The 143,479-nt window shown below is 48.1% G+C and overlaps 2 protein-coding genes across 2 annotated transcripts; both read right to left on the bottom strand.

Moving 5' to 3' along the window:
* Positions 1 to 36,119: 36,119 nt before the first annotated feature.
* On the bottom strand, positions 36,120 to 39,884 carry LOC135880135 (perilipin-3-like). The gene is made up of 7 exons (XM_065406278.1): positions 39,831 to 39,884; positions 38,988 to 39,183; positions 38,256 to 38,338; positions 37,867 to 38,152; positions 36,940 to 37,130; positions 36,601 to 36,723; positions 36,120 to 36,491 (listed from the first exon to the last, which is right to left on the bottom strand). Exons 1-7 carry the CDS (start codon positions 39,882 to 39,884, stop codon positions 36,120 to 36,122), a joined length of 1,305 nt encoding a protein of 434 aa, XP_065262350.1.
* Positions 39,885 to 49,527: 9,643 nt separating this feature from the next.
* LOC135880622 (stimulated by retinoic acid gene 6 protein-like) lies at positions 49,528 to 86,713 on the bottom strand. Its single transcript, XM_065406970.1, has 18 exons — positions 86,694 to 86,713; positions 80,028 to 80,103; positions 78,605 to 78,705; positions 76,245 to 76,375; positions 74,100 to 74,220; positions 72,058 to 72,103; positions 69,519 to 69,647; positions 66,542 to 66,612; positions 65,875 to 65,986; positions 64,756 to 64,909; positions 62,988 to 63,063; positions 59,829 to 59,910; positions 56,251 to 56,299; positions 56,037 to 56,154; positions 53,330 to 53,449; positions 52,348 to 52,511; positions 50,782 to 50,928; positions 49,528 to 49,664 (listed from the first exon to the last, which is right to left on the bottom strand). The coding sequence occupies exons 1-18, from the start codon at positions 86,711 to 86,713 to the stop codon at positions 49,528 to 49,530; spliced, it is 1,854 nt and encodes a 617-aa protein (XP_065263042.1).
* Between the last annotated feature and the right edge of the window lie 56,766 nt (positions 86,714 to 143,479).

Below are 143,479 nucleotides of genomic sequence, written 5' to 3'. Positions count from 1 at the left end.
AAGGCCTTTTGCAGGACCTCAGCCTATTGGTCAAAGGTGGTGGGGAGGTGGTGACCTCACAGAGAGATGCTGACATGAGCCAGGCAGGACAGGGGCGCAGGGCCAGGGAAACCTGGGAGACCCCTGTGGCTTTGCTTCAGCAATTCTCCTTCTCGAGGTCTCTCTTTGAGAGAGTATTAGGGTTCACGTAGGTGAGTGCGAGGAGGAACCTCTTTCGAGTTTTCTCCTTTCCTTTTACTGATTTTACTAGAAAACAGATGTCCCTGTTGAGAAGGTAAGAGTCTCCGAGAGGTTTGTAACCTGTTCAGTCTGATCCACCTGGTGCCAGCTGAATTCTAGGCATGGAAAACACTAGTTCAGGGTGGCAGAATTTTATAGCCCACCTGGGATTTTGTCCCGTGGAATCACTGGGGACATTAGGGTTTGTCCTTTTCGTTTTACCTTTTCCTCCATTCCTCCTTCCTTTCGCTTCATCTCTTACTTCTTTTGTCCTTTCTCCTGTTCCCCTCCCACCACCAGGAGGTGTGAGTGTGTGTGTGTGTGTGAGTGTGTGTGTTGCGTGTTGCGGGGGGTGCTCTGCATCTCCCACTGTGGGAGGTCCACCCAAGAAAGTGGGGCTGAAATAGTCCTCGGACAGTGATCCCTACCGGTGACCTGGGCCTTTCTTTGGGCTCTCTGGTGAGAACTCTCAGCCTCCCGCCCCTCAGTCTCTACCCTGATTGGTTGAGCAGGGGGTTATTGACAGGGAGGAGACTCAGGTCCTTTTTGTTCTCTTTTAAGAACAAGTAAATAAGTCATAACCAGTCATCTGTTTGACGAATTTTGCTGCTTCTCTGCATTAATTGTCTCTGCGCAGTTCATGAACTGTTGTTGGTCTGGAGCTCATTTGAGAGCACTTTATTCAGGCTCTGGCTGCGGCAGGGATGGGGAGGGACCAAACAGGCTGGTTAGTGAGAGGCTGCCTTGACCCCAGACTCACGCCTGCTCCCCGCTCGGTTCCAGGCTGTCCAGGCTCCTGAGGAGGTTCAGGAAGAAGGCTCTGCAGGTGGCCCCAGAGCCTGAGGGAAGCAGCTGCCATCTTCCCCAGGAGCAGAGCGGCCTCTCCGTCCCTGCTTGCGGGGAAGGAGCTCCCGGCCGAGCGAGGAGGTGGAAGTGCCCAGCCTTCTGGCAGAGGAAACCCGCTCCTGGCGCAGGCGCTGAGGTGAGAGAGCCACCATCCAGGCCGAAATGGAGCTGGCCCAGGATGCGGCTGGGCAGGCAGGACCCAGCCCAGAAGGGGAGCCGGGCAGGGTGGCTCTGGGGCTTGTTGTGTGGGAAGCACCGGCCCCAAGAGCCCAGCCCTGATTCTCAGCAGGAGGCATCGCCCTGCCTAGTCCCTGAGGACCTTCCAGCCTCCCCACGGCAGGAGGTGGAGGATCCCTGTCGCAGCACCAGCAGCTCGGCCCACTCCCCAGGGGACAGCAGCAGCACCTGGGACTCAGGCAGTAGTGAGGCCGATGGGCGCTGCTGCTTTGTTCCAGGTGAGGAGCCAGGCTGGGCTCAGGGAGCGGTGAGGAGGGGGCTGTGAACACCCTGGGCCACCCACTCGACCAGTGCTATGGGGGCGGGTCCCCAGCCCAGCTGTCTGGTCTGAGCCACATGAACCCCACTGACACTAGATGCTGCGATCCTGTGGCTTAGTATTAGTGTCTGGGATGACTTGGGGCAAGATCTCAACCTCCCCGTAACCCACTTCACTGCTGCCAGAATCCCTCCTGCCCCCCTTGCAAGAGCCCCCTCCCTGCCCTTCCTGGGTGGGGCTGGAGGAGAGGGTTCTGAGAACTTGAGCTGTGGTTTGGAGGTGGATCAGCTGTCAAGGGCACTGAGGGGGAGGTGGCAGGAACTCACCCTACAAGGAGGGGGTGTTACCAGATGTGCCCATTTCTTTGGGATATGCTCATTTATTCGGGTTACTCTTCTGGGGAAGGGGGTTCTGTAATTCTATCAATGTACTGCTTGTGTCACTTGTCTTTTCATATGAAGCTCTACTTCTCCCTTCTGCAAGTCCCCTCCCAGTGGAGCTATCCTGCAGGACCTAGGCTCCCTAGGGCTGGGTTACTCCAGCCCCAGAACCAGATGAACACCCACACACCCACACGTACATTAACAGAGCAAGTGTGAGTGGACCGGGTCAATCAGCACTGTCAAGCTGATCCCTTATATGTCTCTGGACTCACTGGGCTGGATGAAGCAGCACTTTCAAGCTACCTCTCCTTATATGCCCCTAGGCTCCATTGACTGGGTCAAGCAGCACTTTCAAGCTGTTACCCTTATGCGTCCCAGATTCAGCACGTCCCTATCCCCACTCCCCCAACACAATTGTACTGGCAGTAACCTACTTGATGAGCAAACCCCACAGTATTTTGGGCGCTGCAGGGATCTTTAGCTTAGGTAAAAGAAGCGTTGCTGTAGAGTGAATGGGGGAAGCTAAAAACACAAAAGAGTAAAGTTCAGCAACAGAGAGAGAAGCAACCAAGTTAACCATAAAAGTTATTCATTGAATAATAGTGATAACTACACAAGGAGAGCTAAACCAACATAACATATATTATTAAAGTTTTATACCTAAGATAGAAAGGAAAACACAGAGAGAGAAAGAGGGGGGATCTCACCCACTCCATGAGGCTTGAACTGGTCGGGGTTCCCAGGTGATGGTGGTAGCAGAGGGTCCTAAATGCTGAAGACAGGCAGAGCCCCCAGCACGATCAGTCAGGAGAAGATGGAGTTCCAGTGGAACTGATGCATAGTTTGGATCTAAGCATCAGAACCCTGATTAGAGGGTGAGTAGGGATTTTTGTAGAGAAATTGCAATTGTTCAAGGGAGAACACTAGATTTGTTTATAGGTAAACTGATGACTCAAGGGTTTTCTTTAGACTAGACAATAGGAACTGATCACTCTTGGCTATTGGTGGTGTTTTCTTCCAGGGAGCTCACAATGCAACTAGGCTACTTCAGTATTTGGATATCAATTAAGGATTCATTACTAGAATTGGTCTGATAATTCCTGAGCTAGGTATGTGCATCCATAGGTTCATTAGCATCTGGAGCAGAGATTCCCATGATGCAGTGCTTCCCTGCTTTTTCTGGTCCCAGAGTTCAGTGTGGTTCTCTGTTCTCCATTCTGTATGTAAATTGAGATGTCTTCCTGTCTCATCTTTCATGCAGATGAGGCTAGGGGAGTTGTCTCTGCTCTCCATTCTGTATGCTAATGGAGATGTCTTAATCTTGTCACCCTTGTCAGGAGGGGTCTAGGTGTGTCACACAACGCCCTTCACTGCTCTCTGCAAGTTTTTCCTCTGATGGGTTTTATTTAAGCAGAGGTGGTGGTGGGGGGGGGGGTGTCTTTCATGAGTCAGGCTGGATACTGCACCCTGGTTCCCCAAGAACACAGAGGTGTCTGGTATCAGGGGGTTGGCACTGGAGGTTACTAGAAAGGACAACAAGACTCCATTCTGGGGGTCAGCAGGTGAATCCATCCCTCAGTGGTGGGCAGGTGCTGGGTGGAAATGCTGCTGGTTCCAGGTGCCCTTAATTCCCCCTGATTCCTCGGGGCGTTTGAGTCTCTGACAGGTTCTCGTTCCCTTGCAGCAGGAGGACGTCACGGCCAAAGTGATGCACCAGCTCCGCATCATCCGGCTCTTGCGCCAGGTGCCTGAGGCACTGCGGGGGCTGTGCCTCTGAGGCCACCAGCAACTCCCGCTCCCTGCTGCAGGTACTGCTCTGGCTCACTGTAAATGGGGAGCTAGTGGAAGGGGAAATGGAGCCCCCTGGCACTCACTAAAAGGGAAAGTGGTGGATTCTCCATCTCTTGATGTCATTTAATGAAGACTAGATGCCTATCTGGAATGTGTGTGCCCAAAAAGTAACTGTTGTGCTATACAGGAAGCCCATGATATGCAGGGGGTTAGATTAGATGCTCTAAAGGTCTCTTCTGGCCATAAAGTCTACTAATTTTGTTAAGTGTAGACTGAGTGTAGCATTGGGAGCAGCCTCCGATGTTTTACTGTCTAGCCGGCTTGCTTCCTAGAATGAACACGCATTGAGTGGGGTGATCTGCAGAGAGTAGCTCAAACCTTCAAAGTGTCTGGCCAGCAGCAGGATATTAGTACTTCAGGGGATGGGTGTGTGTGGCAGTGACATCACAAAGGCCTTTTGCAGGACCTGAGCCTATTGGTCAAAGGTGGTGGGGAGGTGGTGACCTCACAGAGAGATGCTGACATCAGCCAGGCAGGACAGGGGCGTAGGGCCAGGGAAACCTCAGAGACTCCTGTGGCTTTGCTTCAGCAAGTCTCCTTCTCGAGGTCTCTCTTTGAGGACTGAGAGAGTATTAGGGTACACGTATGTGAGTGCGAGGAGGAGCCTCTTTCGAGTTTTCTCCTTTCCTTTTACTGAGTTTACTAGAAAACAGACGTCCCTGTTTAGAAGGTAAGAGTCTCCGAGAGGTTTTGGAACCTGTTCAGTCTGATCCATCCTTTCCCCAAGTGGCAGCACGCGTCACCCTGTCCCCTTCTCTCCCTGGTGCAGGGACCCCCAGGGACTCAGAGGAGGAGGAGGAGGAATGGGTGGACGTGGCCACAGTGGAGTCTGCTCTCAAAAACATCCGAGAGCAGCTCCAGGGCCAAGAAAAGGTGCAAAGGTTCCCCAGCTGTGCTGGAACCGAGATTGTCCTGCCCCTTCCCAGCACCCTGACCCCCTTCAGAGGGTCTTGTCTCTGATGATCCACCCAGCCCTAATGGGGACCTTTCTCTACCATGATCTGGGACCCCCAAGATGGGGGTATTTGTCACAAACCAGCTGGATCTCCTCCCCCCACAGGAACTGTCCCAGGTCCTGACCCTGCTTGTGTAGGAGTTGTGGGTGATTTGGACAATGGGCGTGTCAAGGCTTTATCCCTACTTTGAACTTTAGGGTACAAATGTAGGGGCCTGCATGAAAACTTCTAAGCTTATCTACCAGCTTAGCTCTGGTCCCGCTGCCACCATTCTCGATGGATTCCCTCTCTGGGAAGCCTTGAGAAACCTTTCACCAATTCCCTGGTGAATACAGATCCAAACTGCTTGGATCTTAAACAAGGAGAGATTGACCCTTCCCCCCTCCTTCCTTTCACCAACTCCTGGTGAATACAGATCCAAACCCCCTTTGGATCTTAAAACAAGGAGAAATCAATCAGGTTCTTAAAAAGAAGGCTTTTAATTAAGGCAAAAGGTAAAAATCATCTCTGCAAAATCAGTATGGAAAATAACTTTACAGGGTAATCAAACTTAAAGAGCTCAGAGGAATCCCCTCTGTCTTAGGTTCAAAGTATAGCAAACAAGATAAGCACTCTGGTAAAAGGTACATTTACAAGTTGAGAAAACAAAGTAAATCTAAGACGCCTTGCCTGGCTTTTACTTACAATTTTGAAATAAGAGAGACTTGTTTAGAAAGATGGGGAGAACCTGGATTGATGTCTGGTCCCTCTCAGTCCCAAGAGCGAACAACCCCTTAAACAAAGGACACACACAAAAGCCTTTCCCCCCCCAAGATTTGAAAGTATCTTGTCCCCTTATTGGTCCTCTGGGTCAGGTGTCAGCCAGGTTACCCGAGCTTCTTAACCCTTTACAGGTAAAAGGATTTTAGAGTCTCTGACCAGGAGGGACTTTAGTACTGTACACAGTATGGCTGTCACCCTTCCCTTTATAGTTATGACACGCCCCCCAAATCACAGATAGTGTTGGACGTTCGGTTCCACACTGGCTGTGATTTCTTCCTGGAGTTCTAGGAGAAAACAGAGTTAACAAGACACATGTACCTTTAGACATACTACTGATTATATAAAAACTAACAATATGTTTCATTACAAGAACAATTGTTAACCAGTTAACTCTGGGAAACTTTCCCGGGAGAGTGCATCAGCCACTTTGTTAGAAGCTCCCGAAATGTGTTGTATTTCAAAATCAAAATCTTGGAGAGCTAAACTCCACCGAAGAAGTTTTTTGTTCTTCCCCTTGGCGGTATGAAGCCACTGTAGCGCAGCATGGTTTGTTTGTAGTTGGAAGCGCCGTCCCCAAACATATGGGCGTAGCTTTTCCAGCGCGTACACAATGGCGTAGCATTCCTTTTCGCTGATTGACCAGTGGCTTTCCCTCTCAGACAGTTTCTTGCTGAGAAACACGACAGGAAGGAATTCTTGATCTGGTCCTTCCTGCATTAAAACTGCTCCCACGCCTCGCTCGGAAGCATCTGTGGTTACTAGGAACGGTTTGTCAAAGTCTGGGGCCCTTAGCACAGGGTCAGACATGAGTGTTGCCTTAAGCTGGTTAAAGGCCTTTTGACACTTATCAGTCCACTGAACTGCATTTGGCTGTTTCTTTCTGGTTAGGTCTGTCAGCGGGGCGGCGATTTGGCTGTAGTGTGGTACAAATCGCCTATAATATCCGGCCAAGCCTAAGAAGGATTGGACCTGTTTCTTTGACTTTGGAACCGGCCACTTTTGGATAGCATCCACTTTGGCCTGTAGGGGATTTATAGTTCCTTGACCCACCTGGTGCCCCAGGTACGTCACTCTGTTTTGGCCTATTTGACACTTTTTAGCCTTAACAGTTAGTCCTGCCTGCCGGATGCGCTCGAAGACTTTTTTCAGGTGCTCCAGGTGTTCTGTCCATGAATCAGAAAAAATGGCCACATCATCGAGGTAGGCAACTGCAGATTCTCCCAATCCTGCTAGGAGACCATCTACAAGTCTTTGGAAGGTGGCGGGTGCATTTCGCAACCCGAAAGGGAGTACATTGAATTCATACACCCCTGCCTGGGTGACGAAGGCTGACCTTTCCTTAGCGGGTTCATCTAGTGGTACTTGCCAGTACCCTTTGGTTAAGTCTAAAGTAGAGATGAATTGGGCATGTCCCAATTTTTCCAATAGCTCATCTGTGCGTGGCATTGGATAGTTGTCAGGACGAGTTACAGCATTTAGCTTACGGTAGTCCACGCAAAAGCGTATTTCCCCATCTGGTTTGGGAACTAGAACCACTGGAGATGCCCATGCACTGGTAGAGGGGCGGATTATACCCATCTGTAGCATGTCCTGGATCTCCCTTTGTATAGCCGCTTGGGCATGAGGTGACTCCCGGTAGGGTGGGGTTCTAATTGGGTGAGCATTACCTGTGTCAATGGAGTGGTATGCCCGTTCGGTCCGCCCTGGAGTGGCTGAGAAAATCGGTGCAAAGCTTGTGCACAGCTCCTTTATCTGCTGTCGCTGCAGACGTCCCAGGGTCGTGGAGAGGTTTACCTCTTCCACGCCACCATTCCTTTTTCCTTCATAGTAGACACCTGCAGGCCACTCCGCGTCATCCGTTTCCTGGGCTGTAAACTGGCAAACGTTTAATTCTCTAGAATAAAAGGGCTTAAGAGAATTAACATGGTATACCTTAGGCTTTATGTTGGAGGTGGGGGAGGCTATGAGATAGTTAACAGCTCCTAGGCGCTCCTGGACCGTGAATGGTCCTTCCCACGACGCTTCCATTTTATGGGCCTGGAGCGCCTTTAAGACCATGACTTGGTCTCCTACTTGGAAGGACCGTTCTCTGGAATGTTTATCATACCAGGCCTTTTGCTCTTCCTGAGCATCCTTTAGGTTTTCTTTAGCAAGGGCTAAAGAGTGTCGGAGGGTGTTTTGTAGGTTGCTTACAAAGTCTAGAATGTTAGTTCCTGGAGAAGGCGTAAACCCCTCCCATTGCTGCTTCACCAACTGTAATGGCCCCTTAACCTCGCGGCCATACACAAGTTCAAATGGTGAAAACCCTAAACTGGGATGTGGTACAGCCCTGTAGGCAAAAAGCAACTGCTGCAACACTAGGTCCCAATCATTGGAGTGTTCATTTACGAATTTACGTATCATGGCCCCCAAAGTTCCATTAAACCTCTCCACCAGACCATTGGTTTGATGGTGATGAGGGGTGGCAACCAAGTGATTCACCCCATGAGCTTTCCACAGGTTTTTCATGTTCCCTGCCAGGAAATTAGTTCCCGAATCTGTAAGTATGTCGGAGGGCCACCCTACCCTGGCAAAAATGTCTGCTAATGCCTGGCACACACTTTTAGTCTTGGTGTTGCTTAAGGGTACAGCTTCCGGCCATCGGTTAGCAAAATCCATGAAAGTCAGTACGTACTGCTTTCCTCTGGGTGTCTTCTTTGGGAAAGGACCCAGAATATCCACAGCTACTCGCTGAAATGGGACCTCAATTATGGGTAGTGGCTGGAGAGGGGCTTTAACCTGGTCTTGGGGCTTTCCCACTCGTTGGCACACCTCACAAGACCGGACATAATTAGCAACGTCCTTGCCCATTCCCTCCCAGTGGAAGGACTTCCCCAACCGGTCTTTGGTTCTGTTCACCCCAGAATGGCCACTGGGATGATCATGGGCTAAGCTCAAGAGCTTTACCCGATACTTAGTGGGAACTACCAACTGTCTTTGAGGATGCCAGTCTTCCTGGTGCCCACCAGAAAGAGTCTCCTTGTATAAAAGTCCTTTTTCTACAACAAACCGGGATCGGTTAGAAGAGCTGAGAGGCGGTGGGGTGCTCCGCGCCGCCTCCCAAGCTTTTTGAAGGCTGTCATCTGCTTCCTGCTCGGCCTGGAACTGTTCCCTTGATGCTAGAGACATCAGTTCCTCCTTGGACTGTGGACTGGGGCTTGGTCCCTCTGGAAGCGATGCAGGTGCTGGGGCTGTTTCCATTGACTGTGAACCGCTGTTCGCTGGTGCACTATGTGGTATCTCAGGCTCTGGCTGAGCCTCTTGGGTAAGGTTATCTGCTGCTTCCGCCAGTTCAGGCTCGCTGGTGTCCTCTGGCATTGGAGTTGTAGACGGGCTTGCAAGCGCTGGACTCAGTGCTGACAATGGTCCTGGTGCTGGTTGCGTTGCCAGTTCCGGTTCTGGGACTGGCTTTGGCTGGGTCTCTGGGATTGGATCCACTACGGCTGTTGCAGTCGTTGGTAGGGGATCCGGTTCCACCACCTTCGTTTGGGTCTCTGGTAACACAGACGGGGTCCTGGTGGACGGCTCAGGAACAGGGATGGGGGTGAAAGCTTGCTTAGCCTGGCTGCGGGTGACTATTCCCACCCTCTTGGCTAGCTTCACATGGTTAGCCAAGTCTTCCCCCAGTAGCATGGGAATGGGATAATTGTCATAGACTGCAAAAGTCCACATTCCTGACCAGCCCTTGTACTGGACATGCAACTTGGCTGTAGGCAAGGTTACAGACTGTGACACGAAGGGTTGAATTGTCACTGTAGCCTCCGGGTTGATGAGTTTGGGGTCCACTAGGGATTGGTGAATAGTTGACACTTGTGCCCCAGTGTCCCTCCAAGCGATAACCTTCTTTCCGCCCACTCTCAAGGTTTCCCTTCGCTCCGAGGGTATGAGAGAGGCATCTGGGTCTGGGGTTCTTTGGTGTGATTGGGGTGTAAGGAACTGTAATCGGTTGGGGTTCTTGGGGCAGTGAGCCTTTATATGCCCCAGTTCATTACATTTAAAACATCGCCCTGCTAAGGTATCACCGGGGCGATGTTGGTTGATGGAGACTGGTGTGGTGGGGTGAGAAGGCGTCTGGGGTTTCCCTTGGGATGTGGGTGGGGCCTTGGGTTGTCCCCGGTGATAAGGTTTTGTTTCGGTTTGCCCCTTCTGATATTCGCTCCAACTGCTACTAGCTTTTTTCTTTTCTGTCACCTCCACCCATTTGGCTCCAATCTCCCCCGCCTCGGTTACAGTTTTGGGCTTCCCATCTAGGATGTACCTTTCTATTTCCTCAGGAACACCCTCTAAAAACTGCTCCATTTGCAATAGGAAGGGCAACTCTTCCGTAGATTTAACATTTGCTCCTGATATCCAGGCATCCCAATTTTTCCCAATGTGGTAGGCATGTCGGGTAAATGACACATCAGGTTTCCACCTTAGGGCTCTGAACCGCCGACGGGCATGCTCAGGTGTTAGCCCCATTCTGATTCTGGCCTTGTTTTTAAAAAGTTCATAACTGTTCATGTGTTCCTTAGGCATTTCAGCCGCCACCTCTGCTAAGGGTCCACTGAGCTGCGGCCTCAGCTCTACCATGTACTGGGTTGGAGGGATGTCGTATCCAAGGCAAGCCCTTTCAAAATTTTCTAAGAAGGCCTCAGTATCATCGCCTGCCTTGTAGGTGGGGAATTTCCTGGGATGGGAAGTGGTACCTGGAGAGGAGTTGTTAGGATGGTCTGATGCACCCTGCCTAGTCCTTGCTGCTTCCAGTTCCATCTCTCTTTCATGGGCCTCCTGTTTGGCTTTCTCTTCTCTTTCATGGGCCTCCTGTTTGGCTTTCTCTTCTCTTTCATGGGCCTCCTGTTTGGCTTTCTCTTCTCTGTCATGTTTGGCTTTTTCCAGCTCCATCTCTCTCTTGTGGGCCTCCTCTTTGGCTTCTTTCTCGAGTTTTTTAATTTGAAGTAGTCTCTGATGTTTTTTCTCATTTTCTTCTGCTTCTAGTCTGGCCAGTTCTAGTTTGCTAGCTGCTTCACTGGTAGTCATTTTCCTGCTTTCCTGTGCTGGGCCACACCCCTCTGCAGTTGACTGAAACTGGGATGTATTTAGCTCAGGCTCCTGCTGAGTGCTGCTGAGTTAACAGAGACTTTCTAACAAGCTACTCCCGAGGATGTAAAAAGAAAAAAAACACAATTCCGATTGTAAATTACCTTTACCAGATCAAAGTTTGCTCACTTTGAACCGTTCTCTTAACAAAGGACCTTGTTAAAAAAACTTAACACCTCTGCCTTCAGGCAAGGAGAGATAAGATATGCATCTACCTTCAGCTCTGCTCTCCAAGCAGCTAGAAGAAAAAAAAAATCTCTTACTGGCTTTTGGGTTTAAAACGATCCCACCGCTGTGCCACCATGTCAAGGCTGTATCCCTACTTTGAACTTTAGGGTACAAATGTAGGGGCCTGCATGAAAACTTCTAAGCTTATCTACCAGCTTAGCTCTGGTCCCGCTGCCACCATTCTCGATGGATTCCCTCTCTGGGAAGCCTTGAGAAACCTTTCACCAATTCCCTGGTGAATACAGATCCAAACTGCTTGGATCTTAAACAAGGAGAGATTGACCCTTCCCCCCTCCTTCCTTTCACCAACTCCTGGTGAATACAGATCCAAACCCCCTTTGGATCTTAAAACAAGGAGAAATCAATCAGGTTCTTAAAAAGAAGGCTTTTAATTAAGGCAAAAGGTAAAAATCATCTCTGCAAAATCAGTATGGAAAATAACTTTACAGGGTAATCAAACTTAAAGAGCTCAGAGGAATCCCCTCTGTCTTAGGTTCAAAGTATAGCAAACAAGATAAGCACTCTGGTAAAAGGTACATTTACAAGTTGAGAAAACAAAGTAAATCTAAGACGCCTTGCCTGGCTTTTACTTACAATTTTGAAATAAGAGAGACTTGTTTAGAAAGATGGGGAGAACCTGGATTGATGTCTGGTCCCTCTCAGTCCCAAGAGCGAACAACCCCTTAAACAAAGGACACACACAAAAGCCTTTCCCCCCCCAAGATTTGAAAGTATCTTGTCCCCTTATTGGTCCTCTGGGTCAGGTGTCAGCCAGGTTACCCGAGCTTCTTAACCCTTTACAGGTAAAAGGATTTTAGAGTCTCTGACCAGGAGGGACTTTAGTACTGTACACAGTATGGCTGTTACCCTTCCCTTTATAGTTATGACAGGGCGGGTCCCCACTATCCCCCATTCAGGCCTGAGTCCTGCAGCTGGTGTGGGTGGGGCAGGGAGGTCCCTGGCTAATTGACTCTCTCTCCCCTAACCCCACTCCTGGTGGGTGCAGGATGAGGCCTAGCAGCTCATGTTCCTGCACGCCATCCACCTGAGTGTCCCCCTGCACAGCAGAGAGGGCAGGACACATTGGAGCCGCACTGCTGCAAGGCGGCTGTGGTGGAGAGGATTGTGGTGAGTGAGACGCGGTGCCCAGCAGCTGGAGGGAGGCCAGAGACATGGGAGGGGCAGGGGTCTCCCCGGGCCAATGGATGGGGGATGGCTGGTGCTGGAGGGGCAGCTGAGGGCAGGGATTGCTGGGGCTGAAGCTTGGGGAGAAGAGACAGGAGAAATTCTGAGCTTGGTCACTAGTGGGCAGGAATCGGAGGAGCGGGAGGCAGGTGGGGGGATCCTGCTGGCTGTGTGGGGTGCTGCCTGTGTAATCTCCTCACTGGCAAGTGTCAGTGAGGCCCGAATCTCACACGCTCCTTTGTCTCCTTTAGGTCTCACAGGAGCTCACTGAGGCACTGCCTGATAACTCTCCACCCAGCGGCGTCCTCGCTAACTCCCTGATTGCTGTGGGCAACCTCAGGTACCGAGACCCTCCCGCCCGGTTCCCCTAACCCCGGTGCTGCTCAGGCCCAGGGCTGGGAGTCACTGCCCCTCCCACTCCCAGCTCACCTCCCAAGGGTGACACCTGTGGCCGAGGTGGTGGGAAGGTTCCCTCTCTCCTGGCTGGGCTGTTCTTTTCACTCCAGTAACATTGCAATGGCTTTGGGGAGAGGCTCACTCCCAGGATCAGATACAGGAGGAGCAGCAGGGTCCAGGGAACAGGCGCTATTCCTGCCCTGCCACTGTGTGTCTGGGAAACCTTGGCCTTATCATTGGTGCCTCAGTTTCCATTTTCGCCAGCCTCTGCCTAGTTCCCTGCAGCTTCGCGGCCGTGTTGGTGCCAGTCCCACCCCTGCACTGCACAGTCTAATACCGGCTCCTCTCTCTTCCCAGCACCATGACACCTGCCCTTGAGCCAGAGCTAGAGACCCATCTCCTTCGAGCTGCCCTGCATGCTGTCTTCACCCTGGGCACGCAGAAGGACACCACCCAAGTCCAGGTAGATCATGCTAAAGTCATGGATTGAAGAGCCAGCTGTCATCCTGCCATGAATCCTGGCTAATTGCCTGCAGTGGGATGTGAATGCGAGAGGCCAAGATATGTTTTGGGGGGTCTCACCAGTGCTTCCCAGGGACCCCTCTTCCCATCCCGTGGCAGGTGTAGCCCCACTTTCCCTAACTCTGACCCACGGCTCTCCCTTGCTTTGCAGGATCTGCATAGGGTCTTGCCACACCTTGTGGATGCCATGCTGGGGAACCTGCTGGCAGAGTCCCCAGACACCGACAGGCTCCACTGCATCTTGGAGGTGAGCCCGATGAGAGGGGTGGGGGCAATTTTTTCCTTCACTCTTAGATCCATTTTCCAGTCTGTCCTCCTATCTGGGTCCCCAAGAGCCCGTCCTCGGTCAGGACAGTCAGTGCAATGCAGTGTCAGGCCCTTCCTCCTTGAAGGTCAGGGGAAGGAGCTGGGACTTCAAGCCAGAGCTCTGCCTGGTTCTGTCGAGCACTAACCACAGGGCCCCTGGCTGGCTTGGGGAGTGAGAGTCTGAACCCCTCCTGGGAGATCCAGAAGATGGTCCTCAGAGAAGAGTCACAGGCTCCTTCCTAGAGAAACAGAAGGACCCCAGGGAATCAGCCCTTCTCTCTGATGGGCCCTGAGATTCCTGGGGGGATTGTGCTGACACTCAGTCCCTTCACCCAACCAAGGACTCGAGAGGCAGGGAGGGGTGGGGATCTGTCTCCTTCCTGTTGAGCTGTTCAGGAATCAGGTGTTCAGGGAGGATGGGACCAGCCCCGACACCGAACATTGTTCCAGTCTACAGAGACAATGACAAGTTGTGACCTGCAGGATACAAGCATCGTCCTGGGGGCAACAATCCCCTTCTAAAGCTCTGCAATCAACGAATCAGATATGCCACCCTGCGCACAATGTCTCAGCCCCCTGGAGATTGGGGAGGGGGAGGGGGTTCATTTGCACAACACATGCACCTGCCCATTGATCCTGAGCTGCTTCCTTTCCCCGCAGCACATAACTACTGGATGGTGTCCAGGGTGTCGCAGGAGAGAGCCAAGGCCATTAGGAGCAGCACGGCCCTGCTCCGACTCACCATCACCCTCCCTGAGTTTGACGTAAGTGACCTCTGACCCCAGCTCCACCACGTGGCACAGCTGGCTCTGTTGATCAGTGACCCAGCCCAGGACATCAGCCGGCCGGCCAGGGAGGGGGTTTACCGGCTCTACCAGCTGCTGCTGCACCAGAGGGGTAAGGAACCCAGCTGGGAAATGGCACCCGCTAGAAGAGTGAGACTGGGACCCCAGCCAATTTCTCTCAGGCTGACCCCGGCTGGAGGATGAGTCTCTGTCTGTCTCTTTCTCTGTTCTACACCCCTCCCCTGCAATTCTGTTGGGCCAGGCATGCAGCGAGCACTCTTCCCACTGTGCAGCCACCAATGGGATTGGAAGGACACAAGCACTGCAACCAGAATGACAAATGTGTGTGTGTCTCTCTTTCCCAGGGCTGAGCATCCATGAGGCCGAAGACCTGTGGTGCTGGGACTGGCACCAGGAGAGCAGGCTCCTGGGCTACAGGAACACAGGCAGGATGGGGGAGGTAAGGACACTCTGCCAGGGCATGAGACAGCTCAGGGAGTGGGGGTGGCTGGGTCCCCTGCAGTGGCTGCCTCCTGGAGCCACTAGATGGAGATGCCGTTCTAGCCCCAGGAGTTGGAGCCTGTCTCTGGGCAATCTGCTAATGCCTCACATCCTGTTGGTTTTAGGTCTTGGAAAGTTCTTCTCGGAAGGGCAGAGAAGATTCTTCCTCCGGACGGCAGTGCTGGCCATCCACAACCCCCTGCTACATGTCAAGCAGGCTGGGCTGGTCCTGGCCTACTCCCTCCTGGGGGAAGCCCAAGAGCTGATGGGGGACAAGGTAAGCAGCTGCATCAGGAGATTGGGGCTGTGCCCAGGCCTCATACCCATCCTATTGCCATTCGCTGGCCTGGCAGCAAGGAGCCTGGTGGGGAATGAGAGTGAGAGCAGGTGCTACTGGGAAGGGAGATGAATTCAACTCCATGAGCAGGAGGGAACCAGCTTGTCCATGGTGCAGCTCCAACACAGCTCTTTAGCAAGGCTAATTAATGACAAGCATTAACTCATTATGGACTTATGTTCTTAGGGAATGGTGCGTTCGCTGTCGGGAAGAGTAGACAAGTCCCCTAAGTGCCCTCTGCGAGCCTCTCCTGTCCCAGAGGGCCTCACCTAGTTCCCAGTGGCCTAGTGTCCATGTCAACCAAGCCACCACCTATGGAGAACAGCAGAATTCAGTCAGCAGGGGCTGCTAATCTGCCCCATTCACCAGGGCTGCCATCCTGTGGCTTCAGCATTAGTGTCTGGGATGACTTGGGGCAAGATCTCCACCTCCCCGCAACCCACTTCATTGATGACAGAATCCCTCCTGACCCTCCTGCTAGAGCCCCCTCCCTGTCCAACCTGGGTGGGGCTGGAGGAGAGGGTTCTGAGAACTCGAGCTGTGGTTTGGAGGTGGATCAGCTGTCAAGGGCACTGAGGGGGAGATGGCAGGAGCTCACCCTACAAGGAGGGGGGTTGGCACTGGAGGTTACTAGAAAGGACAAGAAGACTCCATTCTGGGGGTCAGGAGGTGAATCCATCCCTCTGAGGTGGGCAAGTGCTGGGTGGAAATGCTGCTGGTTCCAGGTGCCCTTAATTCCCCCTGATTCCTCCGGGCGTTTGAGTCTCTGACAGGTTCTCGTTCCCTTGCAGCAGGAGGACGTCACGGCCAAAGTGATTCACCAGTTCCGCATCATCCGGCACTTGCGCCAGGTGCCTGAGGCACTGCGGGGGCTGTGCCTCTGAGGCCACCAGCAACTCCCGCTCCCTGCTGCAGGTACTGCTCTGGCTCACTGTAAATGGGGAGCTAGTGGAAGGGGAAATGGAGCCCCCTGGCACTCACTAAAAGGGAAAGTGGTGGATTCTCCATCTCTTGATGTCATTGAATGAAGACTAGATGCTTATCTGGAATGTGTGTGCCCAAAAAGTAACTATTGTACTATACAGGAAGCCCGTGACCATGCAGGGCGTTAGAATAGATGCTCTAAAGGTCTCTTCTGGCCATAACACTCATTGAGTGTGGTGATCCACAGGGAGTAGCTCAAACCTTCAAAGTGTCAGGCCAGCGGCAGGACATTAGCACTTCAGGGGATGGGTGGTTGTGGCAGTGACATCACAAAGGCCTTTTGCAGGACCTGAGCCTATTGGTCAAAGGTGGTGGGGAGGTGGTGACCTCACAGAGAGATGCTGACATCAGCCAGGCAGGACGGGGCGCAGGGCCAGGGAAACCTCAGAGACCCCTGTGGCTTTGCTTCAGCAAGTCTCCTTCTTGAGGTCTCTCATTGAGGACTGAGAGAGTATTAGGGTTCACATACGTGAGCGCGAGGAGGAGCCTTTTTCGAGTTTTCTCCTTTCCTTTTACTGATTTTACTAGAAAACAGAAGTCCCTGTTTAGAAGGTCAGAGCCTCCAAGAGGTTTTTGAACCTGCTCAGTCTGATCCATCTGGTGCCAGCTGAATTCTAGGCATGGAAAACACTAGTTTAAGGTGTCAGAATTTTATTCCCTCCCTGGGATTTTGTCCCGTAGAATCACTGGGGACATTAGGGTTTGTCCTTTTCGTTTTACCTTTTCCTCCATCCCTCCTTCCTTTCTCTTCATCTCTTACTTCTTTTTTCCTTTCTCTTGTTCCCCTCCCATCACCAGGAGTGGTGTGTGTGTGTGTGTGTGTGTGTGTGTGTGTTGCTGGGGGTGCTCTTCACCTCCCCTTGTGGGAAGTTCATCCAAAAGTGTGGGGTTGAAATAGTGCTTGGACTCCACTGCCACTAGATGCTGCCATTCTGTGGCTTAGCATTACTGTCTGGGATGACTTGGGGCAAGATCTCAACCTCCCCGCAACTCACTTCACTGCTGCCAGAATCCCTCCTGCCCCCCCTTCTAGAGCCGCCTCCCTGCCCAACCTGGGTGTGGGTGGAGAAGAGGGTTCTGAGAACTTGAGCTGTGGTTTGGAGGTGGATCAGCTGTCAAGAGCACTGAGGGGGAGGTAGCAGGAGCTCACCCTACAAGGAGGGGGGTTGGCACTGGAGGTTACTAGAAAGGACAAGAAGACTCCATTCTGGGGTTCAGGAGTTGAATCCATCCCTCAGTGGTGGGCAGGTGCTGGGTGGAAATACTGCTGGTTCCAGGTGCCCTTAATTCCCCCTGATTCCTCGGGGCGTTTGAGTCTCTGACAGGTTCTCGTTCCCTTGCAGCAGGAGGACGTCACGGCCAAAGTGATGCACCAGCTCCGCATCATCCGGCTCTTGCGCCAGGTACCTGAGACACTGCAGGGGCTGTGCCTCTGAGGCCACCAGCAACTCCCGCTCCCTGCTGCAGGTACTGCTCTGGCTCACTGTAAATGGGGAGCTAGTGGAAGGGGAAATGGAGCCCCCTGGCACTCACTAAAAGTGAAATTGGTGGATTCTCCATCACTTAATTCATTGATGTCGTTTTATGAAGACTAGATGCCTTTCTAGAATGTGTTTGCCCAAAAGGTAACTATTGTTCTACATAGGAAGCCTGTGATATGCAGGGGGTTAGATTAGATGCTCTAAAGGTCTCTTCTGGCCATAAAGTCTACTAATTTCAGAAAAACTGAGTGTAGCATTGGGAGCAGCCGCTGATGTTTTACTGTCTAGCCGTCTTGCTTCCTAGAATGAACACTCATTGAGTGGGGTGATCCACAGGGAGTAGCTTAAACCTCCAAAATGTCTGGCCAGCGGCAGGACATTAGCACTTCAGGGGATTGGTGGTTGTGGCAGTGACATCACAAAGGCCTTTTGCAGGACCTCAGCCTATCGGTCAAAGGTGGTGGGGTGGTGGTGACCTCACAGAGAGATGCTGACATCAGCCAGGCAGGACAGGTGCGCAGGGCCAGGGAAAGCTGGGAGACCCCTGTGGCTTTGCTTCAGCAAGTCTCCTTCTTGAGGTCTCTCTTTGAGGACTGAGAGAGTATTAGGGTTCACGTACGTGAGCGCGAGGAGGAACCTCTTTCGAGTTTTCTCCTTTCCTTTTACTGATTTTACTAGAAAACAGAAGTCCCTGTTGAGAAGGTAAGAGCCTCGGAGAGGTTTGGAACCTGTTCAGTCTGATCCATCCGGTGCCAGCTGAATTCTAGGCATGGAAAACACTAGTTTAAGGTGGCAGAATTTTATTCCCCACCTGGGATTTTGTCCCGTAGAATCACTGGGGACATTAGGGTTTGTCCTTTTTGTTTTACCTTTTCCACTATCCCTCCTTCCTTTCTCTTCATCTCTTACTTCTTTTGACCTTTCTCCTGTTCCCCTCCCACCACCAGGAGGGGTGAGGCGGGCTGGCTCCAACTGGCTGTAGGATCTGCTGCTGCAGGGGTTGTGGGTTAGGGGTGTTCCTCTTGGGGAGGCAGAGGCAGAGCAGAGAATGAGCTTGGGTAGAGTCAAGTTCTTCTTGTCCTGGTTAAGTGGTGACTGGGCTTTTAAGGGGACCATGCTGATCGTTCACACACACATACACACACCCTGCCGAGTGCTGCAGGGAGGTGAAGGAGGAAACGGTTGGCACAGAGATGAAGCAGACTGAAGTAGGGACAAACACAAGGGTGGAGCAGTCCATGGTGGGTTCCTGTGCGCTGTCCTGAAGGGAGTATAGAGCATGGGCCTGCGGAAGGCCAAAACTCACATCCAGGTAGATCATCAACTACTCCTCTGTCCCAAGGGCCAGGAAGGCCTCTGGTTTTTGCTCTCTTCGGTAGCTGGAGCTGCTCTGATTTGGGGGTGGGGTGGGCAGAGGTGGGAAGAGGCCATAGGATTTAATCAAGTGTCAGGGGGAGACTCCCCCTCTGCGGGAGATTATGTTGCCCCTCTGTGGGGAATCCCTTCCTTGCAGATGCTGGACTCTGCCAGGAAGCCCAGCTCCCATCCCTAGCAGCTTGGCTGTTCCCTCCCTGCTGTGCACCAGGCCCTCTGCAGAGAGCTGCTCTGGGCAAGGACTGCAGAGCCAGCTGTCATCCTGGTAGGTGTAGCCCCAGGTTCCATAACCCTGACCCATGGTCTCCCTCCGCTGGCAGGCTCTGAAGAAGGCCTGCCCAGAGACATGGATGCCATGCTGAAGAGCTTGTTGACAGCAACCCCCAGCACAGACAATCTCCAGCACATCTTGGAGGTGAGCATAATGGTCAGGGGCAGCAGGAATTTTACCTTAGCCCTGGGAAGGCCTGGAAATGAGAGACTGGATGATCCACGTTTCCATTGTGTCCTGCTACCTGAGAGCCATCCGTGGTCAGGGCAGTCAGTGCAGGGCAGTGTTGGGGCCCTTCCACCTTCAGGGATAGAAGGAAGGCGCTGTTGCTCGACAACAGGGCTCTGCCTGGTTCTGTTGAGCACTAACTCCAAGGCCCCAGGCAGGCTTGTGGAGTGAGAGCATCAGACCCCTGTGAGGTCCAGGAGAAGGCCCTCCGAGAAGAGCACTGGCTCCTTCCTAGGAAGCTGCTGAGATTCTCAAGGAGGGATTCATCCCTTCTCTCCCATGGACACAGAGGATTGTAAGGAGCAGGGCGTTGTCCTTTATCCAACAGAGACCTGTCCTAGCTCTCACCCACAAACCTGGGAGAGAGCTGGGCACTTGACCGGATCCTACCCCTGCACTTGCCCTGGTACACTTTCTTCTCCCCTCCTGCCTTGGCTATTAAGCTATGGCTCTATGAACATGAAACAAACAGGAACTTCTTCTCTATCTCTAAGCCAAACTTGTTTATTAAGTCTGACCCCTCAACATATTTCAGGGGCCGTATTTCCAGTACATGTATAGAACTCATTATACCCCACTCAGACCTACATCACACAAGGATATTCATCACCAGAGTGTTGTCAGCTTTCCAAACATAAGAGCGGCCATACTAGGTCAGACCCAAGGTCCATCTAGCCCCATATCCTGTCTTCCGACAGTGGCCAATGCCAGGTGCTCCAGAAGAAATGAACAGAACAGGTAATGATCAAGTGGTCCATCCCCTGTCGCCCAGTCCCAGCTTCTGGCAAATAGATGCTAGGGACAGCATCCTTACCCATCCTGGCTAATAGCCATTGATGGACCTATCCTCTATGAGCTTACCTAGTTCTTTGTTGAACCCTGTTATAGTCTTGGTCTTCACAACATCCTCTGGCAAGGAGTTCCTCAGGTTGACTATGTGTTGTGTGAAAAAATACTTCCTATTTTTATTTTTCAACCTGCGGCCTATTAATTTCATTTGGTGACCCCTAGTTCTTGAACGATGAGGAGTAAATAACATTTCCTTATTTACTTTCTCCACACCAGTCATGATTTCAAAGACCTCTTATCATATCCCCCCCTTAGTCCTCCCTTTTCTAAGATGAAAAATCCCAGTCTTCTTAACCTCTCCTCATTTGGCAGCTGTTCCATACCCCTCCAGATCCCTTTCTTGAGTGGTAACAGCTAATTTAGATCCCATCATTTTATATGTAGAGTTGGGATTGTATTTTCCAATGTGCATTTCTTTGCATTTATCAACATTGAATTCTGAACATTGAACATTGCCATTTTGTTGCGCAGTCACATTTTGTTGAGCCAGGCTGGGCTCAGGGAGCGGTGAGGAGGGGGCTGTGAACACCCTGGGCCACGCACTCGACCAGTGCTATGGGGGCGGGTCCCCAGCCCAGGTGTCTGGTCTGAGCCACGTGAACCCCACTGACACTAGATGCTGCGATCCTGTGGCTTAGTATTAGTGTCTGGGATGACTTGGGGCAAGATCTCAACCTCCCCGTAACCCACTTCACTGCTGCCAGAATCCCTCCTGCCCGCCCTGCAAGAGCCCCCTCCCTGCCCTTCCTGGGTGGGGCTGGAGGAGAGGGTTCTGAGAACTTGAGCTGTGGTTTGGAGGTGGATCAGCTGTCAAGGGCACTGAGGGGGAGGTGGCAGGAGCTCACCCTACAAGGAGGGGGTGTTACCAGATGTGCCCATTTCTTTGGGGTATGCTCATTTATTCGGGTTACTCTTCTGGGGAAGGGGGTTCTGTAATTCTATCAATGTACTGCTTGTGTCACTTGTCTTTTCATATGACGCTCTACTTCTCCCTTCTGCAAGTCCCCTCCCAGTGGAGCTATCCTGCAGGACCTAGGCTCCCTAGGGCTGGGTTACTCCAGCCCCAGAACCGGATGAACACCCACACACCCACACATACATTAACAGAGCAAGTGTGAGCAGACCGGGTCAATCAGCACTGTCAAGCTGACCCCTTATATGTCTCTGGACTCACTGGGCTGGATGAAGCAGCACTTTCAAGCTACCTCTCCTTATATGCCCCTAGGCTCCATTGACTGGGTCAAGCAGCACTTTCAAGCTGTTACCCTTATGCGTCCCAGATTCAGCACGTCCCTATCCCCACTCCCCCAACACAATTGTACTGGCAGTAACCTACTTGATGAGCAAACCCCACAGTATTTTGGGCGCTGCAGGGATCTTTAGCTTAGGTAAAAGAAGCGTTGCTGTAGAGTGAATGGGGGAAGCTAAAAACACAAAAGAGTAAAGTTCAGCAACAGAGAGAGAAGCAACCAAGTTAACCATAAAAGTTATTTATTGAATAATAGTGATAACTACACAAGGAGAGCTAAACCAACATAACATATATTATTAAAGTTTTATACCTAAGATAGAAAGGAAAACACAGAGAGAGAAAGAGGGGGGATCTCACCCACTCCATGAGGCTTGAACTGGTCGGGGTTCCCAGGTGATGGTGGTAGCAGAGGGTCCTGAATGCTGGAGACAGGCAGAGCCCCCAGCACGATCAGTCAGGAGAAGATGGAGTTCCAGTGGAACTGATGCATAGTTTGGATCTAAGCATCAGAACCCTGATTAGAGGGTGAGTAGGGATTTTTGTAGAGAAATTGCAATTGTTCAAGGGAGAACACTAGATTTGTTTATAGGTAAACTGATGACTCAAGGGTTTTCTTTAGACTAGACAATAGGAACTGATCACTCTTGGCTATGGGTGGTGTTTTCTTCCAGGGAGCTCACAATGCAACTAGGCTACTTCAGTATTTGGATATCAATTAAGGTTTCATTACTAGAATTGGTCTGATAATTGCTGAGCTAGGTATGTGCATCCATAGGTTCATTAGCATCTGGAGCAGAGATTCCCGTGATGCAGTGCTTCCCTGCTTTTTCTGGTCCCAGAGTTCAGTGTGGTTCTCTGTTCTGCATTCTGTATGTAAATTGAGATGTCTTCCTGTCTCATCTTTCATGCAGATGAGGCTAGGGGAGTTGTCTCTGCTCTCCATTCTGTATGCTAATGGAGATGTCTTAATCTTGTCACGCTTGTCAGGAGGGGTCTAGGTGTGTCACCCAACGCCCTTCACTGCTCTCTGCAAGTTTTTCCTCTGATGGGTTTTAGTTTAAGCAGAGGTGGTGGTGGGGGGGGTGTCTTTCATGAGTCAGGCTGGATACTGCACCCTGGTTCCCCAAGAACACAGAGGTGTCTGGTATCAGGGGGTTGGCACTGGAGGTTACTAGAAAGGACAACAAGACTCCATTCTGGGGGTCAGAAGGTGAATCCATCCCTCAGTGCTGGGTGGAAATGCTGCTGGTTCCAGGTGCCCTTACTTCCCCCTGATTCCTCGGGGCGTTTGAGTCTCTGACAGGTTCTCGTTCCCTAGCGGCAGGAGGACGTCACGGCCAAAGTGATGCACCAGCTCCGCATCATCCGGCTCTTGCGCCAGGTGCCTGAGACACTGCGGGGGCTGTGCCTCTGAGGCCATCAGCAACTCCCGCTCCCTGCTGCAGGTACTGCTCTGGCTCACTGTAAATGGGGAGCTAGTGGAAGGGGAAATGGAGCCCCCTGGCACTCACTAAAAGGGAAAGTGGTGGATTCTCCATCTCTTGATGTCATTTAATGAAGACTAGATGCCTATCTGGAATGTGTGTGCCCAAAAAGTAACTGTTGTGCTATACAGGAAGCCCGAGACCATGCAGGGAGTTAGAATAGATGCTCTAAAGGTCTCGTCTGGCCATAAAGTCTACTAGTTTTGGAAAAACTGAGTGTAGCATTGGGAGCAGCCTCTGATGTTTTACTGTCTAGCCGTCTTGCTTCCTAGAATGAACACGCATTGAGTGGGGTGATCCACAGGGAGTAGCTCAAACCTTCAAAGTGTCTGGTCAGCGGCAGGACAATAGCACTTCAGGGGAGGGGTGTGTGTGGCAGTGACATCACAAAGGCCTTTTGCAGGACCTCAGCCTATTGGTTAAAGGTGGTGGGGAGGTGGTGACCTCACAGAGAGATGCTGACATGAGCCAGGCAGGATAGGGGCGCAGAGCCCGGAAAACCTCAGAGACCCCTGTGGCTTTGCTTCAGCAAGTCTCCTTCTCGAGGTCTCTCTTTGAGGACTGAGAGAGTATTAGGGTTCACGTACGTGAGTGCGAGGAGGAACCTCTTTCGAGTTTTCTCCTTTCCTTTTACTGATTTTACTAGAAAACAGACGTCCCTGTTGGGAAGGTAAGAGTCTCCGAGAGGTTTTGGAACCTGTTCAGTCTGATGCACCTGGTGCCAGCTGAATTCTAGGCATGGAAAACACTAGTTTAAGGTGGCAGAATTTTATAGCCCACCTGGGATTTTGTCCCGTGGAATCACTGGGGACATTAGAGTTTGTCCTTTTCGTTTTACCTTTTCCTCCATCCCTCCTTCCTTTCGCTTCATCTCTTACTTCTTTTGTCCTTTCTCCTGTTCCCCTCCCACCACCAGGAGGTGTGAGTGTGTGTGTGTGTGTGAGTGTGTGTGTTGCGTGTTGCAGGGGGTGCTCTGCATCTCCCATTGTGGGGCTGAAATAGTCCTCGGACAGTGATCCCTACCAGTGACCTGGGCCTTTCTTTGGGCTCTCTGGTGAGAACTCTCAGCCTCCCGCCCCTCAGTCTCTACCTTGATTGGCTGAGCAGGGGGTTATTGACAGGGAGGAGACTCAGGTCCTTTTTGTTCTCTTTTAAGAACAAGTAAATAAGTCATAACCAGTCATCTGTTTGACGAATTTTGCTGCTTCTCTGCATTAATTGTCTCTGCGCAGTTCATGAACTGTTGTTGGTCTGGAGCTCATTTGAGAGCACTTTATTCAGGTTATTCAATGTATGAAATTCAAGATCCGATGGTTAGATTGAAAGTCAGGGCTCTTGGGTCCTATTCCCAACTCTGCCACTGACTGGCTGTGTGACCTACGACAAGTCAATTCTCCTTTCTCAGCCTTAGCTTCTCCCCCTTTCAAGTAGGGATAATAATCCGCTTCTATCTACCTCAGCGTAGGTGGAGGATGGGGATCCATTGGGGAGTGTCACTAGGAGCACTGCATAATATGCGGTGTCCTATCCCGTTTTTTCAGATCAGATTATGACAGAATAGAATAGCTGAAATATTTAATTTTTTTTGTATTTTATTATTTTGAAATTGTTAAGTGCAGCAGGCTCCAGGAAGGTGTGTAAAGTGCCGGGATGTCAGGAGCTGGGATGCACTGTCACCCCCGCACTAGGGCAGTGTTCTGCACCCCCTGCTGCTGGCTGAATTTCTCTGTCCCTTGGCAATAAGACAGACGCTTGTTTTCACAGCCAGTCGATCGCCCAGTGTCATCACCCTGCCTGCTGGCTGGGCAGGGTAACTCCTCAGGTCACCACCCTCTCTAGCCTGCCTTGGGCTTGGAGAGTGAGGAGGAGGGCAAGGGACAGCTGGCGACCCTGAACATCCACCATCCATCGCTCCATCACCCAGAGCAAGTGAGTGGCATTAGGGTTCCTCTGTGGCGTCCCCTGTCTGTCTGGGGAGAGGCAGAAAGAGGGGGAGAGAATCTCTCCCAAAGGAGATTGGATTTGCAATCCATGGGAGCAGATCATGCAATGAACTCCAGCCAGTGTGTGTAGATTGCATTCCCTGCACCCCTGTGCGGGAGAAGGAGCTGCTCTGGCTGCGGCAGGGATGGGGAGGGACCAAACAGGCTGGTTAGTGAGAGGCTGCCTTGACCCCAGACTCACGCCTGCTCCCCGCTCGGTTCCAGGCTGTCCAGGCTCCTGAGGAGGTTCAGGAAGAAGGCTCTGCAGGTGGCCCCAGAGCCTGAGGGAAGCAGCTGCCATCTTCCCCAGGAGCAGAGCGGCCTCTCCGTCCCTCCTGGCGGGGAAGGAGCTCCCGGCCGAGCGAGGAGGTGGAAGTGCCCAGCCTTCTGGCAGAGGAAAGCCGCTCCCGGCGCAGGCGCTGAGGTGAGAGAGCCACCGGCCAGGCCGAAATGGAGCTGGCCCAGGATGCGGCTGGGCAGGCAGGACCCAGCCCAGAAGGGGAGCCGGGCAGGGTGGCTCTGGGGCTTGTTGTGTGGGAAGCACCGGCCCCAAGAGCCCAGCCCTGATTCTCAGCAGGAGGCATCGCCCTGCCTAGTCCCTGAGGACCTTCCAGCCTCCCCACGGCAGGAGGTGGAGGATCCCTGTCGCAGCACCAGCAGCTCGGCCCGCTCCCCAGGGGACAGCAGCAGCGCCTGGGACTCAGGCAGCAGCGAGGCCGATGGGCGCTGCTGCTTTGTTCTAGGTGAGGAGCCAGGCTGGGCTCAGGGAGGGGTGAGGAGGGGGCTGTGAACACCCTGGGCCACCCACTCGACCAGTGCTATGGGGGCGAGTCCCCTGCCCAGGTGTCTAGCCTGAGCCACGTGAACCCCACTGACACTAGATGCTGCCACTTTGTGGTTGATGCTCCAGTTGGGTGGGGGGAGGGGAAGGCATCCCAGGGAGTCCAGGTGAGTGTGGGGGGTCTCTTTCCTATGGGCTCCTGAAGGAGTTGGCGGCTGAAGGCATCACTGAGAGGGGGGAGTGTGGGGCACAATGTGCCCTGGGTCCCGGAGGTGGGAAGGGGTCACATTGCCCCACCATGCCCCTGTCCTTCCCCCGAGTGGCAGCAGGCGTCACCTTGTCCACTTCTCTCCCTGGTGCAGGGACCCCCAGGGACTCAGAGGACGAGGAGGAAGAATGGGTGGACGTGGCCACAGAGGAGGCTGCTCTCAAAAACATCTGAGAGCAGCTCCAGAGCACGAGAAAGAACCTCTTTTGAGTTTTCTCCTTTCCTTTTACTGGTTTTACTAGAAAACATACGTCCCTGTTTAGAAGGTAAGAGCCTCCGAGAGGTTTGGAACCTATCCTTTTTGTTTTATCTTTCCTCCATCCCTCCTTCCTTTCTCTTCATCTCTTACTTCTTTTGTCCTTTCTCCTGTTCCCCTCCCACCACCAGGAGGGGTGTGTGTGTGTGTGTTGCTGGGGGTACTCTTCATCTCCCATTGTGGGAGGTCCATCCAAAAATGTGGGGTTGAAATAGTGCTTGGATCCCACTGACACTAGATGCTGCGATCCTCTGGCTTAGCATTAGTGTCTGGGATGACTTGGGGCAAGATCTCAACCTCCCCGCAACCCACTTCACTGCTGCCAGAATTCCTCCTGCCCACCCTGCTAGAGCCCCCTCCCTGCCCAACCTGGGTGGGGCTGGAGGAGAGGGTTCTGAGAACTCGAGCTGTGGTTTGGAGGTGGAACAGCTGTCAAGGGCACTGAGGCAGAGGTGGCAGGAGCTCACCCTACAAAGAGGGGGGTTGGCACTGGAGGTTACTAGAAAGGACAAGAAGACTCCATTCTGGGGGTCAGGAGGTGAATCCATCCCTCTGAGGTGGGCAGGTGCTGGGTGGAAATGCTGTTGGTTCCACGTGCCCTTAATTCCCCCTTATTCCTCGGGGCGTTTGAGTCTCTGACAGGTTCTCGTTCCCTTGCAGCAGGAGGACGTCACGGCCAAAGTGATGCACCAGCTCCGCATCATCCGGCACTTGCGCCAGGTGCCTGAGGCACTGCAGGGGCTGTGCCTCTGAGGCCACCAGCAACTCCCGCTCCCTGCTGCAGGTACTGCTCTGGCTCACTGTAAATGGGGAGCTAGTGGAAGGGGAAATGGAGCCCCCTGGCACTCACTAAAAGGGAAAGTGTTGGATTCTCCATCTCTTGATGTCATTTAATGAAGACTAGATGCCTATCTGGAATGTGTGTGCCCAAAAAGTAACTATTGTACTATACAGGAAGCCCGTGACCATGCAGGGCGTTAGAATAGATGCTCTAAAGGTCTCTTCTGGCCATAAAGTCTACTAGTTTTGGAAAAACTGAGTGTAGCATTGGGAGCAGCCTCTGATGTTTTACTGTCTAGCCGTCTTGCTTCCTAGAATGAACACGCATTGAGTGGGGTGATCCACAGAGAGTAGCTCAAACCTTCAAAGTGTCAGGCCAGCATCAGGACATTAGCACTTCAGGGGATGGGTGTGTGTGGCAGTGACATCACAAAGGCCTTTTGCAGGACCTGAGCCTATTGGTCAAATGTGGTGGGGAGGTGGTGACCTCACAGAGAGATGCTGACATCAGCCAGGCAGGACGGGGCCCAGGGCCAGGGAAACCTCAGAGACCCCTGTGGCATTGCTTCAGCAAGTCTCCTTCTCGAGGTCTCTCTTTGAGGACTGAGAGAGTATTAGGGTTCACGTACGTGAGCGCGATGAGGAACCTCTTTCGAGTTTTCTCCTTTCCTTTTACTGATTTTACTAGAAAACAGATGTCCCTGTTGAGAAGGTAAGAACCTCGGAGAGGTTTGGAACCTGTTCAGTCTGATCCATCCGGTGCCAGCTGAATTCTAGGCATGGAAAACACTAGTTTAAGGTGGCAGAATTTTATTCCCCACCTGGGATTTTGTCCCATATCACTGGGGACATTAGGGTTTGTCCTTTTTGTTTTACCTTTTCCACTATCCCTCCTTCCTTTCTCTTCATCTCTTACTTCTTTTGACCTTTCTCCTGTTCCCCTCCCACCACCAGGAGGGGTGAGGCGGGCTGGCTCCAACTGGCTGTAGGATCTGCTGCTGCAGGGGTTGTGGGTTAGGGGTGTTCCTCTTGGGGAGGCAGAGTCAGAGCAGAGAATGAGCTTGGGTAGAGTCAAGTTCTTCTTGTCCTGGTTAAGTGGTGACTGGGCTTTTAAGGGGACCATGCTGATCGTTCACACACACACACACACACCCTGCCGAGTGCTGCAGGGAGGTGAAGAAGGAAACGGTTGGCACAGAGATGAAGCAGACTGAAGTAGGGACAAACACAAGGGTGGAGCAGTCCATGGTGGGTTCCTGTGCACTGCCCTGAAGGGAGTATAGAGCATGGGCCTGGGGAAGGCCAAAACTCACATCCAGGTAGATCATCAACCTACTCCTCTGTCCCAAGGGCCAGGAAGGCCTCTGGTTTTTGCTCTCTTCGGTAGCTGGAGCTACTCTGATTTGGGGGTGGGGTGGGCAGAGGTGGGAAGAGGCCATAGGATTTAATCAAGTGTCAGGGGGAGACTCCCCCTCTGCGGGAGATTATGTTGCCCCTCTGTGGGGGATCCCTTCCTTGCAGATGCTGGACTCTGCCAGGAAGCCCAGCTCCCATCCCTAGCAGCTTGGCTGTTCCCTCCCTGCTGTGCACCAGGCCCTCTGCAGAGAGCTGCTCTGGGCAAGGACTGTCATCCTGGTAGGTGTAGCCCCAGGTTCCATAACCCTGACCCATGGTCTCCCTCCGCTGGCAGGCTCTGAAGAAGGCCTGCCCAGAGACATGGATGCCATGCTGAAGAGCTTGTTGACAGCAACCCCCAGCACAGATAATCTCCAGCACATCTTGGAGGTGAGCATAATGGTCAGGGGGAGCAGGAATTTTACCTTAGCCCTGGGGAGGCCTGGAAATGAGAGACTGGATGATCCACGTTTCCATTGTGTCCTGCTACCTGAGAGCCATCCGTGGTCAGGGCAGTCAGTGCAGGGCAGTGTTGGGGCCCTTCCACCTTCAGGGATAGAAGGAAGGCGCTGGTGCTCGACAACAGGGCTCTGCCTGGTTCTGTTGAGCACTAACTCCAAGGCCCCAGGCAGGCTTGTGGAGTGAGAGCATCAGACCCCTGTGAGGTCCAGGAGAAGGCCCTCCGAGAAGAGCACTGGCTCCTTCCTAGGAAGCTGCTGAGATTCTCAAGGAGGGATTCATCCCTTCTCTCCCATGGACACAGAGGATTGTAAAGAGCAGGGCGTTGTCCTTTATCCAACAGAGACCTGTCCTAGCTCTCACCCACAAACCTGGGAGAGAGCTGGGCACTTGACCGGATCCTACCCCTGCACTTGCCCTGGTACACTTTCTTCTCCCCTCCTGCCTTGGCTATTAAGCTATGGCTCTATGAACATGAAACAAACAGGAACTTCTTCTCTATCTCTAAGCCAAACTGGTTTATCAAGTCTGACCCCTCAACATATTTCAGGGGGCGTATTTCCAGTACATGTATAGAACTCATTATACCCCACTCAGACCTACATCACACAAGGATATTCATCACCAGAGTGTTGTCAGCTTTCCAAACATAAGAGCGGCCATACTGGGTCAGACCCAAGGTCCATCTAGCCCCATATCCTGTCTTCCGACAGTGGCCAATGCCAGGTGCCCCAGAAGAAATGAACAGAACAGGTAATGATCAAGTGGTCCATCCCCTGTCGCCCAGTCCCAGCTTCTGGCAAATAGATGCTAGGGACAGCATCCTTACCCATCCTGGCTAATAGCCATTGATGGACCTATCCTCTATGAGCTTACCTAGTTCTTTGTTGAACCCTGTTATAGTCTTGGTCTTCACAACATCCTCTGGCAAGGAGTTCCACAGGTTGACTATGTGTTGTGTGAAAAAATACTTCCTATTTTTATTTTTCAACCTGCTGCCTATTAATTTCATTTGGTGACCCCTAGTTCTTGAACGATGAGGAGTAAATAACATTTCCTTATTTACTTTCTCCACACCAGTCATGATTTCAAAGACCTCTTATCATATCCCCCCCTTAGTCCTCCCTTTTCTAAGATGAAAAATCCCAGTCTTCTTAACCTCTCCTCATTTGGCAGCTGTTCCATACCCCTCCAGATCCCTTTCTTGAGTGGTAACAGCTAATTTAGATCCCATCATTTTATATGTAGAGTTGGGATTGTATTTTCCAATGTGCATTTCTTTGCATTTATCAACATTGAATTCTGAACATTGAACATTGCCATTTTGTTGCGCAGTCACCCAGTATGGCGAGATCCTTTTGTAGCTCTCTGCAGTCTGCTTGGGATTTAACTATCTTGAGTAGTTTTTTTATCATCTGCAAATTTTGCCACCTCACTGTTTACCCCTTTTTCCAGATCATTTATGAATATGTTGAACAGCACTGGTCTCAGTTCAGACCCCAGGGGGACACCACCATTTACCTCTCTCCATTCTGAAAACTGACCATTTATTCCTACCCCTTGTTTCCTATCTTTTAACCAGTTACCAATCCATGAGAGGACCTTATTAGGTACCTGTATGGTACAATAATTCTGCATTGAATCAGTTGATTCAATTGCTTATTCTTTGGGGTGCAGAGACCCTCTGTTCTCCCCCTGGGGTGACAGAACCCTGATTGTCACATCTGTCTTTCAGGCTCTGTCCCAGCCTCTCACAGAGATGTATCCTGCAGCCAACCCAGCTCAGGGAGCAGTGGAGACAGGTGATCTCATCCTGTCAACCCAAGCAACATGGGTCTCATTGAGGCTCAGATGGAAGATCCCATGCATCTCCTGGAGGTAAGAACCGTTGACTCTTCCTGCCACTTGGGGCTCTTGCAACAAACAAACGGGGCTACTGCTACATACCCTGGTTGGGAGCTTTCCCTATCCCTGGATCCCAGCCCTGGTACAGAGACCTATTTCTCATCATGATATCCTCCTTTTATTCTCAGAGGATGTGTCCAGGATCCTGGATAATGTTTTCTGCAGGAGGTTTGAACGGGGAGAGATCACTCACTCTCAGGACCCAGAGGTCTTCAACCCGGGGCTGTAGGGTTCATGGAAGCAGCCACACTCCAACCCTCCACCTGGAAGCCTGCTGAAAATTGCTTACCTAGGACCCATGAAGTTCAGCCCCAGTTTGAGGCTCCACTCCTGAGGTCCTATTGGAGGAGTCCCAGAGAAGCTAATTGTCCCTCTGGCCCTGCTTAAGGCAGCAGCAGGAAAAGGAAGCTGACTGAACACCAGGGCTGTTCCCCGTTCTGGACCATGTGCTGCCTGTTTCTGCTGCTGCTCCCCTGGCTTGATTTCGTGGCATCTGATTTGTGGTTGTGATGGCAAGTTTCTCTTGTGCTTCTGATCTTCCAGAATCCTGACCCAGCTGAGTCTCAACTCCTGTCATGTGAGTGTGGACTCTGGCTCTGACCAGTAGGTCTGGCTGCCCTTGACCCAGCCGTGACATTGTACAATTTCTCCAATGCTCTTTTTTGCTGTCCAGCAAGATACACCAGTACCTTGGCTCCCAAAGTCCTGGTTGCCTGCTATTCAAGGGCTGAGGGGTAGTGCTTGTATTGCCCCCACCCCCACACGAGCTGCTTTTCCTATGGGAATCTCCCTAGAGCAGAGGAGAAATCTCCTCTTTTCTTAGGATCAGTCCCAACAGTAATTCCACCCACCCTGGCCTCACCTCAGCTACTTTGTTGACCTGGGATCAGGGACCACTTTTGAAGCCCTTAGCATGTGGGTGGAGGTGGGAGCAGAGGCTGAAGCTCCAGCAGTTTCCACCAAAGAACACCACCTTGTCTTTCTATGGTCTGACTAGGGCTCACCATCCATCTTGGAGCTGAACACCAAATGGGAGCTGATAGATTGTCCTTGGTGGGCCATGTTCTTGTGTGTGATGGAGCTGTGTGCCAGAGAGGGCCAGGAGAAGATGCACCACACATGGCCAGGACCGGGCTAAACAGTCTGTAATGGTAGGTGAGTCAAACCTTGGCCACATATAGATACCTTAGGCATCCGTGGGGACTGAATCTGGGCCCTTCGCTGCCAAGAGCACAACTCACTCCAATTTGAGCCATTACGGTAGTGACCCCTACCAGCCCCTCTGAGGGGGTCAGTATTATCTCTGTTAGCTGGCGCACAGGGATGGAAAGCAACTGTCTGCAAGGTCACACCCAACATCACTGCCAGAGGCAGGAAGGAAGCATGGTACTGATACCAGTCCAGCTCCAACCACTAGACTCCACCCGCCTCTAAAGCCAGAGAACCCCAGGAGCCCTGACTCTGACAGCTAGGCCTTAAATGACAAGACCAACCTCCCTCCCACTCAGGGAGCCATAGAAAGGGACCATCTGCTGAGCTCCCCTTTGCAATGACAGTGTCAGAGACCATTGCTAGTGGGTGCCAAGTGACTGAGCAGGGAACTCCTTGAGAGACTCCTAGAGACTTGCAGGTGTTTCACTGTGACCCTCTGGGGTCCGTGGAAAGAGAGCTGCATTGAAGAGACTCTCCTGCTCTAACAAAGGGTTTCTATGCTCCTAGAGAGTCAGCCAGTGAGGCCAGTTTTCAGAATGTGGAAGAGCTGTTTGGCGATGGGTTGGAGGATTCACCATGTAGGTGGCAGCAGCTGCAGTGCCTGGGGTCCCCATGGGCCAAGCCTCCACTCCTGACACACTAAGCTAATTTCCCACTGCTCTCAGTGGGGCTTTGGCTTTAGCTGCTGGACCTGCGTGCCTAGACAGAGGACTCAGGTATTTCCATCATGCTGCTCAATGGCAAATACAGCCATCCACAGAAGTGAAGAAGAATGGAAGTGAAAGAGTAAAGCTGGAGCATCCGCTGAGCTGCTGCAGAGCTGGGGAGAGAAGAGGGAGAACGCGAAGGTGGCTGGTGGCAGTAAGGAGGAAAAACAGTTTGGGAGCCAGGAGCGTAGAAATAAATAGTTAATGATGAATACTGCGGGCTTTGTCTTGTGTGGTGAAGGGTTGAAAATGGGTCTCTTTACTATCACACTCAACTTTAAAATAGCCTTGTACGATGAAAGGGCAGGTCTATAAAGGTAAGAAGTCACTCTAGGGGCTTGACATCCCAGTTTCTGTCACTACTGCATGCTTCTATCAACATGATCTCAAGCCAACAAATCCCTGAGGTGGTAGCAGTAGTGAGCTCTTCTTCTGGACTAGCCACCAGAAAAAGGACACAATACATGTGGCCAAGGAAATAGAGAGGCATATGGGGGTCAGTCGCAGTGTTGCCTGTTAATATGGCTCTTGTCAGGGAGCACGGCAGGTTACTTTGGACTAGGTAGGAGCCACATGTCTCCAAACCTGCACATCCCGAGGCTCCAGAGACCTCTCTTCAGATCCCAGAGCTTATGTTATGTGTCCTCTCCTGCCACACTCACCTGTTGGTGACTAATGCAGTCACAGAGTTCAGGCTCAGTGTCATGCATTCCTCTGGGCTGCAACAAGCAGGAGGACTTGAACTGCAATGGATCCTCCTGTGCATGGGCTGAGTGGGCAACCTCCCTAATGCCATATCTGGTTTCCAGCCCATCTACACTAAGGAGGAGGTGATGGACTTACCCCAAAGGTGGGTGTGGGAAGAAGCAGAGTGAAGCGGTGATCAGAAAGCCATCCCATAGCATTCCACCTAGAGTCATTCCAACAACCACCTGGCTCCTTCCTGTTGTAGGCCGCAGCCCCTAGGTTCCATAGGGAATTTTTGAATGAACCCTCTAGAAAGCTGCCTCTGGCTCTCTACAAGCTCTCACACAGCCCTATCATGAGAGGTAAGGAATAAGGTCCTGCCTCCCACAACTGCTCAGGGGAATCTTCTCAGAGAAATCACTACAGGGCGTTATGCATCTCTACAAACAGATCACTTTGCATTGTGTAGTCAAGAAGCTGCACCACTCTTTTTAGAGAAACATTAACACCCACAGGGATTTCTGCTCTAAATACTCCGGGCCTGAGGGAAGGATTCTGTGGGAAAAGAGGCCGTTCCCTTGCTCCAATCCAGGCTCTGCTGTTCTGATGCTGCAGAGCAGATAGGGAAGGCTTGAGGGTTCCTGGAGAGCATGCTGCAATGCCAGCAATCCCATGCTGCAATGCCAGCAATCCCATTCTGCCTCAGTCCTAGGGACACGTTCTCTTTCTCCCCCGGCAGCTTCCAATGGAGGGAAGAAAGGAACACGTAAGATGGAGTCTCTCCCTGGCTTATAGATAACCCAACCTGCAGTAACCCAAGTGTGGACTCAGAGGAATGCTGTGGTGCAGTGTATGTGCCCTGCAAGACCTCTCTCGTGAAGGGAAGCAACACTGCTCTTGGCACTGAAACCTGGGCAATAAGGAAGAGGAGCTGGAAATTCTCCCTGGGGTGGGGAAATGGGGAAACCCGGTGGGACGATGTGTATGACTGGAATGTTAATGTCACTGGTTACAACCCATTGAGGTAGGGGAGAGAGGATAAAAGTGGTGGGCAGGGTGGCACTTTACATTAGACCAGCGGTTCTCAAACTGTGGGTCAGGACCCCAAAGTGGGTTGCAACCCCATTTTAATGGGGTCACCAGGGCTGGCATAAATTTTCTGGGGCATGGGGCCAAAGCTGAAGCCCAAGCTCCACTGCCTGAGGTTGAATCCAAAGCTTGAGGGCTTCAGCCCTGGACAGTCAGGCTCAGGTTGCAGGCCCCACGTCTGCAGGGTTTGTAACACACCTCCAGTTACCCAGGCAGATTAGCCTCAGTGATAGTTCCCTGGCAGTTAGGGAGTTTGACTTTGAAGGGCTTGATATCCCCAGTCCATTGGAGTATAAGGGAGGCCCTGTCCAATGAGATCAGGAGTAAGCATCACATATCTGGCTACATCACTACTTTGGTTACTGTTCTCCATCATTGAGAGTAATGGTCATGGTACTGCTGAACCTGAGAGACATTTCCTTGCCTGAAACTTTTTAATAGCTCAAGCTCTAGCTAGATAAGCAACAATGATGAAGTCACTTGTGGAGTGTCATCTAGGCAGCTCCAAGTAGAGACATAAGCTCTCAGGGAAATGCATAATAAGACCAGTGCTGGGCTTTTAATGCATCTCCCACAACCCTGAGCCATGTGCCTGTACTGTTAGTGGCCTGGCTAGGTTTACACTAGGCAGTAGGAAAGGTTAGACAGGTTCTTGGCTAATGGCATGGAGAAAGGAGGCAGTCTTGCTGAAGCCTGGACATCAGCGATCGTATCTCCCTGTGTGTTTTGTTAAATCCCAGTTGCCTGGAGTTGTCAAATCACCAACTCTTTTCCTAGATACTTCCAACCTGTTCAGCTGTCATGAGATGGTCCTGGCCATTGTGAAGCTTCTGATCTAGGTTGAAGTAGCTGCTGTACTTGGTCTTATTGCACTGGACTAGAGGCAAGGCCTGGCAGTTTCACACCACTGTATGTTACCCTTTTAACTTCGCTTATTACCAATAGTAGGTTCTCAGTTCTCCACACACCCCAATTTCCTCTCAAGGCCATAGTGCCCTAACACCCTGGGTCTTTCCCTCTGTTAGTTGGTCTCAGAGGCTGTAATGTTGCCTTGCTACCCACTGGAAGCCAGACGAGTGTTCCCAATGGGCTGTTGCCTCAGACTTTAAGGTCAGAAGGACCATTATGATCATCTAGTCTGACCTCCTACACAACACAGGCCACAGAATCTCACCCACCCACTCCTTCTATTTGAGAAAAGTCTCAATGGAAGAGTGTCAAATGGAGGCACCTGAAGAGATGCCTTCACCCAGGAGATGAGCTCAGCCATTCTGGAGCCCTGCCAGAGAAAAGGGGTGTGTGTGTGGAGGGGGGAGGGGGGGCAGATGGGGTCACCTGTACTGTACATGTTTGTATAGAGCATGAGCTGGGGAGGGATCACATTAAGCAGACAGCAATTTGAATGCATTTGAGGTTTATTGTGAAGTTAAACCCTAGTTTTATACAATACAAAGAGCTAGGAAAAAACCAAGCTCAGCAGCACTTCATATGTGCAGAGGAAGACCGCTGTAGGTCAGCTACAATCCATGTCCTCAGAGAAGCAGACTAACCCTGTAAGGGGTGCAGTCCTGCATGATTAGCGATGCTGTCCTGTAACTGGTAATAAACTGTTCCGGGGAAGCGTGCCTGGGGAAATGACATTCAGGTTCTTTAATTCTGCAGAAGGAAGAGCTGAAATCAGTCCACCATCTGCCAACGCAGAACCACGGCCTCAGCGAGGAGACCCCACACTAGCTATGCAGGCAATTCTGGATTCCTTCCAGCAACAGGGGGAATGGAACCCTTCAGGCCTCCACCTTCTTTCCTTCCTCCACCAGCTCATCAGGACATGGTGTGGCATCTCCAGCGGGAGTGAAGGGTCCCACAATCCAGTCCAGGGGAATGTTCTGCATCACATATTCCAGCAGCTCATCCAGGGACTCCTGGGCCTTGGTCACCTTCTCCCGACTCTGGGCAAGGGCACTGCTGGACAGATCCTGGAAACAGCTGGCACTGGAGAAGGAAGCCTGGAGCGCTTCTATACTGCTAGAGACCTGCTGGGCCTTGTCCTGGATAGTGCTGGGAAGGCCCTGAATGCTGCCCAGGAGAGTAAGGCAGGTGGTTTTCAGTTGCTCGGTGAGGCTCTGGGACATGGAAAGAGCCTGAGCTTCAACCTGCTGGAGGGAGAAAGCAAGACAGACTGGAGCATCTGCAAGTCACCCTTACAGATGGGGGGAGTTCGCTGGAGCAAGGCTGTCAGGGCAAGAAGAAGAAGAAGGAGAATACCTCTGCTGAGTCTGGGTCCTCCTGCCCTTCAAACTTCCCCCTGCAGCACTGGAGCCACATCTGGTACAGACGGTCCTGGCCATTGTGAAGCTTCTGATCTACAGCCTGCTTGGCATGGTTGATCTGCAGGAGGAGAGTGCCGTTAGCTGGGAAGAGCAGGAGGCGGCTGGCCATGGAACCTCCCCCACAGCGAGCTGTGGGTAGCAGGCAGGCAGCACTACTGCAGCGACACTGCTGGGCCTAGGAACAAACAGTGCCAACGGCACTGAGCACAGGAGGCTGCAGAGACCGTGACCCATAGCAGCTACAGGGAAGGGGAGAGAGAGGTCATGTTCCTACCAGGTCAATGGTTTGCTGGAGCTGGGAGAGGGCCTCCAGGGTGCGCTGCCTGGCTTGTCTCATCTTGCCCAGGGCGTGCTGGTAGGCTCGCTGGCGCAGCGTGCTCGAAAGGGAACCCAGACGCACGTAGTAACTCTGCTGCTCTGCAGGAGCCTCTCCCGGCCCCTCCACGGGAGCTGTTGCAAGCTCAGCTGGAAGGGGGAAAAGAGGGGTCAGCTGGCAGCAGTGGTGCAAGTAAGCCAGTACGGTCAGGTACACCGTACCATTAAGACATTTATTGCTGGTATGCCATACCAGAAAGACATTTGGCATCTGCTGAACACCGCAGGGCTCTCCCGGGAACCACAGCAGCAAAAGGAGCAGAATGCCAGCAGCTCCTCCGGTGTGGCTGTACCGCCCCCAGCTGCCCCACCATCCCTTCCATGCAGCTGCATCTCCTGTCTAGGGTCTGTACAGCCCCCCGACAGGGCAGGGTGGGGTTGTGTGTGTGTGTGGGGGGGGTCACATGTCCCCACCTTTGGGTCCCTCCCATGAGTCGCCGTACTGGTAAGAGTTAAAATCTACTTGCACCACTGGTTGGCAGGGCCAGGATACCAAGGCAGCTGCATTCAGACCTCCCAAAGCTTGTGGCCTACAGAATCCTTCCCAGGGCACGTTTGGATGTCCTGCGGCACTGACCAGCCAGGGAGCGGGTAACTGCACAGGGAGCAGCATCAAAGCCATTAGTCCAGCCTCTTTCCATCAGACAGGGCTAGCAGAGGGCCCAGCATGAAGGAACAAGTGGAGGCCTAGAAGCTGAGCTAAGTTGCAAGGGAACCCCAAGGAGAGGTGGCTCATTTGGCAGCTCAGCTGTGAACACTGGGAGTCTAAGCCATGCCCCAAGACACCAGGGTCACATTGCTGAATACAAACCAAAGGGGTTCTTACCAAGCTCCTCCTCTGTCATGGGGAGGTAGTGGTCCACCAACTGCTCAGATTTTGCCAATGCCATGTCTATGCCACTCGCAGCCATCTGCCCCATGCTGGAGCCCATCACTGTGCTCATGCTACTGGTCACTGCAGATTTGGTCACCTCCACACTCTCCTGAACAGCCCCCTTGGCCACACCCACCATGCTGGTCACTGCATCCTTCGCCTCAGTGACCGTGCTGCAGACTGCATCCTTGGCACCCACCATTGTGGCATGCACTAGGTCTTGGGCATCCAAAGCCACCTAGAGGCAAAGGGGTCAGGAGAGGTCACTGAACACCTAGTGGAAGTGAAGGGCCCACAGCCTCAGCCTGCTCCAGAACCAGCCTGGACACTAGTGTAGTTACCTTCTCAATTGGCTGCTGCAGGATCGGCAGCTGCTCCTCCAGTCTGTCCAGACCCCTACAGGCGTATTCATTGGCTGCTGCAACTGTAACACAACCACAGAACTAGTTCCCTTTATTCCTTCATGTGCACAGATCTTGTGCGGCTGCTAATCTGTGTACATTGAGGGACTGGTGTTCCTAAGCAAGTGTCCCCAAGTTACTGATGGGGAAGCCAAGGAAGAGGGGTTGAGCAAGTTGCCCAAGGCTATGGAGCCAGTCTGTGTCAGAGCCAGGTTTAGCACTCAGGAGATCCCGGCTGCCAGTTGTCTGTTCAACCACCCCCAGCTTCTCCTAGAGGGGGTCAGGAGTCTCCAGTGCCTGCAATGGGCTCAGATCCCTTTAGCACTGGAGCTGCTTCCAGTGCCTTCTAGCACGTATTGCTCCATGGCATTAGGTGCCATACACAGTGCATGTGGCTGTGTGGCACTGGGCCAGCCACACACACCAGGGATTGTGCCTGGGCACTGCCTCCCTCTAGACTGGCCCAGCTCAGCACAGTGCCTTGGCCAGATCACTTCTAGGAGCTAGCAGAGTTCAGTGGAGCAGGAGAAGGGAGTCTGTGGATTCTGTTTGCTGCCAGTTGGAGGTAGAGTTCAGTAGTGGGCCTAGAGCCACTGTAGGCGGAGCCTGCACCCAGACCCACCTCCCCTGCCACGCATACAGGAGTGTTCCTGCCTCCCTTCCCTTACTCACGCTGTGGCTCCAGCTGGTCCAGGATGGGACGTGCCCCGACGATGGCAGCAGAGGTGATGGCCTTCACCCCAGTCTCTGCCACCTCACAGACAGCTTTGATGGCTGGGTAGGTCTCTTTGGTGGCCACATAGTTGGCAGAAGCCATCTCATAGGCAGAGCTGACCAAGGGCAGGCCAGCCACCCTGCCCACTGCAGTCTGAGGAAGGGAAAGGGGAGTCAGCTGGGGAAGAGCTCCTGGCTTGTCAAGGTGCCTCCCGTCTCTTTCCTTCTGCAACTACTGATTCTGTAGGAGACGGTCCTCAGAGCTAGGCAGCCTCCTGGCCCTGTTAGCAGGGTTTCAGGGGCCTGCCTGAGACATTAGTTTCCCACCCAGAACCCTGGTTCCATTGGAACAGCTGCTTATATTCAGCAAGATCTCAGGAACGCTGTTTGCGTCCTGGCATGCCCACCAACAAAACAGAACGGTGTCACAATCTCGTTCCGTCAGTGAGAGCAGGAACGGAGCAACCTTTTGTCTTACCAAGTGCAGTCTCTCCCCCTCAGGAGCCATATCTGTCAGCACTCGATACAATGCCCCCCTCCTTTTTGGGGGCCCTTGGGCACTACTGTCAAAGGGATTTGCCAGTGTTACAGCGCAGACAGCCTTCACAGGGTCACCAGTGCCAGTACTCATCCTGGCTTCAGGAGGCACTTCTGGGCAGTGACTACAGCACTCTGAGAATTAGAACTTGAAGCATCGGCTACTATTGTGGTTTTGAGTCCCCATCTCCAGGAATGGAGACATTCAAGCTAGAACAGCAACTCCAGCTGCCAAGCACACCTACCTCCCCAGGAGGGACCCACCTGTTGCTCCTGTGCCTGGATCTCTACCTGTGTTTCATTTTCATTAGCAGACATGGTGGAGTGAGATGTCCCTGCAAGACCCGAAAAGGAATATTGAGAGGCTACAGCAGGAAACAATAAAATCAATATTGGGTAAGAACACCAGGAGAGCTGCTCCAGTTCTATTTTCTCTAAGAGCCAGACCAGGTTGTGCCCCTGTAGTGAATCTCTCTCTACAGAGAGAACAGGCCAGTGCGTTAAACCTTTGATCCAAGGCAGGCCCAGAGTGCATCCTCAAGTCCAGGGATGCACTTGTAACCTACACCTTCTGGGTGTGGTGTTCTGTCCCATCTAGTGGCACCAAGACCAGTTAGAGAGAGATTAATGTGTCTGCTCTACAGCCTTAGCTAAGAGTCATATGGCTTTTAGCTCATGCAGTAGAGGCTCATGCATTTAGCTCCAGAGGTCCCAGGTTCAATCCCACCCGCCAACAACCAGGGTCTGTCAGTGTTACACACTCCCAAAGCTTCTATTCAGACTTACAGACCCAGCAATGCCTCCCAAGGGGAGCACCAGGACAGCTGCACAGTGCATCATCACAGGCACCCTCCTAGTTCAGTCTTTTCCCAGATAGTGCCAGGGGTTAATTCCATTTGTACCAGAGTACAATCACCGAGAGACGTTATCCTGCTGAAGGTAGCAGTCATTGACTACACAGAGAATACTGAATTGAGAAGGTACCATCGGTGAGTGTTCAGGGACCTCTAGGACAGCTAGAATGAGTAGTTTGAGTCTCCCTGGATATTTAATGATCTAGGAGATCTCCACTATGGCAGACTAGCCAATTTAGCTGGTAAAATACAAGTATTTTCTATTATCAGTTAAAGACTGATCTGGTTTAAAAAAAAAAAAAAAAAAAAAAAAAACACACAGATTCCAGTTGAGGTAAATTGACACCATCACCCCTAGAGGTGAGAGTGAGGCCAGAAAGCATTTCCCTTATGGGAAGGCACCAGGCCTGTTTTCCTTTAGTGTTTCCTGCATTATCTGTTTGAGATACATATTGGTTACCCAGCACCCTAGTCCCAGCTGAATCAGCCACCTCAGCCAAGTGTTTCCACCTGCAGATCATTATGACACACCAGAACTCAGACCACAGCCAGGAGTCCCAATCCCCATCCATGAATGGGAACAGCACAGCTTTGCTCAGGTAGAGAGGTAAGTGGACAGTTTTTCCATGGTCCAGGCTCTAATTTAGTTCTCCTTGTTAAATATTCCATTCTCCTCTAGGGAAGCCTCCATCTCCTAGAACATACCATTAATCCAGGCCTCCTGGTCTGGAAGACAGATAGTTTCCTTCCCTGGACTGTTTGCTCAGGAGACTCAGCTATCACCTAGAGATGCTTTACACAAGTACAGCTACCAAGCACTGAAAGGGACGAAGAGGTTCTGATCATTCAATCCTAACTACTACCATCAATCAGGCAAGACATCAAGTCACACACTGTGTAAGAAAAGAGCCCCCATCTAAACACCTCCAGAACCTAGGAACCAGAGACATTTCACAGAGCTTAGCCACACATCTTACCAGGTATCCACACTACTAATCCTTCACCAGTACTAGAACCAACCCCTCTCTCAGCCATTATATTCCTGTGATGATGTCGTCATGGGGCTGGACACACTTGACAGACAGCTCAGGAGACCAATCACACAGCTGCATTCTCTACTTTGCCCAGTGAGGGCTGTGAGCCAATTTCAGAATTGCCAATTTTGGTTGGATGTATTCCTGGAGGTCTCATCACATGACAATCTTTAATTAAAGATTAATCTTTAATTCCTGGGGACTCCAGGACAATCCTGGAGGGCTGACAAACCTAGTTTCAGATTATGAGCTGTTTGGGGCAGGCCTTTTACTCTGTGTTAAGACAGTACCTAGCACGATGGGATTCCAGTTCTGATTTTGGCTTCTAAATGCTCCTGTAATACAAATAATAATAAAGCTTCATATTCTTATAGTGCTCCCGTTGTTCTCTCTGGAGAGCACCTTTACACTCCATCTCCCTAGTAACATTTTTAGTGTAGAAGGTTTTTGTCAGTAAAACAATCTAAGAGGGGAGAGTGCTGATAGCTGATGCATTATTTTGCTTTCCTGCCCACTCCAGAAGAGGCTGGGGCACTTTCTCTGGCCCAGTTGGCACAAGCTGTTTCCTCAGTTCATTTATAGCTTTCCTGTAAGTGGAATTGTCCACAGAAGAGAACATGGCACAGATTTTTAAAGGTATTTAGCTATTGCTCCACTCAGCATTGCAAGGCCTAAGTGATTTGGGCCCAGAACCTCAAAGGTAGTTAGGTTGCCCCACACTGGGCAACAAGGGGTTAAGGAACTGCTCTGAGCTCAGCCAGCCCCGCCCTGCCACATCTGTAGGAAATGCACCAACTGGAGGAGGAGTTAAAAGGCAGGAGAGCCGCTCATTTGGGGGCAAACTAGGGAAGAGAGTAGACCTACATCCCTAGCAGAGAAGAGGCTAAAAGAAGGCTGAGGGGAGATATAATTGCTCTTTATAAATATATCAGAGGGATAAATATCAGGGAGGGAGAGGAATTATTTAAGCTTAGTACCAATGTGGACACAAGAACAAATGGATATAAACTGGACATTAGGAAGTTTAGATGTGAAATTAGACAAAGGTTTCTAACCATTAGAGGAGTGAAGTTCTGGAACAGCCTTCCTAGAGGAGCAGTAGGGGCAAAAGACATATCTGGCTTCAAGACTAAGCTTGATAAGTTTATGGAGGGGATGGTATGATGGGATAGCCTAATTTTGGCAATTAATTGATCTTTGATTATTAGCGGTAAATATGCCCAATGGCCTGTGATGGGGTGGGATCTGAGTTACTACAGAGAATTCTTTCCTGGGTGCTGGCTGGTGAGTCTTGCCCACATGCCCAGGGTTTAGCTTATTGCCATATTTGGGGTCAGGAAGGAATTTTCCTCCAGGGCAGATTGGCAGAGGCCCTGGAGGTTTTTCACCTTCCTCAACAGCGTGGGGCACAGGTCACTTGCTGGAGGATTCTCTGCACCTTGAGGTCTTTAAACCACGATTTGAGGACTTCAATAACTCAGGCATAGGTCAGGGGGTTGTTACAGGAGTGAGTGGGTGAGATTCTGTGGCCTGTGTTGTGCAGGAGGTCCGACTAGATGATCATAATGGTCCCTTCTGACCTTAAAGTCTATGAGGCAAGGCCACTCCTCTCCCTAAATAACTGTCCATAGGTCCCTCCCTGAGGGAAGGAAGGGCCTGCTGCAGACACAGCCTGTGCGGGAAGCATTCCTCTTGCCTATGAACGTGTGTGGAGTCCCCCCTTTGAGGAGGCTAGTCCCTGGTTCTGGTTCTGCCCCTTCTGTATGCTGCCCCCTCACCGTGACTGGAACAATGAGCCCTCCTCCTGGAGGAGCCCTGAACCGGACCCCCCTTGGCTGGAGGAGCCCCAGGCTGGTTGAAGCCTGGAGGCCCCCCCCCCACCTGCTCAGAGGAGCCCTGGGCTCGTACCTTCCCCAAGCTGCCCAGGAAAAGCCACAGCATCTCTTCTGAAGAGGAACCTGAGCTTTTGATATACCCCGTGCAGGTTCTGGGGTGGCTATAGAAGTGGTGTTTGCTACTCGGCTTCCTGGGTTCATCAGTAATCTCTCTCGAGTCCAGGGAGATTACTGATGAACCCAGGAAGTTGAATAGCACATATCGCTGCCTCAGCTGCCCGGGAACCTGCATGGGGTATAATAAAACAAAAACTCCCCCCACCAAACCCACAACCGGCCATCTGGCAGCACCAGGGGAGTCAGAGTCTCTCCTGGCCTACTCTACCTGCCGCCCATGCCTATGAACTCTGGACTGGATTGATCTCCTTTATTTTTGTTTGGACTACCGCAGTATGGACTGAGCTGGGCCATACCACCGGAGGAGGCAGTTGCCCTTATGCTGCATTACCCAGATGGCAACCTTGGGACAATTGCAGGGATGTGGTAGGAAGTGGGGTGAGATCACCCCAGCTTCCCTACCATCAACCCCACTTCAGGTCACTGGCCTAAGCCCTGACCACTAGGTGATGCCACCCTCCCAACCAACCCTGGATGAGGGCTGTGTCAGTGTCACATACCTTTCAGGATCTAGACTGTAGAGCCTATGTTTTAGTGCCAGTCAATGGGATGTAGGCTACCAAGTGCATACATCACTTTTGAAAATGAGACCTGTCATGCAGTGCTGAGTGGAGCAATGCCTAAATACCCTGGGAAATCTTAGCGGGTGTCTTCCACTGTATGTACAAGGCAAAGCATGAGGCCCAGGCCTGAGAGAGGCTTCTGGTGCTACTTGAAATCACTTCCTTTGTCCCTGAATGTAGTGCTCCCCGAATGTACTCTCTGAGCACCGTTACAAGTATCTGACAGTCTCTCGGCCACTGTTTGGTGGTCTGGGTGCTGTTGGTGCTGAAATGAATTTTCCATTTTAAGTTAGAGCCATTATTATGCTGCCCAACAAGAGCATTGTCTCAGTCACGGAGATTTTGCATGGAGAATCTTCCACATACAGTGTGTTAGGTTCCTCCTTTGCTTGTCATAGCATTTCCCAGCTGCACTTGTTACAGCCCCAATCCTGCAACTAGGTATGGGTTTAACTTCAGGTGCAAGTAGTTCAATTGAAATCAATGGGACTGCTCATATCCTTATAAAGTTAAGCACATGCATAAGTGCTTTCAGGATTGGGGACTATATTATAAATTTGTAGCTCTGCAACCTGCAAATTAGAAGAATCACTTTGGATTAAATTAGGGTGATCAGATGTCCCATTTTTATAGGGACAGTCCGGTTTTTTGGACTTTTTCTTATATAGATGCCTATTACCCCCCACCCCCTGTCCCGATTTTTCACAGTTGCTGTCTGGTCACCCCAGATTAAATGATCCATGGAACACTGGGCACTCATTAAACTTTGCTAGCTATTCTTTGTTTCCCCTGGAAAGCTAGCTTGTTTCCAGGCAGCATGATCTTGAATCAGGCTGTTGTTAAGGTCTTTGCAAGCAGGATCTGTAAGGTTTTTTCTACTCTACGAACTGTGAAGCCAATTCACAGTCGTGAGACAAGACCTTCCCTCCATCTGGCAGATGGTCTAATTGAGAACAGATGGGTTAGTCAGGAACACATCCACCGAGGTCAGTGACAGAAGCAGGTAACAGCAGTGGGAAGCTGGGCTGGCTGTAGCAGTGAGGTGGGTCCCCAAAAAGAAGGGCATGAGGAAGGCATGGAGATTTCTGGGTGGCCTAGGTGTGTTTCATTGGGAGCCAGATTCGTTCTGATAATGGAAGTGGGAAGGCTCAGATGCTAAGGAAGAGTAATGGCTGGTATCATGGTGGATAAAATATGATCTTATAAAAGTGACCTCAGCAATGTTAAAGCATATTAAGTTTCCAGATCACGGACTGTGTAACAGTCAGCGCTGCTAATCCAGTGATACAAGAGCCCATGAAGTCACTGTTAAGGTTGGGCATTACATTGCAAGTTTGAAAATGAGATCTAGGGGTGTCTAGTAGAAACAAGTGAACGCCTTATGGAGTGTTCTCACCAGCATTCTAAATAATGTGAACACTGGGGAATGCCTGCCCCACTCCAGAAAAAGCAGGCTTTCCCCTTCTTTATTTGCTGCTTAGGTTAGAGGTAGATCAGGTGTGTCCTGCTGCAGCCCTAGCACTACATGAATAGTTTCTGTTGCTCAGAGATTACACTGCTTATGGCATGGGAGGGAGATACTATAACACCTTTGGCTGCTTTTTGCTGGCCCTGGAAGGAAAAGAATTGATTCCCAATAGGAACAGGCTTGTGGAAAGCTACCTAAGTTGCACAGCAAACAAACAAACAAAAAAAAGAGGAAAACAAGATACAGCTGCAGTTGGTTTGGTCATATTACTGGACTTGAGGGTGTCTGGGTACTAGTCTCCCCCACTGTGTAATGTGCTTCCATTTTATAGATAAACTCCTTAGTTTTAATTGCTAGGTATAAAATCTAAGATCTTCTCATGCAGTGCTTTTAGTGTTTGAGGCCTACTGCTATTTTGTTGTGAAACAGTAACATGGAAGATCCCAAATGCCTTTTATTAGACCAAATCTCACTTGAGAAGCCACTGAGATCTTGTAAACTCTCTGCTAAATTGCTAGTGTTAGATCGTTTCACATGCCAGAGCTCGTTCTGTACCTATCCCACTTATCTGAACAATAGTCATGGACTCTCATTAAAAGATCAACCACTGCACGTATTTATAGGTCACCACCATCCCACACCACCTACTAGGGATTTTTTTTAAAGCTTTCTTGCTTTAGAAAGTTATCAGAAGAACTGTCCGTGATCTAGTGCAGCATAGGACTGGCGATGATAGCTACGTGCTGAGAGGCACCTGGAGCGTCAATGCTTGGAGTATCAGGAAAAGGCTGGGCTTGGTAAGGGAGAGGGCACAGAGAGACCCCCATTTTAGAATGCTGGCGTGGGAAGGTTCTGTGGCAGTTGGGAGTGACAGTTGGGTGGCTCAGGCCAGCATGGGGGAGGGAGCAGCTTTTGTGCGGCCATTTCCCTCGCCCATCCTGGCCCATGGCACTCGGCGCTATGGCTGACAGAAGGGCTCGGCATCTCAGGGCTTGTCATCTCCAGGGAACCCAAGACAAGCAGCCTCCCTCAGGTGCAGGCACACTCCCGGCTGCTATCCATCAGGACACCAGTGGATTTTCCTGCCCCGACAATATCTGCCACCTCCCAGTCACAGTGCTGGAGCTGAACCAGCCATCACTGCTGCCTGGCATGGAAGTGCCAGACCAGAGCCTGCCAAGGGGTGACGGAGGGTGTGGGGAAGTGGAAGTGTCCTGCCCATGACCCAGTAGTCCACAGGGATCCAGGCTTAGTCAGGGTACTTATTTAGCTTCATACGCTACACAGAAAAGCACCAAGCTAGGGCTCTCGGTGCCTTTGACATAGGTTAAACAGGGTGTGGATAAAAGTCAGATCCTGCCAGAAAATGAAGGATCCTCTTGGATCCATGGAGACTGACTGGACTCCGGATTTGTTGGCACCATACCAATGGTTGGAGAAGTGCTTTAGGTGGTGCAACTTGGGAGTTCAGGCGCATAAATTGACAGGATGTGTTATTTTCTGGTGGGATCTGACTTTTACTCACACATGATCTGGTGCTTAGCAACTGCAGTATAACATGCTGCATCCTGTAGCCCAGGGCAGCAGGGCAAACGGGAAAGGGAAAGTCCCACATCCCATGGTGAGAAAAGAGACAGTCCTAAGCAAAGGCGTACTTTGACTTCTATATTTGGGGGAGCAGCTCCAGTCAGACCAATGGGGCCGTGCATGGGGGGTGGGGGTGGGGCTAATTCCACACCTGCCTGAGGCTTGCAGTTTGCCCTCCCCAAAAGTACGCCCATGGTCCTAAGGTCCATGAGGGAGAGGGGAAATAGGAGATACTTGGGGACGGGTTCTTCTACGTGGTGAGGTCAGTGAGCATCCTTAACAGCTTTCTCTCCTTTCCTAGCTTCCTGGCTTGTGAGCTCAGACTGTGGAGGTGGGCATCTGCAGAGACAATACGTTGGCAGAGCTCCAGTTACAGGTATGTCATCTTCCTTTCCTGATTCAGAATATTGTCTACAGTATTTGCTGTTCTTGTGGAGCCGAAGGCTGTCCTTATGACTCGCTGTGACTTCAATGGGGCCAGGATTTAACACTGGGACTCAGGAGTTCTGGGTCCTATTCCAGCTCTGCTACAGGCTCCCCATGTGACCTTGGGCAACTCACTTAATCTCTCTGTGCCTCAGTTCCTCATCAATAAAATGGGGATTGAAACAGGGTGGCTTGCCCCATGGGCTGGAAAGTCTGAGGCTAAGTCAATCATAATGACAGGATGAGCCCCACCTGAGAGGAATCAGGTGATTCCAGTATAAAAGGAGCAGGAAGGTGCAGTCAAGAGGGGAGTGGGAGCTCAGGAAGTTGTGGCACAGAGTGAGACAAGCTCAGTGGGCAGTGAGGCCTGGGAGAGAGAGCAAAGGCCCAAGGCAGGAAGGCCTGGGAGGAGGAAGAGAAAAATTGGGTTGTGTATGGACTTCATTTTGGGGAGACGTTGGACTTTGTTTTGGGAAGATGTTGAGTTTTATTTGCACTCTTTTATATTAATAAACCCAGACCCCAAGGAGAGGTATTTTTGACCAAGAAAAAGCCTGAAGTGAAGTTTATTTGAATAGTCCAGGAGGGGAAGCTGAGACAAGTTGTCTATAGTGTGACCATAAGCCATGAGGGGATGCATGGGAGACAGCTGTCCCACCCTCTGCCTGTTTAGATTGTAGGCTCTTCAAGGACTGCAGCTCCCTCTCACTATGTATATGTACAGCATTTACCACAATGGTGCCCATGTTTGATTGGAGCCCTCATGTACTACTGTGATACGAATAAATATCAATTTTTAATAAGAACTGTAATGTCATGATGATCTGAAAAGCAACATGTTATGTTAGGACTATAAAGGTAGCTGTGGAAAAGACTTTAACTTTTAGGCATGAAATTAATCATCATCCTTGGATACATGTTTGTATGTCATTAAAGACTTGTTGAAGATCCTCAGTGGTATTGAGGAGCTGGGGACTGCTCAGATATGTGTATGTGGAGGGAGGACATTGAATACCATAAAGGGGCATGAACAGGACCAGAAGTAAGTGAAGAATTTAGATGGTCATTTGCGGATAGAAGTAGAATGGCTTGGAGAAAGAGTGTGATGGGCTTGTCAGAAGAAGGGGACCTTCTTCCCACCACCCGCAACAGCTTGACTAGAGGAAGGTGATAGATAATTTCCCATCTTGACCATCTCAGGGTGAGGCAGCGTGATAAGAAAACATAAGAGTCCCTGTGCTGATCAGAGCTCAGTGGTTTGGTAGAATGAGAGAGGCTGATCCACTCCTCTGACCAGATCAATCTTAGAAGTACATAAAGAAGAAGAGCTCTGTGTAAGCTTGCAAGCTTGTCTCTCTCACTAACAGAAGTTGGTCCAATAAAAGACATTACCTCACCCATCTTGTCTCTCATCGGTAACTAAAAGCTATTAGGAAATAAGAGGCATCAGTTGTCAGCTACTTATAACTGGATTGTAACTTTTTCAAACTCACTGCTGGTGTTTCAAAGTTAATTGCACATTCATTAGTCCCTGCACAGGCTCTGGCACAGTTGGAAATTAGGACGAACAAAAGTTGTGCTTGCTGTGAGAGGAAAGGTAGTACAAAACCAAACTCACACTGGAGCCTTTTATTCAATGGGGAAATTTGGTTCTGTCCCCTTGAACTTGCATACTTGGCAAAATGAGAGAAGAATGGTCCTTGGCCCCACACAATCAAGGAAATATTGGCCAAAACCAATGTACCTCGATTTGGTTTAAAACAATTAAACTATTGCTGGGGTTTATAGTGATGTAACACAATTTACAGCTGTCTGTTGGAAACCCATGTAATGCACAACAACCAATGACGGCAAGTGCTCCTGGACATCCATTCCCACAGCTCTCCTGTCACACCAGGGCTGAGAGCCCTAACTGCTCATAGTGTATAGCTCTGAAATAGAGCTCCATCTTCTGAAAGTCCTAAGAGGCAAGTCACCAGCTGTTCAAGAGTCTTCCAGTTTCCACCTGCAGAGTAAGCTAGACACAGGGGTTCTGTGGCACAGCACTGGCACCAGACTGCACATTAGGCTTCCTGAGTTCAGTGAGCCTGGGGTTGTTAAGAAGGGTGTAGAGCAGCAACCACCGTGTCCTGGCTCTGGTTGACACTCTGGGTTCTAAAATGAAATAAATACAGAACTCAACACACTCCACTTCTTTTTAAATCAACACACTCCACTTCTTTTTCTCTTGTAGCTCAAAAACTAATGACCAGCTCCTCAGTTGGTATTAGTGGAGTTATATCAATAGGCACCCACTGAAGATTCATAAATTCCAAGGCCAGAAGGGACCATGGTGATCATCTAGTCTGATCTCCTGTATAGCACAGGCCAGAGACCTGCCCCACAATAATTCCCACAGCAGATCTCTTAGAAAAATATCCCATGTTGATTTAAAAATGGTCAGTGATGACCCTTGATAAATTGTTCCAATGATTAATTGCTCTCACCATTAAGAATGTACACTTTATTTCCAGCCAGAATTGTCTAGCTTCCACTTCCAGCCATTGGATTGTTAGACCTTTCTCTGCTAGACTGAAGAGCCCATTATTAAATATTTGTTCCCCATGTAGATACTTATAGACTGAGATCAAGTCACCCCTTCACCTTCTATCTGACCCAAAAGACACGTGAAGCCAAATTCTCCTCTTATTTACACTGGGGTAACTCCACTGACTTGAGTGGAATAGCACTGGTGTAAGTGAGAAGAGAATTTAGCTCAGAACACTGTCAGCACCACTTGATAAACAGCATGACTAATATCCTCCCTCCACCCGAGGGCCAACAGCTCCACCTTTGCTGCATGCATTAACTTGAAGACACCGGCTCCCAAATATGACCCTTTGTATAAAACAAAGAGCATAGCAAGATTCAATAAAGGGTTACGGTCATAAGATTACAGGCCATTTTTGTGGGCCTTAGGGCTAATCTTTCAGACCCACATGTGCAGCCTGATTGACTTCAACTCAGTTGCACCCATATAACTTTGAGCAGAAATGTCTCCTTTCTGCATATGAATAAGAATAGCCTCTGCATTTAGGTGTGCTGAGATAATATGACAGGGTCTATCAGTTCTCATGCCTTGCATCTGATCATCAGCATGGGAAGCAGAGGGAGGTCAGAATTCATACCAGAGATAAAGGATTCCCAAAGAGTAATATAATTTTAGAGTTAAATAGCTCACAGTACTCAGTGAAGTGGCATATATGTTAAATACTTCAGTCAAAGTGCTTACCTGATATATTATTGAAGAAACCGTATTTGGTGGATTTCTGCAGTTTTTTCTCAGTGGTTCCGGCTAGAAGAATGTGACAAAAGCTGAGGAGGGTGGGGTTGGTGTGGTAGTGGTCCATAAATATCATACCAACCCATGTGTTGAATCCTGCATTAAAAAAGGGATACATCTACAGAGATGTGCAGCTTAACTCCCTTCTCTATACACTGCGGGCCCAGTACTGCATTCTTTGTGCACCTGAGACTCCTATTCAAGTCAGTAGGCATTTGTGAGAACAAAGAATGCAGGCTCAGGCTCTTCATTCATATACAGCCACAAGCTTTTCAACCCAAGTCCTCCCTGGGCACGGTGTGGGTGTAGGGAGCCTTTGACAGATTGGGTGGTGCTTGATCCACCACTCATCGTGAGGGGTGGGGGCACTGGAAGAATTAAGATTCTTTCATTCAAAAAATAAATAAGTAAAGAAACAATATTTGTTTAACAGAGCAGTAGTAGTTCATAAAAGTTAGGCCATCCAATCAGGAAAGAGAAACCAGACCATGTGACTTAAGTGGCCAGTCACAACATTCAAACAAAAAATTCTGAATATCAAGGACAGTCTGAATACTAACTACAAAGAGTTTGTAAAGAACCCTCAGCTCAAATGTGTTTGTGAACACACCAGGCCTTTGGACTAATTAATTGTGATCTGGTCTCAGCAAATTAATAAGCAAGGAGCAATAAATATATTGACCAGCTGTACCCTAAACTCACAAGTCCAATCCACAAATAAATTACTGATTCTACATTTTAAAAGAAAACTCCCCTGTTGGAGCTTTATTCTTCGGAAGCTTCCCCTTTTTGAAAATGTCAGTGGGGGGAAAATAGTCATCTAATATACACCTCCAGCTTCAAACCAATACATGGCAATAATTGGCTCAAACCCATCACTGCAGAGGGGCAGAATCAATGCTTCAGGGTTTACATCTTTGTGTAGTTTTTAATGTTAAAAAAAGTCAAGGACAAAATCCTGGGAAAAGTGGCGTGGCAGCATCTGAGTAGAGTAACTGAACTATTCTGCCTGCGCTGTTTTCTATAGCACCCATCACCATAATATCTATGATGGAACCAGAGCTTGCTGTACAGTGCTCCAAGAAGGAGCATCATGTGCTCGCCATAGTGGCTGCTAATGTAAACCACCCTAGGAGATGAGGGGTCTTTGTCCCCCTCTAGTGTCTGACCAATGAAAGAGATTAAAGAGTGCAGCATCTCCCAGTTACAGCAATCAGGTGCTAGAGGCTTGTGCTTTTAGCATGGAAGATCTTGGATTCAAACAAGCAGGATTAGTTACACTATTAGCTCTCGGATACATGTAGGGAGGCCAAGGCCCTGGCCACGTCCAGCCTGAGCATGGCTTGTACTATATTCTGCCTTGCTCCTTTGCAGGTGTGTTAGGCATGAAGAGGTTCCCTGTAGATACATCAGATGTTTGCTTGAAAAGTTCCAATATTCTTTTTGAGAGAGCCACCAAATGGCAAATCCTCACATAAGCTAGCCATGCAATGCTCTGACGTTTCGTACACTTACCCATGTCAGCAGCTTCATACCCTTTCTGCATTATAGTCCTGTCTATCCGTGCAATCAGCCAAGTTCCCAACAGGACACTGCAAAGCAGTCTGAACAAACAAGCCCCCAGGCCCAGGAGCACATTATAGAAGAATAAAAAGTAATTGAAGTTGTGGAAAGCCTTCCTGCAAAAGAGGGGAAAATCCACTTTCACACTCAGTGCCCAATCATGGCTTTGGTTTGGGGCTTCAGTGTGCCACAACAGCTCACAGGGAACTAACAGAGATGGACCAAAGACACAAAGGTTTTAGATCTTGATCCACCCCTAAACCCCTCATCCCCAGCCTCACACCAGATCCCACACCCCCAGCCAGAGCCCTACCCCTCACACCCCTGCCCCAGCCCAGAGCCCCCTCCTGCACCCCAAACCTCTCATCCCTGGCTGGGAACCCCTTCCTGCACCCCAAGCCCTTCATCCCCAGTCCCACCCCAGAGCCTTCACCCCCAGCCGGAGCCCTCACCCCCTCCCGCACCCCAACTCCCTGTCCCCGCCCAGTGAAAATGAACGAGGGTGGGGAAGAGTGAGCGACGAAGGGAGGATGGAGTGAGAGGAGGGTGAGACCTCGGAGAAGGGGCGGGGCAAGGGTGTTTGCTTTTCTGCAATCAGAAAGTTGGCAACCCTAAGATTCTTGGTGCTGAACTTGCAAAGTCCTTGCACTCACCGAAGTATAAGGACTGCAATTTTTCGATGAGGGGAGACTTTTAGGGCCCACTCCCCCTCTTCCCTTTTGCTGGCCTGAGCACAATAGACCCTGTAGCCTCACTTACAGTCCCCACTCCCCACTGCATACCTTACTACTTTGGGATTTGGCCCAGATATCCACACGCTCCCAGTCGCATGGTGTTTGAAATTCAGATCCGTTGTATGAATAGCCCCATGCAGTAGGAGATCCTGGTCTGGAGGATGCAAGAACATAAGGGCTGTTTCTTTCCTACCACTCACCTGTTATTGAGAGCTAATGGCTTCTGCTTATCATCTGGCAAGATCTTTGGCTGAAGGAAAAATCTCGCAGCGATCTTGATTTGTAATATCATGAGCCCTGTGGCAATCCCAACTGTAAGACTGTAATAGAAAAAGAAAAGAGAAATTACCCTTTTAATATGGATGTTGTGGTGAAAGGGGCTGGGAATATAGCCTGTTAGAGCCCCTGGGCAATGGGAGGAGAGACCTGCATTTGATTGCCAGCCCCTGGGACTGATTCCCCACTGCCCTGTGCAAAGGAAGAGCAAAGCAGGCGTGAAATGCCACCATTCTGCTTTGTAGGGTTTTACGCCCACTTCGCACAGGTGTAGAGGAAGATGCTGCACCACCATCATGCACGTACCTGTGCTGTATCTCAGTGGTTCTCAACCTGTGGTCTACAGCCCCCCCCCCCCCCCCGCCCCGGGGTCTGCGGACTATGTCTAAGGGGTCTGAAAACTGACTGACCAGAATTCAACTCTATATAAAGAGAATAGATTTCCAAAGGGGTCTGTGCCTCCATTCTGTTCTTAGGGGTCTGTGAATGAAAAAAGGTTGAGAACCACTGTGGAGAATTTCTTCCTCACCCTCTGCATGGCCCAGACTGTGATCCCCTTACACATGGGGTAGTATCTCACCGCAAATAGCTCCACTGGTTGCAGAAGGGCTGCTCAAGGTGTAAGATGCCATTCAATGGGGCAGATTCTCCAGTTGAATGGGGGAGGCTGCAGGGAACCAGTTGATGCTCCCTGATCCTCAGCCACTTGGTTTTGGCACAAGAAAAGCTGCACAGGACCAGCAGTAACTTATGCAACCACCATACGGTTCCTCAGGGACCACAGGCCAGTGGAGAATCACGTGTAGCAAAGCTCCACTCTGCCATACCTCCCTCCTATCCCAAGAGCTCCACTAAGACACTGTCTCCCTCATGTTATGCTGAGGGTGGGGGTGAGCAGCTGGCACAATCGGTATCAGAACTGCTGCCCACCACCTTTAACCCCACTGGAGAGCTCACCTGCGCAGGGGGAATTCTCTTCCTGCTTATCTCTGGTAGCTTTAAGGCCACGAGCCCCGAAGTGGCCTTAGCAAACCAGAAAATCTGTCCCAATGGGAATAAGGGTATCGGAATCTAGCTGTCCTTCTCAGAGCACAAAATGAGCACAGAGGAGGTGTGCCCTATGTAATATCCATCCGACCTAGTATCAGTGCTCATATTGTCTAGTAGTTCTTTTTAATTCTTACTAAGATATAAAATCTTCCTCCTGCTTTACAATGCTCACAGAATAAGCCTTTTTATGATTTTTTTTTTAATAACTGCTCATTCTAATTCTGTGGCTACTGGTCTTATTGTCTGTAGTCACCAACTGGCTGAAGATAATAAACCCTCTGCACAGATTTCTGGGATTTTAGGAAGCGAGTGGCTTCAGGAGACTAATAGCGTCCTGTAGGGAGTTCCTGACAGAGACTTCATTTGCTGGGGGGCAAGAAGGGCTGTTGCCCCCACCCCCAGACCTTGGTTTGTCCCTCCCAGATTTTTCATAAGTCTATAAGCTCCATTATGTCTTCCACTCCCACCTCCTGCCTCCCCCGACGTTGCAGGATATAATATAATCATATTTAATTTTTCCTGTGCTGACACAATTTTGCCCCCCTCCACCTTCAATTTTTTCTGACATGACACCCTGATTCCTGAGATCATGTGGAAAAGAGTGCAGTTGGCCAGGACAGATTACAAAAAGGCAGACCCTAGACCCATATAGGTGGGCTGGTGGCTCTGCCTTCAGGAAGTGGAATCAGCTGTTATATCTTATGAAGCCTTGAAACAGCGATAACCAATCTTTGCCAAACTGAGGACAATGCCGGCAACTTGCCAGGAGGCTGAGAGACACAGTTAAGAGAAGAGTGTGGCTGCCTGATCTTTAATGCAGAGATGTGGGCCATGGAGATTGCAGGTCCCAGCATGGAATGCTTCCTTTAGATTGAGCAGTCAGGAGATTAGATCAAAATGGAGCAATGCTTGCTGGGACCTCCTTGTCTGCATTAAAGATGAAGGTGGAACATTGTGGACAATGGATTGCATTTTGGCTCAGCTTGTATTCTTACGCGCTTTCACCCTTTGATTATCCATTGTCAGCCGGTCCCCTCATAATCAGCATTTTCCTTAAGATGGGAAAACAAACAATGTGCTTAGATTGCAAACCTCTCAAAAATTCCCCATGGGGAAAACAAGTTTAAAGATCTGCTGACCTTTGGAAAGGTTGCATGGCACATCTTCAGAGGAGGGCTGCTGGGGCTATGTTTAAGGCAAATGCAGAATGTTATGTGGCAGGGTTATTCAACAGCGGCATGAAAAAACCTCCCCCTGACCGACATAAGTTTCACCGGCAAAAATGCTGGTGTGAACAGCGCTACGTCAGCAGGAGAAACTCTTCTGCCAACATAGCTAACACCACTTGTTGTGGGTGGTTTAATTATGCTGGCAGAAGCAGCTACACGGGCAGTACAGCGTCACAACTGTGGCAGTACAACTGTGCCGTTGTAAGATCTGTAGTGTAGACATAGCCTATATCTGTCACAGGAACCTACCGTTTTCAGATAGGTACCTCTTGTTATTTTATAGGCCTATAAATCTAAATCAGCGCAAAGAAAGTGAGATAACACCAGAAAGGTGTGAAAACAATGCACTTACATCCCAATTCCCAAACCTTTTGCCATTTCCAGCCCTTGGCCATGCTGTATTGGCAAAACAAAACTGTACATGATCATTACACCAAACAGACACTGCACCACATGAATGATCAGGTAGCCTGGAAAAGAGAAAACACATTTCTTACTGCAGAGGAAAAGGGCAACCGCTTTAATTTTGGTTGAATGCATGTTTATGCTGAAGGCTTGGCACGTACCCCATAATATGTATGCAATTTGCCAACCAGAGTATCTTGCTATTGCTGCCTGAGTTTAAAAAAAGGAGAAGGACAGAAGTTGATGATGTTGGAATTGCTGCATGTTTGATCAGAGAAACAAAATACATTTGTAGGCCCTGAGTCTGGTCTTCATCCTGCTGGCTCCTTTGTGCCACCTTTCAATCACAGGGCCTGCTTCTCATTGTCCTGCACCTTGTTCAGCATTTACACCAGTGCAGAATGAGTGCAAAGTGAGTGTGAATGAATCCCATTCTCACTGGTGACCGTTTACCCCCACTCTGCACTGGGTAAGTCACTGGACAAGGTGCAGGGCAACCAGGAATCAGGTCCAACCCTTTCATCGCAGACCCCAGGGCTGGATTGAAGCATACAGGACAGGTGGAAAAGTGAAGTGAAGTATGTGCTGAAAGTGGAAGGAGATCAGAGGAGCTTGACTTGGACTCCTGCACAGTTCACACAAGGGACCTGAACACAACTATATTTACCCATAATTCTACCTGCAGGGCTGCCTTTATAACTGTTAGAACATGGCTGAAGAACATAGGGACAAGAATTGTTTTCCCATTCACTTCTATGCAGAGTAAGGCTCCAGTCCTGCAAACATACAATATGCTTAACTGTAAGCACACAAATAGCCCTATTTGGGTCCTAGTCGATGGAACATTTGCTTACTTAACGGTGTGACTAAGTGATGGGGTGTTAGTCACCCCATGTTCTAGTACCCTCACTTTCCTGGAGGGCAATCTCCATAGAGTAAGGATTGTCATTTGTTATGTTTAGTGCAATGTGGATTTGAAAAGATGCCATTTCTGTTGTTCTTTGGGAGACAGCTTCATCATTCTGAATGACAAACCAAACCACTGACATTGTCTGTACCAGATAATAAACTGCTACTGCACGGGGGCCGCTTTGATGTGTGGAGTGCAAAGTTGAGGGGTGAGTGGCTCTCCTCCTCTGCTCCATCCCTCCCTGAAAAGCTGACAATGCCCTTCCCAGCATGTCAGCTCTGGAGGTGTGAATGTAGCATGAGGAGATCACTGAATATCCAGCAGCGATTATCTCCAGGTCTGGCAGTAATAAACAAATGTACAGCACTTAGTGGTGATCAGGGTCAAGTTCCTGTGACAGCTTGTTATGAGAGATATCAGTGTTAGACTGTGGGCTGGTCTGCACTGAAAATTTACTTCAGCATAGCCGTGTCTTTCTGGAGTGTGAAAAATCCACACCCCGAGAGACATAGCTACGCTGACCTAACCCCGAACAGCATTCTTCCATCAACCCAGTTACTGCCTCTCAGGGCTTGTCTACACTACAGGTTATGGTGGTATAACTTATGTCGCTCAGCTACCCCCTGAGGGCTGTCTACATTACCCGCTGGATCGAGGGGCAGTGAACGATCCAGCGGGGGTCAATTTATCGCGTCTAGTTGAGACGTGATAAATTGACCGCCGAGCGCTCTCCCGTCGACTCCGGTACTCCACGCAGGCGGCGTCAATGGGAGAGCCTCCGCCGTCGACTTACCGCAGTGAAGACACTGCAGTGAGTAGATCTAAGTACGTCGACTTCAGCGACGCTATTCACGTCGCTGAAGTTGCGTAAGTTAGATCGATCCCCCCCAAGTGTAGACCACGCCTGAGCGAGGTAAGTTACACCGACCTACGTGCTGCTGTGGACAGCACTATTTTAGCAGGAGAGCTGCTCCTGCCGACATAGCTCCCGCCTCTCGTGGAGGTGGTTTTATTATGCAGACAGGAGAGCTCTCTCCCGTCGGTACAGGGCATCTTCACCAGACACTGCATCGGTGCAGCTATGCCACTGTAGCACTTCTAGTGCAGACTAGCCCTCCAGGAGGGGGATTCACTAGCGTGATGGGAGAACCCCTTCTGTCACTGCAGTGAGTATCCACACTGACGCACCCCAGCAGTGCAGCTGCACCACGGCCGTATTTGAAGTGTAGTCATAACCTAAGAATGCTAAGAGCAAGTAGCAATAGTCTCAGGCCTGGTCTACACTAAAAAGATAAGTCGACCTAGCCATGCTGCTCAGCGGTGTGAAAAGTCCTCACCCCTGAGCGACGTAGTTAAGCTGACCTCACCCCTGGTGTAGACAGAGCTTGGTTGCCAGAAGAATTCTTCCATCAACCTTGCTACTGCTTTTGGGGAGCTGGATTACCTACCCCTCCTGTCAGCACAGGTAGGGTCTACACTGAAGCACTAGAGTGGCACAGCTGCAGGAGCATTTCAAGTGTAGCCAAGCCCTCAGATACCACAAACCCTTCCCTCGGCTGCTCAGTGTTTGTAAGCTAGGAATGGGGACTTTTATCAAGGGGGTGGGGAACAGGACACCCAGGACCCCACTAAAATGAATAGAGTGTGAGAAAAAACTGAAGGACAAAATGGAAAAGTGGTCTGGGTTTTGCTTGAGCACTGGAACCGTCCGTGCTAAATAGCAGTGCTGGTGTATGTGGGCCCGATTCTAAGGCACGTCCATGATTATACAGCAGATGAAGTGTTTGGTGGCTCCCTACAATGAAGCTGCAGTGGGGAAATCCCAATTTACACTGGTGCAAACCAGCTGGCTCATCTGCAGTGCTCTTAGACAACCTGCCTGGGCGTGCCTCCTCCAGAGCAAAGGCTTGTGGCTGCAGCCAGGCACGCCTCCCCTGCCAGACTTTTCAAATAGTTCATTCCAGCCTGATGCTGGCTTCCCTTTCACTCCCTCCACCCTGGCAAATGTTTGTGTTCCCTCCTCACAGTCGTTCCACACGGATCAAACCCAAAGGCCAGGAAACGCAGCACGTCTCTGTGTGACTGAACTTCGGTTCAGTTAGGAACCACTTCTTTACCCCACCTACCTACCGGTGCTGTGTGCGAGGAGTAGCCCAGCCTCGCTAGTGAGGCAGCAAGGAGAGCTGGACTGGGTGTGTGCCCCAACCGCAGGGTTGAGGTGCTGGTAATAGTAGAACAGTGAGGCTGGGAATCTGCACCATTTCTTTGCTGCTGGAGGAGTTCAGCATAACTGTCATCTAGTATTAGCATGAATATGCTTTTCTGGTGGAATAAATCCCCTTTACTCTTCCCATGCCCATTTCCCTCCCTTTGGTGCAGTGTCCATGTCCCACCCCTAGACTGTAATACAGCAGCTGTCTGATTCGGACCACTCTGAATCAGCACTGCAGGTTACTTTTGGCATAAACCTGCCTTTTACATTAGTTTTACAGTGTGAAGCCATCATACAATGAGATTAGCATGCTCCAGAATCAGGCCCATGGAATATTGCACTGACTCATTAAAACTATGGCCTCTTCTTGCAAAATACTGGAGCGCACGTGTAAACTACATTTAGGGTGACCAGACAGCAAATGTGAAAAATCGGGATGGGGGTGGGGGGTAATAGGAGCCTATATAAGAAAAAGACCCAAAAATCGTGACTGTCCTTATAAAATCGGGACATCTGGTCACCCTAACTACATTCACGAGTTGTCCCATTGAATTCCAAGTGTTAGCGGATCAGAGCTACCGGCTGGGAACTTTTGGGGAAAAGCAGTGAGAACTTACCACGGTTTGAGAAGAAGCAGGCTCACGAGATCTTAGTGGAAGGAAATGTTTCTCCCCTGCCCACAGCCGCTTCATGTGTTTTCTGAATAAAGGTGTCAAAATTAGTTTTAAAAAGTTTCACGCCAATACATTGGAGATTTTATTCACTCAGTAACTTTGTTTGACTGTTTGATCACAGAGAAGCTATATCGGATGATTTGATTGAATATCAAAGGGGGCAGTAACCTAGAGCTAAAGGCATCATGGATTAATGCAATAAACACGGAGCCAAGGGGAGCAATGGTGAAAGAATGGCACACATTGTGTGTTATTGAGCATGCCACCCAAAGCACAAGTTTTGATATATTACAACACAATACAATATACAACACTGAAGGCTTATGCTTTGCTTCAACAGGAGTTTTACCTATCTAAGACTCAGTAGTACATCTGTAAAATAGAATCTGTCTACATACAGGCTAAGAGCACTGTAATTACGACAGGGGCCTTATATGAAAATTGAATCCAAAATTGTGATTTCAAGAGTAAAAGACAGAGGTAAAGTGTAACCTTTCACCAAGACTGTGTGTGTCAAAACTCCTGTTTAAAGTTAAACTGCTGATAGCCACTGAGTACCAAAATACAAAAAGAGAAGTATCTGTCTGTAGACTAAGGACGCTTGCTTAATCTTAGAATAAATAACTTTGTTTTATGTGTATGGCTGAATGAAGATGAATGATTGATTTTCTATTATTTCAGTTGCAACATTTTGCTAGCTCTGTACTTTTTCCAATTTATTTTGGGTTCTTGAGTTGGACCTTGTAAGGGATGGTTGAGATAATCTCTGTGGACTGACCCATAACCAGGAAGAGTTGATCTTATCTCCTAAAATGTCTCAAAATATTTTCAGGTCTGCTGACTGATTGATTTTCTAAGCCAATGCTTACTGGCAAGGAAAGTCTCTTTATTTGCATGAAGGTGACCTAATCCAGCCCCACTGGGTGATGTTCATGACTTTAGAGGAAGAATGCCCCATTCTGCTTTGCCAAGAAACTCCCGAGTAGAGTAGGAGTTCCAAGGGGGAGGAATCAGTCAGGACACCATCCTCAAAAAATGGAAGGAAAAGAAGAAGCCATTGCTTCTGGCTAATAGCCTCTGGTGTGGTGATGCCACCAGGCTTGACAAAGGGCTTGTGCTTCCTTCCCTTTCTCAGACAGTCACTGAGGTGCCAGAATCCAGCAACACACACCATCCAAGATTTGGCATCTACAGGCAAACAACCTCTAGCCCAGCGATTCTCAAACTGTGGGCCGGGACACCAAAGTGGGTTGCGAATCTGTTTTAATGGGGTCGCAAGGGCTGGTGTTAGACTTGCTGGGGTACGGGCCAAAACCGAAGCCCGAACACAACCGCCCGAGGCCAAAGCCAAAGCCCAAGCCCAAGCCCCACCACCTGGGGCCAAAGCCAAAGCTCGAGGGCTTCAGCCCTGGGCAGCAGGGCTCGGGTGGGCTCATGATTTGGTCCCCCCTCCTGGGGTCGTGTAGTAATTTTTGTTGTCAGAAGGGGGTCACGGTGCAATCACGTTTGAGAACCCCAGCTTTAGCCACTCCACAAGTCTGTTGAGTTAGCCAGCAGGTCCAAGAAAACCACAACCACCAGCTAATCTTTCCAACCACATACTAATTTCCTGAAACTGAATGAAACCTCAAGAGTCACAGCAAAGATCATGCATAAGTATCAACCTGATAAGGATTTTGTTTTGTGGTTGTTTTTTTTTCAATTTTTATTAGTAGAGGGACACCTCCACCTTGGCATTCTCACCCTTGTCCTTTTAACTCTAGCCGCTGACAGTGTGCCTGTGGATAGAACACTCAGAACGTAGCTGAGTATGGTTTCTCAAACAGCCTGCAGTAAGGTTCAATAGGCTCAGGGCCTAATTGCTCAAGGTTCAATAGGCTCATGGCACACTCATATTTTATGGGTTGAGTGGTTTGTGTTTAAATCCTGAGAAACTTAGTTTCACACAACTTTTTGTTTGCTAGTTAAATTTAACAAGCTGTTTTATCCTGAATTGTATTGGAATGTCTGGTACAACCCTATATTGTGTAGGGAGACATTGGCTATTATCTAACACCTCTATTTTGTGCAGTCTGTCTTACGTAGCATCAGAGCTGTCGGCTGATATTCATTTCAACCTGGGAGAGATTTCTTCCTGCCTATATCAGCTGTTTGTCTGGAATATCAGTAACTTTCAATTAGCATTGAAATAAATAATGCCCTATTTTTCCAAGGCTTATAGCTAAACAAGGTCTGCTGCCTTCCCACAGGATTCGATAAAGTTTGCAAGGAATTGTTGTGCAGTTTGGATTAATTAACCTGATAATTAGAGTAAGCTGATGATTTGATATTAACCTGCTTTATTCTAATCTGATTAGTTTGTGTTTTATTTTTGAGTTATTTAGCTTAGTTAATAAATTATATAAAATTGGAGGATTGTGTGGACCGATGTGTCTTCGCCACCCATCAGGGGCTAGAACTGTGTGGAGCCCAGGGTAGATAATAGAGACGCCTCCCACTGAGTGCTGATGGAATGGAGAATAGAGTTCTAGGGCAAACAGAGGTCCGGGGCCCCCTGGGTGCCACGAGCAGGTTTTAGGGGATTTGCCAAAATAAACCAGAGAGCAGGGCCGGCGTTAGACTCGCTGGGGCCCAGGGCAGAACATAAAGAACATAAGAACAGCCATATTGGGTCAGACCAAAGGTCCATCTAGCCCAGTATCCTGTCTTCCGACAGTGGCCAATGCCAGGTGCCCCAGAAAGCTGAAGCCCGAGCCCTGCTGCCCAGGGCTGAAGTCAAAGCCCAAGCAACTTAGCTTCGTGGGCCCCCTGGTGTGGGGCCCCAGGCAATTGCCCTCCTTGCTATTCCCTAATGCCAGCCCTGGCTTTTAATCTACTGGATATGCAGAAAAACAGTTGTTGTGGCACAGGTGGGGTGTGGAGTTTTTATAGCATGGAGGGAGGCCTCAGAAAGGTTGAGAACCCTTGAGGAGGGGACAATCCTGGGAGCTGTCAAATGCCTGTGCTGAGTTGACTAGTGTCCGCAACTCCCAATAAACTCCATGGTACTTGAGGACTCTCAGCACCTCTGAGAATTGAGCACTATCTGCTGCATGTCCATACCTGTAGCAGGCTAAGATGTGAAATACGTAGCTTACACAAGTCAGGGAGGCAGCAAAGGTGGTGAAAATCCAAACACCTGAAGAAAAAGAAAAGCAACCATCTGTTCAGAATGTTTTCTCCGCAGCTCACGTCACGATTACAAAAGTATTTTAACTCAGCACAAAGTTCACAGCTATTTTGTACACATAGAATCATAGAACCATACAGTTAGAAGGGACCACAAGGGTCATCTAGTCTCACCCCCTGCCAAGATGCAGGATTTGTTGTGTCTAAACCATCCAAGAAAGATGGCTATCCAGCCTCCTTTTGAAAACCTCCAGTGTCTCTGCTTGGACACATTTCTATTTGGAACACTTTTTGCCTAGTCACTCAGAAATGCTTTGATTATTTGTTAATCATTTAATTATAGAGTTGAGCCCAAACCAAAGCTCTGGATCAGAATTATGTATTCAAATCCAAATTTATACTGAGCAGAACAAAGATCCTGGATTCTCACATGTCAAAACTTGGAAGTGCAAGTTTTCCTACATTACTCTCCTAACATGCAGCTCAGTCTCTATGTCCATTCAGTCCTCGGTTTCTCTGCTGAGACAGCAAACTGATAAAGGTAACAACTGCAATTCATGTTAGCTGTGATGAAGCTTTTTGCAATATGGAAAATTGTCCACTAGAAACTAGACTGTGATCTCCAATTCATCTTACAAATAACCATAGACATCTTTCAGGTTCTTAGCTGCTTTCCACTTGGGCCCGAGTCAGATTTATATTTAGAGGGAACCCCTTTTGTTGTGTCCTCCTAACCATTTGCCCTCTCTTGGAGTCTCATCAAAGCTGAATGTCTTTCTAAAAACGTACTCTCGTTTAGCCACACATGTACCTATTGGGCTTAATGTACGAATCACCGGGTGAAATCTCTGGCCTATGCAGAGAGGTCAGACTCAATGGTCTGAATTGTCTCCTTTGACCTTTAAAGCTATGAAATTCAAACCAATTATTTTAGACTCCTTTACTTAATAAAAATAAAGCTTTCCTCAGACACCAGCCATAACTCAATGAAGCCATCCCACCCAAACCTCTTTCGACGGCCAGCTGAGTAAAGATGTTTAAAAGAATACACATAACCATTTTTCTCCTGTTCTTTGGTCTGCCGTCCCTCTACTGTCAAACTCCAAGTTACTCAGTGTTCAACTCCCAGCACACTAGGCAGCAGGTAAAGTGACAATTCATCCTTCATCATATCGTTTTGCTTCAGTATTAGGGACTAAGTATCTAGCTAGAGCTGGTCAAAAATTTTCCAGTCGAAAGTTTTTCTATCAGAAAATGATGTTTTGTTGAACCAAAACTTTTGTGGGAATGAGCCAATGTTCATGAAATTTTGATTTGGGGGGAAAACTAGAAAAAAAAAGCATTTTGACGGTGTTGAAATATTCCATTTCCACACTTTTAGAGTCGACTGTTTCAATTCTTCATTTTGAAATGACTTTTCATTTTGCATTTTTGATTTTTTAAAATTTTCTTTACATTTAAAATGTCAGTTTTGAAATGACATTTTCCATCTCAATGGACCCCAAATGGTTTTTGTTTGAATTTCATTTTATGGGAAATGTTTTTTAGTTTTCATTCCCATTTGGAACTAATGTGTCAAAATCCTGGAAGGAGTCCCATTGACTAGGATGGGCTTTGGGTCAGCCTTAAGAACTATGCGTTCAGTCGGCTTTTTAAAAATGTATCGCACTCATTCCACCTTTCAAAAATGACATGTCTGTACCTTGAGTAACATTAATAAACTCTTTCAGCTGCAGGACAGCTGGTACAAGTACTTCTGAGCCATTGCTAGATTCAACAAGCTCTTCAAATCTCTGATCCAATATCTTCAGCTCTTGGGAGAATTCCTTGTAAATGTAAAACTCAATAACAATAAACTGTGGAAAAATAGATAAAAAACAGCAGTTTAGCAATCTTGTCATTGGCCACTTCTACAGAATAACACTACATGCCATATAATCAAACAGGGCCACATTCATCCCTGGTGTGACTCTATGGGAATCCGACCTGTTGCATTTGATTTTAAACACACATTGCCTTTCATATATGGGGATTCATCTTAACCTTTAAATGACAGCAAGTGGATGCAGTCCCTCAAAGAATGTTGTTGGAGTTTAATCTCCACTGATTTTGAACCAGATACTGAGGAAGACCAGGATGCTTAGAATTAAGCAAACTTGTAAGTATTCACAGGGAACAACATAATATAAATACACTCACACATGAAGAACAAGGAGTACTTGTGGCACCTTAGAGACTAACAAATTTATTTGAGCATAAGCTTTCGTGGGCTAAAACCCACGAAAGCTTATGCTCAAATAAATTTGTTAGTCTCTAAGGTGCCACAGGTACTCCTCGTTCTTTTTGTTGATACAGACTACCACGGCTACCACTCTGAAACCACTCACACATGAGTATCATGTATTGGTCCTGCTTTGAGCAGGGGGTTGGACTAGATGACCTCTTGAGGTCCCTTCCAACCCTGATATTCTATGATTCTATGATTTTATGTGACACATACATACTTGGCAGCCTTTTCTCTCTGGCTTGCATCTCAAGCAACCTATCATGAACAAGACAAACTCCCACCGAACACCCATTGGCCTAGTTGGAAGGGACCCTGGTCAGGGAGCCAGTAGCTATGGATTCTGGTCTGAATGGAGCCAGTGGCTCTGTTAGATGTGTAGACAGTCCTTGTTTTAGTTTAATGGCAGAGATTTACGGGAGAGCTGGTTTTTCAACAACCTGGATTGAAATCCTTACAAAGCACACAAGGTTCTGTGTGACATTGTGCTCCATTTGGGGCGATGCTTCTCAGGAAACAAGTGTGCAATTTACTTACAATGTACAGGCAGATTAAGGCTAGCGCAGATGTGCCAATCATTCTGCCTGGGAACTGAAAGCATGGGTCCCATTCATACACCTTGCGCTGGAACCAAGATTTCTGAGCCTGCCTGTTGATGGATGAAGATGGACAAACAGACCTGAAATGTTCGGCGATGACACAGGGACACTAGAGGCATTTCAAGGCCCCAAACCCATTCCAGCATAGTCCCCTCCCTCTCCATAAAAACAACCCAGCACACCTTCCTACTCCAAACTTCCCTCCCACTTGGCATGTCTGCAGAGGCCCCACCTGGCCTAAACAGGTGTCAGTCTTTCTCCTTCACACCCATTCTCAGCAGCCTACCTGCTCTCCAGCACAAAGCCACTGGGGGCTCACCTCAGGAACCTCCACACTCCCACAGCCTCTGAGTCTGAGATGAAGGAGATGGGAGACAGAGTGCTCTAGTGCAGAGGGGAGCTGGGGCAGGCCCGTCATGGATGATCAGGGATCCTCCCAGTGGCCAGAGAACATGCCTTGTCCCTGGCTCAGCCCAGGTGAGCAGGCAGGGCCCCAGTGTGCATGTCAGTCAATAAGTATCAGCAGATTTAGAAGCTTATCAGAACCAAATCTGAACTCTCTGTGGCTTGGTGTTCCGGATCTGAAATGAAGATGCCATGCTCACCGCTCTGGGGGCTTCCTGACCAGACGCTTGACATGCTGAGCCTGATGCACCTCCAGGAAATGATTTTCCTGCTGTTTTAAAGGAACAGGGATTGTCAGCATATCAAAGAATGTTCTTCATTCCACTAGGGAAAAGACAGCAGATTCAAACATATAGATACAGTGCTGCCTTGTGGGTGCTGTATTAGGCCGGTCTAACATGTGGAACTCATTGCCAGGGGACGTTGCAAAGCCTAAAACTATAACAGGGTTCAAAAAAGAACTAGATAAATTCACGGAGAATAGGTCCATTGATGGCTATTAGCCAGGATGGGAAGGGATGCAACCCCATGCTCTGGGTGCCCCTAAACCTCTGCTGCCAGAAGCTGGGAATGGGCAACAGGGGATAGATCACTTAATGATTGTCTGTTCTGTTTATTCCCTCTGAAGCACCTGGCATTGACCACTGTCAGAAGACAGGATCCTGGGCTAGATGGACCTTTGGTCTGACCCAGTATGGCCGCTCCTATTTTCTTATCTTAGTTATGAAGATACCTTACTGTGATGCGGGTACATCAGGCCTTTGCAGCCTCCTACTGGTGGCCCCACTGCTCTGCAGCACCCCACCCCAAGAAACAGTTCTCTGAGAGAAAAAGAGCAGCCATTTGGGGGACCAGGGAGATCTGCCTCTGCAGCAGCCAGAATGGCTGGGGACCAACAACAGCCAACCAAGGAGCTGCCTACTGTCAGCAAGTCAGTTCCTTGCTGGAGCCAGAGGAGTGAGGAGGGATGCTCTCTAGGCTGCAGCAAAAGGACCTGAGCCAGGCCAGGCAGGGCTCACTGCTGCCCACCAGCTATGGCAGGAGTTCAGAAGGACCCTACCAATTCAATTCCAGATGGGTCAGAAACTAGTTTGTTTGTAATTGGCCCTGATGAGCAAGGAACTGCTTCTATTTTGAGTTTGTTACCCCCCGGAAGGGGGTTTGGACTGTGTGAGGCTGGAGGACTGAGCCACAGAAGACCTGTAGAGGTAGGCTGACACCTGCAGGGGTGCTGGCAGCACCAGACTCAGCTGGCAATGGGGTGTTCAAGAGGTGAGTGCAACCCACCCCGCTTACACTGGCAGCCATAGGGAGAAGGGTGTGGCTAACAGAGGGCTAACCCTTAACAGCTGGTGGGAGGGCCTGGGGTCAGACAACCTGATTACTGAAGAGGCATACCTAGGTTGGGTCAGGGGATTCCTTACAAAGAGCAGCAGGAAGATGCATGGTGAGGCTGACAGGACAACAAAGCTGGGGCTAGGGCTGGTTGTTTGGATGAAGCAGACTGGGATAGCAGAAGAGCTCCTTGAGTGGCAGAAGAACAAAGACTGACTATAAACGTTTGTGTTATGGACTTTATTTTGGGGACTCTGAATCATTTTTGTTATTAAGGACCTTGAGGATTATTTGAACCTTTCCTGTTATCCAGGACTGGGTGAAGGTGTTAGCCACAAAGGAGACTGGGTGGAGTTCTGAGGGGGCCAAGGGGGCAGAACATAAGGACCTTTCTAGAGCCCAGGCCTGCAGAGCTGCCAGGCAGTTGGCATCTCCAGGCTGCCACCCAGCAGCAGCTGTAACCAGCTTGCACTCCATTTCCCATGACTTGCTGTGGACACGGACCATGGGACGTTCCTCCTCAAGGGTTTGATAGACAGCAGCCTCATGGCTCCTGATTGGCTCCCTGCCCTATGTAAACCCAAAGGCCATTCCAGGCAGCATCCAAGCAACAGTGTGGCTCTTGTGTAGTTGCCATGACTGTTTCCTGCATTCCTGGCTTTGACCATGACTTGTTCTAGACTTTGCCTCCTGTATCGACCCTGGCTTGAAACCTGACGATGAACTTCTCTGCTACTGCCAGCCTCAGGTTTGTTCCTGCTGTGTCCCTTGGCCCTGACTGCCCTTATTGGGATCCTGACACAGGGCACCTGCAAAGCAACCCCTGGCCATGATGGGGGAGCCCAGTAAGCAGACACCCTGCTATGGTGAGGAAGGGCCACACTGCAGTAGGAGTCCCTTGGGAAGGTCTGTCTGACACAGTTATGTTCCTCCTGCCTGCCCTTTAGTGGGGCTAATGGGTTTCCAGGCTCAGAGACAAAATGGAATGTGGTAGAAGGGGAGAGGGAAAGAAAACCCAGCACAAGCCTCTTGCTTTTACAATGGAGCCAGTCATTTTCCTCCTGTCAAAGCCCAGGGTAATGTTCCCCTTGGCAAACAGCAGCCCTGCCTGTGTGGAGTGTCATTTTTGAGAGTCACCGCTGGAAGGTGGTGGACATGATGGAGGGTGACAGGAAACAACACAGGCATCCAAAGCCTTTCTCTGCTGTCTTGGGGCCTTGGAGGGGAGGAGAGAATGAAAGGGAAGGGATGTGGGAAGACCCAACATTCCTGTCAGCAGGAACGTACAAGGAAGAAATAGCTGCCCCGTGCTGCTGCCCAGACACTGATTCACACTCACACACCACAGGGCACTGGGAGCAAGAGATAAAATGAGTGAGGAGCGAGAGGCATAGGAAATAGTGATGGGGAAATGAAAGACAAAGGCAGGAATAGCACGAAGAGACAAATGGCCATTCTCCTGGGGTGCTCATCCCATGTAGCTCCGGGTATGTCTACACTGCAATTATGGAACGCAGTATACCAGCCTGCCCAGCACCCTGGGCTACTTGAGTGGCTAGCCAGCACTGAAGTCTATCCTGGAGTCTGTGGGGTCTTGCAGGGGGAGGTGCTCTGCCATGTTTTAAGTCAGGTGGGTGATTTGTAGAAATGTGCCAAGATCTCTGGTGTGAAATCAATTCTTGTTACTGGCTAAGGGTAACTGGCAGAGGTGCACCAGCACAAAGTCTATGCACTGGCTAAATCCTACTTAATCCCAGGGGTCAGGGAAGGAGTTTTCCCAGGAGGGGGGCGGGGGGAGGAGAGAGCTTAATAAACTGGAAGCAGTTACCCAGGAATACTTACACTTGACACATCCATCTTTAAGCAAACCCTCAGTGCTTTCACAAACATCAGGGCAAAGCGGCCCAGTAGGAAAACCAGACAGAACAGGGAAGGCCAATAAAATATGATCTTCTCATAGTCTCCCATCACCTGGGTGGGGAAAGTCGAATGTACAAATGTCATAGAACTCCTGATGGTGGGATAAGTCCAAAGAGTATGGAGGGGAGAGTGACGTACAGGCACAGACACTCTAGAGCAATGTGCAGCCGGACATCAGGGTGCCCCCTTAAAGAGGAACATGTCCAACTGTGGGGTGACTTCTATCTCCCCCTGCCTCGTGGTCTGTGTGAGTGTGGCGTCGCATTCCACAAGCTGTGGTTCATCACCATCTTTGGTATACAAAACCACCACCGCCCAACCAGAGCAAGATGTCAGCAGGCCTGTCTGTCTCCCTGCTTCTCTCTCTCTCTCTCGCATTTGTACTGCACTCATCACCATGGGATACGAGTGCTCAGCACAGCAACAATGTGTAGACTTTTCCCCAGTCAGAGCTCTGATGGTTCCCTCTGCATCCCATGATGGTGCTTACTGCTGGGTGGAGACAAGAGCACTAAAGGCCAGATTTGGGTGCTAGGTGCTTTTGAAAATGCCACTCTGCCTTTTCTGGCATCTAAATACCTGTAAAAAATCTGGCCATAAGACCCAGATCCAGCAGCGCACTTAAGCACATATCAATTCCCATTGATCTGAATCGGCTTATATATGTGCTTAAGTGCCTTGCCGGATCAGGACCTAAATTGCTGCTGCTCCCTCTGCACCTGTAGGGTTTGTTGTGACAGGACAAGGGAAGAGGGAAAATGGGGAGCAAGGGTCACTTGTCTAAAAAATGGGGCACAATTCCTGACAATGCAGGTAACTAGCCATCAGCACAGAATCCCAAGGGACATAGTGGAATCTCCATCACTTGATGTCTTTAAATCAAGACTGCCAGTCTCTTTCTACAGGGTCTGCTTGAGTTCAACCATATGTTCTGAGTTTGATACAGGAATTCTCAAGTAAAAGTCTCTGAGCTGGGCTATACAAGAGGTCAGATTAGCTGATCATAACTGCCACTTCTAGCCTTAAAAGCTACGAAACCTTGACATACAAAGTCAAGGTTTAGCTGGCAGCACAGCACACGTTGTCTTGTTGGGGAGAAGAGGGGAATTGGAACTGTTATTGTAGCCCTTCCTGTTTGTTTTAGTGTAAATATATTTATTTGTAAATCTCGGTCTGCTTGCAGTCAGCCCAGTACCATGTCTCCGGACAGAGATGAGACTGAGGACGTTGTTGTGATGGGGATTCTCTATTGAATCTACTGGACAGTCAGACTTTGTAGTTCCCGAGCTCCCAGGTATCTAACCCAACTAGCGAAGCCTCACCTCACCACCGAGGGCCTCCCCAGATCCTAGGCTGGACTAGTCAGGGACAGGGCACTGGCCCTCAGAAGGAAATCCTTGTATGTCATGCTGGACCTGGGCTCTCAGCTGTCAGTGCCGTGGTTTCTGTGTCTTGCAGATGCACTCTACTCTCAGCCCCAGAAGGCAGGGCAGCCTGTCCCCTGTGCGAAGCACTCAAGGAAGTGAGGCTCCATCACAGACACCAACCATTTGATGCTGCACAACTACTTATTTCTTAACCTACATAGTGGGCAGAATTTGGGGAAAGCAAATGCCTATCTCTACAAAGTTGTGATGCTTTCTGTCCGGCTCTGCGCTCAGTTCAAAATACTAGGGCTGTCTCTCAGCCATTTTCCAGATCTGCCAGGCTGTCTCACCACCTTACCCAATCACAGCAGGCAGACCAGATGGGAAGTGAGCTCAGGCCCGAGTTTAAACCCTCCAAGCTAGGTTCTCAACTTGAGACCCCTAGTTCCAGGCATATACAATGTGCCCACCTTGACCCCAATCCTGCAATTGGATCCATGCTAGCAAACCCTTTACATTGGTGAAGAGCCCCACTGAAGTCAATGAGGCTCCATGTGGATCAGGCCCAAGGGTGGGAGCCCTCATTTCTTCGGGGAATCAAAGTCCTGGCATGCACACCATGTATTTTTGGATGTGGGGGGATAATCTGACCTCTGACAGTCCAAGAGCCTGTTTAGATGAGCTGAGGGGTGAAAACATTATCTACTATCTGTTCTTATCAGTTTAATATCTGATTTACACATGCAGTCACGGGACTAGGTGTGCAAATTAGGTGGGCAATTACATGCACATTTTTGTGCATGGCTCCAGGGTTCTTCCTCTTCCTCCGTCTGGAAGCTCTCGGCATAAGGGCTTTCTCAGTTGGGGACCCCATCTGTGGCATTTACTCCTCTCGGTGGCCCCTCCAAACTCCAGGCTAGGCATCTTCTGGGAAGGATGTTGAACATATTTATTTTCCTTAGCAGTGGATTGAATTTTCGGTTGGATTATTTGGGTTTCTGGTTAAATCTCTGTTGCTAAAGTGCCCCAGGTGGCATCATAAACATTGGTAACATATAAAATAAAGTCATCATCAGACAGAAATAGAAACTTACTCGTCCATGTGGGCACTGCACAATGTTTGTGATCGTGATTACGAACCTGGAAAACACACTGGTGTTACTGGACTCCTACTGCAGTAGTTACAACACACACAATCTCATGGTGCACAGCCTGGCCTCTGTCACAGGATCCCCAGCCCTGATCTTGTAATCAGACACGTGCAGAACCCTCTGCACCCCTTTGGAGAGAGTGGGGCCGTGCATTCAGATTGCAGGATCAGGGCCCAAGGCATTTCGAGATACTTGCATAAAATTACCTTCAAGGTTTTTTAATGCATTTATGAAATAATTTCTATTCTTCAAGTGAACCTGACAAACGGTAACGGCTGGAAACGGCAGATGCTGCCCACATTAGGTAGGCTGGCCTTGCAGTGAGCGGAGTAATTTCCAGCTTGGGTAGACAAACATGTGCTAGTTTTGAGCTGGCACACGAAAAATAACAGTGTAGCCACAGTGGTGCAGGTGGAGGCACAGACTAGCTGCCCAAATAGGTACCATGGATCTTGGACGGGATTGTAGTTGGGTGGTTAGCCCACCATGCTGCTGCTGCTATCTCTAGGATGCTCACGCTGTCAGAGCTAGAGAGTATCTACATGAGCTGGAAATTACACCTTCAGCTGCAGTGTAGACGTACCCATAGACCAAGCTGACTCCAACCCTCCCTGCCCAGCAATGACACCACAAAAGTGAGTGTCCCTTTACCCAAAGCATTGGACGTGTTTGTGTGTGTGTGTGTGTGTGTGTGTGTAAATGTAATACTCCTGAAAAGTGCCAGAGCAAGGACCCTTGAGACTGAAATCCTTTGTTTATCCACCAAATGGCTTCCCCACTCTGCCCTGCCAATAAGTCTCAGCCCTGCTCTAAAGGGGGCACCCCAGGGATGGAAGGGGAGAATTCAGTCTCTAAGGCCTATTCAGTTCAACTCATGCCGCTCTGCAGTGCCCCCCCTCTCCAGTACTGCCATGCTACCCCATGCTACTCTCCAGTACCCTCTCCCCGTCCCCAGGCTGCTCTCCAGTGTCCCCGGCACACTGCTCTCCAGTATAAAAATACACAGAACACATACTCTAAACCAGGGGCAGGCAACCCTTTTGGCCTGAGGGCCACACTGGGTTTCTAAAATTGTATGGAGGGCCGGTTAGGGGAGGCTCTGTCTCCCCAAACAGCCAGGCATGGCCCAGCCCCCACCTCCTATCCGACCCCCCCCCTGCTTCTCGCCCCCTGACAGCCCCCCCGGGACTCCTGCCCCATCCAATCCCCAGTTCCCTGTCCCCTGACAGCCCACCCAGGACCCCTGCCCAATCCACGCCCCCCTGTTCCCTGCCCCCTGACCGCCCCCGGAACCCCTGCCCCTGACTGCCCCCCGCCGCCCCATCCAACCCCCCCTCTCCTTCCTGACTGACCCCCCGGAACCCCTGCCCCCATTCAACCCCCCTGTTCCCTGCCCTCTAACCACCCCGACCTCTAGTCACACCCCCGCCCCCTGACCACCACCACCCTGAACTCCCCTGCCCTCTAGCCAACGCCCCCCACTCCCTGCTCCCTTACCACACTGCCTGGAACACCGGTGGCTGGTGGCGCTAGAGCCGCGCTGCCCGGCTGGACCCATCCACCCCACCGCGCAGCACAGAGCACCGGGTCAGGCCGGGCTTTGCAGCTGCGCTGCCCGGCAAGAGCTCGCAGCCCCGCCGCCCAGAACATTGCGCTGGCGGTGCAGTGAGCTGAGGCTGCGGGGGAGGGGGAACATCAGGGGAGGGGCCAGGGGCTAGCCTCCCGGGCCAGGAGCTCAGGGGCCGGACAGGACGGTCCCGCAGGCTGGTTGTGGCCCGCGGGCCGTAGTTTGCTCACCTCTGCTCTAAACTGTGCTGTGGGTGGAGAAAAGCTGTGAGTGGCCCAAACAGGGCTCAGTTCTGCCAGGTTCTTAGCACTGTGGCCCTGGCCCAGCAAAGCACTTAAGCACAAGGAGTCACTGTTCAGTGCTTTGCAGGATTAAGCCCAGCCAGCCAGGGGCTGGATCTCAGGGTAACACAACTTACCAAGTGAAAGTGTAGAAGAACCCCAGGACAGACCCTGTGATCTGGAATTCCGTCGCGAGGCAGGCGAAGAAAGGGAAATATGAGAGGCCCACTTCAGTGCCTCCTATGAGAAGCACAATGGCTGGAGAGAAAGCAAAGGATGCCAGGCTGTTATTGTTAGTTCTGAAATCCTTGTCTAACCGTGAACTACCGTCGGTCAATATCTGCTCAGCCCCAGTCTCCTCTCACTGGTTAGTGACAGAGTGGGGAAAGCGGATGCATTCCGGGGGGGTCTGTGGAGTTACACCTGTGTTCTAATGAGGCCCCTGTGACCAGAATCAAGGCCCTGGTCTCCTCTTGCGGCTGAACGAGCTGCCGCTCTGCACATGCACAGGGCACCTTCTCGCTGTCAAGGACTCCTTGAAGCTAAGTGACCTTCCGACGGAGCAGGAAGGTGACAAAAATACAGGAAATCCTGACAGAATGAGAAATGCTTCAATATCTTCTAGTTTCCTTCAAAGAACAAACTCATTCAAAACCTACTCAGCTTACCCCTTACCTGACATTAGCAAGTACAGCGCCTTTGGCGATCCCTGGGGTACATCTACTGGTGACCAATGGAAGCAGTTACACATGAGGTGTAAAGGGGCTAGAGAATACCTAATAAGGGAGGAGTGTGTCACAGAGTAGTGCACATTGCACTAACTCGACAGACAGTGTGGGTCTGAGTCTCCATGGCCTTGTGCCTCGTGTCACCATGCACAGTGAGGTTACAGGACTGTGAATGGTAGTACTTTACACCTACTTTGAACTCGCTTGGCACCAGCTTCAATGAGGACACAGGGTGCCTGGCAGCGGAGAATCAGGCCATGAGTGTGCAAAATGAGTATAACTTATAAGACAAGGGGGAGGGCGGGGCAACACAGCAGAAAAAGCAGCTAAGAGCAGGCCTCCAAAGGCCTGTCCACACTAGAGTAAAAGGTGTATTTATTAAATGTGCATGGTAACACCTTTCCAAACCCTTGAGTAGACAGGGCAAATTGTATTTGAACCCGTTAGCTGGATGTGGAGTAACCTCGGCTGCCCCCTAAGATTCCCCTTGACTAGTCAACATATGTTAAGGTACACCCTGTCTGCACTATGGCTTTGGCCTGTGTGTGTTAAAATGTATTTGCTAACACACCTTTTATCCAGGTCCTAACTTACAATTCCCTTTTAGCTGCTTTCCAATTATGCTTCCCCTTCTGCCTCTTCAGCATATAGGTTACATGGGTTTTGCACACCTGCTGAGGGCCGATCTGGTGTAGGTTCATTGCTTTGATATAAGTCCATTAATGCTGACCCATTTGTACCTCTTAAGTAACTAACCCATCACATAAGTCACCACTGAAATTGGTCTTTTGTTTCCCTGGCTATAATAGTCCCTAGGCGTGTCGCCTATCTATGCCAGGACACATGTACCAGAGTAACAACACCTCTGCAAACCCCAGTGCAGATGCAATATGCCGGTGCAATATGGGGCTTGCAGTGTAAGGCTTGCGATCCCATGCTGACGCCAGCCTGCATTTACAAGGGTGCAGTACACCTACACTGGGATTTACACTGGTGTAGCTACAACTGTGCATGTGTCCTCAGGTCCTGAGACAGAGGATCAGACTCTGATCTCAGTTACACCAGTTTAAATCCAGAGTAACTCCACTATCTTAACTGGAGTTACTCAGTTTGCAAATGGCAGAGGCCACTGGAGTTGGGGACAAGAATGATCTTCTTTGGCCAAGTGACCACAGCTATATTAAATCTCTAATATGAGATGTGTCCCAAAGGCAGCCTGTCTTTGCCATGGTGATGGGGTAAGGATGGGGGAGGAGGGAAAAGGCCACAGCCACCCCAAGCTACCAGGTCTTCTTGATGCTCAGATCCAGAGCACCCTAATGCTTCCCGGATCTAGGCCCTTACCTCATTCCCAGGCTTGACCAAGGCCACGTGCCCAGCAGCATTATTGCATGAGGAAGCCACCAGGCCTCACACAAGTGCCCAGGCTGCCATGCAAAGGTAACCCCTTCCCCGGGTTTAAGGTTGCTCCAAGTGCCAGACTGAAGAGCTAGAGAAGGAAAAGATGGACGAATACCCCCCTCTCTAGCGTGGTTTGTGTGATCTGCACCATACCTTGGGCCCACTGGGGCACTCGTAGTGGCAGGTAACCTTCCGAAAACAGGAACATAACTTTATTGGCTGTAGCTCCAAATGCAAAACCAAATGACCATCGGTTGCTGAATGTCCCAACAAAATCCAAGGGTCTGTGAACAAAGAGCAATTCCTGCTGCTGAATCCAAGGTTCCCACTCTGCTCTGCTCCTCAGACTTGATTTAACTGCAAATGCCACCAGTCACTCTTCTGATCCTCTTTCCCTTTGCTTGTCTTTCTAAAGGGTGTGCTCTGGCTCAGCCAGAAGTGATGAACCTGATACAGGAATCACTGGGTGACATTCCATGGCCTGGGTCATACAGGAGGTCAGACTAGCTGATCCTAATAGCCCTTTCTGATCTATGAATCTATGACTCTGTTTCCCTTCATGAAGTGAAAAAGCCTTGGTTGGGATGATTTAGTTGGTGTTGGTCCTGCTTTGAGCAGGGGGTTGGACTAGATGACCTCCTGAGGTCCCTTCCAACCCTGATATTCTATGATTCTATGATTCTAAGTGGTGTTGTGACAGCTTTGTCTCTGTCAAGGTCTGTGCTAGCCTTTGGAAGTTCTGTGGCTCCTCCATCAACCTCTTTAATAAAGCTCCAGCTATCTCCCTGATCTATGACGCCCTCTTCCTGAAAACTCTTCCTTTTGGCTCTGAAAATCAGAGCCAAATTTCCACTGACGCCCTATTTGGCTGACCCTGCCATCACCATTGACCTTGGAGACAGCAGGACTCTGTCAAACGTGCCGTGATTAGCATCAGTGTCCCTTACTGCTGGAGATGGGTAGGCCCTCGCGGCCAGCATGGGCTGTGCACGGCAAAGACTACCAGGGCATCCTGACCCCTAGACAAACCTTGGCTGCCGGTGGGTGCTGAGCACCCACTAATTTTTTTCCGTGGGTGCTCCAGCCCTGGAGCACCCACGGAGTCTGCGCGTATGGCTGAGCATATGGGGCAGTGAGAGGAAAAGCACTCACTACACTACATCCTGGGGCCCTGCTGCTCTTCTCTGCCATGCTCTGGACACCTGTGCATACTTTGAACCCCAAAAGACTTAACAGGTTGCCTTTTGTTCATTTTTTCTGTGTATCAACATCACGCCCACGGTGTCATGCTGCTCTGGGCAGCAGTAACCAGCTCTTGGCAGACAGCTGCACCTTTCTATGGGATAATTCAAACATTTCAGTGGGTCCTTTGGCATCCTTGAGCCAAATGGGAAAACACGGGAATTGGCTGGGCCTAACAGAAGCTCACTTTATAGTAACAAATGGCCGGGCCTTCTAGTAAGGAGGCTCCCATGTGTGTAATAGTTCAGTGCTTCACACCTTCCCCTTTACAGAATGTTCACAGCCATATGCACTGCTGGCTGGCTGCCCCAAGTTTTCTCCTTAACTGGGTGCTGCTGTATATTACAGATACAGCCATCAGCCCCTTCATGGAGTAGATTTCTGCAGACTGTATCCCTTTCCACACATTCTGAATTAAGGGGACTATGGAGACCAGTTAGCTAATAAGACACCAAGGGGATGGAAGCAGCTTGTGGGGAACATGTGCTTATCAAAACACCCAGTGCAGCTGTGGGTTAGCAAATCCCTTCCTGCAGAGAGGTTTATGAGGACCCACAGGGAGGCTGTGTCTAGCACTGCGTGGCTGCTCAGAGACAGGAGAGGACACCAGAAGTCCCTCCCTCATCTTCCACAGGGGCCCTGAGCTCCAGTAGGGTGAGCTTTCTGCGGCACTAGAAGGGATTTCAGCCTTTCCAGAAATGCCCAGTGACTAGCGGAGACAGCCAGGCACGTGGGAGTGCGTTCCACTCTCTCCACAGGCCAGGGGCATTGGGCCTGCTTCAGAGACAATGGGCCTGAGTCTCCTCTCGGGTACCCTGGGTAAATCAGGAGTGACGGCACAGAGATGGATTGAGTGGCCCTGGGGTAAATCAGGTGTCAGTGAAAGGGGGATCGATCCCATCATGTAGTTGATATTTCTGGGGCAGATGGATATATACAGAGCATCTGAATTACTGGTTGAAGCAGCCTTCTTGTTTCTGGTGAAACCCGGCAGCGAGAGCTGGACACGGTAAGGGGCTGCAGAGGCATTTCCTCTCCAAACTCAGCTTCCTGAATTCATAGATTCATAGATTCTAGGACTGGAAGGGACCTCGAGAGGTCATCGAGTCCAGTCCCCTGCCCGCATGGGCAATTAAAAGCTCATCATCATCTCACTCTCCTCCCACCTCTCCAGAGCACAGCAGCCTGCGATAAGAGGTAAGGGGAGCATAGGGCAGCCATGCCTTTGGGAATGGCCGGGACCAACAGTAACGAGTTATGCTCAGACTCACATCACAATTCCAAAGCGGCCATTGAGGAGGTGCAATTTTCCATCTATCTGACTCCTGCTCGCTCTTCTTTCAAGGAAGGACAGCACCAAAATGATGGCAAACTACAAGGAAAGGAGAATAACTCTGAGATGAGAGTGTATGAGCCACTGAACACAGCCTACTAGGACCATAGAGATGGGTAAGATGCACTAAATCCTAGACTCCATGACCCTGGCAATGCAGAACAGCGCCCCTTCCTGAGGCCACACGCTCTCAGGTGTTATGCTGATACGATCACACATTGCTAGGCCTCCAGGTTTCCTTGGTTTCCTTTTCCCACTTCGGAGCATGCCTTTCCCGCACCAGTATGTGATCTTTTCTCCCACTTGGATTGATGACAATCTGACTTTGACTTCTCTCCCCAGCCTCTCCCTCGTGGGGTGATTCTTCTACCCAACTACGTGCTCCTTAAGAGAATCCCATCCAGCCCTCGGTGTAAGGAAGAGGGCCATGGTACAGGGGACCAAATCCAAAGGTGAGTGTAAGTGGCTGTGATTAAGCCCTCTTAGGGCTGATCTACACTAGGGGAGCAGGGGTGTCGATGTAAGATATGCAACTTCAGCTACAGGAATAGCGTAGCTGAAGTCGACGTATCTTATTTTGACTTACCTTGGGTCCTCACGGCGCGGGATCGACGGCCGCAGCTCCCCCGTCGACTCCGCTACCGCCGCTCGCCCTGGTGGAGTTCCGGAGTCGACGGGAGCGCATTCGGGGATCGATATATCGCGTCTAGACGAGACGCGATATATCGATCCCCGATAGATCGATTACTACCCGTCTGGACGTACCCTTAGTGTGTAAGTTATTGACAGTCACACTCTTGCTCAGCCTGAGCATCTCATTCTGGGAACCCCGCCACAAAAACCAGACCCTCAGACTCAACTCACAATTGGGCCCAAGGTGTGGTGTGACTATGAAAAGCAGAGATCCTTTGGGTTCCACAAAGATCCAGAGGATCCTGCCCACCCAGAATGACTGCAAACATGACTGAATCAGTTCCCCTAGGCAATAAGCGTAATAAGCTAACTCTATGAAAGGAAACAGGTTAAGTAAATCCCCCCAGAGCCCACACACAGGTTGTGTGTACACATAAGGTCTTAGAGTATATTTAAAATCAATATGAGGGAACACTGAAATTTGGCACATGTATGTTTGTAGATATTAGGATGGCTTGTTTCCCGTATAAAATTGGTGTGAGCATTTTTCAGTTTCCTGCCAGCATTTTGCAGTGTTTCAATGTCTGATGCTATTGTGGCTTGTTTCTGAATTGAGAGCTGTGATTGCAGCAAGGAATCGATCCATTATTGCACATAATCAAGATACATTTAACAGTACTTCTGCTGAGCATGGCAGCTCCAGGCTGCTGGTGACTTGGTTTACTTACCGATGGAATAAGGGAGTAATGCAGAACCAGGTCCATGTCTACTGAACTTTCACAAGTGACATTTGTCTGCCAGCCCCTGGAGACACGTGAGCAGATAATAAACACATTAGTTTAGCATACTCTCCTGGAGTATGCTCTCTGAATAGCAGACCTTTGATTGTGAGTGTGTAGAAATAACTCAATGCACTCATGCAAGAAAGTCCAAACTTTTTGGGTTGTTCTTATGGTTCCGATACTAACACAGCTATGAGATAGCCAGCTGGAAGATAATTCTGGATTCTGACATGCAAAGAGGCACCCCACACTCCCCGGTTTGTTTCAGAGTTCCCATATTCAGTACTGGCAAAATCAATACCTTTTCCATTTGGAATAGGGTTTGCTAAGTCCATGGGTAAGTCTTCTCCTGTCAGGCTCATCAGCATGGGACTAGCAGTCCATAGGTAAGGTTGAGTTCCGTTTTGCACGTAAAGTATGGATTCCCCCTCTTTGTTTTGTATGAACAATCTAGTATGTCCTCCCATCTACATATGGTCCATTAGCTGTGTGTCTACTGCCATTTTAAGTATCTTTGATATGACTGTAGATATTGGCCTGTTACGTCCTAAAACCTAATGCCCAAATTGTCAAACTTTGGATCCTAAGGGTAGGCTCCTAAATCTACAGTGAGGCGTACAAATAAAAGTGGCCTGATATTCAAAGGTGCTGAGCACCTGCAGCTCCCATGGACTTCTATAGGAGTTGGGCAAGGGAGGGGAGGGATAGCTCAGTGGTTTGAGCATTGGCCTGCTAAACCCAGGGTTGTGAGTTCAATCCTTGAGGGGGCCACTTGGGGATCTGGGGCAAAATCAGTACTTGGTCCTGCTAGTGAAGGCAGGGGGCTGGACTCGATGACCTTTCAAGGTCCCTTCCAGTTCTAGGAGATGGGATATCTCCATTAATTTCTATTTCTTTTTTTCTAAGCACAGCCTAATTTAGAATACCACCTTCATTTAGGTGGTTAAATGCGGATTTAGGTGCCTACTGCTAGGCACCCAAGTTTGAAATGTTGAGGTCAGTTTGCCTAGATCCCTTCTCCAAATTTGAAATAGAATAGACTAGATGGCCAGGAGCTATGTACAGCTCCATGCTTCTTTGTTTATCAGTATCATTTTAACCATTGATTTTTAACATTCTTCTGAAGCCACACTATTTTTAACAATGATTTTTTCTGCCCAGGTGATTCCTTAGGACCATTCTCACACCTCTTTGGGAGTCTTGTCTGACTCCAGTAATGTATGTAGTATTGTGCCTTTGCCTTCCTGACAGCAGAGTTGCACCACTTTGATTTCTTTGCATGTTCCTACCCCTTTTAACTGTGCAGCTCCCCTGAGATCCAGTCGCAAGCCCCGTCAGGCTGTGGGGATCCACATCTAGAAGGCATCCTCCAGACATGGTTCTCCGTCTGCCTGTGTAGAAGTGGGGCTGGGCTGCCTCCATGGTGTTGCACTCCCTTATAGGGTGGAGATCAGTGGCTGGGAGGAGCAGGACAATGGTGAGAGGAGGTGGGCCTAGGAAGATCCACATAAGAATGGCCATACTGGGTCATCCCAAAGGTCCATCTAGTCCAGTATCCTGTCTTGTGACAGTGCCCAATGCCAGATGCTTCAGAGAGAATGAACAGAACACGGCAATTATCAAGTGATCTATCCCCTATCATCCAGTCCCAGTTTCTGGCAGTCAGAGGCTTAGGGATACCCAGAGCATGGGGTTACGTCCCTAATCATCTTGGCTAATAGCCATTGATGGACCTATCCTCCGTGAACTTATCTCATTCTTTTTTGAACCCCATTATATTTTTGGCCTTCACAACATCCCTTGGCAACGAGTTCCACAGGTTGACTCCTTTTGTTTGTTTTAAACCTGCTGTCTATTAATTTCATTGGGTGATCCCTGGTTCTTGTGGCATGTGAAGGGGTAAATAACACTTCCCTATTCACTTTCTCCACACCAGTCACAATTTTATAGATGTCTATCTGTAGTGGGGCGGCTGCCCCACACCTGGAAAACAGGGGTTAAAACAGCCAAGCTAGGCTGATTGGAGTAGCAGCCACAGCTGTGGCCAGCTCAATTAGGGCCCAGCTGGCCCTGATAAGAGGGCTGTGGGCCAGAAGCTGGAGGACTCTCTCTCCAGCCTTAGAGGGAGAAGGACCGGGCTGCCCGGGAGCTCAGGGAACGGAGCAGGGCTGGGGAAAGGCAAGAGGCGCTGGGGAGCTCCGGCCTGGCAACTCCCCAGGCTGCGGGCCTGGTTAAAGGCCAAAACAGGTACTGGGGTTGCAGAGGCAGCAGCCCAGAGATAGGCAGAGGCAGCTGGTCCGAACCCCTTGCTAATGATGAGTGGCCATGACAGACTGCAGTTTGCCCCAGAGAAAGGGGGCTAGCTGACGACTGGCAGTAGCCACTGAGGCAAGGTGGGTGAAAGAGTTAGGGGTTCCCCTGGGAGGGGAGACCCAGAGTGTGGGGGTACTGCTGTGGCAGAGCCCTGAGGAAAAGGGCACCGGGGTCTGGGAGGGACACAGGGGCCAGCGGCAGGCGAGACATCAGCCGACAGAGGGCGCTCCGGAGCTGGAAAAGATCTAATTCCCAGGACAAACAGCAGGAGGTGCTACACCGGTGAGTTGTCGCGTCACTACACTATCATATCCCCCTTTAGTCTTCTCTTTTCCAAGCTGAAAAGTTCCAGTCTTTTTAATCTCTCCTCATATGGAAGCTGTTCCATGCCTCCTCATCATTTTTGTTGCTCTTCTCTGTAATTTTTCCAAGTCTAATATATCTTTTTGGCGATGGCAGGACCAGCGCTACATACAGTATTCAAGATGTGGGTGTACTATGGATTGATATAGTGGCATTATGATATTTACTGTCTTATTATCTATCCCTTTCCTAATAGTTCCTAATATTCTGTTTGCTTTTGTGACTGCCACTGTACATTGAGTGGATGTTTTCAGAGAACTATCCACAGTGACTTCAAGATCTTACTTGAGTGGTAACAGCTAATTTAGATCCGATCATTTTGTATGTATAGTTACTTGGGATTATGTTTTTCAATATGCATAACTTTGCATTCATCAACATTGAATTTCATCTGCCATTTTGTTGCCCAGTCACCCAGTTTTGTGAAATGCCTCTGTAATTCTTCGCAGACTGCTTTGGACTTAATTATCTTGAATAATTTTGTATGGTCTGCAAACTGCTACCTCACTGTTTACCCCTTTTTCCAGATCATTTATGACTATATTGAACAGCACTGGTCCCAGTACAGATACCTGTGGACCCTGCTATTTACTTCTCTCCACTGTGAAATCTGATCATTTATTCCTACCCTTTGTTTCCTATCTTTTAACCAGTTATTGATCCATGAGAGGACCTTCCCTCTTATCCCATGACAGCTTACTTTGCTTAAGACCCTTTGGTGAGGGACCTTGTCAAAGGCTTTCTGAAAATCTAAGTACACTATATCCCCTGGATCACCCTTGTCCACATGCTTGTTGACCCCCTCAAAGAATTCTAATAGATTGGTGAGGCATGATTTCCCTTTACAAAAGCCGTCTTGATTCTTCCCCAACAAATAGTGTTCGTCTATGTGTCTGATAATTTTGTTCTTCACTATAATTTCAACCAATTTGTCTGATACTGAAGTTAGGCTTACCGGCCTGTAATTGCCAAGATCGCCTGTGGAGCCTTTTTTAAAAATTGGTGTTACATTAGCTATAGTCATATTAGCATCAGACCTGCATCAGCCCCTGGGGAATCTGCAGCTAAGTTAACACAGTCTGACCCATCCTGCATTTTCTAGAGTGCCAGCTCTCTTTCTACTGCATAGCTCCCACTTATCTCTTTGGTGCCAAAGGAGTGGGCCTGGAGAAGTGAGCACTGCATGCGACCCAACACATGCGGTTGCATACAACCACTGGAGTTCAGATGTGCGCTAGACAGTGATTGAGCAGACACAATGCCAAAAATAGACACCAGGAAATGTTTGCAATTCACGGTCCCTGCAACTGTGAGGCAGATGTTGGCTCTAATGCATCTCAGGACAAAACCGTTTTCATCAACATACGGCAGAGTGACTGTCTTCTGTGTCATTGCAGCGAGGCCTGGCACACACACAGCTGCTGGAATATGGAGGATTCACACTGACATCAAGGATGCTTAGCTGATTTATTCAGCTGAGGAGCTGGCCCAATGGGCCACATTTTCTTTCAATTGCACTGGTATAGCTTCCTTTGAAGACAATGGCTTTCACTCCAGTATAACTGAAAACAGAACTTGTATCAGTATTTTATATCTGCATAGCACTTTCCATGCTGATAGGTCCCGAAGCACCTCACAAGCTACATATATAGTATGCACCACCAATGAAATGCAGCCAGATGCAGTTAGATAAATGTCTATCAGGGATGGTCTAGACAGTATTTGGTCCTGCCCTGAGGGCAGGGGACTGGACTCGATGACCTCTCGAGGTCCCTTCCAGTCCTAGAATCTATGAATCTATGAATCTCTGAGAGGTTGAGAGCAGCAGCTGACTGATGTGAAGTAGGCTACACTGTGTGGGGACAGAGTGGGGTCTGATTCTGATCTCACTCACTCCAGACAAGAACCAGAAGTCATGGAGATACAAGAGTGTAAACCGGGGTGAGCTCAGAATCAGACCTCAGGACGATGACATTTTGGGCAAGGACCCTGGGAAAAGCCTCTGCACTTACAAAAGGTGCCATGATGTGAGATTTAGTGTCCAAACAGCACAGGACCTTCATTATTAAGTTATCTGAAACCTCCCCAGAGCCCACTGTATGGCATGCAGCATTTTATCTGCCTTGGGAGGATTAAGAGAGAAATCAACCTTGCTGGGATCTGTCCCTGGAGTTTAGACCACTAAGGCCCCTTTCCTATAGAAATCTTGAGGCAGTGTGCTCATTTGCATGGCAGTACCCAGAATGCTCCTCAGGTTCACAGCTCTCACGGTAAGCTGGTATCTGAGCTGTGGAAACAAACTGACCTGCTAAGCTGTGCTCATGGAGGGCTGGGATCTTTAGTCCTGTTATATTGACTTTCCAAGTGAGAACTGGGGACAGCCTTGCCTCCAGAAATGTAGGGAGTTTGAATCCTGGTGAGGGGGGATTTTTGGTTCTGTGTTGGACAGGTGGGTTAGAAATCTAGCATTGTTTTCAGAAAATACTGCGCTTATACCATACACAGGAGTCCACTGTAGAGTATCGTATCTCCTTGATTAAACAGATGGAAAACTTCCCCCTCTAGTTAAACATCAGCACAGTGCAATCAAGAGAAAGGCAAAGGTCTTGCTTGGGGAGTCCTAATCTTAATCCAACTCTGCTCAGTGGGACCTGGCACTTTGTATTTGCTCATGACTGGCCTTTACATCAACACTTCCTTCTAGTTTGCATCTTCGCCTGTCTGGCTTTATAGTCACCGGTAGAAAGAGTAATACTGACCTTCTAAATCCCTAAGCACCTGTCCCTGTGGGACAGGTTAGCCGGGGGACCTAGTACATCGTTCTACTCTTAGGGAGATAGGGCACTGAGACTATGTTGGAAAAGAGTATAGGTTGGCAAATGAAGAGAATGTCCTTTGATTTCTTCCATCATGCAAAGAGCTTGTAATATTCCTATATGTGCTTTGTTCTGTTGATTAGGACTGTTATTGAGACAGTAATGTATAGTATGTACTGGATGCTCCTTTAATTTATAGATTCTAAGGCCAGAAAGAGCTGTTATGTCCATCTATTCTCAGTTCCCAGAAAATTATACTCTGTGGTTCCTGCAAGAAGTCCATGACTTATGGTTCAGCTAGATATGAACATGTTTTATGAAAATGGGATGGGTGTTCAAGAATTTCATGTATGGTCTGTTCTAGGACAGTAGCAATTACTTTGCTGTGTAGTCATTTTTCACTGTTTTTATAGCACTATGGGATAATTTTCGTGCATGACTATTTGCCAGTTTATTATCTGATGTACTGATTTTGTACAACTTTAACAATTATTGCAAACTCAAGGCAAATCCAAACTACCAATAACTGTAGCACATTTACTGAAAAAATACACCGAAGAAAGAATGGATCTCTACAGATTGTGATGGTATCAGTTAGACCAGGGCTCTCAAGTGGAGTGCTGGTAGAAATGATTAACAGGCCCCTGCCTGTGTCCATGTGGGAGGGATTTGGCTGAGAGTGCATTTTGCTGCAGAACCCAGATACAGCAGGAAGCAGTGTACTGTAACGGAGCCAGTCCCAGTGAGTGTTTTTATGTCCTTTGTTGACACTGGCAGGCACAGGACACATCAGGAGTGACTCATGGAAGCCAATGCAGTTATATTGGGTAAAAGCAGTGTGAACTCAGAATTGGGCCCACTGCTGTGTATGTCATTTTGCTCCTTGCTGTAGTTGTGGTTTATTTTCTTTTAGTTCCTCATTAATGGAGCCTCAGGACCGCAGTAGCCGGTGACTCAGATTGAAAAAGAGACTAGATTCTGCAGACCACACACCCCTCGTTTGCATGAAATGTTGAAAGTACCATATCAAATCTGCCCTTGTGGACCCAGGAGCTGGGCAACTGCACTTTAACCCCCGCAAAGCCAAGCCCATCCTCCCAGCTTTACTGCTTGCACTTACCATGCCTCTGCAGAGAGCATCTTGGCTGTGCAGCAGAGAGCTCCACGAGGCGCTAATGCACGATGCTGCTGCTGGGTGCAGACGTGAGCAATAACTCAGATCTCCGAACACAGCTGGCACTTGGGGGGCACTCTTCCTGGCTGCTGCGCTGCAATCCTCTCAGCCTGCATTGGGCACACTAGGCGCCTTGCTTCACTACTCCTCCCCACCTCCGCCCATCAGGAAAGCAAACATCCTGTCAGACACTGACTCCAGGGTAACTCTAAAGGAAAGGCAGTGACCTCTTCCTGATTTACTGGCCAGTAAGTTTGTTGCTTTTGCCCAGCTGTCACGGAAGCAGAGACTGATTGGTTAGTTTTTGCCAGGCTTCTCATTGGGAAATGAATCCAGTTTTAACTATGCTCTCTGCGCCCATCCTTATAAAAATGCCTGTGCGTGTTACATGAATTCAGGACCTTTAAAAGTGAGATTGGAAATCCTTATAAGCCAGGAAACCCAGTATCCAGCGGTTGAGCACCTTGTAGGTGTATGCATTTGGATATGGTTTCACAAGCTCTGGACTAGGCTTCCAAGGGAGGTTGAATGATCACATAACACTAGGCAATGTAACATACTAAGTGGCATATATTTACTTTCCACTACCACTAGCAGTGGAGGTGTTTCAGCATGGCCACCAGGATGTGAACATAGGACACCAGAACTAGGAAGAGAGGGACCATCAAGATGAAAACACCCCCCACGAGCATCAGGGTTTTGTGCCTGGAGGTGTCCTCACATGACAGCTTACCCAGCGATGGGGTTTCACAGAAGAAATGGTTGATGACGGAGATATTGGCTAGTGTCATTCAGTTGCACAATCCAAGCGGCGGCTGGCCAAAAGTGCTCACTCGTGTAGCTGGGAGCAGCTTACATGCTAGAGGCTGTGTGTGATCAGCCCAGGAGTGGGGGTTCTCACAGCAAAGCAGGGTAAGGCTGCTCCCAGAGTTGAGGATTGGATATCACTTGTCAAATTTCAGCTCTATGTAAACTGAAAAACGTAGTCATTTGTTCAGTCTTAAGGGCCTAAACCACAACGGGAATGCAGTAGGAGTTGGATTAACTGTCTTTGGGGGATGTTTTAGTTCCTAAGGGCAGATGTTGTCGTTCAATATAACAAGGTGGGGAAGTATGGCTGGCTTACTTCCAAAGGAGGAATTCTTGATAGACCAGCCCTTCCAAAAGAGAATACTCAACAATATTAGTCCTGTTTCATCAGCCCTTATAGCAACAGATCCTAACAAGCTACCAGCGACAGGGTGTGCCTACTCAGCAACACTATCTACTTCCTAGTCTCATCAGACTTGGCACGGTAGGGAGGTAAGCCTGAGGTTTTAATATTGTTCAACAGACCTTCCTGATTTCCCTGTCTTATGTAGCACTAGTCTGCCATTGCCATAGAAGTGTCTGTATTTAAACACTGTCTCCCAAAATAAATACTACAGCATTCAGACAAAGACTAGGGCTCATATAATATGTCAAAAACCGGAGTAAGTGGTCTCCTTTTTTATGCCTCTTGGAGCAAATGGAGGTACAACTACATCTCCCTCCTCACCACTGACCCATAATTCAACCTTAATCTCATCATCAGGGTTCTACAGAAAATGATGCTTGTTGAGTTTCTCTTCTAGCCACATACGTGACTACTCATGAGCTTCTTCCAGTAAAGAAATACACCTGCCACTTCCTGGGTTGAATCAGCTAAGGTCTTCACCATCTGTTTGGTGGGTGGTAAGCTACTACTTTTTTCCAAGGCCTATTGCCACAATGCCAGTTGACCTACATTGCTCTCTACCCATAGTGCCCTGTCAGACATGAAAATCTTTCCCTCTTAGCCGGAATCCTGAGCTGGTATTACTCTGTTAGTATGACTGACTTACTATTCCTGCAATTGTCATCAACCTTAGTCTTATTTGAGCATAAACTAAAGACACCGAAGGGTATACAATATAGCCTTAGGTCTCAAATACTACTGCTTCTAACTGGAAGTATCTCTGTTTTCTTTAGACACAAGTGGTGTCCTAGACTTCACCTTCTACTCCCAGTTTCTCTCAGCTCAGTTAGCATAGGCAGCTCTGTTGCTGCTTCTTGATAAAAGTAACCAGCCATGAGGAACAAGGAAAGAGTTGGATTTTTATACATCACAGCTGCACCAGGTGGTAAAGTGCCAAAAAAGCTACTCCTTGGGGAATTCTGTGCCACTGTGTGCACCCATAATTAATGTGCCATGCATATTTTTTTCTGCAGAAAATAACTTCTGCCAGAAAGTTGCTGCAGTTCTGCCTTTTTCCCACCAGAGGGTGTTGTGGCACTAGAACAGAGCAGCAGTTCCCAGCCAGCCCCAGCTTCCATAAGGATGAGAGAGAGCCTGCCTTGATCACAGCACCTGTCAGGTCAGATCAGGAGACGGGGAGATATCGGGAGACAGACAGCATGGGGCACATAAGGTTACTGGGGGTCACAGACAGACATAAGGGCTAGTGGGTGAGGACAGACTGGGGCAGGGGCTGGATGGGAGTGGAGACACAGGGTCACTGAGACTGCATTACAGTGCTTACTACCTCCTTTTTGTGTCTCAAAGTACCAGCTAATGTGGTGTGTCCCACTGGGCTATGGGCTGACACTTGAAGGACAGGGTGTGGCAGACGGAGAGCGCTGTCTGTGAGACACTTTCCCTGCATTGCCAGAGAGTGGAAGACTGTGCCAGTGCAAGCTCCAGAATGGTGAGCACTTGACTGAATAAACTGATTTCTTCAGAAAGCAAGCAGCCTCCCTCAGATGTAAAAACGTACGGGGGTAGTACTAGTGAGCAATAGTGCTGATCCCCTGCTGTCACCAATATGACTACAACTCATCTCGGCAGGGATTAAAAGTTGTTCCCATTTCATGGAAGTTTGGTAGCCTCTATTGAGAAATTTGCAGTTCCAGTTTCCATGTCCCATATTCATGACTATAGTTTGCAGTAAATTGTAAGCTGTTGGGAGCAAGAACTGTCCTTCACAATGTTTTATACAGGGCCTAGCACAATGAGGCCCTGATCTCAGTTGGGCCCTTTAGGGAGATCTCCAGTAGGGCCAGAATTGCCTTGCTTGCTCTAAGTTGATGAGAGTTGGCAGCATTGTAACGATCAGAAGTGGAAAAAAATCAGAAGAGAGCAAAAAATGATTTAATTTTTTTTTAAACTCATCTGAACTTTTGGGATTACTGTAAACACTTGCAACTACATCCAGAGTCAAAATCTCCAGACATCTGTACTGCAAACCCTTTGTCCTTCCCTCCTCTCCAACACCTCTTCTTTTGGTGTCTGTTTTACATCTTGCTTTAAGGGTCCAACCCTGCCAACATTTAGGGCTCGTCTACATTTGGAATTGTAATGAAATAACTATCTTGCTAAATTTCCAAGTGTAGACTGGGACAGATACGGCCATTTCCCTCAATATCTTTAGGGGATCTTATAGTATTAAGTTAGGCCAGTGACTGTATGTAATTCCATGGGGGAGGGTGACCACAGCTCCTCCAGGAACTAAGAACTGGGGGGAGGAGGGGTTGATTAGGCAAATTAACTCAGGTTATAACACCTCCAGGGAAGTACCACCCCCTAGAGAGGCTCACATATACTAGTTCAGGCTGGATACTTTAGCAAACAATAGAGAGAGGACCTTTAAATAAATTGCCTGAGTTTAATGGCCTTCCTACCAAGGAGGGTCCCAATCCTTCCTAGGAGAGGTTGGAAGGACTTTAGCCTATATGAGGACCCGTAAGTCTTGAGGGGTGACCGCTGGTAACATATGCTTTAGCATATGTGTATGAATGTTTGTTGTTTTTAATGTTTTCTCTGGAATGCTTTCACCTTAAGAATAAATGTGCTTGCTCAGAAAGATCTATGTGGTAACTTATAAATGCTGGCAATTACACTGTTTATAAGCCTTTGGAGAGAAAGCAAAAAGACGCTGGCCTGTTTAGGAGTCTGGCTTGCTGGGGACATCACAGTATAGGCAGGGAACTGTTCAGCCTGGAAAAACCCAGGCCAGGAAGGAGAGAGATGCAGATCTCTGCCCCAAAGAGGTAACTGCTGGGCAGCTGGGAGCCTAGAGTGTGCCCTTGAGGGACCACCAAAGAGAAATACAAATGCAGTTGCCCTGACCTGTGACAAGCCCTTACACGAGTAATTTTACACAGATGTTTCTAAGTTACTTCTGTGGCCTCTTACCATGGTATCGAAGCACCTTCGTCTTCTGTTTTGGACACCGGTGCAACACAGCTGGCTGTGTGAGGTTGGCTGATTGACCTTTAGTTTGATTTCCCAGTGTAAGGTGTTATCTCGAATTACCAGGTTGTTCTGATTTAAAGAGCTATTCATTGTGAGAGGTACCAGAGCCCAGCTGTGGCAGGCATATTTCCAACACTGTGTCTAAAAGGGGAGGAGAGAAAGGGACCCAAAGGGCATGTAGGCACTTCTAAAGAAGAGAATTTAAAAGCATCAATTCAAGAATCATTTGGTAATGGAGAGTCCAGCTTCTAGAAAATAACACACATTAGCCAGCCTCCACATCAGTATGCCTCTCTCGCAGAATGAACTAGGAGACCTTTTAAATTGGTGCACTTCATTCCATCAAGTTTGGTTTGTGGACTAAAAGCATGTCAGTGACCTTAAATAACTAATTTGCAATGAGAACTTTGCTATTTGCAGTATTCAAGGCATTTGGGAAGTACAAGAAAGTACTGCAAATGCTGAGGGACACATCTGGTTATTTTAGGTAACACTGGCAAGTTGTCACCTCTGTTGCTGTTGAATCTGGCATTTTATATGTTGTTCGATCTCCTTTCCAATATCCTGAAGAAGAGAGCTTTGGCTGACATGCAGGTGTACTAAAATTTTTAGCAGAAAGACTCCCTTTGCTAAGAAATCTATGTGAATTGAGTTTCTGCTAAAACATGATTAAGTAGCTGGCAAATAATTGATATTTTAAAAAGTAGCATCAGATAGGTTGTGCTTTTTCTGGTGTCTCTTCTGTTTTGCTTGAGCCATTGCTGAGACAGATAGATAGAGGGGGCATATGGGGATAGATAGATACATATATAGAGGGAGCATAAGGGGATAGACAGATATAGGGGACGTAAGGGGATAGATAGATACATTTATAGAGGGGGCGAAAGGGGATAAACAGATAGATAGAGAAATAGAGGGGTTGTAAGGGGAGGGATAGATAGTGTTATGCTTATAAGAAGCACACAGGATCTTTTTCAGGGGAAAAGGTAATACACTGCGTTTATTGACCATACAACAAATATGCATTCAATCTCTCTCTCTCTCACACACACACACTCTCTCTCTCTCTCTCTCTCTCTCATAGACTTTAAGGTCAGAAGGGACCATTATGATCATCTAGTCTGACCTCCTGCACAACACAGGCCACAGAATCTCACCCACCCACTCCAGTAACAAACCCCTGACCTATGCCTGAGTTATTGAAGTCCTCAAATCGTGGTTTAAAGACCTCAAGGTGCAGAGAATGCTGCAGAGGAAGGTGAAAAACCTCCAGGGCCTCTGCCAATCGGCCCTGGAGGAAAATTCCTACCTGAGCCCAAATATGGCGATCAGCTAAACCCTGAGCATGTGGGCAAGACTCACCAGCCAGCACCCAGGAAAGAATTCTCTGTAGTAACTGAGATCCCACCCCATCTAATATCCCATCACAGACCATTGGACATATTTACCTGCTAATAATCAAAGATCAATTAATTGCCAAAATTAGGCTATCCCATCATACCATCCCCTCCATAAACTTATCAAGCTTAGTCTTGAAGCCAGATATGTCTTTTGCCCCCACTACTCCCCTTGGAAGGCTGTTCCAGAACTTCACTCCTCTAATGGTTAGAAACCTTCATCTAATTTCAAGTCTAAACTTCCTAATGTCCAGTTTATATCCACTCCCGCCAGTTGATGTTAGTTACCAGTCCAGAGTCTGGATCAATCTAGGGGCCAACTAGGTTGATCATGGGTAGGGAGGTGCTCGGTTCCGTCGGTCGTGACACGATGCTCCAGGGAAGTCTTGGCAGGACAAACCCAAAGTTTCATGGCAAGACACCCTGTTCATATAGTGATTTCCCTTCATTGGGACCAATGAGTTTTGCACCGTGCTGTTTGGAGTGCTTGTTTTCCTAAATTGTCCATCTCATCCTTTATCTTGTTCTTTTATCAAGTCTCTCAGGGAATTATCCCATGCTGGTTTTGATCACCGCTATCGTGTCCCCATTGATAGGTGCCTGTCTCATGTTTAGAGTTGTCAATCTGTCCTCCTCTGACATTTCAATAGGGGCGTGTTGCAGCCTCCTGGCACCCTTGCGTCTGTCCTCGGTTCCTCCCTAGAGCATCTGGTTCAGTGATGGCCTTCACACTTATCTCTTAATACACATGTAGGGATATAAAAGAAGGTACTAATAGTGATTCCCCCAAGTGACAGTGACCCCCTCATAATTTGTCCCCCACACTTTAAAATCCAACAGTTTCACCAAGTACAAAAATCTCTTGGGTCTTCTGTTAAACCTTGTAAGCTACTGTCTGTAGAAACCATTGATTATATCTATCCTGTGAAAGATACTTTGTTACTATGTAAAACTTACAAACAAGTTAATTGACTTTGTTCTTGAAGTAATTGATACAATGTAAACAAACACTATAAGCCGTTAAGTGACTTTCACTTCATTCAACGGCTTCTAGGACAGACCCCCACCCTCTGTGATTAAAGGGCCGGGAGTCTCAAATGAATTACCACACACCCCGAAAGTGGTGGAGACAGTAAATTAAAATATGGTTAAGGTATGGAATGTATGCTGATGAATGCTTGATATACATGGATGGTTAGGGAGGTGCCAGCCTAGAAAGGAAGTATCCATCGGCCGAAGAATGTGTCAAGTGGATGACCAGAAAACCCCCGGAGGGTAAACTGGGATCCACCCCATCACCTGGAAGGATGAGAAACACAAACTCTGGACAGTTTGGAGCCACCAGGAATGTGCCCAGGAATGTGTCCAGGAATGTGCCATCTGCTGATTGAGTCAGCAACAGCAGGATGAAACAGCTCCCATAGACTAACATAGGAATTAAATCCTATAAGAATGGACTCTCAAGACTGATAACTTTGAGTCTCTGGTTCTGCTGCGAGCATCAGGTGCACCTGACACAGACTCGGCTCCATCCTCATGACCAAGATACCTGGCCAGTAACTTGGCATGAGCAACTTCTAGGCTGGTAACTATAACACCTATACAGAACTTAAATAAATGATTGTATGAATCTATCTATCTTCAAACAACGTTGTTTACTTTTATCTTTTGCTTTATCATTATATTTACAATAAATGTGGCATCTTTGCCTTATCCCTCTTAATAAGATCCTGCTGGTTTTTATTCTATTGGTATAACACACACATTCCTCATTCACACACAAAACAGAATTGATTTACACAGAACATTTTGAACAGGAACATCAAATTGCAATGCAAAGGAAAAACAGTCATTGCATTCTTTTACTTATTTTAAAATGCTAAACCCACAACAAAGTGGTGACCTTAAAAGGTCTGTTATTGCCTTGAAATCAGTCCAGACACAGATTCCAGCTGATGCATCTTTACCAAATGGCCCATTAGGCCATTCCTTTCTGCTATTCAAAAAGGGTGGCTGGCAGGATATGATCAAATCATACACCAATACATTTAATACATGCTGTATTATTAATATTATTATTATTATTATTTTATTTTTAATCCTTCATTCTAAATTATACAAAATACCAACATAAAATCCTACTACTACATATCCCCCTTTTGATCCCTCAAGAACAATTCTTGAGTGGGTCATATTTTATACAATTGTTTCATAGCAATATACTGAGACAATTTGAGCTTGTGGTTGTAATTTAACAAGCATTCTTTTTGTCCAACAGCACATACAACACATTCCTAGCAAGCAAACACAGGACAATATTAACACAACTAGTAATGGCTGAAACATAATAGCCAATGTGCCCTTAGAGGTCGGGGACCAGTCTGTAAAAACTTCATACCAATGATAGACTGTCAGTTCTTTTTCAGACTTAGCAATTTTTAGCAAGTCTCCATTGGCATGTAATATTTGAATGATACACTTCCCAATATCCCTCTTTCTCTGTTGTAAAAACGAAGTCACCTTTTCTAGTTCGTCCCATACACAGGTTCCCAATGATGTGTCCTTGCTGCATGGTTCTGTGGTGACAGGTAGGGACAAGCACACCCATTTCTGAGGGCTCCACTCTGTATGCCCTTGGGTGTCCAATAATTTCTTCTCTTTCCCAGACCACTGACCCATAACTCAGGGTAGCCAAAAGGATCCCATAGTCAATTTTGGGAGCGGGCTCACTTTCCATATTTCTGTCTCCACAGACTGTTGGTGAGCAATTTTAACAATAATTTCACCTAATAAGAAATCAGGCTTAACCATGCTGGAAACATATTGCATCCATTCATATTTGTAGGTGTCAAACCAGGACTTATTCTGTTGTTTTAAAAGATGCGTTAATACCCAAACATTTGCAGATATTACACACAACATTTCGTGTTCAAGTGATGCTAAACTAAGAATTTGCACCTCAGTACATCCTATGGCCAAGGCAGTTTTATTCCCTAATTCTATTGGTTGTTTATACAGCAGCCAGGAGGTGGTGTTTAGTCACCGCCACATAGTCCATGTTGCTTTTAGGTTTCCCAGACCTATTTGTAACAAATCCACAGTATTGTCTGCCTGCTGGTGAATGAGACTATCTTGCAGTTGTGACAAGAAACTTAACTTATTCTTAATTACCTCCAGGTCTACATTATCCATAATTCCTGCTCCAAATCCAACTCCTCCTAATATAGTGTCTACTACATCTTGTTTTGCTCAGCCTTTGGAGTGTTGATGTGTTTTTATCCAGGCCGTTACAATAGGAAGGGAGTAGGGTGAACATTTGGGTTCCAATTTAGACATGTTCAACTGAGTCTAATACATACTACGTTTCATTTTTACTAATAGTGGATTTAACAAGACTTTTACTGGATCACTCTGAGTCACAAACAATTTTGGTTTCTTTATCTTAATTGGGGTACCTCTTTCGAATGCATACTCTCTGGTTCAGGTTCTGGTGCATGTGTACAGGAACCATAGGTTTAATTCACTACGGGGTAGTGGACAATATCCCACAATAACTGTTAGTATTGTTCCAGTCTTAACAGGCTCATCCCACTGATATGGTAATTGTGGGTAGCTGGAACTCCAGGTGGTATCCCCTTAGAGACGCTCTATTTTAACTCCTATTTCCCAGTGGTTTGGTATTCCTGTGGTGTTTATAAGGTGAACTTTAAGTCCCACTTCCCCTTCCCAGGCATACACATTGGTATTTCCTAAGGGTTTTAAGATTTGGTTAGTGTTTTTATCATACCATTTCATGAGGATCACAGGTAGGAATCCATGATTGGTTGGCAGGGAGTGAATTATTCCTTAAATATTGGCTTATAAGAAGGGCTGCATCTTCTCCAATGATTGCTCTAATTATCTGGACACTAAAAGTTCCCAGAAGCAGGTAAAAGCAAACCTTACAATGGAGTCTCATTTTCTGTGGGTTAAAATTGTGGTGGTTAAGCAGCGCCTCGTGCTCAAGTTCCGGGATGTCCTTTTCTGCAAAGAATTGAAACATCATTATTTATGTAAACAATTTAATTTGTGAAACGTGTACCCATTTCAGTTTTCCATCTTTTTCAATATGGTATACCAATGAGCTATGGCAGTCCACTATGGAGTAAGGGCCTATCCACTTTGATTCCAGTGAGTGACCCCTTTTCCCCATTTTAAAGTACATGACTTGGTCCCCTGTTTCCCACAGGGCTGCCTTTGTTTTTGAATTTTGTTGTTCATGTGTTCAATGGCCTGATAAAACCATCCTCCAGTATAGGGTTAATCTTCTTGTAACTGTTTAAGCCACTGAAAATAATCATGCTGGGTTATATTAGAGTTCTCTTCTTGACCCTGTATCAGGTAACTCGGATCAATCATTAGGCGCATTGGATGTCCAAACAGAATTTGGAAGGGTTGAATTTTTCTCCTTAGTCTACTACTGCTGTGGATGGCAGCCAAAATCAGAGGCAGTTTATCCAGCCAGTCTTTCCCTGTGTGATTTACTACCTTCCGGAGCGCTTCTTTAATAGTGCGATTCATGCGCTCTACTTTGGACTGAGGCTGGTATGGTATATGGAGCTTTTCTTTAATTCCCAAGGCTTGTATCATTGCTGTAAAAATTTCTCCTACAAAGACTCCCCCATTGTCAGAATCTATTATTTTGGGGGTGCCATATCTACATACTACCTCATTAAAGAACTTTTTGATCACTACCCTGGTGCTGTTATCTTTAGTAGGAAATGCCTCCATCCATCCTGAAAAGGAATCAATTATCACCAATAAATACTGGAATCCTTCCTTACTCCTTGGCAATTTAGCAATAAAATCAATTGGAACCCTGTGCCACCGCCCAAGCCTTCGTTGGTGCATCCTGGGTTGCCAGTGTGGAGGACTAGCCTTGTCCTGAGTTTACCGCACAAATTACGCACCCATGTTTTAACATCACTCCCGTTTTGCTACTTGCTTTAGCCTTCTTAAAATCCGTTCCACTCCTTCATGCATAAACTGATGGGCTACATTAAGTAACTCCGGTCTTTCTATCTTTCCTGGAACTCGGTTAAGGTGGTCTGCAGTGCCATCTGTTGGCTCAGATGTGTCAACACAGACATTCCTTTTCTGACTTCTGGTTACAACTGCTAGGTCATACTGTTGGGCTATTGTATCTACCTAATTATTCCAGGTGGTCTCCATACCTGTGCCTTTACATGTCGTACCTTTAACTGTTTAGGGTTCTTTGTTACCCACTGGTAAATCCATTTCCATTCCTCTGAATATGCAATATCCTTTCCATCTGCTGCTTTCCACCCGGTCCTATACCAATCATGTTTCCAAAACTGTATCCCCTTCACACAAATCACTGTCAGCATAAATATACACGGGCTGGGGGGAATTTTCATATTGCCTTTAAACCTGATAAATTGCGTGGAGCTCGGCATGCTGAGCCGATCCATGGTCTAAATGTCCCTGAATGACTTCCTCTTCTAAGTTAATGGCAGCGTATTTTACACATCTTTTCCCTTTTACTACCATTGCACTCCCGTCAGTAAACCAGACGTGCTTTTCTTGGCCCATGGCATCTAATTCTTCCAGTGAGGGTGCCTTTACCAAGGCAATTCTTTGCTCCAGAGTGACATTCATGTCAGTTCCCTTTTTCAATAGGGCATGTGTTGGCATGTCCAGCTTGGACACTGTTTCTGTGGTCACCCCCTCTGTTAACTAAAATAAGCGTCCTTTGGGCCATTTGGGTGTTTGAGACTTTACCTCCCATCAATCTCCCTGATAAAATGTACTTGAGAGGAGTGTGGGTGCTTTGGATAGTAATAGGGGCTGTTCCTGTAAGAGGCTGAAAAAAATTGTACTGCCCAGACGGCTGCTAGACATTCACGCTCACAGGGATCAAAATTTATTTCTGCTCCTTGTAATTTCCTGGATTCATATGTTACTGGTACTAGCTTTCCCTCTTCATTGTTTTGTAATAGTGTGGCAGCCAAGGCCATGTTATTAGCCACCAAAGGAATAACAAAAGGCTGTGATTCATCAGGGAAACACAGGGCTGTGAGAGCCTTCTGTTTTAGCAGGGTTAAAGCGGAGTCCTGCTCTTCTCCCCATTCCCATTTTGTCTTTTTCTTTAGCAGTTTCCACAATGGGTGAGTTATTTCAGCATATTTATAAATGTGTGGGCTAAGAAAACTGAATCCTCCTAGCAGGTCTCTTAAAGAGTGAGCGTCGGTAGGGGCCGGCATTTCTGCCCGGGCCCTGACCTTCCTCTGATCTACCTGTCTCCCTTCTTGTCCAACGACTGCACCCAGGTATGTAACCTGAGGTAGCACCAGCTGAGCCTTGTCTAAAGCTACTTTGAACCCCGTTTCCTGAATTCATGCCAAAACTTTTTCTGTTAGTATTTTGCCTCAGTTTCCCCAAATGTTAAAATGTCCTCTACATATGAAAACACAAAAGGCCTTGCTTGTGGATATGCTAGACCAGTTTTGTCCACAACATGCCGATGGGCAATAGCCGGGTTGTTGTGATATCCCTGGGGCAACGGACAAAAGGTCCATTGTTGCTCCTTTATTGTAAAGGCAAACCGATCTTGTGACTCCGGATGTAGGGGGATGGCAAAGAAACAGTTGGCCAAATCAATAACTGAGAAATATTTAGATGTGGCCTGCACTGTTCGTCTAACCTGTGTCATATCAGCCACAATAAGGGCCATAGGGACAGTGCCCTTATCAATTCTTCTATAATCAATTGTTAAACGCCAGGATTGGCCGTCTGCCTCTAGCAGTGGCCACACAGGGGAGTTAAAGGGTGAATTTGTTAGTGGTAGTATTTAAATTTGGTTTTTGTTTTGTTCTTATCTTAAACCTACAAAACAGAGTTTTACAAGCCAGGAGTGTTGTTTTAGGTTCTAAACACTCCACATATTTACACAATATTTATACACAGCTGTACATAGATTACATTTGTATATATTTGGGGGTAGTTAAATTCCAATAGAAACCCTTTATGTTCTTTTAGCAAATTTGACTAAATTGTTCATAGTCAAATTATTTAAATCAGATTGTCTCTTTGCCTGGCTTATTTATAGACATTCCTTTGGAAAGGGGCCCATTTTCCCTTCAGAATGGCTGGCTGCAAAGAAACCAAGAATTCTTTCTATAACGCTTTTCCTTTTTAACTCCAACTGCGTAATTTCCTCCCCCCCCCCCCCCCCCAGCCTCTGCAGAGTTAACTTCTCACTCTCTTTCCTTAACTCACTTGCTTATCTCCCCAAATGACCCCTTCATCAACTCAGGTTTCACCATTCCAAGTATTGTCCCAGGGATCTGAATTCCCCATGCCTGGATTTACTGCTTTCCTTACTCCTGCCACTATGTCTCTGAGGGCTCCCAACCTGTTTTCCAGTCTCCTTATCTGTTGCCTGCCTGCTTGTCTGGCCCGATCCTGCTTTCCTCGCTGAACCGTCCCTTTTCATGGACACAGGCTGTGTTCCACTACCCATTTAGCAAGGAGGGTGGGCTAACTAGCCCCCACACCTCCTGGTCCCTTTTCTTAAACATTTTTCTTAAAATTGTGAAATCACAACAATAGCCCACACTCCTATATCCTTCAGAGTGAGGTTTTACAGAAATCTACTCCTTATTTGCCCACACTTGTGCTGGGACTTACAAAACACAAAAAGTCTATATCCACTAAACTCTGCCTGACAGAGCAGGAGGGAGGAGCGCTAAGCCCTTTGGGCTCAATCCTGCTACAACCGAGGGTATATTCACATATGCAATTTCCCCCCCGACACACGGGTAGGAATGAGGACTCTAACCCTCCCTCTTATGGCCCGGCACCTCTACAGCAGGGGGTGTATATACCTAGACAGTTTGTATATATCTTATCTGTATAGTTTTTCCCTGACAGACGGGATGGAGCAAGGACTCTAATCCTCTCCCTATTGCCCAGGACTTCAATCATTCAGGTGTGCACACTCCCCGTTGTAGATCACTTTCTACGGATGGTATACCTTTTAGCAATATTTAGCAGTATTTTCAACAATCACAGTGAATAGCTTCCCCCTTTTTGCAGTTCTCCACCAAAAATGTTATGCTTATAAGAAGCATATGGGATCTTTTTCAGGGGAAAAGGCAATACGCCGCGTTTATTGAAGATACAACAATTAGCATATGCATTCTGTAGGTTTCAGGTGTAATCTGAAACTGTTTCAAAACCAGTTCCTTAAATTTACCATAGTTTGAAGCATCATCAATAGGCATCTTATTGAATATGTCCAGAGCTCTTCCAGTCAATTTTGCCATCAACATAGTCATTTTTTTTTTTTTTTTGATCGTCAGGAATTGCATGGAGGGTGCACAGTCTCTCAAAGGTGATGAAATATTCGGCAATATCACTGGATTCATCATACTGCAGACATAGTCACTCCCGTTTGTGGATTTTTGGGGAAGTGGAACCAGCTGCTGGAGGGTTTTCTCTTCCACTCCATAACAGTCAGTTCATGCTTCTGGGCCTGTATTTCTCTCTCTTAACTCCAGGGTTAGCCTCTGGGTTTCCATGGCTCTTTGGTGAGCAGCTTCCTCCCTGGCTGCTGCAGTCTTCTTCCTGGCTGCCTCTGCTTCTTTGAGCCTCAGTTGAAACTCAGTCCTTTGCCTTTTCTTCTGCTTCCAGTCTGGCCAGCTCTAGTTTTGTAGCTGCCTCACTGGTAGTCATTTTCCTGCTTTCTTGTGCTTATTTCCCTCACCCAAAATAAACAAACAGAAAATAACTAACCAGTAACCACTTTGTCTGTTCTCCAGTCGCCACACTCAAAACTCATTTAAAATCACTACCAGTATTTCAAAGCAATCAGCTGAGTACAGATCCTGCTCGACTACGCCACTGTGACGGGTTGGGTCACAGAGACCCCCTTGGGACTGCCACCTGATGTGCTGGGACTACCTCTGAGCCCGTTTTCCCTGCCAGCTTGGGACTTCAGTACCTTGCCTTGTTGAGCCAGACACGCTAGCCTGCTACAAACACAGACCCAGGTCTGAACCACATCCCCCAAAAGCTGCAGGCTTAACTGAAAACAGCTTAAGAAGTGCTCCTGTCTCTAGCACCCAGATACCCAGTTCCCAATGGGATCCAAACCCCAGATAAATTTGTTTTACTCTGTATAAAGCTCATAAATTGTTTGCCCTCTATAACTCTGATGGAGATATGCACAGCTGTTTGCTCCCCCAGGAATTACTTACTTGCTCTGGGTTAATTAATAAGTAAAAAGTGATTTTTTACTAAATATAAAAAGTAGGATTTAAGTGGTTCCAAGTAATAACAGACAGAACGAAGTAAGTTACAAAGCAAAATAAAATAAAACACGCAAGTCTAAGCCTAATACAGTAGGAAACTAAATGCAGGTAAATCTCACCCTCAGAGATGTTCCAATAAGCTTCTTTGACAGACTAGACTCCTTCCTAGTCTGGGTCCAGCAATCACTCACACCCCTGTAGTTACTGTCCTTTGTTCCAGTTTCTTTCAGGCAGCTCTTTGGGGTGGAGAGGCTATCTCTTGAGCCAACTGAAGACCAAATGGAGGGGTTTCCAGGGCCTTTTTATATTCTCTTGTGCAACATCACAGCCACAAGATGGGGTCTCTAGCCACTTGGGCAAGTCACATGTCTATGAATGATTCAGCTTTTTGCAGAGCGATGCCATTGCTTACATGTTCGTTTGAACGTTCCCAGGAAAGCTCAGATGTGGATTGGCAACTCCCAAAGTCCATTGTTAGTTAAGTACTCCCAATTACTTGAATAACCCCTTCACACTATGTTGACCAAATTTTTAAATACAAGCATAGAGCCAACACTCATAACTTCAGATATAAAAATGATACATGCATATGAATAGGAGGAATATATTCAGTAGATCATAACTTTTGCAAAGATATGTTACATGGCTTATCTATCATAAAACATATTCCAGTTATGTCATATTTACACTCATAAGCATATTTCTATAAAACATTATGGGGAGCAACGTCACAACAGGATACTGGGCTAGATGGACTGGTCTGACCCAGTATGGCCATTCTTATGTTTGTTAGTTACCACCCTTTTCCTTGTACATGTTGGTTCAATCAAAACATATCTCACCAGCATGCTCTCATCTGACCTTATCTTTAGGAGAGGCCAATGTGTCCTTGTTATCTTTGCGGAGAGTGTTTTTACCCTACTTGGTACCAGGGTGTTCTCATACCATCCTTCTGGACTGCGTTTATGTCCTGTGCCTAGTACATGTCAGGAACATGTGGTTTTTTTGCAATACCAGCCCTGGTCTTGCCAGGTTCTGTGAGCTTGGACCAGGCATGTTGTATACTGGCCTGACTTCTGCTCACAGCCTAACTTTTGCTCACTTTACTTTATATCAGCAGAGCCTGACTATCACTTTAGTCCAGGCCACAGGCCTCATACTGGGCCTCTTATACAAGGCCTCATGTCTCAGACTCTTTCTCCTACAGCAGCTGTGGGAGGAAATGTTTTGGGTAGAGCTAGTTGGGAATTTTCAACAGGACTTTTTGGCGGGGGTGGGGAGGGGTTGGAAAATACTGCACTCTGCATGTCCTAATGGTTCATCTTAAAACCATTAGGTCCCCAAATACTCTGCATTGATGGAATGGAGGGTTCCACTAGCCAGTGTGTTGATTGGGAGGCACTATTCAGTCCCCCACCTGCCATGAATAAAACCGCTTCCCCTTCTGAGGTAGGAGGCTGCTGTGCTGCAGTACTACTTCAGCTCCATTTTGGCTCCTTCTGGCTACCTTTGTGCCACAGTAATATATTTCCTCCCGTTCTTCAAAAGACTAAGGGAAGAAATTCCTGTGCTGTAATAAAAGTAACTTATCATTTGGTGGGACTATTGTCTTCTTCCAGGCACGCCGTCAAACAGCAACTGTCTGCTCCTCTTGTATATCTTTGTTAATATTCATTATTAATGAATATTGATGAGATGAAGCAGAAGAGAGAGGGGACCACAGAGACGTGACTAATGAACTAGTTTTTAGCAACCCCTGATTATTTCTGAGCCTCCCCCTAAGCTTCCATGCTCCCGCTGTGCAACTCAAAAGAATGGGGATTTTTTTTACACACAAATAATTACACAGCTCTATAGGACTGGACCCAACTTGTTTATATACAGCTACTTGTCTAGAGTCTCCTTATGGCCCCCACTCTAACCATTCATCTCTTCCTAGAGCAAGAGAATGGCCAAAGAAATGAACAGTTAAGCTTTTTAATGAAAGGGAGCCAGCAGAATGTAAAGTAAAGCACTGAACGATTGGATAGTTTGACACACTGGGAGGTGGAATGGTGGCCAGAAGGAATGAGCTGACTCAGACTCCACAAAGACAATGTTTATTTGCTGAGGTTCTAGACTCATGGATATGGCAAAATTTCACTGGGGGGAGGTGGGGACGCATCCCAGTGGAACTCATTTGAAACTGGACTTGATGTGTTCGGCATCATTACAATAAATAACTGTAGCTGGCTGTTGCCAAAGGATGTGTCACTTCAGCGATCAGCCTTCCCCTTCAGTTTCTCCAAGTGCACTGTAACTCTGAGAACCTCAGCATTGAAAGGGAAGTGGACTCTTCAGAGCAGACTTTACTTCTACTTATCTTCCAAAACGGCAGCACATATTCAATGCAGCACAAAAGCCCCACGGGTGTATTGATACCGTGTTAACGGCCTGACGTCGCCATGCCTCTGGCATACTGACATGTACCTGTGCGGAATGCCAATCCAGCCTGGTTGGTGGTGGTTTATGGCCACTTTGCACAGGGAGACTCTGAAAAGTGCACAGCAATTGTGAATCAGGCCTAGGAGATTCCCAAGGGGTTACTCTACAAATACTTTGCTCTCAACTACTTCAGCGTTACGCCACTGTAATCCCTTTGGGCTAGAGTATGCCGCCTCTCTAACAAAAGGCAGTGTAGAGCTGCCTGGGAGCATCTGGAACCATTCCTCCTGGAAGTCCCCAGCATCTCAGGGAGCACAAATGCTGCTACAGCTCTTCATAATTTCAAGCATATGCCCCGTGGCTGGCTCATGGGGGTGACTAGAGCGATTACTTTGCATCTTCCCTGCCTCTCTTCTCCCTTCCACTTGGAGGCAGTGTACACCCCAGTGAAGTAGGGAGGGATTGGTCCTGCTTTATTGGGGATTGGTCCTGCTTTGAGCAGAGGGTTGGACTAGATGACCTCCTGAGGTCCCTTCCAACCCTGATATTCTATGAGGGAGCAATTTGTGTACTCCTTTGTGCACAGGGGCTGGATTTCTGATTGGTCCTTAAGTGGGCCCCATGAGCGGGGTTGGAGATTTCTTACTGCCACCCCTCCCATTGCCTATGGACCTGGCAGAACCTGGTCTTCTGACTTCTTTGGAATTGCTCCTACATTACATCAGTGTAAATCAAAGCCGAGGAAGGCCTGGCTTTTAGTGTGCTTGTTTTGGTTTAACCTTTACCCCACTTCCTTTTCATGCAAATACTAGAGTAAGTCAATGTTGCCAACTCTTGTAATTTTGTCCTGCTGATTATTTCCATGTAGGTTGGCATCTTGCATTTCACCTTTATGGGCAAATACTGCTCCACCTACCCCACAAACTAACAAGGCCTTGCATGGAGCGGAATCAATTAATGCAGTTTCACTGTGCGGAGAGACTGATCTTTTGCGAGCCTGGGCAGGAAATGTGCACCCCCTTCACTCCCCAGCATGGGCTCCTGGTTCACTAGCACAGACACAGGAATAGCATAGGAATGAGGTGCATCTAGTGCATCCCTGAGTATGCAGATACACCAGCCCTCCTCCCCTCCATGAGGGTAGCACACCAATTGCAGGCACCTCTGCAATACTGAGCTTGCAGTAGCGGTTTACACATCACTACGGGGGACAAGATTATTTCCCCTCAGTCCTGAAGTATATCCCTAGTGAAGAGTGAAGTTTCTCAGGCTGCACCCTGAGTAGAGGTGGCTGGGAATGTCGAAGATTTCTCAGGCCCAGGATGGAATTTCTGGCAAAATGAGAAAGAGACCAGCCTAGCCAAGGCATCCACCTGGAAGAGGCAGGCTGAAGTTCTTGTTCTACCTAAGTAAGAACTTGAACTTTGATTGCCCACATCTTAGACGAGTGCTCGGGCCACTGGATACAGAATCAGCCTCTTGTGAATGCTCCTCGGTTGGTACTGTTCCACTTTTTGTATATGTAACTCTTCTGCCAGGTGGAGCCAGCAGCAACAAGGGACGGGTTCAGTATCTTCCCTCCTCGCAAGCACAGAGTCTGAGTGTAGCAAAAACTTTTAATAAAAGGAAGGAATTAACTCAGCATTAATTTGGGAAAACACCACAACTAGGATTCCTAAACACAAACCATGAGCAAAAGACCCACCCCCAAGTAAGTTGGGCAGTGTCCTTTTCCCCTCAGGGTCTTAAGTCCAACAACCCAAAAGTCCCTTTAACATGCCCATCCCTTCTCTGTACCCCACTCACAGTTGCTGTCCTTGGCCAGTGCAGCCCCAGAGTTCAGAGTTTCATCCGCAGAGTTCACCTCCCACGCTGTGTGGAAGGCAGGGGGAGGTAAGGGGGCACCTTACATGCTGCACTGCTTGGGCACTTGCTCGTGGCCCCAACAGCCGATTGCCACACCTCTGTGGAGCTCTGCTGTGGCCCTCTCCACCAGCTCCTCTGCTGGCTGCTTGCCACACCTCTCCGCCAGCCGCCCTGCTTGCCACACCTCTCCGCCAGCCGCCCTGCTTGCCACACCTCTCCGCCAGCCGCCCTGCTTGCCACGCCTCTCCGCCAGCCGCCCTGCTAGCCATGCCTCTCCGCCAGCTGCCTGCTCGCCAAGATGTCTTCAGCCCCTCCCACACACACAGTTAACACAGCACTCCGTGATTTCAGCTGTTAGTGGGGGAGCCTCACTGCTAGTGCACACTGGGTAGTCTCTTCCAATAGAGAGACACTCCCAAACATATCGGTGATTTCAACTCTGCAGCATGTAACAAGACTCTCAATTGAGTCTAAATTCAATCTTTTTATTATACTATGGAGAGAAGAAAGGTCAAATGGTGTCAAGGACCCTTAAACAGGGCCCACCCCCACCAGGTAGAAGTATCTATCCCCACACTCTCTCAGCTCATTGGGCTTTGGAACCCATGTCCCCTGCCTAGCAAGTGCTGTTCAGTTGAGGGTGAGTCCCTCTATCAGGGTATGCCAGGTACAGTTCTGCTGCCCTCGGTTCAGACAACAAGGATAACAACCCTTTATTACTCCTGCCCCAATAACAAGGAGACTGGGGATCCAACACCAGCCACAAGTGATCATTTGGGCCAGCAGTCCCCCCAATGTTGAGCACCTAGGCAGGGTGAGTGTGTCCATGCAAACAAGTTCAGCTTCTGAAGTCATTTTCCACAGCTCACCACTAGATGTCAGGGGAGAGCTCATCCAGACTCTGCTTACCTATATAATGAAATATTCATTGGGCGATAGCACAAGACTGACACTATAATAGCCCATTGGATAGGGCACTGTCCTGGGACGTGGGATCTGCCTGATTCAGAACAGGACTTGAACCGAGGTCAACTACAGCCCAAAGAAGTCCCTTAACCATGGAGGTGGGGTGCTGTCTTGTATTTATTCACACTTTTTTAAAAGGTCTAGTGTTTGTTTTTTGCCCTTGGGCCAGCCCTAATGCTGGAGACACAAGCTGGCCATGAAGGGTGAGATCCAAAGACCACTGAAGGCAGTGCCAGCTCCAGCTTTTTTGCCGCCCCAAGTGGCGGAAAAGAGAGGGGGGGGGGGAAAAAGAACCCAATTGAGCTGCCGCCGAAGAGGAAGACAGCAAGTGAAGGACCCGCTGCCGAATTGCCGCCGACCCAGAGCAGGCCGATTGCGCTGCTGCCAAAGTGTCGCCCCCCCGATTCGGATGTGCCACCCTGACAAAGGACGCACTGCCGCCCCTTTCTATTGGCCGCCCCAGGAACCTGCTTCCCTTCGCTGGTGCCTGGAGCCGGCCCTGACTGAAGGTAATACAAAGACTCCCTCTGACTTCAGTGGGCTTTGGGTCAGGCACTACATTATCAAATGTCTTACAAAATTCAGTGGTTTAAAAAAAGTCATTTTTCATACAGCTAGTTAAATCAATCTTGATATTAGGGGGACATATTCCAGTCCACAGGGCCTGCCTGTTAATGAGGTGTTTCAGCTCTTGTAGATTTAAATTAAACAAGAAATCCAATCTACCTGCCTCTGACAGTGTGTATGAGTTCGGAACAAATTTTCTCCAAAACTTGCTGCTGCTATGCATTAGCTAAAGCAAGAATGATATTATTCTTTTATTAAAGTATCTATGGGAATGAAAATACCAACAGGGAAGTGCATCCTTATTTGTACCATAGCAGGTGAAGGAAATAGATTAAAATTATAGATGACATAAGGGATTTCTAATCCAGCAGATTTGGAGCCTGGTTCTCCATTTGTGCTCTATGTACATTGGGGAGCTAAGAAAGTAAATGCTGTGCCCTGTGGAGCGTTAGCTTCACACTGTGGTTTCTCAACAAGGAAATGCAAGTTGCTAAACTCCTCTTGGGTTCCTGCCCTCAATTATAACTGTATTAGGCGTAGTACTCCAATGATGGCTTGAGTACCTGGGATTTGCCTTTTCATGAGCAAATGGCTTCTTTGCTTTAGAAAGGGCAATGGATTTTTAAAGGTGGAAATATGCCATTTAAAATAATTCAAGTGTTTTGTGCCTTTTCATTCTGCATGAGATGACTGACATTAATAATAATTATCACAGATCTGTTCAATGTTATCTAGATTACATAGCTAAGATGAATGTATAGACACGCTAAGGAACTTGACTGTGTGATTCAAATGCCAGACTGGAGAGCAGAAGATCTTGGTTCATTTCCTGTCAGGGTCACAGACTTCTTACGTGACTTTGGGCAGGTCACTTCCCTTCTCTCTGCCTTAGTTTCATCAGCTGTAAAATGGGGCTAACAATACATCCTTGTGTCCATTCAGACTCTTTGAGGGGGGGACTTCCTAGGTTTGTGCAGAGGTGCCTCGCACAGTGGGCTCAGTTGGGGATTCTAAGTGCTAATGTAATAGAAATAACTAAGTGGATGATTGGAGAAACATTTGTAAACAAGGGGCCTGATCTTCCTGTCTCAGGATGAGTAATTCCCTGAGGGCGGGTTAGATCCCTGCCTTGTCAAACAAGGGGTTAATACCAACTTAGGCTCCTGCAGGAGTTCCTGGCAAGGTCTGTTGATGCAGCTGCTCCAGGAGTAGAGGGGAGGAGATTGTATGGAAGAACAGTAGTTCCTGACTCCAGGGCTTGTGGTTCTAGGTAAGGAAGTGTGTGTGTGTGTGTGTGTGTGTGTGTGTGTGTGTGTGTTATGTGTTCTCTTTGAGCAAGGTATCAAGTTGTTACTGGAGGAGAGACTGTGTGTGCATGCACATGTGTGTCTGACTTGCTCACTTGTGCTTTGGTGAAATTCAGTCTACATCCTGAGGCAGGATATCTGAGCCCAGCAGTCATTCTGTGCTCAATTTTTAAAGGTATTTAGATGCTTAAATCCCTGTAAAAAGCTGGCACTCTGTAACCAGAAGTGTCCTTGCCTTTTTAGGAAGCTATTTTCCCCTTGCTCAGACCCTCCTTCTCTCCGTCTCTTGGTCTCCCACCCCTACTAGCAAAGCGGATGGACTTTTTTATTCTCTCTCCTTTCCATTCTCCTCCAGTAAAAATGATTTAAAATATATATTTAGAAAGCTACCCCTCTGTGTAAAATTCCTATTTAATCATTGTCTAGTACTACTAGTGCTGGTCCAAAATATTTTGTCAAACATTTTTAAAGGAAACTTATAATTTCCCTTATTTTTTTTTATTATCAACTCCCCCAACCTTTTTTTAGTTTTGTTTGTTTTTCAAAATTTCTCTCAAAGAACAGCTGGCTTTTTACTGCTTTTTAAAATCAAGTCTAGTTGTCGTGAAGCAGGAGATGGAGAGGTTGTGCACAGCCCTGTTTGCAGTATTTAGTGTACATAACAAGTTACACTCACATGTGGGTTATGATTTGAGCTGATTGGATAGTTGAAATGATTATCTGGCAAATTTTGACTTCAAATTAGAAAGCGGATCCTGATTGGACTATTATCTTTTTGTGTCCACTCCCCACAGCTTTGGAGAACTTGAGCCTTTAACTAGTTTAAAGTGAATTTCCAGCTCAATGGTTTGAATATTGGTTTTACAAACCCAATGCTACAGCCATTGGCAGTGGTGAATAGTAAATGCTACAATCACATATACAATCTGAAATATGTTCTGCTAGAGACATAAGTCACATGGCATTATTTCTGGTCCTTTACTGTAATCGTGTAATTAATGAAGACTATTCAAATTGTCTTCTGCATACAGAATTTGCAATCTCTAGATCATGAATTAGACCCTAAAGAAATCTGCAAATGCTTTATCGTATTTCATAAGAATTTCATGATTTGTTCATGCATACGAAGAAAAGGAAACATTAGATCTATAACTTATTATTTGTATTACAGTAGCGCTTAGAGGCCCTAATACAGGGGTAGGCAACCTATGGCACGCGTGCTAAAGGCAGCACATGAGCTGATTTTCAGTGGCACTCTCACTGCCCGGGTCCTGGCCACCAGTCCGGGGTGGGGTGGGGGGGGCTCTGCATTTTAATTTAATTTTAAATGAAGCTTCTTAAACATTTTTAAAACCTTGTTTACCTTATATTCAACAATAGTTTAGTTATATATTATAGACTTATAGAAAAAGACCCTCTAAAAACATTAAAATGTATTACCGGCACGGGAAATCTTAAATTACAGTGAATAAATGAAGACTCGGCACACCACTTCTGCAAGGTTGCCGACCCCTGCCCTAATAGATAATGTGGTCTCATTTTGTAGGTCTAGTGCCTAGCATGTATTATGAGAACCCCAGATGGAAGTTAGAAGTCTAAATATCTTTGAGGGTCTGGTGCCCCCTGTGTGAATGGGGAATCAGAGACAGAGAGAGGTAAGGTAACACCTTTCCTTTCCATGGGCATCTCTGGAGGATGTTAAACAGCAGCTACTAAAGTTAGATATTTTAAAATAAACAGGTCTAGATAATTTGTCTAAGAGTTTTAAAAGAGTTGGCTGAGGATCTTGCTGGACCATTAATGTTGATTTTCAATAAGCTTGGTGCACTGGAAGTTCCAAAAGACTGGAAAAAAACGAATGTGCCTATTTTTAAAAGGGCAAACTGGATAACTTGTGTAATTATAGACCTGTCAGCCTGACTGATCCTGGGCAAGGGAATGGATTGGCTGATATGGGACTTAATAAAAAATTAAAGGAGGGAAATATAATTAATGTAAATCAACATGGATTTATGGAAAATAGATCCTCATCAAACTAATGTGATGTATTTTAATGATATTATAAGTTTGGTTGATCCAGGTAATTGTGTTGACATAATATACTTCGACTTCTCTAAGGCATTTGAGTTGGTACTCATGACACTTTGTTTAAAAACCATGAATGATATAAAATTAACATGGCACACATTAAATAGTTAATAGGTCTCAAAATGTAATTGTATATGGAGACTTGTCATTGATCAGATGTGTTTCCAGTGAGGTCCCACAGGAATCAGTTCTTGTCCTTACGTTATCTAACATTTTTATGAGTGACCTGTAAGAAAACATAAAATCATCACTGATATAGTTTGTGAATGACACACACATTGCGAGGGAGGTAGATAATGAGAGGACAGTCTCTGAATCAGAGTGACCTGGATCGCTTGGAGAACTGGGCATAAAGAAACTGTTTTAATATGGCTAAAAATAGGACAATAAAATACCTGGAAGATTATGATCTAACCAGCATGGTTTCTGAAAAGGAAAAGTATGTCTCACTAATCTTAGAAATATTTCAATGTGTCAATAAAGTTGTAGATAAAAGAGAACCAGTTGATGTGATTTAGACTTTGAAACCACCTTTGGCCAGATCCCTCACCAAGAGGCTACTATAAAAGATAAGTAGTCATGGGGTAAGAGGCACAACACTGTCTTGGATCAAAAAACAGCTGTAGAGGCAGAAAGCAAAAAAGTAGGATTAAATGGTCCTTTTTCATCATGACAATAGGTTACCAGAGGGATATATATTAACGTCCCATGTTAATATATAACTGATCAGGAAAGAGGGGAATGAGTAGTGAGGTAGCAACATTTGAAGATGATACAAAGTTATTTGGGTTAGTCAGGACCAGAGAGGACTGTGAAGAACTTCACCAAGACCTAACCAAGCTAGGTGAATGGGCAATGTGATGGCAAATGATGTTCAGTATCATTAAATACAAAGCAATGCATAGTGGAAGGAAAACATTAAATTACTCCTACATTTTAGGAGAGTCTGAAAAACTGCATGCCTGAACCCCAAAATATTTTGGCTGAAAACTCAAATATTTCAATTCTAAAATGCTGCCACGGTGTCCTATGGGAGGTATAGATCAGATGCCTCATGCTCCCATTCTCCTATATGGACCAAGCTCTCCAGCGGGACTTAATTTCCCATGATGCACTGTAGTTATATGACTGTGTCATTATGTACTATTGTAGCGGGGCAGTTACCCCGCTCCTAGGGAAAAAGGTTAAAGGCTGATTGGGGAGGCAGCCACAGCTGTGGCCACACCCAATCAGGCCGTGGCCACAGCTGGCCCTGATATAAGGGCTAAGGGAGGAGCTGGGAGAGTCTCACTCCAGCGTTGGAGGGGGAAGGACCTAGCTGCCTGGGAGCACAGGGTACCTGATGCAGGGCAGTGCTGGGGAAGGGCAAGAGGAGCTGGGGCGCTCCAGCCTGGCAACTCCTCAGGCTGAGGCCTTGTTAAAGGCCCAAGGCAGGTACTGGGCTGCAGAGGTGCAGCCTGGGGATAGGCAGAGGCAGCTAGTTCAACCCCCTTGCCAATGATTAGTGGCCATTACAGACTGCAGTTTGCCCCAGAGAAAGGGGACTAAATGACGACTGGCAGTAGTCACTGAGGCAAGGTGGGAATAGAGGGTTGGGGGTTCCCCTGGGAGGGGAAACCCAGAGAGTGGGGGTACTATGGTGGGCAGAACCCCAAGGTAAAGGGGCACTGGGGTCTGGGAGGGACATGGGGCCTGCGTCTGGTGAGACACTGGCCAGCAGGGGGAGCTCTGAGGCTGAGGAGCTAATTCCTGGATGACCAGCAGGAGGCGCTGCGGTGGTGAGTGCTCAATCTGCTACAACTATCTACCGTCAACAAGAGAGGGCAGACCATGGTTCATCATGGGAGATGTCGTTCTACCAGGGAAACTAGCATATAGAGGAGAATGAGAGTGTGAGGCATTGCAGCAGCACATCTGTATTTAAATATTTTTAATATGGGGGGGGGGGAAATCCAGCTTTATGATCTTTCCCCCCACCCTCATTGCCAAAAATTGAAACTTAATATGTGTGTGGAACTCAATTTCCAACCAACTCAGTACTTAACTTTGAGAGTTAGGCTTGGGGCTACTGTGAAAGAGAATTAACCAATTATCTTAGTTTTTACTTGGTGGGTGAGTGCCCTACAACTGCTTTTCATGTGAGTCTTGGTGGTCTGGCATGATACTAATGAAACTCATCTGTAACTGACACCTGCTGTTCAAGCTCAGTTAAGAGGGAGGGATAAGGAGAGGGAAATGTTCTCAGATCGAAAGTGCTCTAAGGTGAATAACAAATTACAAACCGGTGTTTAGTGGAAAAAGTAAAAAGCAACTATAATTACAATGTTTCTATTCTATTGACAAAGCAGTATCTTTTATTACATTGTTTATGAATAGAGGAGAAAATGCAAGCTAGCTAAAGCAGCACTGCGAAACCCATGAAATATTTTAAACAACTCTAATTCAACACTTCCCTTACCTTAAAAAAACAAACAAACAAAAAAAAACACTGCAGACCAACAAACTAAGAAAAAAATGACACCTACACATTTAAACTTAAAGATCTAAGTTAACTGCATGGGAGTTAGAAGATAATGTCTTAGTATGTTATGCCATCTTTGACTGAAATTGAAGGTCTAGAAATTTTAAAATTCACAAGCTATTTTATGCTACGTTTTAGCCTGTGGTTTTGCTGAAGTAAGCACAATGGGACTAGGTACGGACAAAAAACTAAACCCTTCTCTCAAGTACCAACTGTTGAGCTGAAAATTAAAACTGATTATGCAAGATTTAGATGGATAGCTCTTTCCACTACCTACTCAAACCCAAATCCAGATATATCCTGCCAAGTGCAAAATATTGTGACTGACAGTCTATATAGCCGATAATGTGTGAGCTACAGTTCCTGAAATTGGATATTTTTATGAATGAAGTAGGTGTCTTATACTGAAATATTACCATTCTTCTATGCTGTCCCCCATGTAGGTGAACTTCTGTTATGTATCAACTAATGCTAAACCCTCCTCCATGCATCCTCTCACATACGTCCCATAGCTGTGGAACCAGGCTGTGTCTGACCTGGTAGTGTTCACACATGCATGTGGATACACAGTCAAGCCCTAGTATTTGTGGAAAATGTTTGTACAATTAACCGTAGATAGATTACTCCCTCTTCATGAATCACCAGATGCCAAAAAAAGTCTTCCACTCACACAATAGGTCTATCATGGCTTATCTTCTGTATCACTGATGGATTCCCCACTTACAAAATCAAGTCAAAACACTTCCCAGCTTAGCAACATCCTTGTGTCGGAGAATCCTTCACAACACCGTGTTTCAGACGAACAGATTCCAGAAAGGTGGCTGCATCTCATGACATGCATGCCAGTGGCACGAGCAGCACTCCACGCACAATTGCTTCTTGTCACATTGCATCATTCCACCCTGCTGTCTTGACATGTCTGGCATGATGATATATCAGCTTCAAATGGGTCTCATCTTGTACACTTGTATTTGTAGCTCGCTACTTAAGTCAAATTCTACAAGGGTTGTGAGTCCAAGACTGTTGGAGGGATAACGTGTGTGTGAGAGAGAGAGAGCATACTGTTTTAAGAAATGTGAATAAACTTACAAAAATTTGACACCAAGATGTCATACAGATAGTGTTTTGAATCTGATTCTTTGTTTGAAGATTGTAATCAACTCAGCTTCAGAAGTATTGGGGGTGGGGGGTGGGAGTGGGAAGTTTGAGGGGAAACTATTGCAAATAAATCTTAAGGCCCTTCTCTATGTATGTAGGCAGAGTGGACTCGACTCCCAACTGCCTTGCATCCTGCACTCATGGCCACTAGGCAAAGTGGGTGCATAATCATAGAGTTATAGAAATTTAGGGCTGGAAGGGAGCTTGAGAGGTCATCAAGTCCAGCCCCCTGCGCTGAGGCAGGACCACAAGTAAACCTTGAGCATTCCTGATAGGTGTTTGTCCAAGCTGTTCTTAAAATCCTCCAGTAACAGGAATTCCATAGCCTTCAGTGGAAGCCTATTCCATGCCTTAACTACATTTATAGTTAGAAAGTGTTTCCTAATACCTAACCTAAATCTCCCTTGCTGCAGATTAAGCCCATTACTTCTTATCCTAGCTTCAGTGGACATGGAGAACAATCGATCCCTGACCTCTTTGTTTTCAGTCCCCCACCATCTTCTTTTCTCAAGACTTAATGTGCCCAGATTTTTAATCTTTCCTCATAGGAATACACCTCAGAATGATATTAGCCTTTTTTCATAACTGCATCATGTTGTTGACTCATACAATTTGAGATCCACTATAACCCCCAGATCCCTTTCAGCACTACTACCACCTGGCCAATTATTCTCCATTTTTGCATTTGATATTTCCTTCCTAAGAAGAGGAGGTTACTCACCCTGTGCAGTAACTGACGTTCTTTGAGATGAGTGTCCCTGTGGGTGCTCCACTCCAGGTGTTGGTGCGTCCCTGCGCCTTTGCTCGGAGATTTTTGCAGCAGTACTCATAGCGGCCACGCATGCTCAGAGGCTGCCCCCCGCTGTGAGTCTAGGTTGATAGTACGCATGCGTGGCCGGTCTCCTCAGTTCCTTCTCTACAACGGAGGCCCCCCAACTCTGAAGTAGAGGGGAGGAGGGTGGGTAGTGGAGCACCCACAGGGACACTCATCTCGAAGAACGTCAGTTACGGCACAGGGTGAGTAACCTCCTCTTCTTCTTCGAGAGATGTCCCTGTGGGTGCTCCACTCCAGGTGACTTAAAAGCCGTGTATCTTAAGGAGGTAGGGACTTCGGATCTGATAGGAACGCCGTGGATAGTACAGCCCTGCCCAAACGTATGTCAGATAGAGGGCCTTGAGTAAGGGCATAGTGTTTAACAAATGTGTGCTCAGAGGACCAGGTGGCTGCTTTACAGATATCAGCCAGGGGAACTTTGCGTAAGAATGCTACAGAGGCAGCCATAGATCTAGTGGAGTGTGTTCTGATGCCGTCTGGAGGTGTAACTTTCTTCATCTGATAGCACAACCGGATGCACTGAGAAATCCAGTTCGAAAGTCTCTGGGTAGAAATAGGCGTACCTTTGGAGCGCTCCGCAATGGAGACAAAAAGTCTGGAAGAATTTCTAAAAGGTTTGGTTCTATCCAAATAGAAGGACAAGGTCCTGCGTACATCTAGTGTATGCATTGAGGCTTCGAACGAGTTCGCGTGTGGTTTCGGAAAAAAGGTCGGTAGGTGTATTGGCTCATTAATGTGGAATGACGAGTGCACCTTTGGAAGAAATTTGGGGTGTAATCTGAGGGTAACTTTGTCTTTAAAAAATAGCGTATATGGTGGGTCTGCCATAAGAGCTGCTATTTCTCCTTCCCGTCTGGCAGAGGTAATTGCCACTAGAAATGCTGTTTTCATCAAGAGGTGTAAAAGGGAGCACGTGGCTAGGGGTTCAAATGGTTGTTGAGTTAGGCAAGACAGTACTAGATGAAGGTCCCACGGGGTGGTAGGTGGTTTAATGTCTGGGTATAGGGTTTGGAGTCCCTTGAGGAAACGCTTGGTGATAGGATGAGCAAAGACAGACGTGTCATCAATTCTGTCGTGAAAAGTTGTAATAGCAGCTAAATGGACCCTGATGGAACTGAAAGAAAGGCCGGATTGCTTAAGGCCCAATAGATAGTCAAGTATGAGCGAAAGAGATACCGACGTGGGACAAAGTTGTTTAGCAGAACACCAATGTGTGAATCGTTTCCATTTTCGTATATAGGTGGTACGAGTAGATTGTGTTCTGCTATGTAGGAGCACCTTTGAACTTGTTCAGAGCAATCTAGTTCGCTTTGGGAAAACCATGTAGGAACCAGGCTTTGAGGTGAAGCATGGACAGGTTGGGGTGGAGAAAGTGGCCGTGTTGTTGTGATAGGAGGTTTGGAATGAGAGGCAAGGAGATTGGTGGTTGAATCGACATTCTGGTGAGGAACGGAAACCACGGTTGTCTGGGCCACGACGGGGCAATTAGGATCACCTTGGCCCGGTCTGTTCGTATTTTTATCAGGACCCTGTTGAGAACCGGTATCGGGGGAAACGCATAGAGTAGGTTTCGGTGCCATGGGATCATGAATGCGTCTCCCAGGGAATGTTTGCCCAGTCCTGCTCTGGAGCAAAAATTGGGACATTTCTTGTTTTTTGTAGTTGCAAAAAGGTCTATGGTTGGGTAACCCCAAGTGCTGAATACGTTGTGAGTGGTTTTCTCGTCTATCTCCCACTCATGGTCCCATGGGAAGCGTCTGCTTAGTTCGTCCGCTGTGGTGTTCATTACCCCAGGAAGATAGGCAGCCGATACCCGGATGTTGTTCGCAATGCACCAATTCCAGAGCTTCATAGCCTCTGTGCACAGCGAATGGGATCGAGCTCCTCCCTGCCTGTTTACATAAAACATGCATGCAATATTGTCTGTCATTATGCATACGTGATGATTCTTGATTAGTGGCAGGAAGTGACGGCACGCATTGCGAATAGCTCGAAGTTCTAGGACATTTATGTGCAGGGAGGTCTCGGTTGACGACCATAGCCCCTGTACTGTGTGGTGAGACATGTGTGCACCCCAGCCTGTCAGAGATGCATCGGTGGTCAGGATGAGTGATGGAGCCTGCTGAAGAAAAGGGACTCCAGAGCAGAGGTTGGAGTGAACTGTCCACCAGTGTAGAGAATCTTTGACTCGGACAGGTAGGGAGAGAGTCTTGTTTAGAGAGTGCACATTCGGTCTGTAAACCATGGCCAACCACGCTTGGAAGCACCTCATGTAGAGGCGTGCATTCTGGACGACAAAAGTGCACGAGGCCATGTGACCTAGTATTTGTAGGCAGTCTCGGGCAGTCACCTGGGGACTGTTGCGAATTTTTGTGGCCAGTTGGCTTATGGAGTTGAAGCGGTCGGGTGGGAGAGATGCCAACCCCGTCCGGGAGTCGAGGTCTGCTCCTATGAACTCCAGGTGCTGGGTGGGGTGTAATGTGGATTTGTTTTTGTTTATTTGTAGGCCGAGAGATAGGAAACAATCGACGGTGAGCCGCGTGAACCGGAGAGCTTCGTTGAACGTTGAGGCTTTGAGGAGGCAATCGTCGAGGTAAGGGAATATTATGACCCCTTGTTTCCTGAGGTAGGCAGTGACTACGGCTAGGAGCTTGGAAAAGACACGGGGGGCTGTGGACAGTCCGAAGGGGAGAACCCTGTATTGAAAATGTGTCGAGCCGAGGGTAAATCGAAGGAAGCGTCTGTGGGCCGGATGTATAGTGACATGGAAATAGGCGTCTTGTAGGTCGAGGGCAGAAAACCAATCGCCCTGCTCCAGCGCTGGGATTATGGTGGTGAGGGTAACCATCTTGAACTTTTGCTTTTTGACAAATTTGTTGAGCTGCCTGAGGTCGAGGATTGGTCGCCATCCCCCATTTTTCTTTTCTGTTAAGAAATAATGGGAGTAAAAACCCTTCCCTTTGTGTCGTTCTGGCACAATTTCTACTGCTCCCAGATGAAGGAGATGTTGCACTTCTTGGAGGAGTAGCTGCTCGTGAGAGGGGTCCCTGAAGAGGGACGGGGAGGGTGGGTGGGTGGGAGGCAAGGAGAGGAAGGGGATGGCATATCCAATTGTAACTACCTCTATGACCCACTTGTCGGAGTTAATGTTCTTCCATTGGTGGGAGAATGGTCGTAGGCGGTGTCCAAAGATAGGTGTGTTGGCTGAAGTGGGAACGCTGTTTTCTAAACCCTCGACCAAGGCTTCAAATCTGCCTATTAGTTGGAGGGGGTTGAGGCGCCCCTGCAGAATTGGGACGACGACGCTGGAATCTTGGTCTTTGACGTTGTTGTTGTTGTTGTTGCTCCTGTGGTCTATGGGAATGTTGTGTAAATGCGGGATAGCGTGGACGTTGGTACGGTTGGTATCTATATTGCCGTCTTCTGGTCATAGGTGTCTGGAGACCTAAAGACCGGAGGGTTGCCCTTGAGTCCTTCATTGAATGGAGCACGTCGTTCGTGGTAGAAGCAAAAAGTTTGTCACCGTCAAAGGGAAGATCTTCAATGGTGCTCTGAACTTCTCGAGGAAAAAAAGAGGAGGAGAGCCATGAACCCCGTCGCATGACTACTGCTGTGGCGGTCGATCTTGCTGCAGTGTTGGCTACATCAAGGGCCGCTTGAAGAGCGGTGCATGATCTGCTTTGTCCCTCGGAAACCAGAGCTGTGAATTGTTGGTTTTTCTGTTCTGGAATGTCGTCAATAAAATCCATGAATTTATTATAGTTTTTGTGGTCATATTTTGCAAGGACTGCAGTATAATTAGCTATACGAAATTGTAGGGTCGAGGATGCGTATACTTTACGACCAAAGAGGTCCAAGCGTTTGCTGTCCTTGTTGGCTGGGGTGGAACGGGAATACTGTTGTTTGGCCCTTTGGTTCGCGGCGTCTACTACCAATGAGTTTGGTGCCGGGTGGGTAAAAAGGAATTCAGAACCCTTTGGAGGGATAAAGTACTTCCTGTCCGCTTGTTTACAGGTAGGTAGGCTTGTAGCTAGAGTCTGCCAGATGGACTTAGCGGGTTCTAAAAGGGCTACGTTGATTGGTAATGCCACCCTGGAGGAAGAAGAGGGCTGTAGGATGTCCGTTAGCTCATGCTGTTGTTCAGTGACTACCTCCAAGTTAATTCTCAAGTTACTGGCAACTCTTTTAAAGAGGTCTTGGAATTTTGCGTAGTCATCCGACGGTGTTGGAGGAAGGGGAAGTAAGGCTTCTTCAGGCGTTAGCTCCGGCTCTGCTGGAATAGGAGCAGGGCTAGGTTTATCCTGGAAGTGTGACTGTGCTGCCAGGTGTCTCGTGTCACTGGCAGATTCGTCAGGTGGTGGCGCTAGACCGGTGTTGCGCCTGGTCGAATTGCCATAGCGCACGTATTCTTGAGGGTACGATGCCCATGGTGTCCAATATTGCCATGGTGGTGGGTAGGGCATATGTGGTGCCATCCAGGGGTTCACCCCCCAGGAGGCAGGATCCTGAGAGTAGGATGAGGTAGTTTTCTTATAACCTCTATTGACTGGGGTCTGGGAGTGGGAGTCTTGATATGGAGAAAAAACTCCCTGTGGATCAGTTTCCTCCTCACTGGAGGAAGGCTGCTCAGATCCTGACTCAGGCATTGGAGAAGAACAGGCATTCATCAGGGGAGACTGCAGGATAGGTGATACCAGTAGATCTGCTGTCTGAGTAAATTGAAATGGTGAGGCTCCTGCGTGAGGTGAAAGCTGTGCAGGGGGAGGTTGCCGTGCGGGAACATTCCTCTGAGCAGGGGTTTTGCCTGTGATCTTCCTGTCAGTCTGCTCCGCGGTTGTCGGTGCCGGGCGGGCAACATCAGCCTGCAGGGGATCAGGCATGTTATAAAATGTCGGCACCGCATCCGTCGCGGTGCCGAACGGTGCCATAATAGAGGCAGGCAACTGAAAGCCTGATGCCTCGGCACCGGAGCCTCGCGCCGCCGCCGCAGCCTCAGGCGGCTTTCGCGCGGTTCCTGAGGAGCCCGGCTCATCAAAGTTGCTGAGGCGAGGAAACACAGGCAGGGAGACGGTTGATCTGCCTGAAGAAACCTTGTGCCTCATAACCTTCTTTGGTGAAGAAGGCTGTCCCTTCTTTGTAGATTTTTTCAGTTTTTTTTGAGGCGCGGGGGGGGGGGGGGCTGTGGCGGGTAGCGGAGCCGGATTCAGCGCCTGGGTCTGAAACTGACCCGATAGACTTTTGCAGGAAGAGCAGTTTAAATCTAAGCTCCCTGTCCTTCCGTGCCCTGGAACTGAGTTTACAGCAGTGGGCACATTTTTGGGGAATGTGGGCTTCCCCCAAACATTTTATACACTTTGAGTGGCCATCTGATAGCGGGATAGCCTCCGTACATGTAGCACAGCACTTGAAGCCTGTGGAGCCCGGAATGGCCGAAGCGGCTGCGGCTGACAGAAAAAAAGTTTTTTTTTTTTGTAACAGATAAACGAGGTAATTAACTACACTAACAAAGAACTGACAACAAACTAGTTACTAGAAAGGTAATTGTAGCAAGAGTGAGGGATTTCCTAACGAGTCTGCTGAGCTCCGTCTCAGGCCGGGGACCGTAGAGAAGGAACTGAGGAGACCGGCCACGCATGCGTACTATCAACCTAGACTCACAGCGGGGGGCAGCCTCTGAGCATGCGTGGCCGCTATGAGTACTGCTGCAAAAATCTCCGAGCAAAGGCGCAGGGACGCACCAACACCTGGAGTGGAGCACCCACAGGGACATCTCTCGAAGAAGAACTTTGAACTTGACTTTATTGAATTTCATCTTGTTAATTTCAGACCAATTCTCCAATTTGTCAAGGTCACTTTGAATTCTAATCCCGTCCTCTAAAATACTTGCAACCTTTCCCAGCTTGATGTCATCTGCAAATTTTATAAATATACGCTCCACTCTATTATCCAAGCCAATAATGAAAATATTGAATGGTACTGGACCCAGGACTGACCCCTGTAAGACCCCACTAGATACACCCTCCTAGTTTAACAGCAAACTATAGATACCATACTGAAAGAGCAATTCTTTCAACCAGTTGCACATCCACCTCATAGAAATTTCATCTAGACCACATTTCCCTAGTTTGCTTATGAGAATGTCATGTGGGACACTGTCAAAAGGCTTATTACAATCAAAATATATCACATCTACTGCTTCCCCACCCCCGATATCCAGCAGGCCAATAACCCTGTCAAAGAAGGAAATTAGGTTGGTTTGGCATGATTTGTTTTTGACAACTCCATGTTGGCTATTTCTTATCACCCTGTTGTCCTCTAGGTGCTTACAAATTGATTGTTTAATAATTTGTTCCAGTATCTTTCTAGGTATAATAGTTAGGCGGACAGGTTGATAATTCCCTGGATCCCCTTTGTTTCCGTTTTCAAAGATAGGTGCTATGTTTGCCCTTCTCGAGTCCTCTGGTTCCTCTGGTACCTCACCTGTCCTCCATGAGTTCTCAAAGATAATTGCTCCTGTTTTTGAGATTGCTTCAGCTAGTTCCCTTAGTACCCTAGGATGAATTTAATCAGGCCCTGCCGACTTGAATTCCATCTAATTTATCTAAATATCCTTTAAGTTGTTCTTTCCTTATTTTGGCTTGTGTTCCTTCCCCTGATTAAAAGGGGAGGATTTTACAGCTTTTGCACAGTTGGAAATGACTTCATAAATTGCAAGGCAGTGGAGAATCAGGCCCATTGACCATAGTGTTTTAATGAGAGAGAGAAAGGGTACATCTTCACTATCAGCACTTTAACGTGGCTTGTATAGTCGTGGCTCTCCCAGTGCTCTAAAAAAACCCACCTCCACGAGGGGAGTAGCTACCAGCGCTGGTGCACTGTCTACACTGTTTGCAGTGCTGAAACGTCCAGTGCTCAGGGGGGTGTTTTTTCACACCCCTGAGCAAGAAAGTTGCAGCGCTGTAAAGTGCCAATGTAGACAAGCCCTTAGGTAACAGGTCCCCTTCAGAGTACCAGCCTTTTTCCTATAGAGTCTGTGAAGTATTAGGGAGCTGATTCAGCCACTGCTGTAAGAAGAACCAACCTTTCATAGATTCTAGGACTGGAAGGGACCTTGAGAGGTCATCGAGTCCAGTCCCCTGCCCTCATGGCAGGACCAAATACTGTCTAGACCATCCCTGATAGACATTTATCTAACCTACTCTTAAATATCTCCAGAGATGGAGATTCCACAACCTCCCTAGGCAATTTATTCCTGTGTTTAACCACCCTGACAGTTAGGAACTTTTCCTAATGTCCAACCTAAACCTCCCTGCTGCAGTTTAAGCCCATTGCTTCTTGTTCTATCCTTAGAGGCTAAGGTGAACAAGTTTTCTCCCTCCTCCTTATGACACCCTTTTAGATACCTGAAAACTGCTATCATGTCCCCTCTCAGTCTTCTTTTCCAAACTAAACAAACCCAATTCTTTCAGCCTTCCTTCATAGGTCATGTTCTCAAGACCTTTAATCATTCTTGTTGCTCTTCTCTGGACCCTCTCCAATTTCTCCACATCTTTCTTGAAATGCGGTGCCCAGAACTGGACACAATACTCCAGTTGAGGCCTAACCAGCGCAGAGTAGAGCGGAAGAATGACTTCTCGTGTCTTGCTCACAACACACCTGTTAATACATCCCAGAATCATGTTTGCTTTTTTTTGCAACAGCATCACACTGTTGACTCGTATTTAGCTTGTGGTCCACTATAACCCCTAGATCCCTTTCTGCCGTACTCCTTCCTAGACAGTCTCTTCCCATTCTGTATGTGTGAAACTGATTGTTCCTTCCTAAGTGGAGCACTTTGCATTTGTCTTTGTTAAACTTCATCCTGTTTATCTCAGACCATTTCTCCAATTTGTCCAGATCATTTTGAATTATGACCCTGTCCTCCAAAGCAGTTGCAATCCCTCCCAGTTTGGTATCATCTGCAAACTTAATAAGCGTACTTTCTATGCCAATATCTAAGTCGTTAATGAAGATATTGAACAGAGCCGGTCCCAAAACAGACCCCTGCGGAACCCCACTTGTTATGCCTTTCCAGCAGGATTGGGAACCATTAATAACAACTCTCTGAGTATGGTTGTCCAGCCAGTTATGCACCCACCTTATAGTAGCCCCATCTAAATTGTATTTGCCTAGTTTATCGATAAGCATATCACGCGAGACCGTATCAAATGCCTTACTAAAGTCTAGGTATACCACATCCACAGCTTCTCCCTTATCCACAAGACTCGTTATCCTATCAAAGAAAGCTATCAGATTGGTTTGACACGATTTGTTCTTTACAAATCCATGCTGGATATTCCCTATCACCTTACCACCTTCCAAGTGTTTGCAGATGATTTCCTTAATTACTTGCTCCATTATCTTCCCTGGCACAGAAGTTAAGCTAACTGGTCTGTAGTTTCCTGGGTTGTTTTTATTTCCCTCTTTATAGATGGGCACTATATTTGCCCTTTTCCAGTCTCTCCCGTCTCCCATGATTTTCCAAAGATAATAGCTAGAGGCTCAGATACCTCCTCTATTAGCTCCTTGAGTATTCTAGGATACATTTCATCAGGCCCTGGTGACTTGCAGGCATCTAACTTTTCTAAGTGATTTTTAACTTGTTCTTTTTTTATTTTATCTGCTAAACCTACCCCCTTCCCATTAGCATTCACTATGCTAGGCATTCCTTCAGACTTCTCGGTGAAGACCGAAACAAAGAAGTCATTAAGCATCTCAGCCATTTCCAAGTTTCCTGTTACTATTTCTCCCTCTTCACTGAGCAGTGGGCCTACCCTGTCTTTGGTCTTCCTCTTGCTTCTAATGTATTGATAAAGTCTTCTTGTTTCCCTTTATTCCTGTAGCTAGTTTGAGCTCATTTTGTGCCTTTGCCTTTCTAATCTTGCCCCTACATTCCTGTGTTGTTTGCCTATATTCATCCTTTGTAAATGTCCTTCATCCTTTCTTAACAGCCTGGTACACTAAGTACACACAATAAAAAAGAGCGGAAAAGGAGAGCAGCAATTTGGCATCTATTGCAATGAGCGAGACTTCAAATAGAACACAAATGTTCTATCATCAGTCAATAGTGTGGACATGTCACTTTATGTCATGTTAACTGCAGTGGAAATGAGATTCTTGCCATGGTCACAGTGAACTAAATCCCCCCCCCCATTAAAATGTATTTCATTTCATGCCAATTGACTTAGTCTACAGAGCTGTCACTGTTAGGCAGGTGGTTCGCTCCAGTGTAGATTTGAATAAAAGCCCAGTTCTGACACTAATGGCAAATTATGATTCTTGATGAATGACTTCTGCCCAGCTTCTGAGCATACACTGCTCCACCCATTCTCCTTGAAACGGGTTTATTATCCAAACACAAACAGTTCCTCAACTCCTCCTTCCCGGCCAGCTCTGCTGCTCTTCTGGAACAGCAGGTCCAGGGCAACCTTCCTGGGTACATGGCCCTTGCTCCAGAGCCCCATCACAGGAGTGAGCTCCACTCCTTTATGGCTCCTCGTTCCAGGCACAGCCTGCACTAAACACTCCTCCTCTTCCTACCCTGGGACAGACCATAATAGACCTACATGTAGCCTGGCCCCCTTTTAATTGGCTCCGTTCCCACCTGCTCTGACACAGGGACACTGGGCCTGGTCTCCTCTCCAGGACCAGCTGTCCTTGGATACACTCTAACAAGTTATCCTTTATCACCAAAGGAGAGAGAAGACAAATCTTTAATCAACATTTTAACAAATTGGATCACTAAGAATACCTCATCTCCCCCCATCACCTTCCCCCCAAACCCTTTATAAAATCAATGTAAAGGAGCCTTTTTTGCACATACGACAAAACAGCTTTAATTGACAAACTGAAATTTTCAGTTACTTGCTCTGTGAGCAAAGCACTCCTGACTGATTTTACCTGGGGTTGTATTTAGGACTTTCCCACTTCTGCTCTATACAGAAGAATGTAAGCATTGCTCAATAAATGTTCTTAGCTATGTAAGTTAAAAGCAGTGCCGACTTAAAGTCCCATCTAATGTAACGGGTATACCAATGCGGAGGGTGAATCTGGGGCAGGTGGGGAGGACTGGGAAGTCCAAAACAGCATGCTGAAATATTGAGATTTAAAATATTAGTGGGTCCATTTTGGAACCTCAGACTCAGTTCACACCTGCTTTTGGAAGACCCCATGGGAAGGGATCCTTGGGGGAGGAAAACACGGCTTAGGGACACCTCCTCCTCTGCAGAACTGGCCGTGATTCTGCCTTTTTTTTTTAATTAGCTGCCCTGAGGCCTGCAAGATTCCAGAGCCATTCAAGCCTTGGGCATTAGCAGTGAGTTGACTCCAGGCTCCTCTGGCTCCCCACCCCATGAGATCATCTAGACATCTGCTCTATCCTCTTACCCCTACATTCCTGCTCTAAATCTGCTTTGTGGATAAGCTCTGGCTACCACACTTGTGCTACATAGCACCGTTCTATGAATTACTGAGTGGGACCTGTCCTGGGGCACAACATTAAAGCAACGTTGCAGTAGAGTAAAGGATTTGCAGCAATACTTCTGGCTCAGGTGTTCTGGGCTGGTTCCCATAGCAGGTAATGGAGTGTAACGGCCTTCATTCAACAGTTCAGAATACACTACTGTTGGGACTGTGATTTCATGAAAAGAAGCATGTTCAAAGGCTGAAGAATGAGCCTTGTTAATAAATAATATGATGCCACCTCCGTACTCTTGCATCAGGGTAGTTAACAGCCTACCATGGAAAACAGTCGTTATCACTCAGTCCAAAGCACTAGCTATCTCCATTTTTGTAACGCAGCTGGTGCCACACAAATAACTCGAGGAAAAAGGATAATTGGGAAAGTCACATACACCCCCAAGCCAGCTTGACAGCAGCAATTGCAAACCACAATAATTAGAACCCATTATCCAAATCCTAACGGCGTGCGTTCAAGAGTGGAAAGAATAAAAGGAACTCTGTTTGCATATGAAAATACTTTCCAAAGCATTTTCTCTTCTCTCCTCCCACCAGTTGGTTGAGTTACCAAAGGGTTGATGAAGCAGAAATAGTGCTAAACTTTTGTAATGAACCTGCTGAGAAGAGGGCAATTAAAACAGGGCTGAGATCCCTCTGTTGTTTTCCCATCAAGGCCTGACACTGAGTCAGGAGATAGTGGCTACAGTTGTGCAAAAATATAGGGATGATGAGAGAGCTCCAGTCCTGTTGTTTTTTGTCATACGAAAGGCAGTGAGCGATTAGAAAGCCTGGGCCATTTGGAGCACAATGCTTAGTGGTGCCACCACAGGGAATCAGTAGAGGAAATCACATTTTAAAGAGAGGGTATTTTGGTCCCCAGAATGCACTGTGAGTTGTGCAGGTGTCAATGTTATTCGTTTTGGAGCTGTGTGGCCTGCTAACAAATGGGTAAATATGCACAGAACCAAAGTATGCACACTACTATCCTAGCCAAAACATTCTCCTAGCCAGTCTGGTTTCCAATCTCCTAGTCTTACATTGATTGAACTTTAGTGGTGCTTTAAGATCCTTCAGTCTGGCAGGTGCTGTGTACTGGCAAAACATAACCATGGTGGCTAAAACTGTGATGCATCAGTACACTATATCAGGATATTCTGGCTGAAACATTAGACAGAGTTTTCAAAGCTGTGTAAGTGATTTGGATACCCAATTCCCATTAATTTCTAATGGAAATGCAAACATCCAAACCCTTTAGGTGGCTTTTAAAATCCTACCTTCATCTTTTGTTCTTAGAGAGAGCTGGGCGAATGCCGCAAAAGTCAGACTGAGGGTATTCCACTGGGGCCTTCTAGCATCTGCATTCAACCTGTTCAGGGGAGCCATCTGTTCCTGATGTTAGGCTCTAGGGAGCATAGTGAAACGTGTCCCAGAGGAGAGCCCAGAAAAGGGGCAAGGGATCTCAGAAACCACTGAGGTGGGTGAGGATTCCTGTGACTCTGTAACACAGGGAAACAGTGTGCTTCCAAGTATGGGAGGGGCTGAGACTTGCTCCTTTCCCACAGAAGGCAACATGCCCTCAGGATCGGGGGCAGGAGAGGTGTTGTCAGTGATTAAGGAAACTGTTCCAGGTGTTAGCTGGCAGGATTCTGCAGCTGAACAAGGGACAGACCCCTTCTCTAGGAGCACAGAGAAATGTGTCTTAGGGTATGTCTACACTACGAGAGTAGTTCGATTTTACTTAAATCGAATATGTGGAATCGATATTACAAAGTCGAACGTGTGTATCCACACTAAGGACAGTAATTCGACTTTGTGAGTCCACACTAACGGGGCAAGCGTCGACATTGGAAGCGGTGCACTGTGGGCAGCTATCCCACAGTTCCCGCAGTCCCCGCTGCCCATTGGAATTCTGGGTCGAGCCCCCAATGCCTTCTGGGGAAAAAAATGTGTCGAGGGTGCTTTTGGGTAACTGTCGTCATCCAACCGTCACTCCCGCCCTCCCTACCTGAAAGCGCCGGCGGGAAATCCGTTCGCGCACTTTTCTGGTCAGTGACAGCACGGACGCCACAGCACTGCGAGCATGGAGCCCGCTGCGACCATCGCTGCAGTTATGGCCGTTGTCAACACCTCGCACCTTATCATCCACCTTTCCCAGAGGCAGATGCTGAGAAATCGGGCGAGGAGGCTACGGCAGCGCGGTGAGGACCTGAAGTCTGAGAGTGGCACAGACCTGTCACAAAGCACGGGACCCCGCGCCGAGGACATCATGGTGGCAATGGGTCATGTTGATGTTGTGGAACGGCGATTCTGGGCCCGGGAAACAAGCACGGACTGGTGGGACCGCATAGTGCTGCAGGTCTGGGATGAATCACAGTGGCTGCGAAACTTTCGCATGCGGAAGGGGACTTTCCTGGAACTTTGTGAGTTGCTGTCCCCTGCCCTGAAGCGCAAGGACACCCGGATGTGAGCAGCCATGACTGTCCAGAAGCGAGTGGCCATAGCCCTCTGGAAGCTTGCAATGCCAGACAGCTACTGGTCAGTCGCGAACCACTTTGGCGTGGGAAAATCTACCGTGGGGGTTGTTGTGATGCAAGTAGCCAACGCAATCGTTGAGCTACTGCTCTCAAAGGTAGTGACCCTGGGAAACGTGGAGGTCATCATAGATGGCTTCGCCGCGATGGGATTCCCAAACTGCGGTGGGGCTATAGATGGAACTCACATCCCTATCCTGGGACCGGACCACCAGGCCAGCCAGTACATTAACCGAAAGGGCTACTTTTCAATGGTGCTGCAAGCACTGGTGGACCATAGGGGACGTTTTACAAACATCAACGTCGGATGGCCGGGCAAGGTTCATGACGCTCGTGTTTTCAGGAACTCTGGTCTGTTTAGACAGCTGCAGGAAGGTATTTACTTCCCGGACCACAAAATAACTCTTGGGGATGTGGAGATGCCAATAGTGATCCTCGGGGACCCAGCCTACCCGCTAATGCCCTGGCTCATGAAGCCCTATACAGGCACCCTGGACAGTGAAAAAGAACTCTTCAACTACCGGCTGAGCAAGTGCAGAATGGTGGTGGAGTGTGCTTTTGGCCGTCTCAAGGGGAGATGGAGAAGCTTACTGACTCGCTCTGATCTCAGCGAAACCAATATCCCCGTTGTTATTGCAGCTTGCTGTGTGCTCCACAATCTGTGTGAGAGCAAGGGGGAGACCTTTATGGCGGTGTGGGAGGTTGAGGCAAATAGCCTGGCTGCTGATTACGCCCAGCCAGACAGCCGGGCGATTAGAAGAGCCCAGTGGGACGCGCTGTGCATCCGGGAGGCTTTGAAAGCTAGGTTCCTGAGTGAGCAGGGTAGCCTGTGACTATTAAGTTTGTTTACAGAGAAGCTGAACCTGCCCCCGTTTCTTTACCCAGTGAATGTTCACTATCCTCTCCAGTCACATACCCCGTTCCCCCCCTTCCAACACACGTTTAAAAATAAAATCACTTGAAATTTGTTAATGAACACCGTTTTCTTTATTACTGTTTTCGCGGTAAAGTGTTGAACCTGGGACGCAGACTGTGGTGGGGAGCGGGTGTAGTGTAGTGATGCAAAGGACGCTTCTAAACTCGAGGAATGACAGGCTCTGCACTGGTGGACTGGTTGTTTCAACGGAGCCTGCCACCCCTCCTGTTCGGGACTCTGTGTGTGGGGGCTATGTGACTTTGTGGCAGGGGGAGGACAGTTACAGATCCCCTGCTGCGTGGCTCTGTGATCCAGGATAAGGACCGCTGCATAAGATCTCTAACCGCCCTCCCCCGCCACAAAGTCAGATAGCCCCCCCCCACACAGAACATGAAAACCACCTCCCAGACTGACCAGGGTAACTAGTGACTGCAATGTGTGTGTGCCCTGTTGCTGAACCTGCCCCCGCGTCTGTACCCTGGTAAAGGTGATTGTCCTGTCCAATTACCAACCCCCTTTCCCCCTTCAAACACACTCTCCTCTAAAAGAACATGATGGAAACAGTAATTAACAGAAACGTATTTTTTATTAGCAACTACACATGAAACTGGGGGATGAAACTGGGACGGGGGCTTGGGTGAGGCGGGAAGGAAAGGACTTATCAAATTTTGGGGAATGAGAGCCTTCTGGTACTTGAGCAGTCTGCAGGGGTGGAGTGAGAGTTTTCACGGACTCTGCCGCCCCTCCTTCTTTGGACTTTGGGTGAGGGGGGTATGGGACTTTGTGGCGGGAGAGGGCGGTTACAGATAGACTGCAGCGGGGCTCTGTCCTCCTGCCTCCGGTCCTGCAGAACATCCACAAGGCGCCGGAGCGTGTCCGTTTGCTCCCTCATTAGTCCAAGCAGCGTTTGAGTCGCCTGCTGGTCTTCCTGCCGCCACCTCTCCTCCCGTTCCATGTGTGATCGGTGGATTTGGGACAAGTTCTTCCTCCACTGGGTCTGCTGGGCTGCCTGGGCTCGGGAGCAGCCCATAAGTTCTGAGAACATGTCCTCCCGTGTCCTCTTCTTCCTACGCCTAATCTGCGCTAGCCTCTGGGAGTGTGATGCCAGGGTAGGTCGGGAGACAGTCGCAGCTGTGGGATGGGAAAAAGGGAGTGAATTCCTCAGAAAGATAAATTTTTTTGTGAACAAAGAACATAGTCTTTCTCTGTGAACAAGACCATGCACAGCACCTATCACATGCGCACTCAGGACAAGGTCGAATTTTCGGCCTTCGCATTCAGTGCCTGGGGTCTTGCAGTGCAGATCAGACAAGCGGGGCAGGACAGCGGAATTTGGGTAACAGGCTGACATGGTAAGCCGTAGACTTGTGGCTGCTTAAAACTTTAATAATAGCACTGGCCTCCTTTCACGTTCAAAGCAATGCCAGTCCATGCTGCCAGCAATCCGGCAAGCATGAACTCTGCCCCTGTCCCACCCCCTCGTGGCTGTCCCAGGGAAAGATCCCTGTATGCTGCTCCTCTCCCGCCTCCACCGCGTGGCTGTAAACCGCCGGTTACAGTTCTGTAAAGGAATAGGCAAGCAGTCCCAATACTAACATTCCCCTACCTAATTCAAAGCAGGTCACCATGAGAGACATCACTCTGATGAGGATTTCAGAGACCGAGAAAGAAAGGATGCTTTGGGAAAGCCTGCAAAGACCAGGGCCGTATGCCGCCATGCTCTGCAAGGCAATGATCCCCGAGTACTTGATTGTCTCCTGGCGCGGAAACGTTTCCTACCACGGAGGACCCAATAAGGCCGCTCTCCCCAGGAACCTGATGCAAAGGCTTTCCAACTACCTCCAGGAGAGCTTCGTGGAGATGTCCCAGGAGGATTTCTGCTCTATCCCCGGACATATAGACCGGATTTTACTGTAGCTGCACTGGCAGGGACTAAACAGTAGAGCGCCTAGGGCAAACTAATCATGAAAAACCGATTTGTTAATATTGTTAATATTCCTGTTCTGTTAAAAATAAATGTTTACATGTTTAAAACACTTACTGACTGATCCTTCCCCTGATTCTGTGTCTGGGTTAACGCCTGGGGACGGTTGGTAGGGGATCTCTGTAAGGGTGATGAAGAGATCCTGGCTGTCGGGGAAATCAGCGTTGTAAGCGCTGTCGACTGCCTCGTCCTCCTCATCTCCTTCCTCATCTTCCCCGTCCGCTAACATCTCCGAGGAACCGGCCGTCAACAATATCCCATCCTCAGAGTCCACGGTCAGTGGTGGGGTAGTGGTGGCGGCCGCACCTAGGATGGAATGCAGTGCCTCGTAGAAACGGGATGTCTGGGGCTGGGATCCGGAGCGTCCGTTTGCCTCTTTGGTCTTCTGGTAGCCTTGTCTCAGCTCCTTGATTTTCACGCGGCACTGCGTTGCATCCCGGCTGTATCCTCTCTCTGCCATGGCTTTTGAGATCTTCTCATAGATCTTTGCATTCCGTCTTTTCGATCGCAGCTCGGAAAGCACGGACTCATCGCCCCACACAGCGATCAGATCCAAGACTTCCCGATCAGTCCATGCTGGGGCCCTCTTTCTATGCTGAGATTGCACGGCCATCTCTGCTGGAGAGCTCTGCATTGTTGCCAGTGCTGCTGAGCTCGCCACGATGTCCAAACAGGAAATGAGATTCAAACTGCCCAGACAGGAAAAGGAATTCAAATTTTTCCCGGGGCTTTTCCTGTGTGGCTGGTCAGAGCATCTGAGCTCGGACTGCTGTCCAGAGCGTCAACAGAGTGGTGCACTGTGGGATAGCTCCCGGAGCTATTACCGTCGATATCCATCCACACCAAGCCTAATTCGATATGGCCATGTCGAATTTAGCGCTACTCCCCTCGTTGGGGAGGAGTACAGAAGTCGAATTTAAGAGACCTCTATGTCGAAATAAATAGCTTCGTTATGTGGACGGGTGCAGAGTTAATTCGATGTAACGGTGCTAAATTCGACATAAACTCCTAGTTTAGACCAGGCCTTAGAGGGGGGCCCAGAGGAGGAAACTGGGGAAGGAATAGCGGGAGTACAGGAGTGTCTCCTCGCTGGTCACTTGGGAGAGGATGCCCAGGACCAAATGGCTAAGTCAGCAACTGTGCACCCAGGCACTCAGCCTGTGACCCAGGTTTTGAGAGGGAACTGTGTGACTGACTTCCTGGAGGGGAGCAGGCACACAGCTGACGTCTCAGGGACAGAGAAAGGGGTGGCGAAGGGAACCCTAATCCAGGTCCCAGTTTTTCAAGATGCTATTTCTGATAAGTTTTTGGAAAGTAACTGTCTCTCTTTAAATCAAGATGCAGCTCCAACGCCTGTAATAACAGACTGTTAGTCTATAAGGTGCCACAGGACTCTTTGTCGCTTTTTACGGATCCAGACTAACACGGCTACCCCTCTGATACTTGTAATAACAGAGGAGTTGAGACAGGAAGTTGCCAGTGGTAGTTTGTGAGAATACAAATGACCCAACTGACAGAGAAGGGGGTGTCTTCCCCCACACTGGTGAGACACAGAGAGCAGTTATGGGAAAGCTGCTGGGAAAGGGTGCACCTGGTCAAAGGATAAACACCCTTAGCTCAGAGAGCACAGATCACAGCCCTCTAGGGGGCAGGGAAGGACTCAGTGCTGGGAGGGGGAAACACAGGGTAACCCCAAAAAGGGAACTGGATTTTTTGCATATGTACAGTCCTGGGGTTGGGAGACAGATCCCCAAAGGACCAGCCAATATGCAGGATCCCCGTAAACACCTATCTTGCTAGACCCTGAGGCACCAAAATTCCAGAAACATGATTAAATTAAGAGCCTGCACAGAGGGGAACAATGTAGGGAAAGAAAAGCCAGTGGCTGATTACATGGGAGAGAGTCAAAGGACACCATGGGTAATGAACAAACCAACCTATCTGAACAGAGGGTGTGGTATCCTAAAGATACTTGTAAACGCACATCTGTGATAAAAAAAATTGGTATTAATGTTAAGTTTTGGGGATAAGAATTTTGACACGGAATGGTAATGCTAGTTCTCAGTTAATACATGTAAACAGATTTAAAGCTTATCGCACAGAGAAACCATAACAAACCTGGTTTGCTGTGTGTAAAGGGGGAAACGGAGGCACGCCGCCTAATGGCCTTGATGGCTGGATGCCAAGAGAACTATAATACAAACTGACTTCGAGCTAGTCAGTGACTAACCCTCTTGCAGTAAACTAAGGGGGGAGGTGTGATGCTCTGTACCTTGGGGGAACACCCAGCACACCCATGTTCATCCTTATAATATGATTGTGTGGTATCCAATGCAAAGTTTGTCATGTCGGGTGTCTTCGGAAGACTCATGATGCGCTGAGCATTGTTGTTAGTAATGTTATAGGTTGTAATTTTATGTATGTAGTTATGAGGCTGAAAATATGTCCTCGTGGCTTAAAACAGGCCCAGGCCAAACTCTCCAGGAGCAGAGGGGCAGTTCACACCTCATCAGAGCATGTATGGGACAAACCCAGCCCAGCCTCACAGGAACAAAGGACACTGGCCTAGGCAGCAACAAAGGATCTGTTGGACTCTCGAGTAAGTCACCCCCCTTCCCTTGGTCATTTTGGGACTACGATGAGGTAATGCTCACCTGACTCTGAAGGGAGGGGGGACAAATCCAAGAGGGAAGAAAGAACATGATAAAAGGGAGAGATGTTTGCCATGCTCTCTCTCTCTCTCTCTTCCACCTCCATCTATAGACACCACACCAAGTGACTGAAGCGCTGATCAAAGGGGAGAGCGTGGCTGAAGGGCAATCAGCCAGCCTGTGGTGAGAAGCATCTAAGTTTGTAAGGGCATTGAAAGTATTAAGATCAGCTTAGAATGTGTTTTGCTTTTGTTTCAGTTGACCAAATCTGACTTCTTGTGCTTTGACTTATAATCACTTAAAATCTATCTATGTAGTTAATAAATCTGTTTGTTTATTCTACCTGAAGCAGTGTGTTTGGTTTGAAGTGTGTCAGTCTCCCTTTGGGATAACAAGCCTGGTACATATCAATTTCTTTGTTAAATTGATGAACTCATATAAGCTTGCAGCATCCAGCGGGTATAACTGGACACTGCAAGACGGAGGTTCCTAGGGTTGTGTCTGGGACTGGAGATACTGTCTAGTGTCATTCGGTTGCACAATCCAAGGTGCAGCTTACATGCCAGAGGCTGTGCTTGAACAGCCCAGGAGTGGGGGTTCTCACAGCAGAGCAGGGTAAGGCTGGCTCCCAGAGTCAAGGATTGGAGTGACCTAGGAGATCACCGATCCAGATAACACCAGGGGAACATCACAATATGTGTCTGTTGCAGCTACAGGTACAAAACCTGGCTCTTTAGTTCAAGCTGTAGTGCTCGTTGTTTTAGCTCTGGAAGTCCCCGTTTGTTGGCCAAAAGGGCAGGTATCATATAAGTGGAGGATCATCAAGGATTCTGGTGTGGGCCTCAGAGACTTGCTTTGTTCAGAGGAAGTAGGTAACCCACTAGTCAGTTGTGCTATGCATCCCCTTCCGGGCTGAGTCCACAGAGGATGTAAGTCTATTACAAGCCATGGTTCTTTAGCTTAAGCTGTAGAGTGTTAGGAAGCGGGGCATAGGTGGCCTGGCCTAATAGGAGTGGCTTGGATAAGTGGTTGGGAAGCAAGTTGGAGTAGGTAGCCAAAAGACAAGCTGGGAGCGGAGCCAGGACTAGTGGCAAGAACCAAAGGCAGGGAAGGAGTGAGACAGGAAGCAGCAACAGGACAGGAGAGGAACAGGAACCGGGAACAGGGGTTGGGCGCAGATCGCAGGAGATGGGCTAGAGCAGGTCCAATACAGCAGTAACAGAATGTCTGCGCAGTTGCTCAGATAGTCCACTCAAATCTCTTCCTGGCTTAAGTAGTATGTGTGAGCCAATCAGGTGACCTCACGCTGTGGACATTGTGATATGACTTCCTGTGGGGCCTGATCTTCCAGGATTGGCGAGGTGCTGCTTTGTATATCTCTTAGTGGTGACAAGGGAGGTGTCAGAGACTCAGGGCCTCCACAGTCTCAGATTCTAGACCCACCAAAACTGAGGACCCACACCCTTACCTAGAGCTGAGAGCAAATAATGGATTTTTCGGTTAAAGAAGCCAAACCAAAAAAAAAAAAAAAGGTGGGTTGATTCAAACAAAACTCCCCGCTCCCCTGAATTTTTCATTTTTCATCAAAAAATGACTGAAACAATTTGGGTTGATTTGAAACAATTTTTGTTTGCTTTGATTTGACCCCTTTATTTGTTTTGGCCAAATTTGAAAATATAATGTCATTTAGGGAATTAAAATTTACCAGTCAATATGCTTGATATTGCCTCGACTGAACTAAATTTGGCCCAGATGATCAGCAGGTTTGGATGGTTTTTTTTCTAAATGTATGCTCTAGGAATTATTTGGGGGAAGTTCTATGACCTCCATTACACAGACTAGATGATCACAATGGTCCCTTCTGGCCTTTGAATCTAAGGGTATGTCTACACTACGAAATTAGGTCGAATTTATAGAAGTCGATTTTTAGGAAGCGATTTTATATAGTCGATTGTGTGTGTTCCCACTAAGCGCATTAAGTCGGCGGAGTGCATCCACAGTACTGTGGCTAGCGTCAACTTTCGGAGCGTTGCACTATGGGTAGCTATCCCACAGTTCCCGCAGTCTCCGCTGCCAATTGGAATTCTGGGTTGAGCTCCCAATGTCTGATGGGGCAAAAACATTGTCGTGGGTGATTTTGAGTACGTGTCGTCAGTCGCCCCTCCCTCTGTGAAAGCAATGGCAGACAATCGTTTCACGCCTTTTTTCCGTGCAGACGCCATACTGGTTTCAGCAGATGGTGCAGTAGGACTGCTAACCGTCGTCATCCAACCACCGCTTCCGCTGCAACTCTGCTCTCCTGGTGCCATGAATCCACCTCGCAGGTCCTCTCGTCGTTCGGTATAAATATCTATTCTCGTGGCATCAGTCGTCCTCCACTGCAACTCTGCTCTCCTGCAGACGCCATATCACGGCAAGCATGGAGCCTGCTCAGCTTACCGCTGCTGTTGTGAGCATTGTAAACACCTCACGCATTATCCTGCAGTATGTGCAGAACCAGAACCTGCAAAAGCAGGCAAGGAGGTGACAACAGCATGATCACAATAGTGATGAGGATATGGACAGAGACTTCTCTCAAAGCACGGGCCCTGGCAATTTGGACATCATGGTGGTAATGGGGCATGTTCATACCATGGAATGCTGATTCTGGGCCTGGGAAACAAGCACAGACTGGTGGGACTGCATAGTGTTGCAGGTCTGGGATGATTCCCAGTGGCTGTGAAACTTTCGCATGCGTAAGGGTACTTTCATGGAACTTTGTGACTTGCTTTTCCCTGCCCTGAAGCGCAAGAATACCAAGATGAGAGCAGCCCTCACAGTTGAGAAGTGAGTGGTGATAGCCCTCTGGAAGCTTGCAACGCCAGACAGCTACCGGTCAGTCGGGAGTCAATTTGGAGTGGGTAAATCTACTGTGGGGGCTGCTGTGATCCAAGTAGCCAACACAATCACTAAGCTGCTGCTATTAAGGGTAGTGACTCTGGGAAATGTGCAGCTCATAGTGGATGGCTTTGCTGCAATAGGATTCCCTAACTGGTGGGGTGATAGACAGAACTCATATCCCTATTTTGGGACCGGACCACCTTGGCAGCCAGTACGTAAACCGCAAGGGGTATTTTTCAATGGTGCTGCAAGCACTGGTGGATCACAACAGACGTTTCATTGACATCAACGTGGGATGTCCAGGAAAGGTACATGACGTTCACATCTTCAGGAACTCTGGTCTGTTTGAACAGCTGCAGGAAGGGACTTACTTCCCAGACCAGAAAATAACTGTTGGGGACGTTGAAATGCCTATAGTTGTCCTTGGGGACCCAGCCTACCCCTTAATGCCATGGCTCGTGAAGCCATACACAGGCATCCTGGACAGTAGTCAGGACCTGTTCAACTATAGGCTGAGCAAGTGCAGAATGGTGGTAGAATGTGCATTTGGACCTTTTAAAGCGCGTTGGCGCAGTTTATTGACTTGGTTGGACCTCAGCGAAACCAATATTCCAATTATCAGAGGGGTAGCCGTGTTAGTCTGAATCTGTAAAAAGCAACAGAGGGTCCTGTGGCACCTTTAAGACTAACAGAAGTATTGGGAGCATAAGCTTTCGTGGGTAAGAACCTCACTTCTTCAGATGCAAGTGAAGAATCTCTTGCATCTGAAGAAGTGAGGTTCTTACCCACGAAAGCTTATGCTCCCAATACTTCTGTTAGTCTTAAATATTCCAATTGTTATTTCCACTTGCTGTGTGCTCAGCACAATATCTGTGAGAATAAGGGGGAGACGTTTATGGAGGGGTGGGAGGTTGAGGCAAATCACCTGGCTGCTGATTACGCACAGCCAGACACCAGGGCGATTAGAAGAGCACAGCAGGGCGCGCTGCGCATAAGAGAAGCTTTGAAAACCAGTTTCATGACTGGCCAGGCTATGGTGTGACAGTTCTGTTTCTCCTTGATGAAAACCGCCCCCTTTGTTCACTCTACTTCCCTGTAAGCCAACCACCCTCCCCCCTTCGATCACCACTTGCAGAGGCAATAAAGTCATTATTGTTTCAAAATCATGCATTCTTTATTAATTCATCACATAAATAGGGGGATAACTGCCAAGGTAGCCCGGGAGGGGTGGGGGAGGAGGGAAGCACCGGGTGGGGTGGTGGATGAGGGGAGGAGGGAAGGATAAGGCCACACTGCACTTCAAAACTTATTGAATGTCAGCCTTCTGTTGCTTGGGCAGTCCTCTGGGGTAGAGTGGTTGGGTGCCCAGAGGGCCCCCTCCCCCCGTGTTCTTGGGCGTCTGGGTGAGGAGGCTATGGAACTTGGGGAGGAGGGCAGGCAGTTACACAGGGGAAGCAGCGGCAGTCTGTGCTCCTGCTGCCTTTCCTGCAGCTCAACCATACGCCGGAGCATATCAGTTTGATCCCCCAGTAGCCTCAGCATTGCTTCCCGCCACCTCTCATCTCGCTTGTCCCTCCTGTCCTCGCGTTCATTTTCTGCTTTCCTGGACCCTGACATTGTTTGCCTCCATGCATTCTGCTGAGCTCTTTCAGTGCGGGAGGACTGCATGAGCTCAGAGAACATTTAATTGCAAGTGCATTTTTTTCGCCTTCTTATCTGTGCTAGCCTCTGGGACGGACATGATAGGGGGAAAGTTGAAACATTTGCAGCTGCGGGAGGGAAAAAAAGGGAGTGTAGTATTTAAAAAGACACATTTTAGAGAACAATGGGTAGACTCTTTCACTGTGTACCAAGCTGTTAACATTACATAGCACATGTGCTTTCTGTACAAGGTCGCATTTTGCCCCTTATATTGAGGGCCTGCCGGTTTGGTGTGAGAAATCACACATACAGGGCCGGGCAACAGAATTCAGCTTGCAGTCAGCCATGGTAAGCCACAGTCTTTCAGCTTCTTCTTCTCTGTTTTTTTTGGTAGGCTTGCCTCAGCACCTTAATTTTCATGTGGCACTGCTGTGGGTCCCTGTTGTAGCCTCTGTCCATCATGCCCTTGGAGATTTTTTTTCAAATATTTTGGCATTTTGTCTTTTGGAACGGAGTTCTGATAGTATGGATTCGTCTCCTCAAACAGCGATCATATCCAGTACCTCCCGTTTGGTCTATGCTGGAGCTCTTTTGCAATTCTGGGACTGCATGGTCACCTGTGCTGATGAGCTCGCCATGCTGGCCAAACAGGAAATGAAATTCAAAAGTTCCCAGGGCTTTTGCTGTTTACCTGGCTAGTGCATGTGAGTTGAAAGTGCTGTCCAGAGCGGTCACAATGGAGCACTTTGGGATAGCTCCCAAAGGCCAATACCATCGAATTGCGTCCACATTACCCCAAATTCGACCCGGCGATGTCGATTTCAGTGCAAATCCCCTCGTCGGGGAGGAGTACGGAAATCGATTTTAAGAGCCCTTTAAGTCGACAAAAATGGCTTTGTTGTGTGGACGGGTGCAGGGTTAAATTGATCTAACGCTGCTAAATTCGACCTAAACTCGTAGGGTAGACCAGGGCTAAGATGTAAATCAGCATAGCGAAGAAATGTTTTGCTACTAAGGGTCTGGCTCCATTGCAGCTGGGAGCTGTGATTCCCAGCATGGGAGACAGACTTGTGCTATTTCTGCTCTCACTAGCAAGCTAAAAATAGCTGACTGGATGCTGCGGCCTGGGTGGTGGCTCCGGCTAGCCACCCAAGCTTGGACTGGCTTGGACTTGGGCGGTTAGCCCATGCCACAACATCCACACTGCTAGTTTTAGTGTAATAGTGTAACCCACACACCTCCTGGGTGTCGTGTTCTGTCCCATCTAGTGGCACTGAGACCACTTAGAGAGAGAGAGGCTCAAGCACTACGCTCCAGAGGTCCCAGGTTTGATCCCGCCCACCGATGACTGGGGTCTGTCGGCGTTACAATAGCTTGAAGTGAGCCAGTGCAAATCTGCCTATCTGCACTGGGAATCGGACCTGTTAGGTGCTGTATCCCGAGTTCTAAGGGAACAGAATCAGGCTCAAAGTTCTTAATTAAAAAAAGAAAAGGGCCAGGGTCCTGTACCTTTGCATCTCCTGAAATATTATAGGCCTGATTCTCATTAAATTAAGGCCCATTTACACCATTAAAGGGGCCTCAAAATGGGTTTGAATTACCCCCACTTTAAGTGTAAAGGGACTGTACTGTAAATAAGAATCAGCCTTCTATAGGTTTTAAATCTGTGTATTTATCCAGCCATATTCCCCAGCAATTTACACACTATGTCGAGTAAAATGTAATTATTGGCTCTTCAAGGAGGTCTCTTTAGAGAATAATTACACTCTGTAATCTTAGTTATTTGGAGATAGGCATATTGCCTCATCAGATATATCTTTGGATGTGCATAGATTTTCAGCTTCACCTTAGCTCAAAAGAGTTAAGGATAATTATACACCCAGCAGAGAATAAATGAAGTGAGGTAACAGTGTTAGTTCTTTTCTGAAAATACCTGATCAAGGAAGCCTTGGGCAAAGTAATTATTTCAGAATTCTCATTCTCACCAATTTAGTTATGGAAATTAAATCACAAAGAGCAATGTATACATATTACAGATCTGAATTTAAAGCCATAACAGTAGTGTATGAACTAATAGCTTGTGATAACCAACAAAGCCGTTTGATTACAAGAGTGGAAAAAAGTAATCTAAAACTTATTAACACTGTAATTATTAACACAAAATGTGAAATTATTGTCTTGTTCTGAAATGAGCAAGAACCGGACCAGGAGCAATGCATGTACAAGTTATAAGCGCACACCAGATAGTCAGCTGGTTCCATTTGGCAAAATAATAATGATACCTAGCTTTTAACCGGTAGATCTCCAAGCACTTTTTACAAAAAGGCTCAGTATTGTTTTACATGTGGGGAAACTGAGGCATGAAGCGACAAAGTGACTGGCTCAAGGGCACCAAACAGGCCAGTGGCAGAGTAAGGAATAGAAACCGGGCCTCCTGAGTCCCAGGTACGCGCTCTATCCATTAGACAACACTGCCTCCTATTGACGTCAATACAACTCCACCCATAGGCACCAGCTGAGGACTTGGCCCCTTAAGTTATGGGAGACTAAGGACTTGTTTACCCTAGAAAGTTTTGCCACTTTAACTATACCAGTATAATTAAAGTGACCCCTCTACCGGTGTGGACACAGTTATACCGGTATAAATGTGCTTAGATCAGTATAGCTTATTTCAGTTTGGAAACCCAAATAAGCTATATCAGCATAGAGATGCCTTATATTGATATAACTGCATCTACAATAGAGCTTTTATGGGCATAACTGTTTGAGCAAAAAATCAGAACCCTAACTGACATAGTTATGCTGGTAACTTTTTAAATGTAGACCAGCCTATAGTGGAATCTAGAACTAACAGAAAATTTTTCCAGTGGAACTACTTTTCTTTGGAAAATGCTGATTTGATAACTTCTAAACATTTCACAGGAATTCATCAGTTTAGTCCATTTTCATGGGAAATTATCAAAATGAAACATTTTGATATAAGGGCAAAGCATTGTGTTTCAATGTTATCATTTTGACGTGTGTTATATTATGATTGTGTGCCTATATATACTGTATATATTGCACTTATAATAATATATATAATGTAAAAGTCAAAATTATTATTATTGAAACAAAACATTTTAATAAGGTTGAAACAAAGTAGTTCCAGAATATTTCTTTTCATGAAAAATCCCAAATTGACTTTCTGTCCCAATTTGGGATGAACTCAAATTGTGGGGTCTTGGATTTCCCATAGGATGGAAATTCTGAATTCTGATCAGCTCTATTGGGAACATTAATAGTCCATTAATCCTAGCAGCTAATATAAATTAATTTTAATGGCTGAAATTATAAAGACCATATCGTCAATAAAAATAAATCCCAAACTTGCCTAAACTTGTCTCCTGGGATATGGGCTATAAATTGTTTGGCAACAAATATCCTGCTTGTTTTCCTGACCATTCTTCTTCTTTTTCTCTTTTATTAATGATCTGGATAAAGGAGCAAAAAGCACATTAACTGCATTCATGTAGGATACTAAATTGTGCGGTTTTACAGTCACCAAAGAGGAGAGAAAAATAATACAAGGGACCTGATTGTCATTGATATTGAGACCTCTTTACACCACAGTAGAGGGGCGTTAAAGTGGGTATAAATTAAATCTGCATCTACTTTAAGTTTCATTTACACTACCAGAACAGTAAGAAGTGGCCTTAGTGTAAGCCTGGTTTATTCTTAAAAGTATGGTCAGCATAGCTGCAGTGCTCACAGGCAGGGGCGGCTCTATGTATTTTGCCGCCCCAAGCACGGCAGTCAGGTGGCTTTCGGCGGCATGCCTGTGGGAGGTACGCAGGTCCCGCGCCTTCGGCGTACCCGCTGCTGAATTGCTGCTGAAGCCGCGGGACTGGCGGACCTCCCGCAGGCATGCTGCCGAAGGCAGCCTGACTCCCGCTCTCACGGTGACCGGCTTGCCGCCCCAGGCACGCGCTTGGTGCGCTGGTGCCTGGAGCCACCCCTGCTCACAGGTGTGAAATATCACACTCCTGAGCACTGTAGTCATGCTGGCCTAACCCCTGGCATAGATGCAGCTAGGCCAATAGAAGAATGCGTCTATTGGTATCTGATCACCTCACAGTCTTTAATATAATCTTCCTCACGTCATCCCATGAGATGCTATTACCCCCATTTTATGGATGGGGAAACTGAGGCACAGAGCGACATGATTTGCCCAAGATCACACGAGAAGTCTATGGCAGGGCAGGGACTTGAATCTGGCTATCCTAAGTCCTAGACTAGTGCCCCACCCACGGGATTATTCTTCCTACAGATAATTAAAATCCAAAAATTATCAACTTTCTCAGCTAGGCATCAGGAAGAAGTATTTATTACAATCCCGGTGAAGAAGTGAGATATAGCTGAAATGTGAGGCATGCTCCTTTTGAAGGAGCTGTTTGTACATCTGGAAGGATTTTGACAAATATGCTGTGGTTTTTTTGTTTTTGTTTTTTTATCTGGGTCCATCCATGTAAATTGATGGCAGCTGCCCAGAGGTATTAAGATGGTCTGAAAACAGGAAGAAAGATGATTTTAAGTGTGATGAGGCCATAAGCTGTAACAGAAGCCATCCATCATTGTCACATAAAGAAGTTACTCTAGTCTGAAGATCTTCAGTACTTTGAATTAGGCTGTACTGCTTTCCCTGCCAAGCTGATTGTGTCCAGCTCAGCTTTACCTGCGCCTCAGAAGAGGTTATCCCATTATGACAAATGCTGATCACGTCTACTATTAGGCTTTGAATAGCTCTATTATGGCTACCTACCTCTGCTTCGTGATTAGTTAAATGACATCGTAGGAAAAGGTCCAGTGCTGTTTCCTCGTGTTCTACATCGAAGCGATGAGGAGGATAAAGTGCTTTCCGGATTTTACTCGGGAGAATTTTTGCAGCAGTTCATTTT

The sequence above is a fragment of the Emys orbicularis genome, chromosome 6 (genome assembly GCF_028017835.1).
Source record: "Emys orbicularis isolate rEmyOrb1 chromosome 6, rEmyOrb1.hap1, whole genome shotgun sequence".
Lineage (NCBI taxonomy): Eukaryota > Metazoa > Chordata > Testudines > Emydidae > Emys > Emys orbicularis.
Note: the sequence above shows the minus strand (reverse complement) of the source record. Positions and strands in the feature narration are given on the sequence as shown.

Excerpts from the sequence above, each read along its gene's own strand:
- LOC135880135 (XM_065406278.1), bottom strand. The coding sequence starts at position 39,884 with ATGTCTGCTAATGAAAATGAAACACAGGTAGAGATCCAGGCACAGGAG. Across the intron at positions 39,184-39,830 it reads TCCAGGCACAGGAGCAACAG|ACTGCAGTGGGCAGGGTGGC; the intron begins GTGGGTCCCTCC and ends TCCCTTCCTCAG. Across the intron at positions 38,153-38,255 it reads TGCAGCAGCCAATTGAGAAG|GTGGCTTTGGATGCCCAAGA; the intron begins GTAACTACACTA and ends CTTTGCCTCTAG.
- LOC135880622 (XM_065406970.1), bottom strand. The coding sequence starts at position 86,713 with ATGCTCTCTGCAGAGGCATG. Across the intron at positions 78,706-80,027 it reads ATTACTCCCTTATTCCATCG|TTTGCCATCATTTTGGTGCT; the intron begins GTAAGTAAACCA and ends CTTTCCTTGTAG. Across the intron at positions 50,929-52,347 it reads GTATGAAGCTGCTGACATGG|GATTCAACACATGGGTTGGT; the intron begins GTAAGTGTACGA and ends TTTTTAATGCAG.